The sequence below is a fragment of the Emydura macquarii genome, unplaced genomic scaffold, assembly GCF_026122565.2.
Source record: "Emydura macquarii macquarii isolate MOO-44397 ecotype Brisbane River unplaced genomic scaffold, CSIRO-AGI_Emac_v2 contig_480, whole genome shotgun sequence".
Taxonomy (NCBI): domain Eukaryota; kingdom Metazoa; phylum Chordata; order Testudines; family Chelidae; genus Emydura; species Emydura macquarii.
In genome coordinates this window covers 4507646-4651824 of record NW_027130617.1, presented here as the reverse complement: position 1 = coordinate 4651824, position 144179 = coordinate 4507646, and the positions used below count along the sequence as shown (strand labels likewise).

At 39.8% G+C, this 144179-nt stretch overlaps 3 protein-coding genes across 6 annotated transcripts; all 3 read left to right on the top strand.

Moving 5' to 3' along the window:
- The first annotated feature begins 51634 nt into the window (after positions 1–51634).
- On the top strand, positions 51635–74946 carry RNPC3 (RNA binding region (RNP1, RRM) containing 3). Of its 3 annotated transcripts, none has more exons than XM_067538350.1 (15): positions 51635–51928; positions 54242–54289; positions 56957–57075; positions 59987–60070; positions 60618–60729; positions 61627–61695; positions 63729–63877; positions 65128–65253; positions 67786–67922; positions 68344–68505; positions 68741–68835; positions 68914–68972; positions 69771–69903; positions 70675–70747; positions 73701–74946. In XM_067538350.1, the coding sequence occupies exons 1-14, from the start codon at positions 51734–51736 to the stop codon at positions 70732–70734; spliced, it is 1548 nt and encodes a 515-aa protein (XP_067394451.1). In that variant the 5' UTR covers positions 51635–51733; the 3' UTR covers positions 70735–70747; positions 73701–74946. The 3 variants fall into 3 exon arrangements, with proteins under 3 accessions (XP_067394451.1, XP_067394450.1, XP_067394453.1); XM_067538349.1 differs by having other exon boundaries at positions 74674–74936; XM_067538352.1 differs by lacking the exon at positions 51635–51928 and adding an exon at positions 52122–53664 and having other exon boundaries at positions 74674–74936.
- Positions 74947–79006: 4060 nt separating this feature from the next.
- LOC137146823 (pancreatic alpha-amylase-like) lies at positions 79007–90703 on the top strand. Of its 2 annotated transcripts, none has more exons than XM_067538347.1 (11): positions 79007–79150; positions 82206–82406; positions 83213–83359; positions 84142–84339; positions 86283–86513; positions 87658–87791; positions 87881–88003; positions 88116–88215; positions 88466–88587; positions 88679–88804; positions 90446–90703. In XM_067538347.1, the coding sequence occupies exons 1-11, from the start codon at positions 79100–79102 to the stop codon at positions 90633–90635; spliced, it is 1623 nt and encodes a 540-aa protein (XP_067394448.1). In that variant the 5' UTR covers positions 79007–79099; the 3' UTR covers positions 90636–90703. The 2 variants fall into 2 exon arrangements, with proteins under 2 accessions (XP_067394448.1, XP_067394449.1); XM_067538348.1 differs by lacking the exon at positions 79007–79150 and adding an exon at positions 80761–80817.
- Positions 90704–96122: 5419 nt separating this feature from the next.
- LOC137146825 (pancreatic alpha-amylase) lies at positions 96123–102614 on the top strand. Its single transcript, XM_067538353.1, has 10 exons — positions 96123–96308; positions 96941–97087; positions 97313–97510; positions 98331–98561; positions 99596–99729; positions 99821–99943; positions 100042–100141; positions 100381–100502; positions 100612–100737; positions 102425–102614. Exons 1-10 carry the CDS (start codon positions 96141–96143, stop codon positions 102612–102614), a joined length of 1539 nt encoding a protein of 512 aa, XP_067394454.1. The 5' UTR covers positions 96123–96140.
- Positions 102615–144179: the final 41565 nt, after the last annotated feature.

Genomic DNA, 144179 nt, shown 5'->3' with positions numbered 1-144179 from the left:
AGAGATGAAAGATCCATATAGAAAATATTTGGACACATCTGAAACAATCTCAACTACTGTTGCACCCTTAAGGAACAAAAGGAATACACCAGAAAAAATGAACAAACAAGTTAAAACTCATTCTTCAAAGATGTTCTGATTTCCCACTACTAAGACAAAAGCAGTGGCATCCCTGCTGCATATGCATTAATAGATTGCATACTCATGACCTGGAGATGCTATCAAGACCATCCCACAAAGGCGATGAGCCAATGAAAAGGTGACAGCAACTGATACTTGAATCCAGCAAAGCCCTGAAAGAGGTGTTCCTTCCATCTTCAGTGAGATTATTGAATGAAAAGAGTATAAATCTCTCTGAATTGAGACCAGCAGAGCAGGACTGTCATCTTGGCTCAGCAGGTTCATTTCATCTCTACAATCAAGCAAACCAGCAACATGACAGCTAAGAAGAAGCCACAATACAGCATCCACAAACAGTAACCTTCTAGCCCAGCAAGGCTTCTGCAAAATGATGACATCACCAAGACGTCAACATCATTCATGAGAGGAAGGTTTTGAAAGCACTGTCAAGCAATTAGATTTAATTGTTTTTTAAATGATTTTAATGGGATATTGAAATGCTATTGTAATTTAACGTACTAACAGCTTTTCCTGTTAGTCTAAACATCTGGTGTTTATCTGCCTGGAGTTTATCTTCCTGGGAAGGAGACATCAGCTAACCTGTGTAAATAGAGAAACAGCAGGATTTAATTTTTAAGTGCAGATTCTAAATAGTCACTAATTTGCCTGTTTCCAGACAGCTTCTTCAGTGGCTTCTTTTAAGTAACTAAAACTTCCTTTGGTTTCCTAGGATTCAGTTAAGATTAATTACCTCCACCTATTCATGAACTGACGAGGATGGTGATAGTGACTGTGAAATGCTCAGGGAGATTAGAGAGGCTATAAAAATAAAAACCTCATCAATAATGAGTTGTATTCCCATGTTGACTAGATACATACTACCTCAGAATGGGATGCAGAGATAAAGTTTTTTAACCTTAATTACTGCTTCTTGGAGCAGCTAGTCCTGGAACCCAGGAGAGGAGAGGCAATTCTTGATTCACTCCTAAATGGAGTGCAGGATATGGTCCAAGAGGTGAATATAGCTGAACTGCTTGGTAACAGTGACTATAACATAATAAAATTTAACATCCTTGGGGGGAGAGGGGACACCAAAGCAGCCCACCATGGTAGCATTTAATTTCAGAATGGGGAACTACACAAAAATGAGGAAATTAGTTCAATAGAAATTAAAAGGTCCAGTGCCAAAAATTAAATTCCTGCAAGCTGCATGGAAACTTTTTAAAGACACCATAATAGAGGCTCAGTTTAAATGTATACCTCAAATTAAAAAACATAGTAAGAGGACCAAAAAAGTGCCTCCATGATTAAAAAACAAAGTAAAAAAAACAGAGCCAAAAAAGCAGCCTTTAAAAAGTGCAAGTTAAATCCTATTGAGGAAAAGGGAAAGGAACATAAACTCGGGCAAGTGAAATGTAAAAATATAATTAGGAAGGCCAAAAAAGAATTTGCAGAATAACTAGCCAAAGACTCAAAGTAACAGCAAAAAAATTAAGTACATTAGAAGTGGGAAACCTGCTAAACAACCAGTGGAGCCACTGGACCATCGAGATGCTAAAGGAGCACTCAAGGAAGAAAAGGCCATTGTGGAGAAACTAAATGAATTTTTTGCATCGGTCTTCACGACTGAGGAGGTGAGGGAGATTCCCAAATCTGAGCCATTCTTTTTTAGGTGACAAATCTGAGGAACTGTCCCAGATTGGAGGTGGCATTAGAGGAGGATTTGGAACAAATTGATAAATTTAACAGTAAGAAGTCACCAAGACTGGATGATATTCATGCAAGAGTTCTTAAGGAACTCAAATGTCAAATCGCAGAACAACTAACTGTGGTATGTAACCTATCATTTAAATCAGCTTCTGTACCAGATGACTGGAGGATAGCTAATGTGACACCAATTTTTAAAAAGCTCCAAAGGCGATTCCAGCAATTACAGGTTGATAAGCCTAACTTCAGTACCAGGCAAATTAGTTGAACCTATAGTAAAGAACAGAATTATCAGAACACGATTTCTTGGGGAAGAGTAAACATGGTTTTTGTAAAGGAAATTCATGCCTCACCAATCTAGTAGAATTCTTTGAGGGGGTCAGCAAGCATGTGACAAGGGAGATCCAGTGGATATAGTGTACTTAGATTTTCAGAAAGCCTTTGACAAGGTCCCTCACCAAGGCTCTTAAGCAAAGTAAGCTGTAATGGGATCACAGGGAAGGTCCTCTTCTGGATCAGTACCAAGTTAAAAGATAGAAAATAAAGGGTAGGAATAAATGGTCAGTTTTCAGAATGGAGAGAGGTAAATAGGGGTGTCCCCAAGAGGTCTATACTGGCATCTGTGCTGTTCAAACATATTCATAAATGATCTGAGAAAAGGGGTAAACAGTGAGGTGGAAAAATGTGTAGATGATACAAAACTACTCAAGATAGTGAAGTCCAAAACAGACTGTGAAGAGTTACAAAGGGATCTCACAAAACTGGGTAGCTGGGCAACAAAATGACAGATGAAATTCAATGTTGATAAATGCAAAGTACTGCACATTGGAAAACATAATCCCAACTATACATATAAAATGATGAAGGTCTAAATTAAGAAAGAGATCTTGGAGTCATTATGGATGAAAACATCCACTCAATGTGTATTGGCAGTCAAAAAAGCAAACAGAATGTTAGGAATCATTAGGAAAGGAATGCTAAAAAGACACAAAATATCATATTGCCTCTTTATAAATCCATGATATGCTCACATCTTGAATACTGCATGCAGATCTGCTTGCCCCATCTCAAAAACATATATTGGAATTGGAAAAGGTACAGAAAAGGGCAGTAAAAATGATTATGGGTATGGAAAAGCTTCTATATGAGGAGAGATTAATAAGCCTGGGACTTTTCAGTTTGCAAGACGATGAAGGGGTGGATATGATAGAAGTCTATAAAATCATGACTGATCTGGAGAAAGTAAATAAGTAAGTGTAATTTACTCCTCATAATACAAGAACTAGGTGTCACCAAATGAAATTAATAGGCAGCAGGTTTAAAATGAATAAAAGGAAGTATTTATTCACCTAACATAAAGTCAACCTGTGGAACTCTTTGCCAGGGGATGTTATGAAAGCCAAGACAATAACAGGGTTCAAAAAAGAACTAGATGAGTAAATGGAGAATAGATCCATCAATGGTGTGATGAGGTGCCTGCCCCTCACAGGCCAGGAAAGGGTTAAGAGGGCCCTTGGAGAGGCTGCATGAGAAGCATAATAGGAAAGGGCTGCATAGCAGCCAGTCAGGGCCAGGAGGCAGGTATAAAAGGGAGCTGCAGAGCAGAGTAAGGGAGTGACTCGCAGGAGCTTGAAGAGGGAGCACTGTCAGCACCCTGAACAGAGCACTGGCTGGCTGCTGGAACTCAGCAGAGCTGAACACCCTGAAGCAAGGGCAGAGAAGGTACTGGGGCTATGGGGAAGTGGCCCAGGGAAATGCACAGAGAAGTTGTGGGGGAGATGTAGCAGAAGGCTGCCACACACACAGGGTCCCTGGGCTGAGACCTGGAGTAGTGGATGGGCCTGGTCCCTCCCCTCTCCCCTAGATTGCCATAGGAGTGGTGGTAGGACTGCAATGGCCACAGTGGAAAGTGGTGAAAACGAAATGCAGGATCCCCTGGAAATGGGGGGAAATGGATTGTAACTCAGCCAGAGGGCTGAGTCACGAAAAGGAGGGTCCAGCAGAGACTGTATGGATGGCAAGACACTGCAGAGAGGGGCATCTGCCCGGCTAAGAGCTGATTCACTAGATAGCCAGCAGGAGGTGCCAAAGCAGTGAGTTGTACCGTGTTACAAATGGTTATTAGTGAGGATAGGCAGAGATGCAAAACTATGCTCTGAAGTGTCCCTAGGCTCTGTTTGCCAGAAGTTGGGAATGAGCAACAGGGGATGGATCACTTGATGATTACCTGTTCTGTTCATTCCCTCTGAAGCACCTGGCATTGGCTGCTGTTGGAAGACAGAATACTGAGCTATATGGGCCATTGGTCTGACCCAGTATGGCTGCTTTTATGTTCTTATGAGGATAGGCCAGGACCAATTTAGGATGAGGCCTAACTGGGGAGGAGCTGAGTGGCTACTATAAAAGAGCTTCAGAGCAGAATGAGGCCCAGGGAGGAAGTAGGCCTGTGGATTCTCTCCTGAGAAGAAGCTCTGGCAAAGAGTCTGGAGAGATGTGAGGCAAAGTCTGGTGGTGACCCTTAATACTAGGGTAGGATCAAGGCTTCCAGGGAAGGAAGCTGGGGAGGTATTCAAGTAAGGAACAGAGCACGAGGTCCCTAGGCTGGAACCCAGAAGAAAAGGTAGACCTGGGTTCTCCTACCTGCCCCTGGGAAAGGTGATGGGATGTCTGTTGATATGAAGGATGAGAATTTTTGAAAGCTCTGAGGCATGAGGCAGTGAGGACTGTGGGGCCCAGAGTTGGGGGGCCAAAGATATGATGTAAGGACATTGAATTTTTTGTTTGGACTCTGTTACCCTGAAAGAGGAGCGGGTCTTTTGGTGACCTCACCAGAGGACTGAGACAGAAGAGGATGCAAGCTGCTGCAGGGCCACAGTGGCTGTTCACAGAGGGCATTAGTTGAGGCAAGACTTCTGTGCCATATCTAGCCATGGGGTAGTGTGACAGCAGTAAATCTACTCTTCTGCACCACCTGGAAACTGTCCCCTTGTCTTTAGTACGCTGTGACAAGATTCACTGCTGATTTGGGTGGAAAATGTACTTTGGTCTTCTCTTAACTAGAGAAGAATGTTTCCTTCAGGGTAGACCCAGGCTATGTACACACTGACAGCGGCAAATTTGTCACCGTTAGATCGATCTTTCTGGATCGATTGAGTGGTCAGGGAAGACCCACTCAATCGATCGGGAAATTGACGCACTAAAACCGCCCCCTCAAGTGACGTAGTGCTTCATCAATGAACGCATTTCCTGTTGGCGCAGCACAGTGAAGATGCTGCATACAACGGAAGTTAAGAAGTCAATGGGAGTTATGCAAGCTGCTCTGTGTAGCTTGCGTAACTCCCATCAACTGCTGCCGAATTTTCAATGTAGTTTTTTCATTCCATTCATAGAGTTTTCATTTAAGTGTAGACCTGGCCCCACTTTCAAAGGTGATCTCTGTTGAAAGTTCTCCAAAGAGATTTGTAACTGAAATACCCATTGTTTACTGCTTGTTCATAGGGTGTCTTATTATTAAAGACAAAAATAGTGATAGTTAATAACTGACTGTTTTGCTCATCTCTAATCATGGTGTCCCCTATGACATGGCAAGAATCCTATGTGATTGGGAGTGGGAGTCACATTCAGAGGCTGATCAAGACAATCTGCCACCCTAGGCAGAGCATCAGCATGCCAACCCCTCTCCTACTGCACACTGTGCGCCTCACACTCATTAACAGTTTCTTTACTTACTTGCTAAATTTGGAGGGGGGTGAACTCCCCAGCAAGTGTATCAGCAGCAGAGCACCCTACACTTGGGGTTTCACCCCAAAGGTAGGAGGAAAAGCTTGAAAACAAGGGAAAGCCTGGTCTACCCAGAGTGGATCAAACTATGGTGCTAAACCTGGGTACAGTGCTGACCAGGGCATGGATGGGTGATGCCCGCAACTCATTTTTAAAGGACACACCTCATGCTTAGAGGACTGATCCCTGTGGCTTCCAATCCACGCCCCCACCCCAGCGGGGGGGAAGCTCCTCTGTAAACAGGCTTCCCTGGAAGGGCCCCACATCAGGGATTAGCCCCCAAGAGCATCGGGTGTTGGGACTCATGGTGTGGGGCTCCATCTGCCTCCCCCAGTTGGATTCTGGACCCCTATCCTGATTGAACTCCATTGGGTATCCATCTGAAGGACACCCTAAGGTGCCTGAGGAGATGCACCAGGCTGGTAGGGGTGAGGGTGAGGGAGCAAGTTTCTGTTATGAGGCTGGGGAGGGGTGGTCATGCAATACATGGATGGAACAATGGGAGGAATAAAACAGCAGGACTGGAGTTTGGACATGGGGTGGGGGCCAGGACCCACGGAGAGACCAGAACACAATGGAAGATGGATGGAGAGGACTAGGACATGGAGGTTAAGAAAAGGGGGGCAGGGAGCAGATCACTGTTTGGGGGACAACGAGGTGAGGAAATAGAATGCAGGGTCAGATGGGGCAGGATGCTAGAAAAGGGGCCAACAGCATGAGGGGGCAGGCCTCTGATAGGGGGCTGGAGGTAGGAGGACTGGGGAAGAACGCAGATCCTGGGTGGTCAAGGCAGATGAGGTGGGACATAGATGGGGGCAGGACCGTGGATGGCAGATGGGCTAGGTCCCTGGGAGGTGGGGGATGGTGCATAGGCAGATTGGGGTGGGGGTGTTAGAAGCCTGGAGGAAAGAGGGGACTGGGTCAGGTGTAAGGGGCAGAGGCAGTTAGGGCAGGGCAGGTGGCCCCACTTACCTGGTCACTGCCCACCATAGGTGGCCCTTCATCGAGGTTGAAGCTGCTGGGGGCCAGGCTGGGTTGGCAGCTCCCCTGAGATTGGGAGCTTCAGCTGAATGGTCCGTGGCAGTGCCCCTGCATGTGTGTTAATGCACCCAGAGCGCACGCCCCATGTGCTCTGCTGATGCACAATAACAGTTAGAAATAGGACTAGATCAAAGTGCATTAACAAACTTATTGTGCATTGGGGTGCACAAGGACAGTTAATCCACAGCAGGCTAGGGTGGAGTAGATCAAATCCCAGTTTGCTGAGAATCTGCCACCCAGGCAGCTGTACCACCCAGGCAGCTGCCTAGCTTGCCTATGCCTAGAGAAGCCTCTGGTCACATTCCTGAACTGGCACTGAGAGACAAGACTGGGCCTCCTGTTTCTTGTTTTTCTAGAATATACGCGTTCGGTAATTTTGACAATATTCTTAAGGTGTTGCCGCTCAACACACCTTTAAAACACTCTGTTCTACCCCATGCTGTGCTTAGTGATGATTGTTACATACTGACTTTGAAGGCACGTGTATGTATTAAGTTATTTTATGCACTTCATGCAACAGTAATGATATTTATTCTTAGCAAACGTAATCAGTTTGAGTTAATTCATGTGCTCTGGTATGACAATTTGTGATGGTAATATATTTAATGTATTTTGATATTTGTTTAATTCTGGACACTTATTTTTTCACTTTGTTCTTCTACTGCACTTTCTAATTTAATTACCATTTTTTTTATTGCACTACCTGGTTTTATTTGCAGATGTCTACTTGCCAACTTTTACTTTTTAAGCATTACAATTAATTAAACATAACTTTTTGTCCAATTTTAAAGCTTTATTTACCTTTGAGATCACTTCAGTAGATTTAATTTACCTTTATTCAGACAAGGACTTGGTAGGACATATGGATAGCTATTGACAGAAAGAAGACTAGCACAAAGAAATAGGATAAGGGAATGATTTCTGTAATATAAATCAGCAGGACATGACGCTTATTTGGAGTTATTTGTACTTATACGTTTTTTGCTTTTTAAATGCAAAATTATTGTGCTAAAATAAGAATTTTTTAAATGATCAATTAAGGATGCTATTGTTACTGAATGTTACTTACAAGAATTGATAGCAATGATTATGCACACAATTTAATTTAACATCATGTGCACTCAAGATGTACAAATTTCTTTAAACAGGAAAAGGGAAAATATGTAAGAGGAGGGCACGGATAAGGAGACCAGCATAAACGTTAGTGTTAAATCAACATAGCTGCACTGATGTCAATGCAACTATACCATTTGACACCAATCCTTTGACAACAACAGAAGGAAATGATACCATTGTTTCAGTATAAAATCCCTGTTTAATGATGCTGTTAGAAAACTTATCTTGAAGTGCAACAAAAACACTGGCAATATATCTTAAATATTTTTTATTCATACAAAATTTGAAGCTGTAGTGTTTTCCACCCAAGCCTCCTGGTATACATTTACCATAACTATCTTTTAAAAATTGTGATCTGAAACCAATTGGATTAGATGGTGTAGAAAGAGAGAAGTTTACTGGAAAGTTCCATATATTGAAGAGTGATTGAATTTTTATTGCACAGCATGAAACAATTTAATGTATTGGAATGTTTGGTTTTTTTACGAGCTTTAAATCATTGGGACTGGTAATTATATAACACTCAGTCAGCAGCTGAAAATGTGAAATGGCATAACCACATTTTAGTCTAATCAACTAGAAAATAATGCCACTGTAGAAATTTAATATTTACTGAAATAACAATTCGCTAGATGGATAGGGATGCTATAAACAATCACAAAAATACTAAATATCACTCTAACAATACTTACCCTTATAAATAAGTCTATACGGTAAGTTAAACCTATTTACTGTCTGAATTAAATATGAAACCAATAGATTCTGCAGTTAAGGGATAAAGTGTTAAGGGGTGTGTTTGTTGGCAGATTTTTACTAAACAAGTAACAGCTTTGCTCCAGAAACTACAGGAAGAAAGACAAGATGCAACACATGTGGTTCAACTAGGTCTTAGGCTATGGCTACACTGACGGCGGCAAAGTCGCCGCTGTCAGATCAATATCTCTGGATCGACTGAACGGTCAGTGAAGACCCGCTTATTTGATCCAGAAATCGACATACTAAGACCACCTTCACAAGTAGCGTAGTGCTGCATCGATGGGAACACGGTTCCTGTTGGCGCAGTGCAGTGAAGACGGCGCGCAGAAGAGAAGCAGAGAAGTCGACGGCAGTTATGTACATTTTTTGCATAGCTTGCGTAACTCCCGTCGACTGCCTTCGAATCTCGGAGGTAAGTGTAGACAGCGTCTTAGTGTTTTTAACTTACCACATCTGGGAACTATCCTGCAATAACTCATCCAGTACATATCAACCTTCATTCCATGACCTATACCACCTCGGGGCTGCCCTCAGCTCCACCCCCTCCAAACTTTTAACTGAGTCCTAGCATCATTCCGGGGAATCCACTGCCCTTCCTTCATAGGAAGGTTGAGGGGTTTCTTCCTCAGTTTACCATCTACCAATGGAGTCCCAACTCCATTCTCCAAATTCTTTAGAAGTTTTCTCCTAATCCACTTCTAATTCTGGTTTAGCAAGTAACCAGACATCCTATTAATAAACAATTACCTGCACTAGACATCCCACCACGTTGCAACCAAATGTATTTTACAATCTAACTTACCCACTAGATCTCCAGGTTGCTGAGAGAAGGACAAGATATCCAGCACCCTCAAGCCGATCTGTCTGAGCAGCTTCTTCCCAGACTCAGAAAATTGACTAGTGTGATGCCCACAGCAAGGTCTGAAAACTGGGTCTTAGGTTTAGCATAAAGAAAGGAGTGGGGAGCTGTTCTCTGGTGCAGAGTAGTGCCCTGAGCTGGGAAAGAGCTTATAAGCCTCCCTTTGAGAGTGTGGGAACAAATGGGCATCGATTGTACCATATTGTCCAGCCTAAGAGCTCCTCTATCCACACCTATGAGGAGGTAGAACAACCATGAGGCAGGGGGTGGGGGGAGGAAGAGCATGGGACAGTGTTTAGAGAGGTCCAAGGATTTTCTTTCCCCTGCTGGCCCAGTCAGTCTTCTATATGCCTATGAAAATAAGCCACTCTACCTGCAGCCTCAGTGATGGGAAATGTAGGAATTGTCCTATTAAATCTGATTTAACTAAATAACTTTTAATAGTATAGTCTGTACAGTCTTCCATACAATAAGCAATTTCTTACATAAGTTTAAATTTGCTAGTGGTTACATGCTAAAAGGAAGCTGAGGTGTTTCAAAACTGTTCTTTATCATGTACTCATGTACATCATAAACTGTCATTTTAGAAGATGACAGACACCTGAGCATCAGGTTTGAACTAGAGACTTCTTGGAAGCATGGATTCAAATTCAGAAGCACTGAATTATTTCAAAGGGCAATGCATTTCAAAGGGCATGCAGATTACTTTGTGTGGCTTTTTTCAAGTGAGATTTATACAGCCCTGCACAAGATATGATAGCCTGTCCTTTACAATCATGACTGATGGAAAAGCAAATGTTTGCATCTTGTTTGTGCAGTTGGGTATATGGTTTTTTGTTCTTAGTTGCCCATCAGACATACAGCTCTAACTGCCTGGGGTTGTAGTGTTACTGCCGCTTTACTTGGAGCTTCAGTGTCAGCAAGCTGCACACACTGCTGGTGCAGCTAAGTCAGCGGACTTCCGTGTTGTTCATAAAGAAAGACCACAGGCTCAGTTTGGTAGAAAAAGGCGCTCAGGCAGGTTTATTGTCAACAAAGCACAGTCCTAGTGCCCCATAGAAGCTGCAGGTACACTAACACATTTATACCCATGACAAGGGACCAGTTCAATCAACTTAACCTGATGTTGTCCCCTAGGCCAATACAAAGATGCCCCTCCTATGTTTCCCCTTTTTATACACTGTTACAAACAAGTTGTGTATTACATTCCAGACATTGTACCTGCCTTGTACCTCATAGTTTGAACAAAACATCCTCATCCATTATCTTGTAATCTTTATCTTTACGAGGGGTCTGTGTGGTCTTGTACCATAGTCTCTGATCAGGAGTTTGCTTACTTGATCAGCTGATACCGAGATGTTGTTCTGATGCAGCCTACTTTGGTTCACCACCTTTGGTTCATATTGTTAGCCATGCCTAGGACTCCAGCAAGGCCTGCGTTCCCCTCTTTTATGCTTTTCTGGGATGATGGGTAAACACTGTCCCCATAAAAAGACAAAATGTATGAACTGAAAATGAACCAGTGGCTAAACACTGCTTCTTGGCCATTTTATTTTACCCATTCATGTCCATTGGTCTGCACGTTTGCTCATACAACCTGTGGACAGTTTCCTTTACTCCATTTTTTAAAAATCCTATATAGTGGGTTTGGGACTTTACTTGAGAGCTGTATGCTTATTGTCAAGCCCTGGCTATAGTGTATGTAAGATAGATATACTGGTATATAATTATTATACCAGAAAACACCCATACTTATTTGTATATAAGGTACCCTAACAGACAACACATAATATAAAGATAAATTCATTACATGGATAATTAAGGTATAGTGTTAGCACAAGTACATATTTTTAAATTTCATTCATTACCTAGCTTTATTAATGGCTAAAGTTAATCATTCCCCCATCTATTTTAATTAAGGTCTTTTATTTTACTAACACATGTAATAGCACACTCCTATTAGTTTTGGAGTAGTGACATTAAAAGGGAGGCCTTTGTATATAAATTTCTTGTAACTAGTTACTACACAATACTGTACATTCATGTTATAGGTTACCTTTACAATTAGTTGTTACCATCTGGTAAGCTGCACTATGCAGGAGACAGGAGTGGCTAGCTTCTCTGTCTCATTGTACTGGGCTGACCCTTTATGACCATACATTGGAGTTGCAATGTCAAAAGATTCCTGGTATAACACGCCATGCACAGTGCTTTTCAGATTTGCATGGCTGGATGATACACTAGTACTTGGCATAGATCCAGTTGTTTCTCTGGTGTCGGGAAGGAATTTCCCCCAGGGCAGATTGGCAAAGGCTCTGGGGATTTTTTGCCTTCCTCTGTCGTATGGGGCACAGCTCACTTGCTGATGGATTCTCTGTACCTTAAAATCTTTAAACCATGATTTGAGGACTTTAACTCAGTCATAGGGTAGAGATTTAATACAGAAGTGGGTGGGTGAGGTTCTGTGGCCTGAATTGTGCAGGATGTCAGACTAGATGATCATATCGGTCCCTTCTGACCTTAGAGTCTATGAGTGGACAGTAACCACTTCTATTAAATATTGCTGTTAGGATTCAATATTGCTATACATGGAATGAGTCACTGAGCAAGATTGCTTTGAATAACATGTGCCTTGAGTAGGATGCAGTGTTACTGACTTCAGATTATGAATTGTACTCCAAATTAATTTGTTTACATGATTTAACACACTGTCACTTAGCCATAGTTTTTGTTATACACTGACAGCAATGCCAGTTAGCTAACTATTCATCTTTAAGTTTAGGCAACTTTCTTTTTCTAATGAGTTGGTTATGGTAGTTCCTCTGTATCTCCCATAAGCAGTACAAATTTTTTTAGCAACCCAGTGTTTTCTTGCCTTAATACTGTTTGCTGCAATTAGTTTAATATTTATTTAAACAGTTTAGCAATGCAATGCACATTGTAAATGGCATAGCATATTTTCAGTAGCCAGGGGCTCAACATCATGAATTACAGAAATAGAGCCAGTTTCCAATCCCGGGTGGTCAAAATTGTGTGTATCTCATACACACACACACACACGTTTTCAAGTCGATATTCAGATATTTTAATAATAATCAATTTTATCTGGATTTTGGAGTTTCCTATTTTGAAAGACACCAGACTGCAGAAATCTTTTGCCCAGTCCTTGTCTTGTGCACATTCCTAACAAACAAGTATACAGTAATGATACATTTTGCTTTTACACAGGAACCAAATTCAGCTATGTTTCATAGAGAGAGATTTAAAACCACATGTATATGAACTTAAATTGCTTAATATAAAGTTTAAATAACAGTTAGACCTGGCCTGGCTAGTTTTTTATAGTTAATTCAGTGCTTAATTTGTGCCAGGGCTGAGTTGTGCCAAACCCTAGGTTTGGCAATTCATAGCCCCAACACCTCTGGGTTTGTTGCCTCAGTTTATGATGTAAAAACATTGGAGCCCCAGAACTTCTTTGCATACTTGAGTGTCCATATATGGCAGACTAAAGTGTAGTTGACCAGTCTGTTATTTATAAAGCACTTTTCTCTTTTATTTCACTGCCTGGTGGTTTCTTCTCTGTCCACTGGTATCTTTTGGTGCTTTCAGGTTGTGGGTGGCACCCTTAAACTATATAAGCCAGTTAAAATGATAACATTTGTGTGTGTTTTACATTTCTCTTGTTTTCAATAACTCAAATTTATATACAGATTAACTGTGCATTTACAGTGTAATAGGAATCATGTTATTTATTACACAAGCTATACTTTTGTTCTAAATTTTCCCAATCTTTTAGCACAAATATGCCTGTTTTAGATGTTTTTTGCATAGACATTCATTTTCACTTCCTTTACTCGTGCATTACTAGTTTTTATATAATAAATCTAGTGCTTGACTGCTAAAATAGATGCTCACAATCTTTTGTGAGAAGGTGTATTGCTCTTCTCAACTGAGCACTCTGTTTTAGCAAAAGTTAGCAACAGAATTTTTACACAAGCTTTTTAGAGTTAATTTTCTTGTGATAGCGATTAAACTTTTCTTGAATATTTGAAAGCATAAACTTTAATAACCAATACTTCTTTTTAGCATAATATACAAGAAAATAGTATAAAAATTAAAGCAAAATGAAGTTTAAATGTAGCTTTATGCAAACACTTTGAAGACATTACTTTTATGCCACTTGGTTGTATTTGGGCGACAAAGGTGGAAACCTATTGACATTGTTTGATTAGCTTTAACATTTTGCAACATAATATATTGTAATATTTTTGCTATAACATTTTTATAACTACATTTTAATATTAAAGGGGTGAGCAAGTTTATAAAAACCCAAAAAAGAAATTGGCATTTTTGTTAATATTACTTTTGCATTAATGTTGAGATTTTCCCCCTACAGGCTTTTTTATTTGATTAAACTACCTTAAATTTATAAAAGAGAACCCATTTTGTTTGCAATTGCATTATTTGTTAAGGCAGAAATATATATGTATACATATATTTATAACTGATGCCTTTTGAGTTTTGTAAAAATTAATTGACATTATGTTTTTAACCTAACCATAATATTAAAATAGTGAGGTACCACTTACTAAAGTTTTTATGATTGCATATAAAATTGGCTTTTGTTGCAACAAAATAAAAACAAACAAACTAGTCTCTCTCACTCTCACTTGCACACACACATGCACGTGCATACACACACACACAAAACACACAGGACCATTAAAGACAAATGGTGCTAGAATTGTATTTATGCCTTTACAAGATAAGGTATTAAGAGCTTTGTTATTAATGCAATGCATTTTAGAAAACAAAGATAAACAAAATATTAAACATTTAAAGTTTTTACTTCTTTTTAGATTTTATCCAGCCTTCCCCACTCTGTTTTTAATACAGCGTAACAAAGGTTTTAAAATAAAAAGACTTTCAGGGACTGGCAAAGCAGGGAAGCAATATCAACGGGTCAATTAGGTATTGGATCATAGCATTGACTTAGGAGGGGGAGCACCTGAAGATCCAGTCTTTCTTTCCCAGGCAGCAATTCTGCATTTGTGATTTAAAATTGCACTAAACAAACTGTATTCCATGATATCCCTGATAAAGCGTCAACGTTAACACACTTAAGATGCATGAGGAAAGTTTATACCTTTTTCCGTTAGTCCTTCTGGCTAGCTAATTCAATGATACTGCTGCTGAGATTCATATCAGGTGGTATTTATACCAATATTTACACTAATCTTCTAAAAACTGGGTCTTGCTGGTATTTTTTGTTTAAATAGCATGAAACAGGTTTGTTGTGTGGAACAATTCTCTCTTGTAGATTGTGAGCTTCTTGGAGTACAGACTTCTTCCACTGTTTGAGCAGTGATGGGAAGACTGATGGTGCTTATAAATTATTTTTTATGGCTCTATTTGAAAGGCGGTTGATGGAGGGCTGCTACTCTCTCTCATTGGAACTCTTTTTATGGTCCCATAAAGCCAGTGCAACTCAGATTCATAGATTTTCAGGCCAGAAGGGTCCACCAGGCTTATCTAGTCTGACCTCCTGCATAGTACAGAGCAAAGAATTTCACTCAGCGATTCCCACATCCATCCCTATGCTTTATCGCTGGGCCTGATCCACTTCCCATTGAATTCAATGGGATCTTTCAACCTGGCTTCCATGGAAGTTGGATCAGTCTCCTTAGTAGGACAGTAGGCCAAATAACAGATTTAATTTCAACACTATTAATTTCAATTTCTTATACAACACTCATATGAACTTTTGTTACTTTTAGCAAACAACCTGTTTGAGCTATGGATTCTGTTTTTCTGGTGTTTATCATCACTTTCTAGACCAACATAGCTCTGTCACTCCAAACTCATAGACTATAAAATCAGAAGGGACCATTATGATCATCTAGTCTGACCTCCTGCACAACACAGGTCACATAACTTCATCCACCCACTCCTAAAATAGACCCCTAACCTAAGACTGAGTTATTGGAGTCCTCAAATAATGATTTAAAGATTTCAGGGTACAGAGAATCCACCAGCAAGTGACCTGTGCCCAATCTACAGAGGAAAGCAAAAAACCCCAGGGTCTATGCCAATCTGCCCTAGGGGGAAATTCTTTCCCAACCCCGAACCTGTCAAGCTTTGTTCAATATCTCACTGAAACCTTAATTCCCATCTCCAAAAGCTAGCAGACTAGTATGGAATGCAGTCAAAATAATATGATAAAGAGAAAATTATATCTGAGAAGTTGAATTTCTCTGTACATTCCAATGGGTCATAATCGCACTCGATTTGCATATTAATATAATCTCAACCAAAAATGAGTTAGAGGTGTTGATGCTTTTCATTTACTGTGGCTTTGTTTTGTGTCAAGAAGTTACCACATCCAGCAAAATATCAGCAATTAAGGCTGAGTTCTGATCTTAGATCTACAACATACATGGCACCAAAAGCAAGATTGTGTGTTCAAGGGTGTATCTGCAGCAATTACAATTACAGTTCAGGCTGTGCCAGGATAGTGTGTTTCCCTCCAAAAAGGAGCGTTGGGCTAGATAGACATGTTTGTCAGGCATGTTCTTGAAGATCGTAATAATAACTCGTAAATGAAAAAAGCTTGACCTGACTAACCCTCTCACTTTTAAACTCTCCCTGAAGTTACTAGCATATCAGAAGTAGATTTCATAAGAACTGTATTTTCCATTTACTTGCTTTGAATAAACAATGTACCCAAGCCACCTCAGAGAGAAAACATAGAGCTGTTTTTTCTAGATTTTGTTTTCACACATCTTTCAGGTAAATCAGGGATCCAGTTGCAGCACTGGGACAGGGAGGAGGAGCATCATATGAATTTGAGATTTCCTCACAGGGACTCATGGGCCACCAATGAATGCATTACTCATCCATATGCAGCTTTTCATATCTGCCAGATCATAAAATGAGCATTTGGTTAATAACCATTCCAGATATAAATAAGTACAGGTTATTAATATAACCAACCAATATTCTTCTTTTTATTTAATATCTCTAGAATGTCACATAAAATGGAAACTGAATATAAAGTGTGAATGCAGAATGTGAGAGAAGATCACTGCATTTTCTTTGAGTCCCAAGAACACCTGATACTCATTGATTTGCCTGAGACATGCCACAGAGTAGTATGGTAATTGGTGGGGAGTGAGGGAGACGGCACATGTACTCTGTGAACATTTGGCCATCGGAACAAAATTTAAATGTGCCACAAAAAAACAAAACTCTCACCAGCATTGTCTCAAGTAGGGCATTCCAACTAACTGGAAACCAGTTGAATTCAGAAGTCGCCTTAATAGAAACAGAGTCTATTGGAAACATGGGCCATTCTAGCAATATTTCCAATTATCAGAAATTCAGAAGAATTTATAGGTCTGGGAGATATTCCATTTTATTTCATTAATTGTTTTTAAAATGCTTTGTATAATTTATATTAAGGTGTGATCAGCTACTGTAGCAGTCAGATTAGTGCAGGGAGGCCGAATTAAACAGATCTTTGCACTGTGAGGTTTATACCATCTGTCCGCAGTTCCGGCTTGCGAACAGGCTTAGAAAAAGAGTACTAAGTATACTACAGGAAACCCTCACTATAGTGAACCCCTGGGGATCCAAGCCATTTGTTCAGTATAGCCAGGGGTTCATTATAGCGAGGCAGGGGCTGCAGCCCAGGCAGAGAATTCCTCCCATCCCGGGATTGCAAGAGGGCCAGAGCTCTCTGCCCCTCCCTTGCAACCCTGGGGCAGAAGGCGGGACCCAGGGACCACGTTTGCTATAGCCCAAGGTTCACTATTGAGAAGAGCATTATAGCAAGGGTCTACTGTATTGAAACATACTATTAATTTGTTCTTTAGACTAATTAAAATGCATGACATTAAATCAGACTCACATAATTTGGCCAATTACTTGAGACAATCTGTCAGGTTGCTGATTATGTGTATTCAGCTGTAGATGCCCAGGTGGCTTCTTAAAGTAACAAAATCCCCTATATAGGTGATTCTGTAAGCTGAGTAAGATGAGCTAGGAAGGCAGATGACTGCACTGCCCCATATTAGAATTTGCGATTACCATACTGGACACCATCCTCCAGCTATATGAATGGCTATTCTGGATATTGGTGTACATACCGAGTTAAATGCTACCACTTTCCTGGTATTTTTCAGCTAAAGCCTGAAATCATATGACTAGACACACAAAAGCAATACTTGTGCATTAACACTAGCAGAATATCTGGCTTTTAAGCTGAATCTACACTTCAGAATTCAAAGCTCAGCAGATAATTAAAGGTCTGAGGTAGCCTAGGAATCTGTGCTAAATAAAATGAAAATGTGGTCCAAATCCACTGATTGCTGTGGAAAATTCCTAGGCAAATCAGTGCTAATAGTCCTCTCTACCCTCTTCTCCCATACACTCCTCCACAAGTCCTCTTCCAAAACAAAGTGAGCTTTAAGTAAAAGGATCACATCACTGCAGGTCTTAATTTTCCAATAAATATTTTGGCCTGTAATGAAACTCTTTATGGATTTCTTTTTTCCCCTTAAATGTTTTCAGAATGTGAATTGAACTTCAAAAGCAGCTCTGAAGATAAGTCCTAACTATGTCTCAGAGGATGCATAGAGGAGGGGAGAGAGAATGTTGTATGTGACCTGAGTGAGCTATCTGGCATAAGCTAAGGTTCAGCTGTGTCCTTCCTAATGCTTTCATTATAGTCTCTGGAGTTATGTGGTTTCTTTCCTGTGACTTCCTGGGTTTTATACCACAAATTAAAATACTCCTGCACAGTATAAATGCTACAAGCCAGTGCTGTAAAATCATAGGACACATCCATTTCAGGGCTTGTCAAAGGTCAATTTATTGAGTATCAAGCCATATGCAAAGGGAAATAAAAATGTTAACCCAACTAATAAGAAACTTTTAAATAATTAAGATATTTTCTTGCTGCCGTCATAATGTTTGATGCAAACAAAGAATTCAGCTAATTCTAATTAGACCACACCAAATTTTGTTAAGTTTTTAATGACAAGATTTCATCAGATATCTTTCAACTGGTTGTTTCAGACTCTATCATTAATTTTAAGCTTTCTATGTAGGATGGATGATCTGATGAGAAAATCTAAAGTATTGACTCTTTTACTCACCATTATCATCTTTTCACTTTGGATGCAAGAAGTAGTTATGGGAGCACATTGACAAACAGAATAGCTGGTCTACTGACCAAATATGAATATAAAATGTATATTTCCAGCTCATTGTATGAAAAAGTCTGAATCAAAGAATTCTGCTTTGAGCAAATTGTATTTGTCATTTATGATCAATACTCTAATACTGATGAATAACTTATTGAATCTATAAAGTAGGCATGTAAAGGTTGGGAAAAGAAGCATCTTGTCTCCACTCTCGGTGAAGCATTTATTGTGGATTTGTTGTCATGCTCTTTGGTCCTGATTCAAAGCCTCTTTGTAGTTAATTGATTTCAGTAGTTTGGCTCAGGCTCTTTATTGTCGCTGCACCAATTCTGCCATGACCACCGCTCGCCCGCCCCCCCCCCCCCCCCCCACACACACACACACATTCGGTGCTAGCAGTCAACCCACGACCTGACCTTATTAGGGTATGCCCATGCGATCGGCTGTGCCTTCGACTCCCATGTCATATATGGGAAATGAAACTTAACTGACCATTATATGGGAAACGAAACTTAACGTCAACTAGGAAACGAAACCTATTGCACGTATCCCCCGGCCAATCTGGTGCTGGCACAAAGCCCATAAAAGGGGTCTTACCCAAGCCCCTGCTGAGAGCCTTCCCGAACTACCAGCCTGATCACCTGGTCCGGACTCTCCCGCTCCCGTGTCCCCCCTCCGCCCCCTGCCCCCTGGAGCGCGAATTGTCTGTTAGCCAGCCGAGTTCGAGTTTTTACATTTATTATGCTGTGTGTCCTTCTCGCCTGGATAGTAAGGAGTTAACTGTCAGTCTGTGTTTCAGCTTTACATTCCTTCTTCCGTATCAGTCTGTGTTCTGCAGCTAGCTGTCTGTTTTACATTTCTCCCTATCAGTCTGTAACTTGCAGTTAACTGTTTGTTGTCTTTTTAAAATGAGTTTGTACCTGGCAGTTAACTGTCTGTTTAAAATCATTCTGTGTCTTGCAGTTAACTGTCAGTTCAAATTCAGTTTATACTGTATAGTAATTGTCTGTTTCATATTCTATTGTAGTCTAGAAATAGTTAAAAATCTATATTATTCCTGTTGTTTTATAATACAGTTCATTTAGTCATTAATCGACTCATTATTGACTCTCGGGGATCATTAACCTGTCGGAACATTTATGTTGATTTTTCTCTCAGTATGTGGCATGAGGCTTCTAAGATAAAGGAACCAAATTTAGATAAATGTCTAGAATTTTTCTTTCCTTTTTATTTTGCCAGTTTGATGCATTTGAAACTGTTAGAAATGTTGCATTTTCAGACCATAACTCTAATTGGCAAATACCGTCTGCTCATTTAACATCAAACTGTACTTTTCAAAAGCAGAAAAGAAGGCAAAGGACCTGTGAAGAAAGCAGAGGGGAAGTACTTGTTAAGACCGCATTTGGAGTCCCATTATATGAAGTCACCCAATAAGACAGTTTATCATGATCAAATTTACTAAGTGCTGGTAGATTTTAACATTGGTCTAAATTGGTCATCAAGATGAAAAGGAAGTTTAAATGTATCTTACCATGGTCATAAAATAAATGCATACCAGTAAAGTTTGAGGAAGATAATGTGAAGGGAAGTTTTACAGCAAACTAAGTAGGCCTAACAAAAATACCCAAACAGTGATTTTTTAAAAAGAAGAGAAACATAGCTTTTTCAAAAACGCCACCCACCTGCCTCAATGGGTTGGGAAACTTCATGGGGCTGGTGATGAAAAGGGAAGGTCCCAACCACAAGGGAGGGAGGTACTAGCTGAGAGACACCAGATAGCTCCTAACCTCCTTTAGAGTCTCTGGCACCCATTGGCCAACTGGGAAGTTGGGCGTGATTATTGGCCAGCATTCCCCAGCTCCCAGAATTTAACCTGGAACAGGGATAATGTGGACCTCTCTCAGCTCCATTCCAGCAGCCCCACCCTGAGCTAGGAATAGGAATTCGGCCTGACAGATGCTGTGGGTCTAGCCAATTGCCCATTTGGGGGTCAGGAAGGAATTTTTTTTCTGCCATAGGCCAATTGGCAGAGGACCAGGAAGTTTTGCACCTTCCTCACAGCAAATTCAAGCCACAGTGGGTTAAGCAAGAATGCACTTGGTACCAAATGAGGTACTTGGTTGAGTTGTTAGTTCATTGCAACTTGTAGCTGGTTTCCAGTGTGGTTAAAAGTGCTGGCTGCCCAGTACAATTTGAGTTGCTTGTGCACTGTCCTACAGGCCTAACATAGTTTCAGTTACTTGCTTGGCTATTCTGACCCCTGTAGCATGACATCTTCCAGTTGGCAGAGACTGAATAACCTTATAGATGTCTCAGTTTCTGCATAGCACACCACATAATAAGACAAAATACAGATACTGTATGCTTGCAGCTGCACATAGATAATGGTGATGGGAACAACAAGTTATCCTTGAATGTCTGGGGGTACAGTGTTTTATTGCCAAGGGGCATATTTTTACTCCACCCCCCCCCCATCACCAAATGTTGTTTTGACGACCCCAATTGTTATGGTGAGAATGGAATGTAGTTAAGGGTGAAAACTCAATGTAGGTAATTAACATATATGATAATGAGAGAGAGATAATTAGGTGAAGGTTGTTTATGGAAGGGTATAAGAGTCATCACTTAGACAAAGGGGGGCACTCCATCAACACCTGACTCCGCGGGAGGTGCTGCTGGTTGGACCAGAGGATCCACTGACTCCCTGGTGGGGCCCCTGATGAAAGCCGTTCCTGTATACAGCCTTCTAAGTAACTGCTTAGTGAGTATGATATATAATTTTAGGCTTTGTATCTAACTAGTATATTTATAGAAAACCTTGCACATTAAACCTTATTGATCTGCAAATCAGGCATACCATGGCTCACTGATATCCACACTGATCACAAAGTGTCCAGAATTAACAAAAAGGATAAAATGAATGGTTCCCACAGATAAAATACCTGGGATTTTGGTGATGGCCCTTGAGCTCATGGGATAGGGTCAGACCTTGTGACCCTCATCAGCCAGGGTCCTCACCCTTCTGAATCCTTGGTCCACTTCATGGGGTGCGGAGGGTGCTAGAAATCAATGCTAGCTAAGTCCTGGGGGGTACATTGAGAAAAGTCTATCTTAAGTGATGGGTTATATAGCAGAGTGCCAATGTACTTCTAAGCAGCAAAATACAGTTATAAAACAGGTCTTGCAACTCTGACTAACTGGGGTTAGTTACCTTGGAAAGTTGCACCGATGCCAACCCATTTTTGTGCTAGTGCAATGTCTCTACTTTAGGTGTTTGCAACAGTGCAAATTTCTCAAGTCTAGAAAGGCCTCTGAGTCAGGGTTAACATGAAACTGGAAATGGAGACACTGATCCAGCTACTTGTGCAGCCATTTAAATCCCTAGCTACCTCCTGAGCCATCCCTCTTCTGTCAGGACACAGTTTAATCAGCTTTCTGGCTACTTACAATCCTCACTAAAAATTTAAAATACCTCATAACGAAACTAAGTTGAGCTGATATTTTAAGTAGCTACACAAGTAACTCCCAGTCCCACAGTGTACTCTACATCTCAAATACGATGAATAGTCTCCCATATCCCTACAGAGCTTCAGCTCTAGGTGAGACATAGCAGGGAAAAAAATCCCTATTCGCATAGGGGATGGAATGCTGGAGCCAGGTGAAGACCATCGATTTTTATTGCAGCTCTTACACTGATCAGTATTAATTATTATTCAGCAAATCCCTATGCCTCTATTTTAGGAGGCAGGCAAGTATTATTCTCCACATTTTACAGGTGGGGTAGCTGAAAGATTGCACAAGGTCACTTCAGGCAAAGCTGGGAATAGAACCCTGTCTCTAACGTATCATATCCAAGTCACACCCACAATCACATTGACTTTGACATTGAATGATCAATCTATATGGTTGGTTTTACTGTCAAGAATCCAGTCCCTTTCAGAGGCAGAAATGTAACCCAGGAATCCCCATTCCCAATATTCCATTGCTGCCTGGCAAATAGTTGTGTAAGTCACTGGCAAGTGTATCATGTCCCCCTCTAGTGGCTGGTCTACGTAGAGGATGATAATAGCTGCTTGCTGCTGCTATTGTTTGTGCCTGTGTAGAAGGCTGTGCTGAGGATTATAAAGTTCTGAGTTCTCACTCCCTGCTGACAACCGATGCAGGGAGTCTGTATGGTCCCATATAATGGAATTTCTGTCTTTTCTGTCTTCTTTTTTAACAGTTAGGAAATTGGTTTTGTAAGTAAATGTTAAGGCTGCAAAGTCAAGTAATCAGATGTTAGGGAATGTCAGAATTCAGACTGCTTGTTAGTCCTTAAATCAGCCCTCTTGTGCATATGCATTATGACAGTCCTTTAATTAAAAGATCACATACTGTTCGTTCTACAGAGCCTCTCCCTCAGTTGTCTGGACACATTTTCTATAAAATAAGGCGGAGGAGGCATTTTGGAAGAAAAGAAGGTAAACAAGTTATCTTTCATAATTTGAATGTGCTGAACCTGAAAAAAATGTTTACAATCTGAATTTCATCTTCTAAAATGGAGTTCAAAATTTAAATTCAAGTAAATGTCTGTTTTTTTTATTCCATTACAAACAGTTCCTACATATGCCGGCATAGCCCTTGCATTGGCATGCATTGGGGCCCATAAATGTGGCATTTTGCAGCTAAAGCATTGTGATTATGCACACTTTGACATAGGCACAGGTAACAATTTCTGTCAGGGATTAACTCCCATGGTGTTAGCTTGGGCACCAGTTCTCCAATGTGTTTGGTCCAACCTACATTCTGTGGTAAGTGTAGTGTGAGATTGTTGCCATTTGCCTGTCTCCAACAGGCTTGAAAGTGAGCACTTTAGATGTGATAGTGTTGGGGACAGTGCCAGTGATGATCAACACTTGGAAAACCTGTGACTTGTCGCAGCTCTCCTCATCTGGTAAATTGTACATGTTACACATGCATTTTTCTGCTAAATGATTTTCATTCTATAGATCATCCTTCCCTAAGTTTCTTAAGTCCTTGTTTTTCCATGAATATTATCTAAGCAGTTTTCTTGTTCGGCTCTGTTACTGTTTTCCATATTGCTGGACATATCAGTGCATGCAAGGAGAATATGCAGTTCATGCAAGGTTTCTATGTCTGTCTGCTTGAGGAAATACAGGTGGAAGCTTCTCTCAAATGGTAAACAACAAAAAAACAACATTTTTGTGCATAAGTCCCAGCCTTTATCCATAACTTGCTACAAAGCATTTTGGCATAGTGTGTCACTAACAGAAGGTGTCTTGTGCTGACACAGTGACACAATCAGCAGCTGTGCAGCACAATCCTATGCATAAGAGGGCCAAATTAAGGTTGCACGGCAATGTTAAGGGTTCACAGGCTAGCCTGAAATCACAGCTGTCTTCTATGGAGTCACTACTAGCTTGTAGAGTTTAAAAGAGTCCTCCTTAGGCTGCTTTAAACTCTGCCACGACTGGCACAAAAATCCTGAAGTCTCCTCCCTCACGGCACTCAACAGAAACATGGTGAAGCAGAGACTCAGAATGTGTTATTGATTATCTATGGCCCCAGTCTTGCAATGTGAACCATATGGCAGCAGGGATTTGTACTAGCATGTCACATTGCAGGATGGTATTCATATGTTTCAATTTTAATGTTAAATAGCAACTTAGGGAGAGGAAAGAGACTGTTTATTTGCATGGTTATTAAAACATTTGACCAATGCAGAGCTTTGATAGCTCTCTGGTTCTCCCTGCTCTGCAAAGCTTAAATAACAATATATGCTTTGTCTTCATTACTTTAAAAAAAAAAAATTTACAGTAGGCTAACTAAGTAATATGTTAATTATCCCACTATAAAATCCCAGTGGAGATGCAGCACTGTAGTTTTACCATGAAACAAACTAGGTAAGGTCAAGTACAGGTGGTAGCATTGACCTCCTCTAGCTATTTCACATTAATAGATTTCGAGGCCAGAAGCAACCATCTAGTCTGAACTCTTGTATAACACAGGCCACAGAAACTTCCTCAAAATAATTCTTAGATCATATCTTTTAGCTATGTATAATAGCATGAGAACAATCAGTGCTTTCAGGGTAAATGTCACTTTATGCTATTCAGCTCACACTTTATGCCATTCAGCTCAGAAAACAGGGATTTCGAGAACAACAGACTTACCGGTTTGTTGAAAAGACAAATGAGAAATTAATTTTCTTTATTTAGTCTATTTGAGCTGTCAGAGCTGGCTTTGCTGATCATATAATGGAGGTAAGTAAGATAAGAATCTTTGAGTTTTCTGACCTGGAGTTACCTCATATCAGTGATTTTTTTTTTTTGTCATATCAAACGAGAATATACAAACTTGTACCCATTATTACAAAACACTGTTGTAGTGACTTTTTGTCACTAACTTTTCAGATGCATTAGCAATCTTGGTACCGCCCTAATGTGCCCACAAGTTGGTATGTGGTTCTGCATTTGTGTCCTAATGATTTTCATATCAAATTTGGTGACTTTACAGAAAGTGGTGTGTGTGTATGTACATACTCAGCCTGGAATCTGCAAGCTGAGCTAGATTCTTTCTGGCTCCTTTTATCGGCATTATCCTTCTATCTGCATTATAATAAGGACTCTGCTGGCCAAATTATGCTGTCAGCTTTGCCTGTATAAACCTATTACTTTCAATGGTGTAGCAAAGTTGTAAGTAAGGGCATAACTCAAAGACAATGAGAGTTACACAGATAGCACTTAAAATGGATCAGATAGTTAACAATTTAGTTGAGGATAGATAAGCCAGAAAAGATTCTATTTTATTCTACCTGAACTGTATTGGTTCTGGTTGGCTAAAGGTAGTAAAAATACGGCAACAAAAATACCATTTTTGCATAATCACTTTTCAGAGTAGAACAGCACTTTAAATTTTGAATACATGCCAATTCATATATCCCAAGTGTTTAATGGGTATCTTAAGAGTACACTGATTATTTAATTTGTTGAACATAATATGATATATTGATAAGTTTATTAGCTCATCTGATTGATTAAGCCCTTCTGGTCATGAATTATCCAAAGGGGTTTTGTTTTGTTTTTTTAAATTTGCTGTTCACAATTATTCACTGCAAAGTTACTGATCTGTAGATTACTCCTGACACTTTACTATGAGTATGCAAAAGACTGATATTTGAACTTCCTTCAGATGTTCTTTGTTGCTTATTATAAGTATTAGAGTAGTGCCTAGAGATGTCAATCAGATTGGGATTCCACTATGCCGGGTTTTATAGAAACAGGATAAGAGAGTCCCTGCCCAATACCCTTACAATCTATTGGCCTTATCCAAGTCTTCTGGAGTTAATAGAAAGAATCCTGTTGACTTTGCCATGGCTTCAGTCCTGCAATCTAATGTATAGTGTTCCCCTGCATTTACACAGATCTCATTGTATGAATGAGGCCTAATGTTACACATGATGCCACATGATGGCACGACAACGGAGTGAGATGATGAGGGAAGATGAATACCTATGACAGAAAAGCAAAGGTTGTATAGAATGGGTATGTATGCAATTTGCAGGCTTGAGGGATTTTGTAAAACATAAGTAAATAAGAAACATTAGTTATATATCAGTCATCACAGTTGGCCATCTGCCTAGCAACATTTGCTTCAAATTCAGCATCTGTGAAGTCTCTTGCCTGTAAACTCATTGGACTTGTTCTGATGCCACACCCATTTTACATGTGTGGGCCTGATTCCTTGTTGTCCTGTACCTTATACAGACATTTACATTTATGGCAAGTGTTTGTAAGCAACATGGGAATTGAGGGATAAACTTTGCAGCAGCTTTTTCTGAAGTGCTGAGACAACTTTGATCTATGCATCTAATGTCCAGTCAACAAAAGACAAGCACCGGCAGAAAGCCTTTTTGGATGATTCATTTCAGAGAATGGTACGTGACATGTCTGGTATCATTCAGATAACTGTTTCCTGTTGGCTCTCAAATATTACATTTATGCAGGCAAGCCCATAGACCCAATTTCCTGTCCCTTTTCAATGCCAGCAGAATAAAGGGAGGAAAACTCAGCTGTTTTCCTGAATGAACTAGCACATGTTTGAATGGATTTTTTTTGGTGAAAAATCAGCAAACTTAAGTGCTGAGTCAATCTTTCTATATGAAAGCACAATGGAGCCTTTTTAGAGCTGCTAGATCTTGTTATGCTATAGCTCCAGCCTGGATTCCCTGAACAGTGTGTAAAAGGACGTGTTGTCAGAGAAACACTCAAAACTATGTTATCAAAGTACGCTAAAGACTGAATAGGTAAGTGGTCCTAGGCATGATTTCACTAGCATGGTTCTCAGCAAAAATTTCTGTCCAGACTAGTCAGGGCAACCATGCCAGATCTGCAGCACGGGCAGGCTTTATACAGCCAGGTCTAGAGTGTCGTCAGGGTCTTACAGTGCCAGTTCTGCAGTCTCAGCAGAATCTTACACTAATCTCCCATTCTGCCACTATAACACTCGACAGCACACTCATTAGAAAGATGGTAACCAAGAAGCAGCTCAATAATAATAATAGAGAACTTAGAGACTGACTGAATCTAGCCCCTGTACCTCCCAGGTAGACACACATGCCTCCCAGAGCTGCCACTGAAGCAATACAGCTCTACACCACCTAAGCACAGAGCTATGATGGAAAGGCACAGGGCAGCCCATCATTGCCAAATACATTTAACTTCTGATTTAAGTGCTCCTTGACTTTCAGACTGTTTAAAAAAAACAAGAACCTTGGGTACAATTTTCTGTTAAGCAGCTGGAACAATATGGTAAAGGCAAAGGAGGGTTGGCATAAGGAGATTGCTAGTAGAAATTAAAGATCATTCACATGAATTTACAGCAGAGAGATTTGCCTAACAATATAATTTGATAGCTTGTAAAATTTTGCAAGTAGATCTATTCAGGCAGATCTTCAACCTGTGCAGAGCTTCAGTGAAGCCTGTAATTTTTATATTTCTAAATGCAAGATCTCTCCACTACACTACAAAAATCTGATACTAAAATACCATATATAAATAAAGGGGAAATACTGCATCTTTTGTGTACCCAAAACACCCCCTCTAGGATCAGGACCTTATTTTCTCAAACAGTCAGTTATGGTTCCATAAAATGAGTGATACGATTTTGCTTTCACTGAAGTCCCTGACATGCTGCAGTGGAGGCATGGCCTATGGTCATCCCTAATTATGGAATGAGCCTGCAGATTCTTTACTGGTATGTGAAAAGAAGAGGAAATACTTGTTTTCAAGATAGGTTGTCATTTTAACTGACTTCTCCATTTCCTTATTTGATCATGACCATACACAAGCACAATTACGAAAAGCAACACATTCCTGTAACTAATTTCCCCTCAGTGTGCAGGAAATTTCTTATCTCTGAACATCTTTGGTAAACCAAAGAAACATGACGCACTATGGAGCCACGAAAAAAAAAAAAAGAACAAGTTTAATGTAACGTCTATGGGTAGCCAATGCATTTTATGTGTTAGAAATTCAGTGTTAAGTAGTGATGACAGATTTATTTTACAGTATACAACACAAGGGAATTGCTCTACTTCAGTGGTATTCAGTGGGAATTACTCTGCTGCAGTGGTGAGTGATTTAATGTGGAAAGCATATGCATCATGGTACACTAACAAATAGTTAATATCTTAAGAAATGTCATGCCAGTACATTGAATGAAGATAAAACTAATAAAAAGGTCTGTTTATGTGTTTTTTAAGCAGTAATTGTGGAAGTATGTTTTATTTTCCACTTTAGGAAGTCCGCAATTCAATGTGATATTTATATTTTGTGGAATCTCTCATTTTTTCACCAGTTCGTTTTTCTAACATAGAATAAAACAACAAAGTAAACTGGGGTATTCATAAAATGGAAGTATGGGTCTGTCTGTACAGCAGCCTGGCACAAATCTAACAGTTTTTCAGTGCACTTCACACTTCCCTTCCTACTGTGTCTTTCCAATCCATTAGAAAAGGATTCAGTGTTTATTTCCACCTGGAGTCACCTTCAGCTAGTCAAGCCTCTCCCTGCACTGCTTTCTAGTCCTCTATGTGATGCTATGAAACAACCTATGTTTCAAAAGGAAGAGTAAAATAACATGTACAAATATAGGCCCAGTCCATGCAAACACACATGCTTACCATTCTGCACTGTGAGCAGTTCCATTGATGCTTATTTGTAACTGAAGACAATGGGGCTACACATAGCATGTAAAGTTAAGCACGTACATAAGTATTTGCAGGGTAAAGTGGCATGTTGCTGTATAAAAGGTGTGGATGTGAAGGTGGGGGGAAGCCTATTCCTTTATTTCCCTCAAATACACGTTTTTACCCTCATGTACTTCCTCCTCACAACAGTCATGAAATCTGATCAGCATTCTGGTCAGTTCTATATTATTATGTATTAAAAATCACTTGTATACTACTATAAGTCTACTTGGCACTTTAAAAAGCATACAGTAAGATATGCAGTCTGTGTGGGAGAGATTACAGTCTCATATATCTCCCAGGTGATCATCCAGTACAAAGTCACCTATAGAAGTCAGATCAGCAACTTTGACAATCAAATCCACTTTACAGGAAATACTTATGATTCAACTTGGTACTATATGCCCTTTACTAATGACAAGAAAAAAAGGATAAAAGTTGAGCGTATTTATAATGGGGAAACTTTGTGGGGAAAAATATCAGGGACACTTCTAGCTCTCTTCCTAAGGTCTAGCCAAATTCATAGAAGATTAGGGTTGGAAGGGACCTCAGGAAGTCATCTAGTCCAACCCCTGCTCAGAGCAGGACCAACCCCAGCTAAATCATCCCAGCCAGGGCTTTGACAAGCTTGGCCTTAAAAACTTCTAAGGAGGGAGATTCCACCACCTCCCTAGGTAACCAATTCCAGTGCTTCACCACCCTCCTAGTGACTTTTTTTTCCTAATATCCAACCTAGACCTCCGCCACTGCAACTTGAGACCATTGCTCCTTGTTCTGTCATCTACCACCATTAAGAACAGTCTAGCTGCATCCTCTTTGGAAACCCCTTTCAGATAGTTGGAGGCTGCTATCAAATCCACCCTCACTCTTTTTTCTTCTGCAGACTAAACAAGCCTAGTTCCCTAAGCCTCTCCTCACAAGTCATGTGCTCCAGCTCTCTAATCATTTTTGTTGTCTTCCGCTGGACTCTCTCCAATTTGTCCACATCCTTTCTGTAGTGGAGGACCCAAAACTGGAGACAGTACTCCAAATGTGGCCTCACAAGTGCAGAATAGAGGGGAACAATCACGTCCCTCGATCTGCTGGCAATGCTTCTACTAATGCAGCCCAATATGCCGTTAGCCTTTCAATAAGGGCACACTGACTCATATCCATCTTCTTGTTCATTGTAACCCCCAGGTCCTTTTCTGATGAACTACTGACTAACCAGTCAGTCCCTAGTCTGTAGCAGTGCATGGGATTCTTCCATCCTAAGTGCAGGACTCTGCATTTGTCCTTGTTGAACCTCATCAGATTTTTTTTTTTTTTGGCCCAATCCTCCAACTTGTCTAGGTCACTCTGTATCCTATGCCTACCCTCCAGCGTATCTACCACTCCCCCCAGTTTAGTGTCATCCGTGAACTTGCTGAAGGTGCAAGCCACCCCATCCTCCAGATCATTAATGAAGATGTTGAACGAAACCGGCCCCAGGACCGACCTTGACATGTATAAAATATTTCATACATGCTCACATCAGAACACTTGTTTATAACAGGTCTAGCAGACCCCAGTAAGTTGTAGAATTGATTACAAGAAAGTGTGCATCATACATGTATTCTGTTTGTCAAAAAATTACTCAATTATTTAAATAAATAATTTACAGAACTTTCAACATTCTAAACATGGATATACAACAGTTTCTATTCCGGTAGCCGAAAGGGTCTTATGTTCTCAATTGGTAGAATCCAGGGATTCTGTTTACCTAAGCAGACTGGCTATAGCATGTGATTTATACACTATAGCATTGATTTGAAAAATTGAAATGACCATGAAGGAACTTGCAGGATCAAAGTGACAGAGGAACCAGCTTTACCAGCTTTTTGCCTACTGAGAACTCCTATGTTACAGCTGCTGTTCATCCCCATTGCATCCCCTGATATGGTCACAAGAGGAAATACTAGTGCTATAAACCTAATGAGTGCAGACTTGAGCTCTTCTCTGGCAAGCCACAGGAGATTTGCCTGATGAGAAAATGTCTCCATGCAACTCTGCCTACATGTCTCCCCCTTTCCTGTTCCCTTTCATGCAACTTGCTGTTGAGAGGGGCTGGTAGCGGGGATAGTAGAGAGAGATATTTGCAGGCAAAATTGCTTGAGAAGCAGAGCTACACAGATATCTTCTCCAATGGGAGAAACTCTGATGTAAACCTGGTGTAGTTCTATTGATTCAAGAAAGCTACTGTGAATTTATACCAGTGTGAGTGAGAACAGCACTTGACCTGTAGCACCTACCAGAATATTCTATGTGCAAATGTTAAATAGATGAACATTAAATTCAAAACACATTAAGCAGTAATATATGCCCCAAGATGTCTACACTTAGGGTCAAATTCTGTAGCCTTTCTTAAGCAAAATTATCTTTGAGGTCAGTTGGAGTTCTGCTTGAGTAAAGACTGAAGTATTTGATCTTTAGTGAATATGCAGGTAATGTAGTCCTAGAAAGATATAGAAGAAAATTTAAATCTAAAACTTTCAACTGTATATAGTTTCAATAACTAGTAGCTGATGCATGTCTAGGTTATTTTAAAGCATTTTTCTTGCACACAAAATTGATATTAAACTGGCTGGAGCATCCCTATTCGTGCCTAATGTAAAAAAATTAGATCTACAATTGAATTTCATATCCTGAAGGTACATGGTACATTTTAAAGGATTTACAAATGTCAAGGTTATTTTAGCTTTTTATTTATCAAAGTCAATTTTGGAAGTGGAATTATTTTCCTGGAAGAATTGCGTCTTTTTTTCAGCTGAATTTCTGAATTAAGATTTGCCATTGATGTTACAAAATTCTTTTAAAAAATGGTTGAGAGCAGAAGTATGAGTCAGGTGCTTGTTTGTGCTAAGTCAGTTTAAATTTTTTTTTCTTGGTAGGAATGTAGTTTAGAATGTAAAACATATTTTTTGTATTTTATTTTTTTAACATAGTACAATAAGCTCGATGAATTGTTTGATCAGGAACTACATTATTTTAAGGCTACTATTATAAGAGGGAAAGGCGACATTTTTACAATATTCCAATATAAACATAGCGTATGACCTGATAATACAGCACAAGTTCCATTTTCTTTGTCTAAATTGCAATACTCTTGAGTTGATTCATTTCATGTATGCTTGAAATGACTATTTAAGGACTTATTTGTGTGTTCACATGAAAAAAAGACCTTCTCCTGATTTAGAAAAATATCCATACCCAAAGAACACACCCTTTTAAGACTGCATCACCATGTTGTGCAGTTGACATAATCCTAATGCAAAACTCAATTTAATCTAATATCTAGCCAGTGTCAAATGACCCTAGAGTCTACCTGTTTTCAGCTTTATCTGGGTAATTAAGGGGTGGAAATGTACAGCATTAAAGAATGAAGAGAATTCTATATTATGGCATTAAATGATCTATTTATCTCACACAATAAAAGATTAAAAGGATACACTCCAAGGCTATCAACTAATCCTCCACAACTAGCTAAAACCTTGCATCTGTAATTCAACATAGACACTAAATTGCAGGCATGCTTAATTACATCCATGACTTGCATCCATTTTGAAGTCTAACTGCCTGATTTGCATTCAGAATATTGGTGGCTGCTTTTCAAAATGTAGGCCTATATTTTCTTTTTGAATGTGCAAGCGCCTAAAGAGGAAACCAGCATCTATATACTCACTGGTTAATGTTCTCTGGAAGCATTAACCAGGTGAGACACCAGAAAAGTAGAGTTTTGGCACAAGAGTTGAAGTATGCATCTGGCCCCTAAATCAGAAAATGAGGATCTCTAAATTGCAGGTACCTCACAGGAAGCAAATATCCTGGGAGAACCAGGAAGTGAAGACTGCTATAGGAAAGATTAAGAATATGCAACTCCCAGTGGTCAACACCCAGGCAGTAGCAAAAACCACTTTTAAGGAAAAATAAAACTGTTCTAGCCTCTGGGAAATTAAGCTACCTCACACTTAAAAAGCTTGGGGGAAAAAACCTGGTATATAATAAAAAAGTGGAAAAAACCTCTTACAAAAGCATGGAAACAAATTCAAGGAAAAGATTCCATCTGAACCAAAAAACCAAGAAATCAAGGCCTTAGACTTCCTTCCTGATTCCTGTGACAATATATATGAGTGGGCTTAGGGAAGAAAAACTCTGAGATTTCCCCTCATGGAGTGTCTTTCAGATTGCTCCATTAAAGGACAAGATATGCACAGAGCTAATCCTGCAGTTTCTGAAAAGATGTGAAAAATGTTGTGGGCAGCAGTTCCCCACAGGTGTATACAACCCCCACTGGCCCCACCAACACTACTTCCTCCACCACCCAGAGCCACAACACAAATCTATCAGTTAGTGCCTCCCCTACTCCACCTTCATGCTCTATCTTTGAAGAAAGAACTTATCATTCTTAGTTTATGCAGCACAGCTGAAGTACCAGGTATGCTTCCAGTGTCCTGAGATCAGTGATCATTCACATCTTCCTGCTCTAACCCAATTCTCTCTACTGTTCATGCCCAAATTTCCTGCTAGTTTTCTCTCTGCAAGCCTCCCGCCCCTTTGTCTCTGCTTGCCCCTCCTTGCAGACCTTTTCTTTTCCTTCCATTCCTCAAGCCTCGTACCTTTGGCCATTTCTCTTCCCTCAAACATCCTGCCCTATATCAGCAAAATTCCATTTATTTCAGTGGAATTACTGCTGATTTTATACTGGTGTCAGAAGAAAATGAAGCCTGAGGACCCCATTGTATTCTGTATATAAACAAAATCAATGGCATTTACAGTCTCACAGGATATATCAAAAATATTTTGCATAATTAAATGAGTGAACAGATAAAAACAGTGCTGGAGCTTATAGTCCAGATATAAAATTCAACAACTAGTGAAATCTTAGTCAAAATAAGCTAAATTTAAAACATATGACAGGCCGAGTCACGAGCACAATAGGATAAGTTTTAGAGACGGACTAAAAGGTCTTGCTTCATAAAATGTACATGTAAACCTTGATCAGCAGATCATAAAAATAAATAAATGAAAAATGTAAAAGAGCAAATAAGATTGTCAGAGATTTTTCTGAGCCAAAACTGCAATGACTAATGAATCAGAAGAAAAAACTTTGCAAATATCACTTTTGACTGACAACTAATGTAGTTCTTTCAAAACAGATAAGATGCTCCTTTCATCTTTTTACTAGCTAAAGCTTATACAAAGTTTAATCATGAAAGCCAGTCAATAAATAGCTTCTCCAGTCCAATCTGGAGGGAACAAAAGCATAGTAAAACTCATTCTTGCATTATTCCCCAAATTGGAGAATGGGCTCTCCGTATTGCTTAAATTATTTTTCAAAACATGTTGGAAATTGAGTTATGAGAGCGGAAAGCAAAATATTGTAGTCATACTGAGGCTAGATGGTGCTTGGCTGTGTGGGGTGGGTGAAAGCACAAAGAGGCCTCTCCACACAATGCTTGCACAATAGCAGTCCATATACTCAAGACTGCTCTCACCTAGTGTCTGTGATTTGCACATTACCCAGGGGCCTGGAAGGGCTAGGGAGGAGGTAGAGCCAGGGGTAGGTATTTTCGTGTCACAGGTTACACCGTCCAAAGGAATAGGGCACATACGCTCCCCCTATGTGACAGGGAGCTGAGGGAGGGAACTCCAAGAGCACTCTCATGGGCAGTGTGTATCGCTCCCTTCAAAGGCAAGGGGAAAATGGAAATTGGAATCTGCCTCTTGGGTTTCAAATCTGAAATATACTGAGAGCTCTGGTCTCAATCTAGTCTGAAGACAATGGGACTACTCACATGCTTGAAGTTAAGCTTGTGCTTAAAGGGCTTTCCTATAATGGATTTGTTTTATATATGTATAATGTTTTAATACAGCTTATTGTACGGTATGGAAAATTGTGTGTGTACTTGAAAACTTTCTTAGGAGTCACACTCTTATTGAAATGCATTAGAAGAATCAAAGATTTCTAGATAAGTGGGGAAGGGCTCCAGACCTAACTGAACCTAAAAACAAACAAAACAACAATACTTCAAAAAGTCTGTTAGGAATAATTAGAAAATCTACAAGAAATGGAAAAAGAGATTAAACAGCAAAGAAAGTTTTATGTCTTGGAGGTCAGAAAGAGTAGGGATAAAGTGAGAATTGCCAAAAATCAATCTGAGTTAGACCTTGCAAAGGAAATTAAAAAGTAAAAGTATATTAATCCAAAAAAAAAAAAGAACAAGTAAAGAAGTGGAAGCAAGGGACTGGCACAGAGATTAAAGATAATCAAGATATGGCATGAATGAATGAATACCAAATGAATACTTTGCCTCAGTTATCAATAAGAATGATTGATTATGTAGGGTATAGAACTGACCACATCTGAAGTGGAAGCAAAACTCAAAGATCTTAATATGCTCAAATTGGGGGAACCAGATAACCTCCATCCCAGAATACTGAAGAACTGGCACATAAGATTGCTGGTCAGGTAGCAAAGATTTTTAATAAATCTATCAAATCAAAGGTGATACTGAATGACTGGGGAACAGCAAATGTAGTATGTATATTTAAGAAAGGGAGGAAAACGTGATCTGGATAACCACAGACCCATTTGTTTGACCTCTGTAATATGCAAGGCTTGTGAACAATTTAAAAGGAAAGATTAAAGACATGGAGATACATGGAAAATGGGATAAAATGCAGTATGGGTTTATCAAAGGTACATCAGGCCAGACTAACCTGATATCTGTCTTTGATAAGCTAAACAATTTTTCATGTATCTAGACTTCAATAAAGCATTTGATATGGTACCACATGGGAAATTATTAGTTAAAATAGGGAAGATGGGGATTAGTACAAGAATTAGAAGGTGGATAAGGAAATGGCTGAAGGGGCAATGACAATAGACAGTGCTGAAAAGAGAGGTGTCTGGCTGGAGGGAGGTTACTTGTGGAGCTCCTCAAGAATCAGTCTTGGACTAATCTTATTTAATATTTTTATTAATGATCATGGCACAAAAAGTAGGAGTGTGCTCATGAAATGTGCTGATTACACAAAGTTGGGAGACATTGTCAATACAGAGGTGGATCAGAATATTAGACTGGAAGAACTGGATGACCTTGAGAGCTGAAGTAATACAAATGGGATGAAAATTAATAATACAAAGTGCAAAATCATGCACTTACAGACTAATAAGAATTTCTGCTATATGATGTGGGTTCATCATGTGAAAATGACAGAGGAGAAAGACCTATGTGTATTAGTCAAATGCATTTTTTAAAAACAGTTATTTAAAAAAATCCCACATGCACTGAGGGAGTTTCTCCTGAGCAATGGTGTTCTGAATGAATAGTAGGAAACATACGTAATATTTTTGAAAAATGGAGTTCAGACTAAAAATAAAAATACAGAGCCATTAATTTAACATCTAAAATATACCAAAGAGAATACCATTGCAGTTAAATACACAGCTTTAAAAGAGTTAGAATATTAGTCAGCTAGTGGTTGGCTTATGCACTGAAGCATAAAGATTTATAGCCTTTATAATTATTTTACTGTTATCTAATGTAACTTTGGATGTTCTCATTTTCCATATAAATATTTAATCTTGTTTTTAATCCTATTAAGCCCAGGATCTCAGTGGTACCTTGTGGCAATAAGTTTCATAGGTCAATTATGTATTTATTTTCCTGTATCCAGTTTAAAATTTGTTGCCTCTCAGTTTTGTTGAGTTTTCCCTTGCTCTTGTTTTGTGAGATGGTAAATAGGAATATCTGACTTAACTTCACTTTTCCATTCATTCTGTTGTATTCCTGTCGTGTTTGTGGTGCTCTGTTCAGGGCACCCAGAACTGCAAGCAACTGTGTTACCCCTCTGTCTTAGCAAGAGAAAGCTTTACACAAGTGTGATGGGGTGACTACCACACACTCACCCTGCAGGGTTGAATGCAGACCAGATGGGCCAATTAACCCATTAAGCAGCTGATTAAGGAGACTCAGCTGGACAGGAGTAGGAGGGGCCTATAAAGTCCAAGAGCTAAAAGGAGCAGAGGCTGCTGGAAAAAGGCAGACATTCCCAGGAGAAGGGCATTAGGTAGAGGCTGCAGACACTCCATGGGAAGCGGGAGCTGGCTTTGGGAATTGGTGGGCCCAGGAAGAAAAGGGAAACTAATAGTAGGAAGCAGCCCAGGGATAGAGCAGTGAGGCCAGAAAGAGAGAAGGCCCAGACTGGTCAGCTGAAGGTCCCTGGTGTTGGAACCAGGGCCTGGGTTCCCCTTCCAGCCACTAGGTGAGTGGCACCGAGACAGTGAGTGAGAGGGTTGCCTAGGACTACTGAAGAGCTAAACTCTCCTGGAAGGGCGGGGACATGGATATGGACAGTGATGTGGCTGGAGGATTGACCCCCAAAAAGAACACTGCGGTTCCTGAGCCTGGAAGAACAACTGCAGAAAGAGTAATGGTGTGAAAACCATGGAGGGGGGAGGGGTGTTGGCCTCGAACAAATCCCCAGATTACCGGAAGGAGGTGCCAGTCTGTGACAGGCAGATTAGTGTGTGCCATCTCCCTGCCGCACCAATTTTCTCAGCCTCACCAGCAAACTCCTGGACACTCTGCCAATCTTTACCTTGCCTTGCAGGTAACAATTGGTGAACCCCTAATCCCCAGAGATGTCTCATGGTAGTGTCTAGTCCCTCTCATTGGACACTCAGAGATTATGATGCTTGCTGCCTCCAAAGAGACAGTGTACACACCAGCCCATAAAGTTAGCTGAGCACTCACTCTATGCACCAATATAATGTCAGTGAGAGGGTTTATGATAAAACTAAGAATAACTGTATTAATAAAAAACAGAGATGTGATACTCAGCAAGAGAAAAAGAGACAGGGATGGTTACAAACAACCAGAAAAAACCCACCACACTTTCTAGTGCCTAAAACTTTATTCTAGCAAGCTGTCTTTGCCTAAAACAGATTATTATTTAGAGCAAGCTATCAGTCACTCCTGCCCTTCATGACAAGAGAATCCACTGCTCATAGGGTGCTGTTTGCTATGCCCCCTAAATGGCAGATATATAGATTGTCTTTTTGGTCCCCCTTATATTTTCCAAAGTTCATTGTCTTTGTCTCAAAAGCCTGGGGGTGCAGACTTGGACCCCCAGAGTGCTCACTCAATTGTTTCTCTGCTGCTAGTTAGCTTGATTGCTTTGTTTACCTTATATGTAAATGTACTTTCATTGTCCTCTGTCTGTAATCAAGTCAGTCAGACGGTTAAATCCATATTCCTTTGTCTAGGGCAGAATTCATCTAGGCACTGTCTCCCGAACACATTTTAAGAACATATTTCCTGCACACATACATAAATCTGAGTTGCAGTATAGTGGGCCCTTTGCCAGTTGGCATTCAGGGGCTTTTAGGGTCACAATGTCCTCTCCTATTTATTTCTTCTCTAAAGTAAACAGTTGCAATCTTTTTGGTTTTTCTTTAGTTTCAGTTTGGCAAATGAAGTCCCATGATAAAAAAACATACAGTAGAACCTCAGAGTTGTGAACAGCAGAATTACGAACTGACCAGTCAACCACACACCCCATTTGGAACTGGAAGCATGTAATCAGGCAGCAGCAGAGACGGAAAGGAAAATTTAATTTTTTTTGACAAGGTAAGGAAACTGTTTCTGTGCTTGTTTTGTTTAAATTAAGATGGTTAAAAGCAGCATTCTTCTTCTGCATAGTGAAGTTTCAAAGCTGTATTAAGTCAATGTTCAGTTGTAAACTTTTGAAAAAACAATCATTAACGTTTTGTTCAGAGTTATGAACATTTTAGAGTTACAAACAACCACCATTCCTGAGGTGTTTGTCACTCTGGAATTCTACTGTAATTGAGAATAAGGTGCTTTGTGAATGAGAGAGGATAGGCAGAGATATATTGAAATATCTCATTTGTTGTGATGATCATGTCGACCATCCAGAGCAACTACAAAATGAAGCTTACCTTAAGGTAAATTAATAAAGATACACATCAAATTAACAGAGTTAGGGGGAAATTATCTGGGCTTGTTTACATATCCACTGACCATGCTTTTTGTTAGGAACTGGGTTTTGGTACATTTATAAATGAGTTTGCTACTAGGAAGGTTCATTTCTAAAATAGATGTTGAAGTCCAGCTAGAGCCTACTGTACATATCAGAGCATCTTGGGCAAGTTAGTATTACAGTGCAATCCATTCCTCTCTTGTTGCATATCTGCATGGGCACCAAATTTTACTTAAGTGAAGCTGGAACAGGTTTTCTTGTGTGCTAGTTTGATTTCACTCAAAGAGGACAGATTTTCACACACTGAAAATAGGGTCATAGATCTTACAGAACGGCCAAGGTGTGCTGAATGCATGGGAAGAAAAAGTGGGCAAAGTTGGTACTGAACCAGCTTTGTGTATCTCTAATGATCCTGGAGCAATTTGAAGGCTACTCCAAATTACACCAGCGGCCCATGGCTTCAAAGGACACTCTGGTATTTGGGAATCAGCCAGATGGAACAGTGCTCTTGCCACATTTCTACAGGAACTCTGGGAGGGAAGTGGCTAAGAAGCCTTGGTGAATATGCTGCCACTATCAGTTCATGCCTATTACAAGTTACAGTAAGAAGAAGATAGAGGAATTAACAATAAAATTACTGAAGAATTCAGAGAAATGAAAATGTAAACTGGTTAATTAATTAACACACAAGCAGAGGGAATGATACTACCCTTCTGCAAACAATTTGACAAAGCAATCAACAAAGTGGGGTGTGACCCTTGAAAATCCGAATTTTGGACCAAGATAGCGAATAGAATGTGATCAAATCATCACATGCTTAGAAGAAAGCAAAAGCTTTCCTGTGATGGGAGGAAATAGACTTTAATGCCTGTGATGATGGTGAGGCAGATGTACTCTTTTCTAGCAGTAGTATAGAAACAGACAGATTGTCACTCCTAACACTAGCAATGGTTGGAAAACAGAAAACATTTCTGTGAGAAAAAAAAATCACTGAATTTTTCATTTTTTTCCCCTTAAAACATTGAACTTTTTACAGTTTTCTAGCCAGCAGTTCTTGACACTGACATACCAGAATAAAGGTTTGCTTTTGATACTTCATATACTTCTTTTTAGCATCTTTTTCCCTTTACAGGTGTGACAGGGCCAGACAGAGAGTAGTAGAGGGGGTCTATATTAGCCCCAGAATGAACAAATCCCTGTTCCCTGGGTGATCCAGCAGGAGCTACTCCAGGGCAATTAGGCCAATTAGGCCAGTTGAGGCCAATCAAGGAGCTTGCACCAGCAGTTAAAAGCCTCCCTGTCAGGTGGATGGGGGTAGCTGGAAGGGAGTTAGGAGAAGGAGCAGAGGGGAGGAGAGCTGCTACAGGACTTGGAGCAACCACTGCCACATATTACAACCCCAAAGGTACCAGAGACGAGGGGGGTACCTGTCTGGCTATGGCCAGGGACCCAAGGCACAGGCCTGAGGGAGAACCCCTCCCCACCCAGTTCCAGGAAGCAGACTGTGAGCAGTGGGACCAAAGACAGGCGACCCAGGGAAGGGAGTAAGTCATGGACTGGGCAGTTTGAAGACTACTCCACACAGGGTCCCTGGGTCGGAGCAGAGGGCGGGACCGGACCCCCGCTCCCACCCAGACGTGCCATAGTCGTAGCCGAAGAAGGCACAGTACCCACGAGAGGGCTAAACTAGCTGCCCGCACCACACAGGCCAAATTCACACATATTGAATGAAAAACACACATCTCTGTTCCTGTGGTGAAGCTGCATATATATTTTGGTAATACAAACAGTTTTTAGGATCACTTGACGCACTCACTACAGAGGCAAAGGCCATGTTTACACTGGGAGAGCTTTACTGGTATATCTATACCAGCAAACTATACTGGCAAAGCACTCTTTGTATTGACACCGCCTATACTGGCAAAGCTGTGCTGCCAGAGCCAGTATAGCTTCTTCCACATACTCCCAAGAAAAACAGCCTACATTAGTAAATGGAGTGGGGCTTAGCATAGTTAGGTCAGTCAGGGATCACGTCTTCCCGCCCCTGACCAACATAGTTATGCCAGCTGAAGTCTGTAGTGTAGACATAGTCAAAGAGAGAAAGCTACGCTTTGTTTCTGGGTGTGTTTCATATTGTATATAACTTGTCTATATAATGCTGCAGAGGATAAAAATTCTACCAAATGAGAGAATAATTTTTTTTAAAAAATCTTAGATTTCCAACTTCACATATAGCTGGAGTCACAGCATCATCTAGTGGTCAGTTATTAAAAATAGAAATCTGGAGTCCAATTCATTATTGCTTGCACTTTGTGCAGTCATTTACATCATTGTGAACAGAGAGCAAAACTGGTACAAAATGCTACCTGATCAGGATAGCACATTGTATCCACTCTGCATTGGTGTAAATGACTACAAAGAAATTTCAGATTCTTGTCTTGCAGTTATCTGCCCCAAAATATGTAATGTGCACTTCACTCCCACTGGAAAAATCTTGAGATCCTTATTCTGTTTTTACTTAGATTTCATTTCAGTAAACTCTAAATGAGAGTAAAATTCTCAAAATGCTGTCTGTTTGCCAAGCAAAATGAAATGTAGCAACCATGCTGCTAACTCTTTTGGGCAGGGATTTTCTTTTGTTATGCATTTATACAGTACCTAGCACAATGGGGCCCTGGTTCATCCATGCCTGTGGGTCCTAAGCACTAGTACAACACAAATAAATAACAGTGGTAATAAGAACTGTTATGCTAACTGTGTGATATTTAGTCCTCTAACTTTACCATTTCTAACACCACTTTGTCACAGTACACTATTATTTTTAATAGTCTTAAGGGATTTCCACTGTGAAAATCCAATTTCCCAGCAGCACTGTCATCTTGACCTTACTCATGGATTGTTTTTTTTTTCTTTAGAAGTAAAACAATTTTTCCTGAGGCTACTAAAACAGAAGATTGTTAATGAAATAACCCTTGCCAGCCTGATGTTAGCTCACAAGCTGATGGGAGATAAATTATGCACAGGAGGATCGATCTTAAAAATGTCTGAAAATGAATGACTGGTAGTATCTAGCCTCTTTTTCCACTTCTCCATTCTGTAGAATTGGTACTGGAGAAAGGATGGTCTAGTGGCCAAGGGAGCCAGAGGATCTGGACTCTGATTTTGGGGTTCTCACAGGGGGTTGTTGCAGTTAGAGCAACTCTAGGTCTGGCCCAGAGTCTAGAAATGCAAAGACAATGTAAAGCACTAGTCTCTCTGAAGATAACAGTTCAATACTTCTAGAGTGCTGGTATGATATGAAGACACAGACTTATGAACAGTGCACTAGCTCAACAACTTGAACATGCTGAACTGATAATAAGCTACAGGCCCCTGTGAAGTTACTGGTTCAGCAGCTCTGTGCTGAAGTCTTGGGGAAAGTCTTTGTGAAATAACTAGCTCAACAGATTTAGCATACTGGACCCAGCCTTTTATCCAGTTACTAGTTCAATACCTCTAGCTTGCTGGTCTCTCATCAAGGAATAGGCCTTTGTGAGGTCAGGGACTAAGCACCTTGCTTAGTCATGCCAAGGGGCAGGTCACTGTGAACTCACTAGCTTGCTGGTCTTATTTCAAAAGCATAGTCTCTGTGAATATACCAGCTCAACAATGAGAGAATATGGACAAGGGAATGTGTGTATATGAAAGGAGGGAAACTTCCCTTGTTCAACTGACCAATTTTACCACCTCTTTCCCAGCTTCACAATAGTATGCCAGGAGAGGAGAGGAAATTCACAATGTTTTCCCTAGAGGTTATAGCTAAGGGTAGGGAAGTCGGTAACATGTTGTCTGTTTTCCACTGGAGGGAACAGAGAGCTGGAGATAGCAGGCATTCCCTTTCTGTCCTTCTGGAGAGGAGGTAGAACCAGCAAGGGAACAGATCTTCCTTTGATATTATTTGTAATGTTCTGATAGCCCCTAGCGGCTACTAATCAAGGATCAGAGCCCCATTTTGCTGGGCACAGTACAAACCTACAACGAAGACAGCCCCTGACCAAAATAACTTATAGTCTAAAAGATAAGTGACAATAGGTGGATGCAACAGATGGGAACAGCACAGGTTAGCACTGGCACAGTTATGATCATTGTAATAAGGGGTCACAGCACACCAGTTATCTGACCATTGTAGCCTCTGTCAGTTCCTGAGTTAACTGCACCTCTGCCTCTGCCACGGTCTTCTCAAGGGTGCTTCTTTAGGTCTCAGTCCTCCAGTTCTCACCTCTCTATGTTTGGGGACCTGCATCTCTCTCCCTCTAGACTTGGGATTTAGGCATGCATTACCCCTGCAATTCATTGTGACTATCCCAGAAGGTCTCACCTGAGTCCTGCACTTGTGGTTTGCTCTCTCCAGGAACAGTGTTTATCAGTTACTGTCCAGCTTTCACAAAGCACAGTATATTTATTTTTAGGCTAAAACCGTTAGAGACCACATAAAACAATAGAGTCTAGAAGCATGATAAGCTTATCAGGTGTCACCCATCTTCTACATGCAGAGACCAGTAGGTTTCCAGTCCTTCAAACTCTTCCAACAGGATTTATGCCCTCTTAGGTACAATCTCATGTCAGTTTTTGGATCAAAAAGAGGATCTCTGAGTCGGTTCACGCTGACCCTTTGTACTATAAGCTCTTTCTTTGTCTCCTGGGCCTCTTGAACCTGGTCTAAACCAGTATATACAATTTCCTCTCGGAAGTAGTACTTCTCTGGAGTTGTTTACCTGTCCTGGAATTTGCGGTAATTACTCCCTCAGCCACCCCCACACACTGTTTTAATTCCTGAGGGAAGCTTGATAACTGTCCCACATGGAGCTAGAATACAATTCCAAATTCACAGAAATACATATAAATGTATAGATACACAAGTTTGACTAATCTCTATGCCCCCAGTGTCTGGCACATCTCAGTACATATCTGCTGAAGTTTGGATGCTTCCAAGGCCTCACATTTGTCACAACCCCCATCAAATTCACTTTGACTGTTTTTAATTATCTGCCATGTTGTGCCAAGAATTTGAAGTAAAATGGAGCCTGTGTCTTCACAGGATAAGATAGCTTCCCCTCAGCCTTCTGATGGTGAGTCTTAGAGTAGGGCTGTGCATGGATGGTGTAGCTTTATGACTAGAACCTCAGAACTCTGTTTTAGTTTGGGTCTGGTGGTTGCTGTCTGTGGTCAGGGTATGTTGGAGCAGTAAATTGTATATGCTCCCATCAGATACTGGAACTGCCCCATCTGCCCCCACTCAGCCAGTGGATGTAACCGGCTTCTGCATCAGGATCCACTGATTGAGAAGTTCTCCATATGATGTACACTCAGAACAGGAAAATAACTTAATTTTTTAAACAGGTGAATACATGATCCCAGTCCAAAGGAGTACTACAACTTAATGTGGCAAAAGAATCTTCATCTTCTGAGAAGACATACAAGATATTGGGAATGCACTGAAATTGATGCATGACTTTGTTTGCATGCTATGTTAAAACAGAAAGCATTCAAAGTCATTTGGCACTCGGTTTTTTAATCTTGCAATGCTGAAATTGGAACAAAATGTTACTGGGTACTACATGATAAATTAGCCCTGATTCACAGATAATAAATATATATTGTGATGCATATTCGTCAACTGATTAAACTAGGACATTTTTACCCCTTTGAAATAAGGCAGAAAATATTTGAATTTTAAAACCGAATGAAAAGGACATAATGAATTCTGACAAATGTCAAATAAATTTAGTCAAAAGGCTGGAGAACTAGAAATCTGTTTCTTCTTGCCAGAGGTTTACTTTTTCACATTGTCCTTTAAAAAGCCTCATGCTTGAATCCCTTTCTTGTTTTCCCCTAATTCTTTTAAGAGCAAAGCCAAAAAAACCTCCATGCTTTTCTGTCTTCTGTATTCATGCCTACCACAGGTAGGTATAGACTTCATATATACTTTTTGTGGGGAGGTAGGGGAAGAGGGAAATTCCAGATTATAGTGTCCAAATCTTGCTTGACAGCGTATCATGAGTCAGATAGCTCTGAGAATTAGCTAGAAGAAGGATTAGAATGTCAATCCAGTGCACTACTTAAGGCATGTCAACATTGCCCTGCAGTTCAGACTACAGGGGTGCTAATATCAGCACGCACCAAAGTGCTGTGTTGTAACCTACCCATGTGGACGCTGCAGGCATGAACGAAACAGTTCCTAGCACAGGTGCTGGAACTTGGGTGCTGGGAATGCAGGAGCACCCCCTAGCTTGAAGTGGTTTCCATTATATACAGGGATTACAGTTTGGTTTGATGGCTTTCAGCAACCCCACTATAAAAAAATGTTACAGCACCCCAGGTTCCTAGTTCATATTACTGTAATCCTGTTTGAAGAGGACTAGGGTAATGAAAAGTAGGAACCTTTTAGTTCGTCCATTTTAGTTTAGTCCACACGGGGGAGTTACAGCACCAGCACTTCAGTGTATGCTTCTATTACGCCCCTTTAGTCTGAACTGTAGAGGCATGTTGACATACCCCCAAATCTAAATGATGCTCATTTCAGTACACAACAAAGTTTGTTTGAAATTTTATAGTTCACTAGTTTGGAATATAACTGTGGTTGCAGCAACAACATAACTGATATATTGGATGGAAAAATATAGCCACTAAAAATATAAAAATGAATGTGTATTGGAAAGTATATTGGAAAGGCTTTGATCCTACAGTCTGATCCACATCTGCGTAAGGGTCAGTGCTACAGCTAGGACCAAAGAATTGGGTAAGAGGATGTCAGCATGTTTTGGGCCAACAATTCAAAAAATTAATGTATTTGTTTAAAAATGGAAAAGCAAGTACACAGAAACTCAGTACAGCACCTTAGCACTCAGCAATCTGAGACTCCCTAGAATTGTGAAGAATTTTAGCAAAGAAATTGTCTTGGTCATTATGTGTGGAAAAACAGTTTATTTGTTTTAATAGTTCTTTTCAAGTGCTACATTTCTAATAGGAACACCTCCTTTTTACTAGTTACTATCAAACTCCTTCTCATATGCAGTAAAAGAAATTTAAAACTGTGGTCACTCATATAAAAGCAGTGCTTTTGCTTTGAACAAAAACTAGAAGAGTTCATCACTCAGGTGAATAAAAATGCAACCAGTATATGATGTCACAGGAAATAAAGAGGTCAAAAGTTATTCTTCACAGAGCAAAATATGCAAACTTTGTTTGGAGAGAAGGAAAAAATGTTTGGATGCTCTTGTTCGGGTTGCATTGGTGGTGGCAACTTTTTGTTAGGTGAATTGTGATTGTGTGGTTAGCATCTGAACTAAGTACAGAAATAACTGATCACACCCCTTCCCCCGCCCTCTCTTTGTGGATTTTTACCCTTTTGTTCACTATAGGGTATCTTGGTTTTCTGGAAGGCTTAGGAGGACATATGTACTTGAGTTCTTAGTAATCCAATATTTTTTTTTAAAAGCCTCATGTTTAAAGATAAACACAACTGCATTTATTTCCTAAACCAATGTTAACAGGTATTTTGTATAGGTCACAGTTTTCATAAATGACACACAATGTGGTGATTTCTATTTTGAACAGGATGTCAAGAGATATGGGCATGACTGATGAGAAACTGGAGTTGCACAGAAATATATTTGATACACTTGAACAAGAGGAACTGATTTGAATTTAAAACTATGCCAACTTTATTCTTAAACACTATAGGCTGGGTTATCTCTTATGTCAGAGTTCTGCTCAAGGCAACAGAGAAAAGGCCATCAGGGAGCCAGTTACAACTCCCTGATTCTTAGGGCTGACCCTGGCAGGATTTAGAGCTGTTGCTATGCAGCTCTAAATTGCACCACTGATAGAAGATCCTCAATGGTGCTTATGGTCATGTAGGATTGATATAATATAGCATAGCTATGCCATCTCCCCTCCTTTCTGCCTTTCTTCCTAGGCTGGAAGGGAGCTAGGGAAAGCAGACAGGTGCAGACTCAGCGGTGGCACAGTTCTGCTTAGGAATTTGCAGCTATATTACAGCTCTTTTACTACCATCTGATTGATGCAACAGGCCCACACTGCAGAGAATTTTTCCCTATACATTACAACTATGTAAGAGAACATTTCTTGAATAGAAACTGTAACCTCTTTTTGCCACTAGGCGACTTAGCATTCAAAATGGTGAACTTAACGTCAGGAAATAACACTTCAACCAGAAAACTGAATGAATGCTTTTAAGATCTGAAAGCACTATGCCCAGGAGTCTACTCCATGAAGAAATGCTTTCCATCTTAATGGTATCAACATGAGTATTAATTCAAACTTCATCTTCAGAATTCATGAAAACTTACGTTCACTTCACCTCCAAACTGGCCAGTTATTTTCACTATGAACTTGCTTTCAATGTTTAAAATTTGTTTGTAAATAGCTGCTTGGGGTAGGGTTGGTATAGTAGGGAATAAAGTTGGTGGCAATATTCAAATTGTTTCCAATTTTCTTGAACAGCTTAAAATTTGCAAAAATATGTCATTTTCATTGTTTTTTAAAAAAAATACTATCATATTTAGTTTTTTGTTTTCTTGGATAGTCTCTAGTGAAATCAGACCTATTTGACTGGTTCCTAGCCCACCAAGGACAAGAGAAAAAAATCTGTGTACACATGAGTGGCTGGTATGTACCTTTCAAGTGTTTTCACTTTCACTTCACTTTAGTTTGTTACCTATATTCTACACAAATATTGTAGCTTCTCACTTATTGTTAAAACAGAAAGTCATAAAAATTGTGGTTATAGAAGCAGCATTTATACTAAATGAAGAACTTCTGTTGCAGGGCGCTCGCTATGATTTGTATAAGTTACAAGTGAACCACAGTACACCCGATTTACAGATCAATAAGGTTTAATGTGCAAGGATTTCTTAGATAGTTAGTTCAATACAGAGGCAAAAATTAACTACAGCATATCTCTGCTCACTAGACCAAAATATTTGTGTTCACTCCAGAGGCTTTAATCAGGAATGGCTTCCTTCAGGAGTCCTGTCAGGTAATCAGTCTGACAGCATCTCCTGCAGAATCAGATGGCGATGAAGCGCACCTCATTGCCTGAGTGGTGGCTTTCTATACTTTTCTGTACACAGCATCCATTCATTCGCTTATCTTGGGTGACTTTCTCATATCCTTCACTTTTTCTATGCTTCATTATTTATAGTAACTACATATTTATGTTCTCACTATGGTAAATTAGGGCAATACAACATTTGGTAGTGGGAGAGGTGGTGGGAAAGATCACCCCCTAACAAAAAATGTATAAACTCTTGTCCTTGTTCATCTTTATCTATGTACAGCTGTAAACTAACAAACTATTTGCTGTGTTGTGCAAACCCACACTAATTACTATGTGCTGTGGTGTGCAGAAACTGACCTATCACAAGGTTACTCAGCACTCTATTGGTCTCGGCCAATTTGTAAAGAGCAGACAGGCTGCTGCGGCTTAGGCCTGAAACAGTGGTCAAGCAATCTCATCAGTGGTCAAGCAAGTCAGGCCAAGCTAGTCCTCTAACAAATTCCACAACGTCAAGTTTCCTGCATGAATAACTTTTGGCTTCTCTTATCTTGGATCTAGCACACATTTGGGCCTTTGCCCTGTGAGAGGCATAGTTCGGTATCAGTACGTTTAATTTGATTTGTTTTTGATGGTATTAAAGATAGTATTAACTGTTTTGAGAGGAGGGAGAAAAGAAAAATGGTGGTAGAGATGATCTGGAGCTGTTCTTGAAGTCTGATTCTGATTCAACTTCTTTCTCTGGTGCTGTTCCTCACTTGCAAAATTATTGTTGGAGAAACACAAGGTCTTATAAGCCACTCCAACACCTGGCCAACTTATACCAATGTTGGGCTGCCCAAAGCACTGATTTTTAGCTGACTCTCTCTCTTTGGTCATAGGTTCACAGCAGTGTTGCAAAGTGTGGAGTTGTCTTGGCTACTAGCTCAGCCAGACTCTTTTTAGACGAGAGAAAAGGAGAAAGAAGAAATAAGCTTGGGAAATAAAAATGAAATATGATGGGAAGAATAACCACACCAAAGTCTTGCATTGTGGGTGGTGTTCAGCATTTACCTAATGCTGCTAGCGGTGGCAGCATCATCATCTCCCTCTCTGTCTCAGTCTTATCAGGACATGTCTCAGGATCAGGATGATGAAGGCCCATTGGCAACCTGGCAAATTTTGGGATCCAGGAAATGTTAGGGTGGAAACCAGAGGACAGTAAAGCTCACTCCTCCCGGTCCATGTGCCCCGACCACCACCACTCCCATTTAGCTACAAACTGGGCTGATTAAGTTACAAGAACTATAAATAGGGGCTTGGAAGGCTCCTGGTAGTCATAGGTTGGCATGACAATGAGCTGAATGTTTATAGAAACTAAAGGAAATGTTTATAGCTGAATTCACCAAAATGTGTTTTGCTAGATTGTTAATCTGATCCCGTTTTTGTACACTGTTTATCTAGGGTCACTAAATGGGAATGGGGGGGTGGGGTGAACAGAGACACATGGACTGGAAAGTGTAACCTTTACCATCCCTAGGTTGGAGGGAGAAATGAAAGAGGAATGTGAAATTATCTGAACACAACATTACAACATTGCTGCAGTGTATCAGTGTTCCTATATGAGATTATCTGACATATGTACTATCAAACCAATTCTTCATTAAAATATGTGTTTAGATGTTCCTCTTTCTCTCTGTTGTTATCAAAGTACTCACAAACCAATGGATTGAAAAGCAAATTATTCAAAATGAACAATGCTGGAAACTGAGCTGCCATAAAGTAAACATAGTGGAGAAGTGAAAACTGGCAGGCCAACTGCACAAAGTAAACGTCCTGAAAAGCAAACAATCAATACATTACTTTTCTGTCAAAGGTAAAAATAATGCAAACTTTCTCCCCTTTAACTTTTATCTCCTTGGCATGTATTGGCCATTTCTTTACTCCTCTGCTTGGTCTCTGGATTATTCTCTGTCAGGCCAATGGCAAGTGCTTTATATTATTTTTTAATTTTGGGGGGAGGGTGGAAGAGGGTTTATGAACTTGGGGAAGAGGAAAGAAACAAGCCTACGATAGCAGACCAGTACTAGTGATTCTCTTAACATTATTTGAGCATGTGATAGCCCTGGAAGATGTGAACTTGCTTGAAATTCCTAAGTGGAAGAGAGAACAGTAGTTCAAGGCCTCTGGGAGAAAACCATCCACTGGTGCCATAGAATTGTTTTGCTGTATGGTGATTGAGGGGCAGATTAATGACTGGAATTAATAAACTACATGGGGGGAAGGTGTGAAGTTTGCTCTGCTTAGAAACCTGATAGACCATTTCTAGTTCCTGCTAAATGAAAAGCTCTCTTGCACTATTACCCAGGAATGAACTAAAATTCAGGTTAACGTAAACGGGATGCTGAAGCAGAAGCATAGAACCACCAAAAATGTGCCTTTGCAACACTTCCCTTCCTTCCATCCACAGCAGCTGGATGCCAGACCTGTATTTCCAAGACTTTAAAAGTGCTCCAGACTTAATATTGCTGCAAGCTGTGCACTGGACTAATTTCCTAGACAGTTCTGGCTCCCTCTCAAAAAGCTGTAATATGCCATTGTGAGAAAAAGTGAGTAAGTAAAGTCCATTTATTCATGTCTGAACACTGGCAACATCATAGCAGAAATTTCTGAAGCCTTCTCAATCCATCACTAATCTCCCAGTGATTTTTCACAGTCATGCAGAAGGGTAAAAATTCTAGCAGCTTGATGTTGAACTGCCGACTGGAGATGGTTCCCAAAGAGCATTGTTTTTCATTTACATTATATAAGTAAAACTAGCTACCTCCTTCAAATGTACTACACCTATCACATTATCGTACGCCCCTAAATAACAAAAATGTTAACCAATTACACAGTGTCACCTATGTGTCCTCCTTCCTGCCCACGTTTTTTACATTTTATCTTTCTGTTTGGTCAGGTGGTCAGCATAAATTCACTGGTCAGTTTATCTTCCTCCCTAAAATTTCCTAGCGCCTGGGTCTTTCTACTTCACACTCTTGGTGGCTGTAACTCGGGGGGGGGGGGGGGACATTCTTAAGGTGCGGGTGCGTTATCAGCAGCAAGGCATTCTTTTTTTCAAATTTAGCCCTGAACTCCCCGAGTTTCATCCAAGGCTGATTTAATCTGGGGGATGGATTAGGTTCCAGGCCTACACTAGGATCCTGCTCAGGGAATGGTCAGAGTCTGAGGCTTTGTCTACACCTAGCTCTGGCTACCAGCGGGGCTGCAGTCGCCCATGCCCGGGCTCGCAGCCCAGCAGCAGCTGCCCACGGCTTTGCCAGCCAGGCTGCTAACGGGGCTGCAGACGCCCGGGGGCGGGAGGGAAGTTACCTCACCACGCGGCTCACAACCACTACTCGGGCGCCGCTCGGGCTGGGGACCGGTCGAGCCATGGAGCGCAGCCCCGACCGACACCGTTTAGTCCCGCCCATACCAAGATGGGGGAGGGGCGGAACCGAGGTCGGCCGGCTCCGCCCCCAGTGTCCGCCTTACCTCCTCTGGCTCTGAGGAACGTCCCTTCCGCAGCTGTGCGCGCTGCGGCGTAGCCTAGGGAGCGCGGTGCGCGTGCCCCGCTCCACCCTGCCCTGCCGCCGCGCTGGAACAAACCGGAAGAGCCCAGACTCTCGCGAGGTTTGTATTCCCCGCTCGGCCCAGGCCCGGAGTTCTCGCGAGAGTTGTGTGGTGTGTGGGACTAGTGCTGCTCCCGTCCCGTCCACGGGTACCGGCGGGGCCGGGTGGCTGCGCTCGGGCTCTCTGACCTCCCCGGATCAGCCACTCCCCCTTCCCCAAACAGGATGGCGGCCCCTGGCCCTGAGGAGGAGCAGGCGGTGGCAGGGGGAGGGCCCGGGCCCCCACGCGTGGGGCGGCGGCGGAGCCGGACGCTGCTGGTGCGGCACCTACCCGCCGACCTGACGGCCGCGGAGAAGGAGGATCTGCTGAGGCACTTCGGGGCCGCGTCCGTGCGGGTCCTGTCCGACCAGGGGCGGCTGGTAGGGAGCGGGGGGGACGGGACATCATGTCCGGCGGGGCACCCGGGGGAGAGGGACACCCCGCCCTCAGCGGCGGCTGTGACAGGGGCGGGGCAGGGGTGCGGACTGGGAGGGGGGGGGTCTCCCCCACACACCCCCTTGCTTTGGCGCTGCACCAGGAATCCGGAAGAAGGATCTTTTCTCTGCGGAGGAGGCTCCACCCTTTACTCGCCCCGTCCCCCTAAAGTCTCCGCCCCGGGGTGGGGAAGTAGGGCTGTCTCTGGTCGGGGGGGAGGAGGGGAAGAGCCATCGACAGCCCCCACCCTGAAAGGGAGCCGGCCGGGGCGGGGAGTTTGTCCCGTCCTTCCCCCTTCTCGATGCCAGAGAAAGGCGAGTTTATTCTTGCCCCTGGCGCGCGGCAGTTATGGTTGAAGGAGCCCCTTGGCTGGCCGAAGCAGAAATAGAGATGTAGCGATCCGCAGAAAGGTTGACTCCATGGCCCTGTGGTTAGGGCGTTCACCTGGGGGATCCAGCTGCCAGACCTCATTTAATTTGGACAAGGGGAAACAGCTCCCGTGGCAGAGTGGGGATTTGAATGTCTCCCCCCGTGCAGCAGAGCACCCTAATCACCATCTGTTCTGGGGCGTCCCCGCCCACCCCCTTCAGATTCCATCCTGGACCCAACTAAAGTTTTGAAACTGTTATGTTCCCATAAAATTTCTGGTTTTGATAAGCCGTCATTTTCTGCTGGGGGGAAAAATGTATGACGGCTCTCCTACAGTGGGCCTCCAGACAGATGCAGGGATCTGGCCGCACAGAGCTTATTGCAGGATCAGGCTTTTGTTATGACAATGCTAAATGGCTGACAAAAGATTAGTAGGCCCCTAAATAATACACCAAAATATGCAATATGATTTCCATGCCCAATACTGTTAGGAAAGCATTCTGAAAATAAGCACACAATTTTCTTTTTTTATTGATGTACAGTACGGTTAGTCTTAAGGGCCATTGGTGTAAAAAATACAGAATTTCCAGTTTGGGGTTAAAAGCTGTCAAACCCACTGAACCAGGAATTTGAGAATGGCCTTTATATAAAATAAAGGTATTTCAAACTCTAACTTAGAATTTTGTAGTGATGAAAATTATTATAATGGTGCCAGTGGATGCACCAGATCTCCCAGACATGCAAGATGCATGGACTGTTGCTTAGAGGTGAAAAAGCTAAATTGTTTTTAAAAAATGCAAGATGATTTAAAAGCTTGAAATACTACACTTAATTTTTTTTTTTTTTTTTTACATTGTACAGTTCCAGAGTAGAGGGGTTTCATCAAGAAAGTAATTGTGGCAATGCCCTATTATACATTTGGTCTGTTACCTTGAAATGTGAATTTTCTTTATCGTCTTCTGTTAGACCCTTAATGCTTTTTTATTATAACAGGTTATATTGTTTAAACCTCAGTCTAAAATTCAGTTACTAGAACTATTTGTGTGTGAATAAAATTAAGTACGTGTTTTAGTGTTTGCAGGATCAGGGTATAAAATTATACCAGCAAATAAAACTAGGCTGCAGTCTAAACTATTTAATTAAATGATAGTTTGTTCCAGATTTGAAATCTGAGAAGGCATTTTGGAACAAGTGGCTTGTACTTAGAAAAAGAGGTAAACCCTCCATGCTAGAAAATAAGCAGAAAGCCTCCCAAATTTCACAACACAGCAATAGATGTGATGTTTCCATTGCAACAGGAAAAGTAATGTTGGTAAGATTACTTTGATGAAGATGTTCCACCAAGTGGCACTGTTGAAACGCATTTTATTCACTTGAAAAGCTTGTGTCGTAAAACATGACTAATATATAATTAGGATGACTTTGAGATGGTATACTCATGTAAAAATTAAGGCTTGATAAACGTCCCCAAGATCTGCTTTCCCACAGACTAAGCATGCTTTAATTTTATGTTGGCAAATGTTCACTTCTTCCCCATAACCCCTCTACTGCTTCACAGAGCTCCTCCATTGCCTTCCTGGACACGGAGCAGACTTATCTTCCCTCTTGTTTCTTTTTGTGAACCATGTACTCCCTGGTCCCCCGTCTCTTGCCCCAAACATACATTTACTAGACTAAAAACCAGAAAACTTGAAACCTGCAAATAACTTAATAGATTAACTTTGACATTTTCTTTTATAATTTACCTTTAAAATCTAATTTACATGTAATTTCTAATGCTAAATCTTTGGGAAATATCTGTAGTCCAAAAGTCTGTGTATATGGTTGAGAACTCACATACACTGATCTAAAAAGGTATAACAGATAAATAATATTTGTTTGTTTTCCAGAAACATACAGCTTTTGCTACTTTCCCCAATGAAAATGCAGCTGTAAAGGTTTGTATTGGGCTTTTCATTAAATATTTTAGCAAAGGGCTTTTCTAAGTTTCTAGCTAACTTTTAACATTTCCTGGATCTCCCAATATTGGGAGTTAGGGGAAAAAAGATGCAAAACAAATACCAAAATAAAGTATGGTGATAGGTGGTTTAAGTGTATACATGCTAGTCATTACTAAAACAAACAGTTATATCACAGGTTTGGTTATAGCAAACATAAAGTTTGTGTCCCACGGTAATTGAATGTTTCCTATAACATTTGTTAAAGGGCTTCACCTGTGCTGATAAGTGCACATTCAGGACTGCACCCTGAAAAAATCTTTTTCTTAGTTTGATAAGAGCAGGGATGTTGCCATGTTGATAGGCACTTTGCAAATGAGGGAGAGAGGTAATAATAATGTTTATATAGCATTTGTTTGCAGATCTTACACCTTCAAAAAGGAGGTAAGATTCATTATGTATATTTTACAGTTGGGAGAACTGAGGCACAGAAAGGTGAAGTGGTTTGCCCAGTGTCACCCAGATGACCAGTGAAAAAGCTAGAAACAGAATCTATGTTCTGTCTAGTAGGCCACACTGTATACTATAATTTTCAAGAAAGTGATTTTGAATGAGTCAGTTGAATAATGATTTGGCTTCAAGTGGCTCTGGTGTTCTTTATTGCCGTGCCACAAGTGTGGCAAAAATATTAGTTATCAGCTCTGTAGTTGCTCACCAAAATCCAGGCTTGCTGACTTGTCAGAGCTTCAGAGATCCACAGTTCAGGAATCTTGGTTCTAGAACATTGTTTTGTACAGAATGAGATTTGAACCATGCTAACTATAATCATATTTAAACATGGCCATTGATTCTAGGATTCTAGCATGATTTGCTTGAGCTGTGTGGAGAGGAGTATTATATTTCGAGAACTGTTTTAGAACAGTATAGAGTATGTAGAGGGCCCCATGTTTTCCTGAATTGTCATGGTTAGAATCCTGTAAGGTGAGTGAGTAGTTTGCAGTTGTTATATTCACCTTCATCTGCCATTGTGTTGCCTAGCTTGGTTAAATGTCCCTGAAGTTCCTCATTGTTTTCTTTAGACAGTTTTGATCCATGACAATACTTTCCTTTTCACTCCAGAACTACTTAGGTTCTTTAGTAGCTTCTTGGGAAGAAACTTCTTAGCCTATGTCCACACTGCAACTTAAGCCCAGGTTAGTGGGACTCTCGTCAGCTGAACCATGTTAGGGAACCGTGTTCTGAGTGTCTACATTGTATTTCAACCCTAGGTTCTTTTCTAACCCATGCTTGGACCTAGGGCTTTGACAACCACAATGCAGTACACAAACCGGAGTCAAAGTAACCTTATCCCTGAGTCCCTAGCACGCTCTCCTCTCTTCCCCCTCTGGCCCCTGAAATATGGCTGCTCTAGCTCTAGAACTGTAGTGCACTGTGGGAAAACTTTATTGCCTGCCCTGCATATGACCAGAAAGCAGCTCATTGTGCAAAGGGTTTGATTGATTCACTTTCCATTGCAAACCCAGGAGGCTCTCATAGCAGATGGGTGATGAGAAGAGAATGGTTTGCTGGTCTTTGCTGCTACCATTTGGAAAGTGGGGAGTGGCTTCCAATTTTAGTAGAGTAGATTGTATACTGTTGAGATAGAGAGGACAAAGGAAATTGTCCCATGGAATTGTGGGATACCGCCAGCTAACTCCCGGGACCCAAGTCAGGGGGGCTGGGTCTACACTGCGAAGAAATAGGGCTTGGATCCTGGGTCCTGACTTAACTCCAGCGCTGACTCTCCACCCGTGCTGGGACCCTGGATCTGAGCCTTGGGTTAGTGCAATTGCAGTGTAGATTCAAAGGGGGATAGTCTTGCGCCTGGGCTCAAGCACGTGCTTATGTTGCAGTTTAGACATACCTTCAAAGGTCTCTTGAAAGTCTACATATATTATGTCAGCTGGTTTTGTTTTATCCACTGCTTTGTTGACATACTCAAAGGCGTCTAATAATTGGTCAGACACGATTAGTCTTTGCTGAAACTGTGCTGTTCAGACCCTATCATATCATGAATTTCCAGGTGTTCTTCTGTTCTATTTTTAAAGTATTGTTTGTTATATTAATAAATATAGAATCTTTAAGCTCTACATGGAGAGCAACATATTAATAGAATAGTTTTTGGCTTAATAATTAAATGTGCTATCTTATTTGAAGGATATCCAACAGAGTTACTAATATTGATACAGGTGTCAGTTTTCCACTAAGATGTCCATGTTTTCCAAAAATGATTTACAAAAGTCAAGCCTCTTTATTTTTAGTAAGCTAAAAATAAAGCATGCAATTATTAAAACCTTGACTTTTGAAAACCTTGACTTTTGATAGCCTTGATTTAGCACTTCTGAAAATTAATAGAGGTTAATGTCTTTCCCTTTCCCAAATCAACTTGCAACAGGTAGACAGGTGTTATAGTAGGTTTTGACCTGTTACATTTTATAAAGTAGAAGTTTAGGTGAAAATCAGGCTATATATTGGAAATGGCAACTGAAAGGGGTAGGATGTCAGGAAGTGAGCCTTGAAAAATGAAAATATTAATTTATATTGGAATGTATTTAAATATTTCTCTTTATTAGCTTAACTGAATCTTCATAGTCTTTGTTTATTTGTTGCTATTGTGATTATTTGAAGGCCTTGTCAAGACTACATCAACTGAGAATTTTAGGTCACACTCTAGTTGTTGAATTTGCAAAGGAGCAAGACAATGTTCATGTACTTAGCCAATCTTCACTCTCAGAGAAAAATAAAAGGTAAGTTTGTGGATAATTGCTTGTTTCCATATTTAGAGGTTTTTTTATAACTTTGACCATCACAATAAGAAAAATGGTTTTTAAAATGTATTCACAATTGTCATTTATTTTCAATCATAAAATAAACCATGTGCATTTAAAAAACATTAACATATTTGAGTACAATTACTACTCTAGACTGAGGGCCCAAATCCTGCCCAAATTACTCATTTCTTATGCCACCTTATATACCTAATACATTATTATATTATATCCTAATTCAGTGTTTCCTAAATGATTGGTCTTGACTCACTGGTTGGTCATGGAAAGGTTATAGATGGGTCACAGGCCTGGTGCAGAAGTGAGTCCATGAGGGAGTGGGGTGATTGGAGAGTGAGCCTGTCCTGCACTCACCTCACAGTGGTAGCTCCTGTCCCCTAAGGATGGGCCCAGCTCCCTGCTCTGGGCATTGTGACCTGGCTTATAGGGTCACAGTACCTCTGAGGAGTGGGGAGCCGAGCGCCGTGTCCTCCACCTCACCCTGGCCTCCCCTGCATCTGGCTGGGATTAGGTTGCAGTGCTAGGGCAGAGGGTATTGCTCTGAGTGGTTGCTGCTACCTTGTCAGGATGAGGAAGAGGTGACAGAGGAGGAAGTTGGCCTGTGATTTTTGGGAGGGTCCCCATGAACTTAGACTTTGGTTGGGTTGCGAAAAAAGACAAAATGCAGTTGGGGCAGGGTCACCGTAGTAAAACGTTTGGGAACCACTGCACTACTCTGTGTAGTCCCATTGGTTTCCACTTGCAGAGTAAGTCTCCAGCCCTTCAGTGCCTCCACATGTGCCCACACAAGACTTCTTACAGTGCAGGGGCTACAATTCTCTGTGGGACTTAAACAGACTGCACAGCAGTGTGGAAAGGTTTTCTTAGCCCTCTTCCACTGCATATTGTTTTAGCTGCCAGGCAGAATCTGACTCTAAAACCTCAGTCTTGTGAGGAAACACTGCACAAGTGCACGGTTTCCCTTCATGAAGCTCCTTGCTGGGTTGGGCCTAAGTGATTAATTCATAATATTATCAAATTACTTAACATTTTGAATACAATACAAAAATGACTGGGTTCTTGAGATTATAGTTAATGTGTAGTTAGTCTTCAAAATATGTCTTTTTCTAGCCCCGTTCATTCTAAATCTGTAGCTATATAGGAGTGTGGTAGTTTGGGTCATTTTATCATCTTTCACATTGTGACCCGTCCGTGCCTAGAGTAGCCACCTGAAAATGCCAAGGTCAGGGCAGGCTGCAAAAGGAGAGCAGATTCTCCCAGCACTGGTGGGTGACACTGAAGTCAGACTTCCCAACCAGCCACAAACAATGCTTCTGATTCCCCCCACTGGTTATCAAGAAGCCAAAACAAAAATATACACAGCCCCCTTCACTGCATTTCAGTCTCTGGCTCCCATTCAGCCACTAGGTCCAGTAAAGAGACCAGTTTTATTTAAAACTCTATGCTCTTTACCAAAAAGGTTTCTCTTGACCCCAAAGGGTCAGCCACAGTACCAGATCAATATAAATTTGGATCTTACCCAAAATACCACGCTGCCAGCCAATCCTTTAGTTATTAAAACTAAAGGTTTATTATAAAAAGAAAGAAACAAACTTTAAGAGAAATGTTAAATAATTAAAGCAATCAGACACATACAATTGATTTGGAAGTCCATATATATCAGGTTTCTATAAGAATTGTGGAGTTTGCAGCTTTTGTATAGTCCCTCTGGTTTACATCCGGTATTCAGTTGTTGATGAGTTCATCCAGAGGTAGGCTGAAGACTGGTGACTGAAGACAAAATGGATGTGGTGCAGCTGCCTTTTATGTCCTTTGGCTTTTGCCATACTTCTTGTGGAAATTTACAGGAATAAGATGGAGTACAGGGTCTCATGAGTGGGGTCTCATGAGTGGCTTCTCCCCCTGGGCCCATTGTACCTGTGAATTTCCTTAATGGAGCATTAAGCAGACTAGTGCTGCAGCCATCCTGTCTGGGGTGTTGCTCAGAAACACAGTACAATATGAAATACAAAAAAACATATCTATTACTTCCATTACCCACACAACACATGAACATAAACATTATCATCTTACTTAGCACATTATAGCCGTTCTAATGGTACCTGATATGGCATATCTCACATGAATTATTATGATTCTGACATATTAATGTTAAAAAATATAATAAATCCCTCCCAATCCAGCCAGCATGACACACACAATACTTCATTTCCAGGAACACAGTAGGGGATCAAGTAAAGCATGAAAGACTTAGAAACTCTAAATTCCTGATTTCAGGTCACCAGATTTAAAAATTCAAAATTATATCATAATAGAGACCTAGTTTAATGTCATGTCAGTATAATGCATAGTCAAGTTGCCTCATTACATACATTCTACAGCATATATACACACAGATTTATCTATCAAATTTGTGTTTAAGTAAAATTAAAATCAACCACAGAACAACATAAACATTTGACTTGTACACAGTAAAGAAGAGAAATTGAGATAAGACTGAAAATTTTCTCATATCACAATTTTGTACTTTAGTATCATACAAGCCTTCAAGCACTGTTTAATATGATATTGTTTTTTCATGACATTTGACACAGTATGTGGGTGGTGATGCATTTTGTGCTGGATGGCATGCTTAACTCTGAATTTTTTTGTTAAAGAGATCAGGACAAGTCTTAAAGGACTAGGTACTATAATTACAGTACTAGCACCCTCTACAAAGGATGTAAAGGCCAGTTGACTAGCCCACTGTATTTTGGAATAAATTATGAATGTTACAAATGAAATGTGTTTTATAGTCTTCTGCAAGGTATTTTGTATTACGTATTTCATAGAGTTTTGCCCAACGTTAATTAATAATAATCTATTTTTTCAGGTCAGAAGAACCCGTGGAAGAAGAAAAGGAACGGAAAGAGCCAAGCTGTCCTAAAATAGAAAATGGAATTGCTCCCAGCCATGGGTAAGTACTTAAGCAGAAAAAGAATAACTGTTTTATTCTTGCCACATTCTATAAGGTTGTTATCCTCTTAATATAATTAAGTATATAAACATTAAGCATGTGAGTAAAGTTCAGTAAATCTGTAAGTGTTAAGATCTTAATTGTTGATCTTAATTGAGAACTTAATATGGATGTATAAAACACACAGCTTATTTTGGGGGAAAAAACTGTAACCGTTACAAACTGATGAAAGAAAATTCTAAGTTGTCTACAGCTGTTGTGGTTTACATATAGAAATTGCTATAGTGGATCTGACTGAAAGCCTGACTAGTCCAGTATCCTGTCTCAAATAGCGGCCAGTGTCAAATGCTTCAGAGGAAGCTGTTAAGAACCCTGCAGGCAGCAGATGATGGAGTAATTTATCTGCCCCCCTTTGTTAGGTCTCATCCTATCTCTGGTAGTTAGAGGTTGACAATTTTACCTGTAGGATTCGGGAACTATAAGGTTTTTTGATGTTGCTGCTGGTTTATTGATTTTAAAAGTTTCTACAATGTTTATTTTTCCTCAGGCTAACCTTTCCTATGAATTCTTGCCTCAAATATCTGTATCCACCGCCTTCAAGTACAATCCTAGCAAATATAGCAAATGCCTTGGCAAGTGTGCCCAAATTTTATGTACAGGTAAGTGAAGAAGGAGAAAAGCAAAGGAATACAAGTCAAACACCAATATTTTCTTTGTTTTTATTTGTTTGTTAATATATACTATAGTAACTATTGTCCTACAGAGTAGTGTTGTTCCTTTAGTTCCTGTGGATAGTTAAGACTTGATTTTCAGTGCCACAAAGTCAACTCTTTGCTATTAAATAAGTTGAGATAAATATAAAGAAGATTTAGTTGATGAGAAGTGGATGTAATTTCTCTAGCATTGAATACTCCACTGGATAATTTCGTCCTACTCTGTTTTTGACTCAGGTACCCAATACTATATATTGGCTCAGAGCAAACCTTTTGTGTTAGTTTTACTTAGCCACTATAAGGTGTGTTGGGTTTCCGTTGCTCACTAATTAACTAACATTTTAATTTTAGTCTTAACATTCTGCTATGAAGAGAGAAATTTTGTAAGGTAAGCTTCATATGGGGCCAGATCGTCAGCTGGTGTAAATTGGCATAGCTCTGACTTCAGTGGAGCTACACCAATATACACCCCTAGGGATCTCACCCATAGTGCTTAACTAATGCCAATGCTGGTAGAGTACAATATAAGTGGTAAGTAATTAAAAAAAGCAAAAACACAATAACTGATTTCTTATAGTTGGAGTGAGTTTTAAAGTATACTGCTACTTGAAAATAATTGCAAAAAGACACCTTCTGACCTAATGGAATGGAAACTGAAGATTCCAAAATAACTTATACTGATAACATTTAACAAAACATGGCTGTTGTAAAAGTCTGTAGATTTTGACTTGTATGGTTTACAGTTGAATGGTATGTTAAAAAATCATTTTAAAGAATTGGAAAGTACTGTGTCAGATAACTAGTTTGTTTCTAAAGGGAATTGTTCTCAAATTTTTATTTCAGGTGCTGCACCTTATGAATAAAATGAATCTACCCCCACCCTTTGGACCAGTTACTGCTCGACCTCCCATGGTAAGAAATTTTGTACATTATATTTAATATGTGTGCCTTGTCCTAGAAGGTTCTTTGGTATTTGTTGTCGATTAGACATTTGTCCAGTTATTGGAAGTGTTGGCATGGGCTCCAAACTGGTGTATATGTCTATTTTCTGCCAGAAGGAAAACTGAATTTTCCAACAGTATGAGAGGAAAACCAATGTGCCTTTTGGTAATATCTTTAGAATATTTTAAAGAATAATGGACGGCAGTATAATGGAGATTATAGTAGAGGAAAAAATATTGTGTAACAGTTATAGGAAACATTAAATTCATTTGAATGTTACATTGTTAATCCATTGCATAAGTAACACATGAAATGTTCTTTGATCTATGCATTCATAGAGAGTTCTAATGAGATTCAGACTGCTGATGTGATTGTGGATGTTGTGGATTTCACTTGCTTTGACCCTAGGATTTCATTTTTATGGTGAAAGCAGTTTTCCTGGCCTTACGAAGGGGAAGAGACAAAGATAACCAAAATTTCTGGCCCCAGTTCTCCACTGTGTTTGGACACAGAAAGCTGTCTTCAACTCCCTGATCCCTAGCTTCCTGGCTCTAGCAAATATTAGAGCTGCGGAAGGCTTACTGTAAGTTATGCCATTGTCAGGCTCAGGCTCAGGGAAGCTCAGGTCCAATACACCCCACAGCTTGTCCTCTAATACCACCACCTTCTGCTTTTGGGTAGGTAGTTGCTTTAGGGGGTTACATGGTGCACAGTAAATTTAGCAAACTAATGAATTCACCCTGATACTTTTGAAACTACTCTGTGCATCTTATAAGACAAGATCAAACACTGGGAATGTAATGATCAGGTAAAAATTAGTAACAGTTGAAAAGAAGGTCGTGGAAAATCACACAGCTACTCAATTTGGCTTAGATCGAGCTGAACTTTAATCATGACGAACACCCCGTGCTGATCTCTGGAACTTTGCCTTGGTTCAGAATACAGATGGCTTATATAGGTTTGTTTAAGATTACTTTTCACAGATCTTATAGTGGAATTCCAATACTTAACAGATCACTCACCGCACCTAGGATACTTAACGCATAATGGGATTCTCCTGGTGCTAACAAGTCCCGGGGACTTTCCCGGTGCCAGCAAGTCCCGAGTCACATACAATCACTGGTTATCTATCACAGGAATCGCTGACAGGGTATAGCTGGGTGCGGTTACAAAGGTAGTTAGCGTCTTACAACATAGACCAACGATTTTGTATTTCTCTCATAGTCCCAGTCTAAGGCATCCTGCCTGAATTTTTGTGATTCCACAAGAGGCCCAGTCTTCTAAAATGCTGAGCAGCTTTTACAGAGCACTGAATATTTTCATTGACTTCAGCACTTTGTGCAACTGTCCCCATGTTTGTTCATCTAAGTGACTGTAAATTTTACAGTAAAGTGCATCGGGATTTCTAATACTGGGGATGAAGTTATTTTGGGGGGAAGCTGCTCATAATATTCCTACAGTAATTTCATTTCTGTAATCAATAACTAATCCCTCGCTACACCTGTAGGTAAGTAAGTATTATCCCTATTTTACAGAGGAAAGGTGTTTATGGCTTGTCCAAAGTCACAGAGATTCAGCGTAATAGCTGAGATTAGAATTTGAGATCATCTGGCTTCCTGTCATATGCTCAGACCATGCTCCTTTCTCATCTATAGAACTAAAAATGAAAAAGCAAACCCCAGGAGAAGCTAGCTGTTTTTCCTTCCTTAGTTTCTGAAAAGCTCCAATTAGTGCTCTTCCCCCACCCTCCACTCCCAATTTTTATTTGAAGAGTTAAGTATTTTGTTACTGTTTTTTAGTTTGAATTGTTTGATGTAAAATTCTCATGAAACTGAATTTGTCAAGAGTGAGTAGATAGTTCTCAATAAACCTCTCGTTTTGAAAAGCTTTCTTTGCTATCTGCAAGTTTATCACATTTGAGACTTTATTCAGAAGAAATTAAAACATTTTTCCAAAATGAGTTTTTTTTTAAAGGCTTCAGTTTTATTTCTTTCATTGATTAGTATGAAGAATATTTACCAGTGCCTGTGCCGCCACCTCCTATCCCACCGTTGCCTCCAGAGGAGCCTCCTTTGCCTGAAGAAGAGGAAGATCAAGTATCTAGCAGAGAAGAATCTGAATATGAAAGTGCTGATGAGGAAGAAAAGGAGAGGTTTGTAATTATAATCAATAACAAGTCATGGTTTGTTTTTTTGGGATTTTTTTGTTTTTTGTTTTTTTAAAGAAAAAAGTGCTGTTCTTATAGGTCTCAATCCAGCGAAAATCAGCCTCTGTGCCTCCTGGCCCACAGAATTTCCAGTTTTGCTACTGAACATCCATAGTTATTTTAATATGTAAGTGGACTTTCCATAAATTTTAAAGAAGCTGCTGTTCTTAATATGCTCTCTAAAGCCGACAGCACTCCTGTGAAAGTCAGTCAGGGCAAGGAGAAGGTGACGATGTGGCTCAAGAATTAACACTATTAGTTTCTGTACCCTTGTACTCTTTCAAAATTCCTACTGAGAAGGGAAGTTCTCTTATCTGTTAGGGGAAGATGCATAGAAAATCTAGTCTGTGCTCTGGAATTGAAGTGTCAGCTTTCCACCCACCTGCATGCTGTGTTCAGTCCCATATATGTGGGGGATTAACAGAGTTGTATACTGAATATGATGCAGGAGATGCAAAGCTCATTTGCATGTGCTCTCCTCTCATTAAATAGCTGCGCCACTTGCTTTTAATTTGGATTGCTTTTATTATTTTGAGAAATTTGTGGAAAGCTGACTTTCTGTAGCACTCCACACTACTATTACCCTGTACTGAAGCCAACGTTCAGGGCTTGCCTGACTTAGAAGGCCAAAATTTGATTGTGTATTATATGCATTATGCCATGTATTATGTACGATTAGGCCTTTAGGGCAGTCTTTAAAAGAATTTCCCACTGCTAATCTGTTGCCTCCAATTTAAGTGTCTAAAATTCCTTGAAATATTGAAGAATTTAACTCATCCTAATTAGAACAAATACTTTTAACGTTACTTTGCTGAAACATTTCTTTTTAGGAGTCATAATATGCTAATGAGATTTGTGTTTCTTGTATGTTTACCTTTTTCTATATGGTGAGTGATTTAGACAGATCTTATACATACTTTCCTCATGTTTAAGTACTACTCCAATTTAATAATCTGTTATCATCAATCTAAAATGTTCTGCAATACTTATTATACAGTATTAAACACAGTAAATAATATTAATGTGTAGCTGCATTCTGCTAGTATATAACAAATGTTTGTGGGATACAATAGAAGAATTCAACACATTTCAGTTTCAGAAGTCCTGTTTGGAAAAAGGGGCTACATTTCTAAACTGGCATCTCTAGATTAAAAACTAAACTGTTTTTGGGTGTCTTTCTTGTGTTTCAAATTTAGAATGACTAAATTGATGGAATTAGCAACCGTACAGCCTAAAAGACCAATAACCACAAAGCAGCGTGGTGTGAGAAAAAAGCAAAAGATAAAAGACTTACTGAATGCTCCCACATGTACTCCCCACAGGTACTATGTTGTTGTTTGTATTTCTGTAGTGCTTATCATGTATTGAATACAATGAATAATCACCAGGAAAAAATGCCTTACTCCGGGTGTTTTATTTTTCTACCTCACAACCTCTAACTCAGAGAGTCCTACTGTAAGATGAAGTGCTGTAGCTGAACCCTTGCAATTGTTTCTAAAGCTCTTCCCTGAGCAGATGGCACTTGGATCATACTCTGAAGTCTCCAAGATTTGAACTTCGCCTGATCTCAAACCAAAGTTCTACAGCTGTGGACCCTTTATTGAGAGAGTTGCTCTGGCCCCTACCGTATCGGTTTTTCTACCAATGCCCTGGTTTGAAATACACCTGAACAGAACCCCAGATCACTACTCTATCCCACTCCAACTAAAGGCTGGAACATAGATCTGAATAAGGCATAGGCCATCTCTAGTAGAAATATGAAAATACAGAAGATGATAATTCTGTTTAAATGCTTTGGCATCTCCAGCTTTGTACCTGTGTCCCTAATACACAGTAGTAATATTTTGATCTCCTGACAATTAACTGTTTAAAAATGTATTTATACAAATATATTCACTCTTCCTTGCACCTCTGAAGAAAACTAAATGGTGCATTTTTATACCATTAGAACGGCAGAGGACACTTGTTAATTCTGCTTTGTGACTAGCTTAAAGAATATAAGACAGTTCTGCGTTTGCAGAGCTCTAATAGAAAGCTGTGAAGGAAAGAAAAAAAAATTACTTCACTTTTACATGGCTTCTTTCTAGAAAAACTAATCTAGACTTATTTTTGTTCTTAGTTATTTAAGAAAATTGTCCTTTAAAGATGAGCTACAAAAGATTTTTTTCAAAATTGGGTTGTCCTTTTCTGCTTCTTTAGATGAAAGCCTGGAAGTTTTGGGGGATGGGTGGGGGGGAGGGGTTATTGTAGTTTAAAATATTTTTTCCCCTACTTCAACAATGTGGTGACTAAGATTTAAAGGGGTGATGTCAGCTAAATTGGTCCAACGCCCTCTAAAATTCTAATTCTGGTAAGGTAAGTTGCACTTTAGCATGTGCCAAATTGGTGGAGTTAAAGCTTAGGCTCTCCCCAGGCATTAACTTGACAGATTGCTAAAGTACAGCTTGCCTTCTCTTTACTAGAATTGTACATGTTGGTTGTTAGAACGAACTAGCTAACATGATCTGATGTCACACCTTTAAATCATGGTCTAGACATAGCCCTGGAAACATCAGGGGTGTCAAGTCTGGTCTATTGCTGAAGGGCCCTTGGAGAATCTCGAAGCACAATTAACATGTGTCCATGCACTGTAGTTGAAAGGATGGTGGTGCTGAATATTTAACAATGTCCTTTACCCAAAATGTTAACTAGTCATTGAAGCCAAATAACAGTTTTATACAGTCTGCTTTAAACATCCTTCTCCACTCCATTTAACTTTCATTCTTATTTCTTGTTATGTCATCATATCATTTGTTTTCCACTCATGAGAGAATCTTCAGCCAGAAGAGGACCTCTATTCTAATGTAAAAGACTCATAAACTTTAAGGCTAGAAGGGACCATTATGATCATGTAGTCTTATCTCCTGCAAATTGCAGGCCACAGAACCTCACCCACCCACTCCTGTAATAAACCCATAAACTCAGACTGAGTTAATGAAGTCCTAAAAATGTTATTTAAAGATCTGGAGTTACAGCAATCCACTGTGTACTCTAGATCAAACCAGCTAATCACCCAATGCTGCAGAGGAAAGTGAATCCCCCTCCTCCCCCCCCAGGGTTTTTGCCAATCTGATTTGGGGCAAAATTCCTTCCTGACCACAAATATGGTGATCAGTTAAATACTGAGGATGTGGTGACATGCAGTAGCTGAACCTGGGAAATTATTCTCTGTAGTAACTCCGAGCCCTCCCCATCTAGTGTCCCATCTCTAGCTGTTTAAGATTTTTGCTAATAGCAGTCATGAATGGGCCATATGCCATTGGAGGCAACCTCATGACAGCACCCCCTCTGTAAACTTATCATGCTCAGTCTAGAAACAAGTTAGGTTTTTTGCCTCTGTTTCTCCCTTTGGAAGGCTGTTCCAGAACTTTACTCCTTTAGTAGTTAGAAGCCTTCATCTAATTTCAAGACTAAGCTTTTTAAAAAACCAAATATCTTTTCAATCCTCTTTCGTGTAGAGAGACAAAACAAGCCTAATTTATTTTCCTTGGCATGCAATCTTTAAGGAAGTGCATTTTATTGTACCTCATATTATTCCATTTAATATTTCTCTTGAGGGGTTTTTTTGTATGAGAGTCTACCTGTCCTGTAACATCTTTGTTTTTGCTGTTTGCCAACTAAACGTGTCCTGTCGTTGATGAACTAAATGTAACCCACAAAATATTAATAAGTCTAAAGTTTAAAGTTGCTTTGGAAATAGAAAACTAATGCGCTAATGATAAACTACATGAAATATAGCTGGAAAATATGTATTTTGTTTGACCATGCCTGTTTCACTGACCATTTAAACTTTGACATATTGTTGTTTTAAACAGTAATCTGCACCCTACATTATCACCTTCGGATGTGTTTGAGCAGCCGCAATCCGTAGGCCATAAAAAAATTAAGTTCCATATTTCTACAGACATTCCGGCCGTTCTTCAGAAAAGCTTAGAAAGCAAAGAAAACAATGGTAAGAATGCATATCCTTAAATACCTCTGTTAAATCATTTGAAATATTTTAAGATGCAAAGAAACAGGCAAGATGATATGTTAACAGAGTTGAATATTTTTATATTCTGTGACTTGGAGATTGAGGGTTCTGTAAATAGTATTGGTTGATTTTATGTTCGTTTAATGTGAGATTTCTTTTAAGGAATTCAACTCAAAGGCCTGTCAAAGTAGGAATTAAGACAGATTGCTCTTTATGCATTTGCAAAAGACAAATAATCATTATGTATATACTAAAATTCCTTTTTATCTTGACTATGATATTCAGAATTTAATCCCTTTAAAACTTCAGGATTTTCTGGTTTGCAGTCCGCTGGCTCCTTTTTTTTAAAGATGAATCAACTATTAAAAACAGCTTGAACTGTATTGTATTCAACTTTCAGACCTTTATGCAACCACAGAAGAAATAACTAATGCAGGATTTGGAAAGATCTTCCCAGCTCCTAGCTCTAATGATAAAGAAGAGATCAAAAGAGAAGATGATGAAATACCATCAGAATTTGTTTCTAGAAGGGAACTGGAAAAAGGCAGACTTTCTAGAGAAGGTACTTTTTTTTTTTTTTTTTTTATTATATTATATTATTATATACAAATCAATTAAAAATGTATTAATACTTTGTTTAAAATATTAATTTTCATTACTATTACGTAGTCTACAATTTAGTATTTGTTGTAAAATATTTGTTTTTATTACAATTAAAAAGCTGAGATTCAGATTTATTAAATAAGTCATATAACATGCTGATATATTATTTTTCCCATCTTTCTGTCTTGGCCAAGAAATGGAAAAACATTCCATTTTCAAAAACTATGAGCCAGGTGATCCAAACTGCAGGATTTATGTGAAGAATTTAGCTAAACAAGTTCAAGAAAAGGTGAGTAAGGATTTATTATAATGTTTTGTTGTTTTTATTTGTTTGCTATCTTTCCTTACATTCACATTTTAATTTCAGGATCTCAAGTTTATTTTTGGAAGATATGTTGACTTTCATTCAGAAACTGAACGAATTATGTAAGTTATTTCAATTCTTGATAGAATTTAAACTGTGCACTAACTTACAGCAATAGTGAAATCTATAGTTGTTTCAGTCATTTTCAGTCCCTTTTGTCTGCTTCTAATTTTGCGGGAGAGAAAATTGTTTTGGCCTGAAAAGGTTAATTGGTGGAGGAGAGTAGAATTTTTTCCACAGAACTGTCAGCTAGTGGAAGCGTTTGGTTTTTTCACATTGTACTTCAGTACAAAATGCCCAGTTTAAGTATTTTATCTGGAAGTGGGGTGCCTATTAGCAGAATATTTTGTAATGCCTATTGCTTAATATTGGGGAAAGATTGGATAATTTTTTTAAATGCAACATTTATAATATACTCTGTGTGCATGCAACTGCTACTGAGTGGAGCAGTACATCTAGGTCTAAAGACAGCCTGTGCTGTGCCTTTTAGAACAGACACCTGAGTTCCAGTTCCTGATGTCACCAGATTGGCCAAAGTGTACAGCATTGTAACAACTGAAGTCCTAGGTGGCTATGCATCTGTTAAATGTTTGGTCGTGTATTCGGTATTTATTGCAGTAGTACAGCAACCTGTAGTCCTGCCAACTAACAGTGATTTTTAACAAATTGCTACTGTATTTTTCCAAACAAACTATCATCCGTGTCTAATGACACAACCCTGTCTGTACCAGAATGTAGGTATCTCTGCCACTTCCATTCGCTCCTCAATTGGCAGCATGTGAAATGTAGGCATATTTGAAATTGTGGTGGAGACAAGGTAAAATCTAAACCTTTCATCCCTCTCCCAACTTTATTTCTAGGTTTGATATACGTTTGATGAAAGAAGGTCGTATGAAAGGACAGGCTTTCATTGGTCTTCCTAATGAAAAAGCAGCTACTAAAGCTTTAAAAGAAGTAAATGGATATGTTTTGTTTGAAAAACCCATGGTGGTTGTATCCTTTTCCAAACATTTTCATGTTAGTTCCTTTAAATTTTGGATGATTCCTGAGATTCTTGTTTCCTGTCTTGTGTGTTATATTTTATATATCTATAGCAAGAATTAGATCTTTCTTATTAAAATTACAGGCAATGTAATAATTATGTAATTTACATTTGCTTCAGTGATAATTTAAAACTTTATAGGTAGACTTCATTCTGAGACAGAAGAGTAACTGTATGACTTTAAAATAAAATCACCACTTATGTCTTTGTCCTGCAAACACTTACAGAATCATAGAAGATTCGGATTGGAAGGGCCCTCAGGAGGTCATCTAGTCCAACCCCCTGCTCAAGGCATATGCTTAACTTCATTCACATTAGTCCCATTGAATAAAGTAAAGTTATGCAAGTGTGTAAGTGTTTGCACAATAGGGGCCTTATTGTGGAAGATTCTGATATGTTCTCAAAATTCCTTTACAAATCAACAAGCTGTTTCTTTCCAATGTTTACATTCAGATAAAAAAAGTTATGTAACAAGTCTAAATTGAGAATGTTATGATAGTGAAATAGTTCCATTTGATTTGAAGAAAGGGTAAGTGTAGCTTCATGTAACTGGAATAAGAGGTAAAGTTGGATTGAGCTTGCACAGTAAGTTCAAAACATGTTCATTTGCCAAAAATTTATTTACATTCTAGTGAGTTAGTATTTCTCTACTAATTGATTCTGGCTTTCTGCTAATAATTATTACTTATACTTGGCCTCATAGTCCTTAACAAAAACCTTAGCAATTTGCACGATCCGCTAGACCAAAACAGGATTCCAAAGAAGAGAGAAGAAAGAGATAGAACAATGCTAAAGGTAAGTAGGTTTAGTGAGAAAGGAAAGAGAACATTCAGACATGCAGGCTGAATTTTTAAAAATAGTCCATTTGAGTACATAGCAGGGGAGGAAAAATTCTATCAGGAAACCAGTGTGCAAGTAGGCTGTGTTAACCTGTGTTAATGTTTTACTACTACCTCCATTTAAGCCCTGGTCTACACTTACCTGAAGATTCGGCAGCAGTCGATGGGAGTTACGCAAACTACACAGAGTAGCTTGCTTAATTCCTGTCAACTGCTGTGCTTCTCTTCTGCGCGCCGTCTTCACTGCACTGCGCCGACACAGTGCTATGCTACTTGAGGGGGTGGTTTTACTCAGTCGACTTCCTGATCGATTAAGCAGTCTACAAGGACCGCTCAATCGATCCAGAAAGATCGATCTGGCAGCAGCGACTTTGCCGCCATCAGTATAGACATACCCTTAGAATCATGGAGTCTATATCCCAGTCCTCAAGTTGTAGCACTGTTACGTGTTGACATTCAACCCTCAAACCAGAAAAGTGGGGAGAGAGGGAGTTTTGGAGAAATTTATGACCATTGACCCTACAGTTAACTTTGAGGGATTGTGGCACATAGGTGAGAGTAGGATGCTTCCAGTGTAACCTCTCAGGGTCATATGTCAGCAGGGCTATATACCCCAGAAGCAGTTACTGCTTCATTGCTGTAACCCCATAAATAGTACTTTAGTTTTCATGCTGGCATCTACCAAGCAGTCTTTGCTTTGGCAAACCTATATTTAGTCAGTGGGATCTGTGCATCATTGCAGGTCCCTTTTAAGCCTTGTCTAGTCTAGGATAGAGCAGCTAATGTGATGCTAAACAAGATTGTGCCCTTTCTGTGGACATGGACAATTGTGCTTAAATATGTGTTTATCCCTAGGATACCTGTCCACACTGACAACAAAAGTATGTTTAAAATCATGATAGTACCATGTTTGAAAACGTTCCTGTTTCCTAGTATAGACAAAGCCTTAGTGTGAGTGTATCTGAGAAAATATCTCCAAAAAGTTCTTCGGTTTAAATCTGGTGTCTGTTGATGATTCTCAGTTGAAAGGAAGTTGAAATGAAGTTACATTCAATGTTGCTGTTTCTGATGGAAAAATAACGGCACATTTTCTTAAAAATTATATTTTGAGATGCTCAGCATTTCTGTTGTTAATGAAGTATTTATTAAAATAGACATTTTATTATAGATTTCTTGTTCTGTCCATTATGTCATTTGGAGGCCATGCTGTCTAACCTATATATTGTCCTTAAGGGTATTTCTAATGTTTTTGAATTGTTGGTAAGACTCCCTCTGAAACTCATGGTTTGGGCAATAATGAGATGGGTGTAGTGTACTTTTGAATAAGCTTTTCATCCACTTGGCAAAGTTAGTTGTTTGATTTTTATCAAATTAAAAACAAATGCTGCGTACAAGTATTTTCTTATGTTGGTTGAAAAGAAATAAAAGTTGGCTAAATTATTCTAATAGTGACAAAGGCAGAAATAAACTTTGTTTTGATAGCTGTATCCTATTGTTCCTTTATGGAATTATTCCATTGTTTTAAGGTTATTTTATGTAATGACAAGTGCAAAAAAATTTTCTTTAAAAGGATGTTGGCAACATTTAATTCCAAGCACCGGAAAAAATTGTAGTGTAATTAAACACTAGTCTTTTCAATTTATTCCTTGTCCCCCCCACCCCTCCAAAAATCACTATTTAAATTTCTGACTACAAATGTCAATTGGCGTTCCAATTATATAAATAGAAAAGACTAGACCTTGGTTTGGTCACTAATCATGTTCTTAATCAATTCAGAATTATTAGTTTGGAGTCAGCTGTCATACTTCCATGAGCTTTATTTACAAAGTAAAAAGATTAGATATACAGTTAACAAGTTAAAATTAAAAGTCTAATAAACTGAGTTAAAGTCAAAACACTTCTTAAACCCAGGCTTTTGTATCTAAGAATTGTGGAATACATAATACTGTAGTGTGTACAGTCGCCCGCTACAGAACTCAAGCAAAGTGGCTCAGTGGAGGGCTGAGTTTAATTACCTTTGAATTGTTTCACTTTTGCTAAAGAATAACAAACCTAAGCCCTAATTGTATTTGAATATATTTTCTCTTTGGTTGCCAAGAGCCAAAATACCATGATGTACACTAGCTTTTGATGCAAAATAGTGGTTCCTGTGGTATGAAATCTAGATCTGCAAGGACCAAAGATTTAAAAGATTCAGGTTTACAAGTAAATTTTCTAAATCAAGTAAAATAAAAATACTATAAAATGCGAATTGTATACACAGCATGCTTGGGCTTTTAAATTGATGCACCTTATTAGTGTCAAATTATTTTTAAACAGTGAAAAAGGCTAAATTTAATTGACAGTAATTATTCTAAGTGTTATTACTTCCTCCTTTATGAAGATATTGTAATGCACATGCTTTCCCAGAAGATGAAAAATACACACCTTTTTCATTGGCTGGAAATTCCCTTTTCCTGTCACTAGCTAATGTTTTCATGAACCATTGTGTACCCAATTCTGCTATAAATAAAATACCAGCTACGTGAGAGAGCATGGTCATGTAGAAGAAGCTAACGTAGCAAAGGTTACCAGCTTCAGTGAGAAAGGTAGCCTGAGAGACTTAATTGGATGGAAGCATGACTTTTTTTTAGGAACTGATGAAAAATAGAATCTTATATAAAATGCAGACCACTGAATGAACGGGACAGTAAACTCTGGCATTTTCCTAATAGTTCATCGAGTAGCCTCACATACTTACGGGTATGGAGTCATCATTGGCGCAAACGTGAGCTCTCAGTAATCTGTTGATAAGGAATCGAAACAGCTGTATTTTATCAATCTTGCTTATAATAGGTAGTAAAAAAGTTGTATAAATGCAATACTGAGAATCAAGTAAAATTAAACCACATTCTGCTGTTCTTCTTTAGAAACATTCCTGCGTAAATACTGCAGTAATACTGTCATGCAGAGTGTATCCTTTCTTGTTGTATCCTTTTTTGTGCAATGTTTCCCATAGCCCCCAAATACCTCAACGTTCTTTTCTAGTGTAGGTGCGGGGAGGAATTTACTCTTTTTACAATTTTGTAAATCTCTGTTAAAATAAGTAACATATACTTAAAATTATAAAGGGAACTTTTTCAGGGAGAAAGTTAGTGAATCAGGTCACTTATTTATTTAAAGGGACACCATGATCACTTCTAGACTCAAAATGTGACCTTTCCTCCCTGTTCCTTCTCTAAATCCATATACTTCTTTATTTTATGGGCCATATCTTGAGCTGGTGTAAATTGGCCATGTTCCATTGACTTCAACGGCGCTATGCTGACTTATACCAGCTGAGGAGCTGGCTCTAGATGTTTTTTTAAAAAACATAGCAACACCACACTGTTACAATTTGTTTCAATTTGATGGGGGTGATTATAAGTGGAAAACAACCCTTGAAGTTGTCTTTCTAAGTAATACATTTATTTAATGATAGCTTTTGCCCCAGTTTGTGGGAAGCAACCTGTAGTTAATTTCTCTTTGTAGATTTTTCCCTTTTTAGAATAGAGAACAGAAAATCTAGCAATGTCACATAATGAAGTAACACAGACCAAAGTCAAATTTTATTATTCATTGCTACCTTTGTTTCTCACTTTCTGGTAGTGTTTTGTGGCAACTAATCTATATTTTCCTGGGGGATTTGTACAATAGCATTCTGTGATTAACCTTACTTTTTTAAGTTTAATATAAACTAATACATGCTATATGTAGTAAGTCAAATTTAGCTGTCTCAGACATGATTCACTAATTTTCTATATATTAAGATCTTTCAACTTTCCACTTAAGCTTTCTTCTAACAACTGAACATGGTAATTTCCCGGTCGTTTATACTTTTAACATGCCTTTATAATGTTCCAGGTTCCTTTTGTGTTCCATCTCTTTCAAGTGTTATCAAGCCGTGGGAAGAAGCAATGTGATCAACAGGACTATTGAACAGTGCGTAGTAGCATTTCAAATGTATTTAAAACAAGACTTAATTCTCTTCATTCTTAAAAGTTCCAAATGCTTTTAAACAAATTGTAGCCTATCAGAAGACAGATATATGAAAAATGTATATTAGTCCACTTGTTAAATCTCTAATAAATTATTCCTTTTCCCTTAATTTTGCGTTATTCCTGTTCTTTTTTGGAGATGAGGCATTTACCTCTTACAGAAACACAATAAATACTAAAGTATTTTATATCTTTATGCCTTTTATGTCAGAAGAGAGACTCATAGTCTCTAAGGTGAATCATCTTTTCTTTTTGCCTGGAGGATGTTGATGTGCTCTCTGAGAGTAAAAATGGGGATAAGAATTGGTTTTATTGAATCAGGAATTCTTGTTTTTCCTTGGAAACGGTACTGAACTAATGCTCTGGTATTGTGTTGGGAGCACTGTACCATCAGAGATTTTGTCATTCAAATGAACGTGAGTTGCTGCTGGTCATTCACTCTTGGCTTGAGAATTACACTGGTATGACCAATGTCAATAAAGCAGGGACCATGTCTTTGTGTGTGTTTGCACAGTCCAAAGAGGACCCAGTCCTGATTGAGGCTTCTGGACGTCACCATAAGAGAAATATCAAACAATCAATGTAAGCACTGCTAAGCCAAGTGACCAATGTAGGCTAGCAGTCTTCTGTTACTGAAGCAGCAGTGCTATCAATCAATGCTTTAGGCCAGTGATACTCAGACTGAGGCTTGCAAGCCTCAAGTGGCTCTTTAATGTGTGTCCTGTGGCTCTTGGCAACACATGATATTAAAACACTGTGACTTAATTATTAACCAATCAGCATGATTTTATTATGTTGTTAACCAATTGTAGTTGATACAATAATATTTGGTCAGTCATTTTGCTGTTAGAATAATTATATATAAAATAGTAAATGAAACAATGAATTCCCACTACAGTGACTCTTTTGGGTAATGTTGATCGCTAATTTGGAGGTTGGAGTATTATTGCTCTACGCTATCTAAAAGTACGAGATTTTCAGAACATATAGTGAAGCCATGCAGTCTGACATACTGTCTGCTAAAATCATGTGGGAAAAATTATGTAAAGGTGCTAAATTGACAGTGAAATGCAAATATTTTGAGGAGCAGTAAACCTTACAATCAAATCCATAGCTGGTATTTTGTAAGGCAGGGGGAAACGGATCTAGACCTCTATCGTCCCCTCTCCAATAGCAGTGGGGGGAAGAAAGATCACTCTGACTTAATACTAACTGATTACTATTTAACTTAACCTAGGTAATACATCTACATTCTCTCTCTGGTGAAAACTGGTTTTATTACCTTAACATGCTTTCATATGAGTTCTTGAGTTTAAGATAACCTCCCCATGTACACACCTCTATAACAAGTAGGCTAAGATGACTTGCATCAAAACTTGAGGTTTAATAATCTTTATTTTGAGCACAGCTTATGGAGATGAAACACTAGCACAAGCAATGAACACACGTTTTAGAAAACTAGCCTGTTTACACAAAAGATCAGGCAGCTTTGATTTTTTTTAATAGTCTGTCAAATAATTGTCTTTAGTCCAACTGAGATTGGACTTTAGTCCAGCTGACTAAAACTAGTAGACACTCACCACTCATGCTGTGAAAGGTGGTTGGTTTGTTTTTTAATTCCCCCACTATCATAAGTAAAAAAGCTAGTTTCCATATGTGGGTTTATGTCTGAAGTTTAGTGAGCAAACAAAATAATTGGTTGTTAATTGAAGTTGGTTAGTTACACTATAGAATTAAAGCCATCGTCACAAGTTGTTATCCAAATTTGCTAAAGAAAAGCAGAAGAACCTACAGGAGGAAGGAGAGTTGTGCTCACAACAGCTGAAGATTGTAGCTGTGTCCCTACTGCATTATTAGCTCATGCTTCAGCACCTACCCACCTCCCATGACAAGCCATGTAGCTCAAGTTGAAAAGCACCATGTAACTCAAACTAGAGGTTTTTGTGTGTAGATGGGAGTTGGGTTTGAGGCAACTCTAGTTATACCTTGAGCTAACACTGCAGTGAAGACAAGCCGTTAGAGAAAATTTACTTTATAAACATATGAGCTAGAAACTCTTTTAAATGAAAGCTTAAGTTTTGCAGACTATGATGAGCAGAATACCAGCTCAATCTTACCATACTTTCTAGTCTTACCATATCCCCTCCCCATTTCGGAATGAGTTTTTACCTCCTGTGTATTTATTTGAAAAGGATTAAATGCCTCAAGCCTTAACACTTTTTAAATGATCCCTTTTTAGCAAGTCATGGGATGCCGCTTCCCAGACAGTGGGTAAACAGAAAATGTAAAGTTCACTCACCTTTAGTAACAAATGGCTTATAAAAATCATGAAGTTTAAATTACATTGTACTGAGTGACAGTTAAGTGTACACCATTTTAGGTATAGTCACATAACACTAGTCTTCAAGCAGATGCCAGGCTATAAAAGTAAAGCAGTTTGCTAATTCTTAGAACAGATTTGTATGAATAAAGCAAACTCCTGAAGGTTTCTATTAAGGTCTGCTAACAAGACAGTTCTTGATGCATCATCAGGAACTTGGGACATCAGAAGGTACATTTTCTATAGAACATAAATTTAAAACTTGGCCAGATTCTTGGGTGTGACTTGGTCATTCTGTGTCACATTGCTGTCAATCTGCTTGCAGAGCAAGTATATCCAGTCCTCAGAAGGTCATTTGAACACAAGGTGAGTCTCGTCATTTTCCTTGAAAAGAGAGCCTTGAAAATATTAAACAGATGCAAATAGAGTGCGGTGATTAAATGGAAAATGCATGTAGATTGGCTGCACTTCTGCTGCAGGAGACTGGAGTTTTTGAAGAGTCTTTCCATCCCCAGTCTGTTAAATTTGTGGTGTATGATGATGATAACAGTGAGGAGGAAGAGACCTCCCGTAACCACAGCAGATCTACTCCCTCAAGAATCAAAAAGAACACATTCCTCAACTGGCCACCCATCCCACAGCTAGAGCTCACAAGAGAACACTTCTCATCACTAGTACTATGAGGAACAGCTGCCACTAGTGCAACCACTTTGAGGAGATTTTGAGCTGCTGGTGGGTTTAGAAGTACTGAGGTGGAGGATGGGGGATGGAAAGACAAGGGTTTGGTGCAGAAAAGCGTACAGGATGGATTTCGGCGAGGACGGGTGGAGGAAGAGGATTTTTTCCACAGAACATTGCATGAATTTTCAGTACTGATAATACATCTTTCTAGACCTTTATTTGTATGGGATTTCCCCTTTTTGTTTTTAAAATCCATTCCTGGGGTTTTTTTCCCCCCAAAGACAGTGGATTTCAAGGAGACTCATGGTGTCCATTATCTGACACTATTCAACAACGAGGTACTTGCTTTTTTTAAGTAGTTTGTGTTACTAATAGCAGCACACATTTTGCAAACAAATTGCTCAGGTCACCTTAGGCCTTTTCCTCTTTGGTGCCACTCTTGTCAGTTTCTAAAACTTGTTCCAGTTTGGTTTTATGTGTACAAATGTTTATTCTAGCCATAGAGCTTTAGTAGTTTTCACCATGAAGAAAAAAACCTTAACTACAGTTGGAGTAATCACAGCAATAGGATAAACTCTAGTCTCATATAGAAAGGACATCTGGCAACAGTAAATAGGTCGACCTAGATAGCCCTTGAAAGGGGCTGAATCCCTTAATGATTTGGCCCTGACATCCTGAGTCTCTATAATTGACGGTATCACAGTACAAAGCAGTATTCATTCAGGCTACTGAACAAGCTAAGCTGTATAAAGCAACAAACATGCAGTTTAAATATCAATCTGCTGAATTCCCTGATACACAACTTGCTTCTGTGTATTACGGGGGAATCCCCAGGGAATCAATAGAATGGAAGCAAGATGGAGATGTATCACAAGAAGCAAATAAATACACCATAAAAGGATAACCCACTTGATCCCCTTTTCAAATCCCAAGAAGAGAGACTGGCCCCATTGCTCAACAAATAATTTTAAATTGAAAATCAAGTTTTTTCAAAACAACATTTTTTCACATGTGCCTTTGATTTATAGTGGTGTTTAAAAACAAATCTAAAAATACATTAGTTTCAAAACAAAACAAAACCCTGTATTTTAAAATCAATGTCCCAAATAGACCAGTTGAGGGCAGCATTAAGAGGCTTATGATTACTGGCAGTAGCTTCAAGCAGCAGTACTGGCAGGCATCAGAGGAAGGGATTCTGTCTACTGCTCCTTTATAGACAGGAAGGCCTGCTTTTCAATGACCAGTCATATGACATCGCAATCAATCTTACTTGGAACTGTAGAATGCTGCGATGGTTGTACTGCAGCAGGAAAACTACTGGAAAATGCCATCCATCAAAAATGTATGTTTTCAGATCTGCTTTGCATTTATTTTTGTGCAATAACTATAATGAATTTGCTCGTTTCTTGTGTTTATGGGAAAGGCCTACAGAGGGCTATAGTTAACAAAACTGTTCCTAATGAGCTTTATTTAGAAATAAGCCTAGTCTTAAAAATAAAGTGCCAAGAAAAGTGGAATACTTTCACCCACACAGGCAATAGTCAGTTGAGAGCAATTCTAAGGAAAAGAACCAACAGATTGCATGGAATTTAAATTACTTCCCTCTGAGGAAATCAATGATCTGTTGAGATGCTCATCAGCTATAACAGATCTGGTTATAATCTCAGTTGAATTCAGTTGAGTTAATTCTCATCTGCATGCTTGTTACAGCTGTATAAAATTCATGTGAGAAAAGAATCAGGCCCTGTAAGTGAATTTTGAGCATAAAGTGATATCAACTAGTATCCAGTGTGCCAAATGAATCAAACCAGAGCAGGACTACAGTATAACGATAAAGCACTTAAGAAGGCACAGTTTTATCCCATATTCTCGTACATTATACCACACCTAGCTCAGTTAAGAAGAACAATACACCCTAGTGAGTCCTCCCTCTGAGAAAGGGGGTAGCTTTAGCTAATCTGTAATTGCATCTGTAACTAATTTTCTTTGTTACTCAAAGTATTCTATTAAATGGCAGCGTCACTTGTTTTAATCCAAGATGACTACTGTGTTCTTAAATTTGCTCTGAATTGAATGGAGAGTGTGCCTATCTAGCACTATTGAAAGCTTGGAAATTTACATACTGAATTACCACAGCTTTCTACAATTAAATGCAAAAAGTAAGTTACAGTTTGGATTGTCACTTTTATGCTTCCAGAGTATCTGTAACTCTTATACTATATAGTATTTTACTTTGTATCTATATCTATATATATGCATACACACTAGTTCAAAGTAATTGCTGTAGGAACCATAATTTTGAATGTGTACTTGAAATCATAAGACAATCTCCTTTGGGTATTTGATCATATTTGAACAAGCAGGTGACATTTTGGGGGGTGTGAGTGAGGCACCATGGGCTGCTAACTCAGTTCAGCATCTGCTCCCCCCCCCCCCCCCGTTTGTGTATTCTAAGGCTGAATGGATTTTTCACTAACTCCATTGGTATTTTCAGGGAACTAAGTAGGAGGCTGGTTCCCCTAATTTGTTATGGAGTTGGGAGGGGAATTGACTAGTCCCTCCAGAGATTTCAGGTGGATGTTGATGAAATTGTTCAGCGTGTGAGTTCGAAGCCAGCTCCTTCATCCTGTAGCAGCAAGATGCATATGCTCCTCTGGGTAGGGTTCTTCTGCTTTTTAAATACGGAAAGCACATTGGGGCCCGGACTGTAGGATGCTGTGCAGTGAGAGGGTCCAAAAGCTTAGGCTGTAGCATGAGCAAGAACATCTATACCGTAGTTAACATCCCCTTATCCCAAGCCCTGGGAGCCTGAGTCAGCTGGCACAGGCCAGCTTCAGGTGTCTAATTGCAGTGCAGACATACACTCCGGGTCCACTGAAGGATTTCACAATCGCCATCATTAATTAGCTAGCACTAAAGACAGATCAACGTTCCACTGCATCTCAAAGAACCAGAAAAACCTGCAATGGACCCTCCTTTCAAACATCACCCTGAACTGGTCAAAGTAAGGTAAACATTTATATTTAGCTTCCTATTTCCTGTGGTCTTATCATTTTACCTACATGATTACTCACTTAATGATTAGACAAGAACATGTAACTTTTACCTACATGATTACTCACTTAATGATTAGACAAGAACATGTAACTGTTCTCTTTGAATTAGGGGTCTATAACCATTCATAGGCACAGCCAGGAAACATAAGCATTAGGTAGCCAGTCAAAGCTTTAACCTCACTCTTGATTGCTGAGATTGCATGTACATGTGCAACTCACAGTTATGGTTTGAATGTGATGACAAATTTAACTTTAAAAATCAGATGGTATGGCATTGCCTGACTTTTTGAGCAGTGATGTATAAGGCAAGTGGTGATTCAAGTGGCCAGGGGCAAAAAAAAGATTTGAAGTGCCATAATTCTACCAACTTTATAAACTGCTTCTGTCCTCTCCAGAGAAAATCAAGGGCTCAGTGACTTGATCACAAATGCTCTGTCTTTGGTTCATACACTCTCCTCCAATCAGGGAACAGAAACAATACTATGTGATCAAGCTGACCCAGCACACAATGATGTATCTACAAAATAAGCACAGTTCATAAACAATTTCTAGGCTAAAACTTGTTCATAAACTACTCAACAGTTACAGATAGCATGAAAATCAGTTTGTTCAGAAGCAGAAAAAATGGGCTTAATTTTTCAAATGAGTCATTCGAAATAGCTCAGCTCCGTTATGATTGTGAATTAGAAAGCCAGCTGCTGACAACAGGACCTGGCAGCAGAAACTGCTCTGTATAAACTGGCCCACTTTGCAATTGAACAAGTTCCAAAGTGCACAATTACACAGCAAGGGTGAGGGAGTTGTTCCTCTCTTGTATTTTTTTATTTCAAGCAAAGGGAGGGCTGTTACTGTAGAATTCATTTTTTCCCTCAACGATTTGGATAGACCCTTTCCCATTCCACTAGTTTGTTTGGTGTCTGTAACGTGATATTGTTTTCAGCAGCATCTTCCATTCCACTTACAACTCCCCCTTAGTGCAGATGCAGTTATATCAGTATAAAGATGACTTACACCAGTATAACTTTCCAATACAGGAAGGGGAATGAGCCCTACTGGTATAACATACCTTTATACTGGATATGTGTGTCTACATGAGGGATTGTGCTGGTATAAATATAGTTGTAAAAAAGATCACTCCTTCAACCAATAGAGTTATACCAGCACAATACCTTTGTGTCATCCAGGACTGAGCCTTAGCTTGTTACATGTTGAAAGGTTGTGGTAAAGCTTCAGCTGATAAGCAATTCCAAAACAACAGCAAGATCAATAAAATACTTAGCCTTTTAAAATGTGTAATTTGTACCATGTACTTTACCCTCTTGCATGAATATAAAAATCCAGTTGAGAAGAGCGCACACTTTTACTGAAAGAACCATGAAGGCCTTTCTTCTGCTAGCTGCCGTTGGACTTTGTTGGGCGCAATACAACCCAAATACAAAGCCTGGGAGGATGTCTATTGTCCACCTATTTGAATGGCGTTGGGCTGATATTGCTATCGAATGTGAACAGTATTTAGCACCCAATGGATTTGGTGGCGTTCAGGTATGTAGCCTCTATTGTTAATAGACAGTGAAATTGCTTCATAGTTGACACCTTTTGTTTACCAAAGTAAAAATCCAGGCCACAAAGGCCAGGCACCAGGCTGAATGAAACTGACCCAAAACTTGCAAAGAGAGAATAAAGTTTCGGTAAGCCATGGGCATGTGTGTAGGCCCCTCATTTTTAACACACTTCTCAGAGTACTGTATATCTTTGGGTGAATAAATAATACTTTATTTTGACAAAGCTGCTTTTAGTCCCTTTAATCAGCCAGGCTCCTATTATCACAGTTGGTAAACAGGGGGCATGCAGCCCACAGGCCTATTCTAGGAGTTGTAGGACTGTGTGGTTCCACTCAGCAAGGGACGAGGGTAACAAAACCTCTTGCCAGAGGGGTGTACCCAAGAGGGACTAACAGGAATCTAAAATACAGCGTGGCCTGTAAGTGTGACAACTGCAATTTGATACATACCATTTCTTAAATTGCTGCAAAAATAATAACCTATGTCTATTTCATATGGCAGCTTCATTAAAAACGTCAGTATAAGCAATCTGAGGGTCCTGATCTCCCAGTCAGTTCCTGTCTGATCTCTGTCTCTCTGTAAGGACTCCCGCTGAGATGCTGAGCCGCTTCAGCTATTGATTTAAAAGAGAGTTGAGGGTGCTGAGCATCTACTTGGATTGGGTTCTGGTATAGCCAACTCCTTGCTGCAGAGGATCAGGCTGTCTGTCTTTATATGTCTTGTAACACTGAACAGGTACCTAAGTAATTAATAGTTCATTTTCAAATACCATCACTTCATTCACAGGTATCTCCTCCAAATGAAAATATTGTAATTACTAACCCCTGGAGACCCTGGTGGGAAAGATACCAACCAATCAGCTACCATCTATGTACACGATCTGGACATGAAGATGAATTTAAAGACATGGTGACCAGATGCAACAATGTTGGAGTAAGAGACTTGAAATTCCTCATATATAAACAATGTGGGGAGATGCAAGAGCTTTCAGGTCAGAGTTGCCCTCTGTTATGTGCCCACTGAAAAAAAGTTTATATTCTTCAGTACTGCCAAGGAGATAACTTGCAGGTTCCCAGCACAAATCATTTTTCACTCATGCACAGTAGAGGACTAGGTCAACCAAAAGTTGCACCATGCAGCAATAGCTCAGCCCAAGAAAGCATTGTTAAACAAAACTCCAGGAAATTTTTTTTTAAGTTTGCAATCAGGAGGCATAGTCGTTTTTCAACAGGTGCTTATTTTTAAAGTTCAATATAAATGAAAACCTCTCACTTAGCAAAAATTGGAGTAATTATTCTTTGGAAATAGAAGAACGTAAGATGGATGCTTAAATTTAACTTTTTACTTCACATGGTCGTGACTTCTCTCTTACAGATGGTATGTGATCAGTAGCACTCATAATCAGAATGAGGCATCAGGTAACCGAGGAGGGAGGATATGGGGAGAACAGAGTTAAAAAGAGAGACGATATACTTTTCTCTCAAACAGTCTGGTCTTTCAAATGAGGTGCATATCACTGAATGATGTGCTCACTGCTGGATATTTATAAAAAATATTCTATCATTTTGATCACACGGAAAAGCTCTAGAAGAAAAAGGGAAAAAAGAGCGGGGAGTCAAAAGGGTGGGGAATGGAAATGAGACAGTGAGTGTTATTCAGTCAGTGGCACTCACAAAGTGGCTTCATTAAATTGAAATGCAGATGTTGCTCTCTAGGTTCATATTTATGTGGATGCTGTCGTCAACCATATGTGTGGATCTGGTGCTGGCTTTGGTAATAGTTCTACTTGTGGAAGCTATTTCAATGCAGGGACCAGAGATTTTCCTGCTGTGCCATACTCAGCCTGGGACTTTAACGATGGTAAATGTAAAACAGGAAGTGGAGAAATTGAAAATTACAATGACATGTCTCAGGTAAAGTTAGAATTGTTAAATATATTTTCCCTGTCTGTTCTTACTGCACCCTCTGCTTTACTGGGCTTTTCTATCACATAAACATCTCAGAACAGAAAATGCTTGGAGATGGGTGAATAATTGATTTTTCAATTCACTGGCAATTGAAGAATAAAAGTTTCCATTTTAAGCTTTATTTAAACTTAAAATAAATTAAATTAAAGGGACCTTTTGAAACAAATTTCAAAGGAATTGAAATCAAAATATTAAAACTTTATTTTTAGAAAATATCAAAATGAAGTTTTGGACAAACAGGAAATTTCTCCCTCTCCTTCCTGAACAAACAATTCGGCAAAACTGATACAAAATGGGTTTTTTTGCTTGAAAAAAAGGTTTTTTGACTGAAAATTTTGGCCAAGGCTTTAGCAATATCTCACAATAATCTTCTTTTCATTAAATAGTGGGGGAGGGTGGTGAGAATCATAGAACCATCAGGCTACATTTCAGCAAAGTACTTTAAGCACATGAATAGTCCTGTCAAATCAGTGGGATAATTCTTATAATTAAAGTTAGACGTGCGTAAGGACCTTGCTAAATCAAGGAAGGCCATGATGGTCATTTGTTGCCTCTAAAAAGCTAATCAAGGCTGAGCCTCATCAGTAAATACGGTTGCAAAACCCAGGATAGTACAGAAAGTGGGATTCAATAAATAGCACTCTTCCTTGTGCTCCGTTATGGGTGAGCCGCAATACTAAGCTAGGATCTTAGGTCAGCTGTATTTATTCACCAAATTCCATTATGCATTCTCCTTGCCTAAATTCCCATGGCAACTTCCTTTGGAAGCAATATTCTTCATTCCCTGCCTTGAACAGATAGGGAGTGGCGCTGTGCATTTCTAAACAGGAATCCTTTTATGTACCATTGAAATGGGGTGAAAGATGCTGTGTATCTCGCTCTTTCTCTGTTTCTCTTTGTCCCCATCTTGAGGGCTAGCGAATGGGAGGGAGGAAAAGGAGAAAGAGAGCGAGTGAGTGAGATTGTAAAATTCATTAAGTGATTGGGCATCCCGCAGGATGAAAAGTGCTAAAGTATCATTATTATTCACCCCTTCACTGTAATCAAGTGTCTGATCTCTGTATTACACGTTGCTTCTCTGAAGTACAAGATTGCCATAGGAAACCATTCTTTTTCTGTGACTATTTAAAATATCCTTTTAAGATATACTATTTCATTGAAAATTAATGTCAGCAAATTTTACAGGAAGTAAACACAAAAAGGGGCGTGACCACAGTCAAGTAAATTTGTTTAAAATTGTGAATATAGAAATAAAGACATCTGTGACATAAAGATCTGTGGGGAAAGTTTGTATTATGACTTCAGCTCTAATAAAACTTCTCACACACTCTCAAACTAAGAGAAAAGCAACATAAGCTGATCTTGAAGAGAAATATTTTTACATGCATATTAGAATTGAAGTAAAAAATGACATATTCAACCAGATTAATTATCCATAGTTGTATTAAAATAATATGAGTAGGCGTGGCAGAAATTGATTTTTATTTTGTATATTTTTATGGTTAATGTTGTTTATTTTTAAGCTTTTTATTTCTTTAAATCTTCACATTTGCAAAAGTAATGCCCTATAGAAGTATAATAAAGTCTAGTATATTTAATCCCAATGGAGCCTGCAGCCATATGCACGTTATGCACATTGTGTGCCTTTGGCAGTGGGGACAATGAGCAGTGCTGGCTGGCCCACTCAAGTTTGTCCCTCCCTGCCCTCCTGTCATGATGGGGGAGGGAAGCAGCAGGGCTAAATTGAGAGGCATTGCAACCTGCTGTACAAAGGTCACCAGGCCAGTCAGATTTGGCCTCCCCGGCCTCTCTGTCATGAGGGAGGAGCTGGGAACACATGGGATGAAAAATGTTTCAAATCAATATCCCAGCTAATTTTTTTTAAACAGGTCCGTGACTGTCGCCTTGTCAGTCTTCTTGATCTTGCCCTGGAGAAAGACTATGTGCGCTCAAAAATTGCTGAATACATGAACTATCTTATTGATATTGGTGTGGCAGGCTTCAGAATTGATGCTTCCAAGCACATGTGGCCTGGGGACATGGCAGCATTTTTAGACCAACTGAAAAATCTAACTACTCAATGGTTTGCTGAAGGATCAAGACCTTTCATTTACCAGGAGGTAATCTCAGTTTCTTAGTTTCACTCTATAGAGAAATAGGTTCTTTTATGCAAATCCAGTATGGATTTGATCCTGCATGTGTGTTAGTGCTTTGATGGATCAGGACCAGAGTTCTCAGCAGCTTGCAAGAGTGAATTATCTACAAATCAGTGCAAAGAACTAAGGTCAAAATGTTCATGTTTCTAATTTGTATGGGCATACATTGGCATGCACAAATGGAGACTTCTGTTTGCAATCAAGTAACTGTTAAATACTTGAGGTGAAATCCTGGCTCATTGACTTTGGTATCAATGCTCCCATTGACTTCTAGAGGCCAAGATTTTATTCATGCTTTTACATGTGAACACACATTGTAGATGTGTAAATGATCACACCAAATGCAAACCAATGGAGAATCAGCCCTCCCCCCCCCCCCCCCAATTTTATTTCCTATGGATTCTAACCTTTAGTACCTCATATGCCAGCTCCCAGTTTCCTAATTTGCTACTGAAGCTTTATTTCCAAGACTACTTGGCTTTTTCATTGAAATACTTTAAAATGTGTACATTAATTTTTTCATGCATTTTCTTTGGATTTCCTTCCAGTTTCTGCCTTCACCCCCTCTTCATTAGTAGTTGTATAACCATTAAATATATATATAGATCTCTGAATTTTACTTTGTAAGTTAACTTCTGCAGAACCAGTAAAGAGAGTATAAAACATTATTATGTGTACACACTGAATAAAAGTAAATAACTTTGTGAGATTTTTCCCCAAGTCTCAGCAATATTGTTGCATGACTTTTATTAATTTATTAAATGACTGTATTTAAGACAATCTCTACCAGTTTTAAATGTGAACTATATTTTGGACCTAAATGTCCCTTTAAAGTCAAACTTCTCATTTGAGTCTTTTTATTCTCAAATTGATCATTTTGGATCTAGGACATATATTTCATTACTAGTCATGATGTATGTGGGAAAAACAGATGTTTTAAATATTTTTCAATTGCATCTGAATGGGATTTAGCAAGTAACCCAATATATTTCTGTTCTAATTCATTCAATTCACTTTTTCTTTGCTAAAACCAGCATTCAGGACTATGAATTGTATGTATTTATTCAGCTGATTAGAATCTAATAATGTCTTCTATTACTTCTACCAGATAATTGACTTGGGTGGTGAGTCAATTAAAAGCAGTGAGTACTTTGGAAATGGTCGAGTGACTGAATTCAAATATGGTGCGAAATTGGGGACAGTCATCCGCAAATGGAATGGAGAAAAGATGGCCTATTTAAAGTAATATATCTATCATTTGAATTAATCCATAGATTTCTGCAATATTTGAAATACTAATTTCAATGTGTTTGACTCTATTGTTTGTTTAGGAATTGGGGAGAAGGCTGGGGTTTCATGCCCTCTGACAGAGCCCTTGTCTTTGTGGATAATCATGACAATCAAAGGGGACATGGTGCCGGGGGAGCTTCTATTCTAACCTTCTGGGATTCCAGGTAGCTTCATACAGCCAACAGTGTTCCCTTTCTTCTTCTTCCTTCGCCGCCCCCTCCCCTCCCCCGGCAGGATAGTGTATCTTCATGTGTCTCATTACTCTTTGGTTTACAGACTATATAAAATGGCAGTTGGCTTTATGCTTGCTCATCCTTATGGATTTACACGTGTAATGTCAAGTTACCGCTGGCCAAGATATTTCCAGAATGGAAAGGTAGGTTTATGATCAGTGAGAACAAGTCTGTAGGCCATTAGGTTGTTAATTAACCCATGCAGAGGGCCAGCAGAAGGCCAATGCACCACCTCAGTCCTATTTCCACTATAAAGACCTTTAGTAGGACAAAAATGGCAGATAGTCCTTGTGCTGGCCCTCCGATCAGGGGTAAGTTTCATCTTGTATGCTACATTGAGCTGTCTCCCCAGATAGAATGTTTAATCTGTATGACTTTGTGTTTAATAATAAGGATATTAATGACTGGGTGGGACCACCAAGCTATGAGAATGGATCAACCAAACCTGTTACAATTAATTCAGACTCCACTTGTGGCAACGACTGGATCTGTGAACACAGATGGCGTCAAATAAAGTAGGACACTGCAAACAGCAATTTCCAATATTTTCTTCACCTGATGTGAAAATATTTTAATTAAAGTCAAGCCCATTGGTTGTATTTTCAGGAACATGATTATTTTCCGTAATGTGGTGGATGGCCAACCTTTCTCAAATTGGTGGGACAATAACAGCAATCAAGTGGCTTTTGGGCGTGGTAATAGAGGATTCATCATCTTTAATAATGATGACTGGTAAGTAGGTGGGGTGAATAGCTTCAGAAAAAATGTTGCCTCTTGGTTAGGACCTTATTACTGACTATTGGATCCATGGCAACTGGTTGGTGGGACAGGTCAAGGCTCTTACCTGATGCAACTCCAAGCCTACCATCTTCTCTCTCCCAGAAGCACTCTTCAAAACCCAACATTAGCTTCTTAAGCAACACACTGTTCTGCTGCTGGTTCCTGGTCATTGGACTTGAAACCTGCAGTAAGAGGTTGGTCAATGAGGAATACATGACTATGCAAGTCCGAGAGGTACCCTGGCCACTAATGAAGTTGGGCTTAATAGACTAGCAGACAAGACTGTGAGGAAGTGGGCGGAGAATTGACTGAGCATCATGGTGGTCAAGCTGGGATGGTTTGAGAAAGGACAGGGAGCTGGGAGTTTTCAGGTTTCTTTTATGGAGAGAAAACTTGGTGACTGGATTGGATGTTTTAGAGGAGCAGAGTAGTCAGAGAATTCTCAGAATTACGTTGCATGAATTGTTCTCAATGCTCTGTGTTAAGGTTTGAATCACTTCATTTAAGTGTCCTCCTGCCAAATACAAAGGGCCTTCTGTGTCTAACCAGGCCCACTTCCTTTCTGGTATTCCACAAAGCCCCTGGCAGAGTCTCATCAGGACTGTGTGTGTAATTTGTGTGTGTAGGTAGGAAGGGACTTGGGAGAAGAAAAAACAATAGAAGCCTAATTATAAGGAAGACTCTAAACTTTTGCAAACTGACAAGCATACCTGAATGTACTGTCCCTGAAGATAATGTCACAGACATCTCTCTTCATTTTTTTTTCCCTCTAATTATTTGGTGGTCTAATTCAGTCCTCTGATTTGTATTCACAGTCCCCATTAACTTTCTGTGTAAATTATATCTGCACAGAGAGCATAGTTTATACTAGTAAATACAACAAGTAGAATAGAATTGAGTCTTTCATGTGTGAATTACACTGTATCTAGCTCCATGCAAAAGAAGGAGGAGCTGCCAGATAGAACTGCATACATGAGAGCATGAAAGAGAGACTATGTCTAACAGATACTTCAGCAGATTAGCATCTATACTCATGCCTACCCCAGATGAAGCGGGACTTCCATTTTAATTAATTTTGCCCTTTCAAAAATGGGATTGTTCTAAAGATAATCAAAAGCTAATTCTTTAAACATCCAGTTCAAATGAAAAATTAGGGTGAATAATTTATATTCATCAGTCCATATGTTGAATTGTAAATATATGAAGCCTTTGTGAATGGGAGTAGATGGATAACCTCTGCTTACTCATGCCTGTACATTCAAGGCCTTATGGAATTTCAAACTGGAGGGTTTTTTTTATGCCTAGCAGGGCTACCTGTGCCCTTTGAAGCCATATAGGCAGCTTATATACATAGACCTTAGTATTCACTTTAGGCTGAAGTTGCTCCCTACCTAATACACCCAGGCTCTGCTGTCCCAGGGAATTAAGGAGCAGACCCAAGAGTAAACCCCAAGTGGCTGGTATAGTAGTGCAGAAAAACACCATTCCCAAAGCCATCAGGCTGGCCAAACATGTGAAGCTTTATAATTAAAGAAATACCTGAACTGGAGAATCTGAATTATACTTATTCCATTCCAATCTGTTTTTACATAGGTACTTGAATGTAATCTTGCAAACTGGCCTTCCCTATGGCACTTACTGTGATGTTATTTCTGGGCAAAAGGAAGGCGATTGCTGTACAGGAATACAGGTGAAGGTTGCTGATGATGGCACTGCTAACTTCCAGATTAGTAACCAGGCTGAGGATCCTTTCATTGCAATTCATATTGATGCTACATTGTAATCCATGCAAGAATGAATGATTCTCTGTATAAAATCTCTAGCAAGGAATAAATTGTATTGGCACAAAAATCATGGGTTTTTTTAGTCTCATTAATGAAGTATTGTGTAATTGCTTTACTGTTCTTACATAATAATCAGCACTGATGCAAATTTTTGAAATGGTGTAAAAGGCCTACAAACATGGTTCAAGAGTACTATATTTTATTTCACATGAATGTAGTAAAGGAGAAATTAAATCATGAATTGAGATGATTTTACTGTTTTAATTCCAAAACTCAGACAGGCAGACAGACAGACACACGCAGTAACAGCAGCTATTGGAGGTGGCTGAAAAATGGAATTTTTGGTTCTCTGGCAATGCAAAAAAATTGAAAATGATCTTGCTTCACATCAAACCAAAAATGCAATTTTTGGCCAATCAGAAAGTTTAAAAAAAAAAAAAAAAAGTCATGCTGGATTTAATGAAGCATTTTATCTCATCTGCTCTCTGTTGAAACAGGTAGGCCAAGGACTGCAGCTCCTTCCAGGTCCCTTTTTTGTAACTACAGGGACAGTATATTTCTCCTGTTTGTGCTCCTTCCCATCTAGTGTAGAGCCTCTTAGCTCCCACCACACTATTACTTAGGCAGTGTGGCCAAGTGACTGGTACACTGAACTAGAACCTATCTGGGTTCTATTTCTGGCTCTGCAACTGGCCTGTAAGTCACCGCCCTTCTGTGTCAGTTTTCCCATCTGTAAAATGGGAATACTGATACTGTAAACTGCTTTGCGATTTGGGATGAAAAGTGCTTATGTAAGGGTGAGGCAGTGTTAGAGCCAAACTGCACTGGCAGGTGAGGAGAAGAGAATCACAAAGAGAGAAAATAACTTCCCCTTATTGGCTTGTAGATGCAGCTGAGGGGAGAGGTTCCACTCCACTCTAGGCCATGAAAGCTTACTCTGCAAAAGACTCAGACTGATGGCAGCGTAGGCATCATTATAGGCCACAAGAGGAAAATTTCCCCCCAACTTTCAGACAGAGGGAACAATGTCTTTTCCCACTGCAACTTTGAGCAAATGATGGATGGGGGCAGATGGGAAATGCTGCTGTGTGTTGCAGCAACACTCGTTGTTTCTCCTCCACTTCCCCCATCTAATAGCTGATGAGTGGAAGAAAGGAGAGGAAAGGAAGCAGCAGGTTGAGCCAGAAACCGGACCCCAGCTTCCCTCCTCATAGCATTTTTCAGGAAGAGTCAGGCTGCCTCCTGAAAGGCCCCAGTACATGGGAGAGAGGTAGAAATAGCAGCTACCATACTAGCTCCCTCCTAAGTAGGGTGAGGGTATTGCAGAGAAGACTGCACCCTGCCCCCTAATGCCATGGAAAGCCTGTGGTGACCAGCTATATCAGTTATAAGCTGACCCATTGTACTGGAAGATCAGGCTGATGTCTGGATAAGAGGGCTGCAAGGACCAGATATATGGGGCAGGCAGCTGTGTTGGTGATTCACCTATGTAACCGCCCTTTGGAGTTTGTCAGCTCATGAAACGCTCAGGGAACTCCTTGGAGTTTGTCAGCTCTAGGGAACTCACCCTATGGACTACAACACCAATGGCCCAGACACACGTTCTCAGCTTGCTTAAGTCTGAGGCAGGAACAGAATAGACTGGCAATGCCTGCAAAAGCCATTGGGGTGGTTTGTGATGGCATGAGTGATCGTTACAGGCAGTGTGCTGGGCCAACACTGAGACAGGACTGGTCATCCTCTCAGGAGAGGACGGCCTGACTCAGAGACAAAGGAACTAGGTTTAGTGTTGACTCAACTGTGGGCGATAGCGTGTGGGTCAGGCAGTTGTAGCCTTAAGGCTACCACTGTCCTGGGAGGCACAGAACCAACCTGGTGCCAGCTAGCTAGAGCCAGGTGAGACCTCAACAGGACTCCAGGCAATGACTCCAAAAGAGAACCCTACCCCACTCAGGGATGAAAACACTTTGGGGGGGGAGGGACGGCGCATATGGTTTCCTGAAGCCAGCCGATGTTTGTGGAGCTACTACACCCATCCACCTACCTAAGACGGTGCCAAGGAGGGAGCTGGGGGGGCTGTATACAATTGTGAATGGTGGAAAGTGGGGACTTTGTTGGGTACAGGCAAGAGAGAGACTCCATGGAAGCTGAGCCAGCCTGGATGGTGGCATCAGAACAAGGGGGCCTAGGACTTCCACCTCAGGAGGGTGGGGAGAAGCCCCTCCAAGTATCAGGGAGAGGGCATGCCCTCACTTGTCGGGAGGTGGGCCTGTAACTAGTTTATTTTTAAACACAAAAAGCAGGTTGCACTGCGTCTCAGCACTGACAAGAAGTCAAATTATATTAAAACTAAAGAATCATCATCATGGACAGTCTATTATGAAACAGCAATGCTAAGACATTCACTAAAAATCTGTACAGCGGCCCACCTACAAAGAAACTGGGGTTCAAATCTAAGATTCTGTACTGCACCCTTCTGCGTGGTATCTGACGAACCTACAGACGTCTCAGTGCCTGTCACTTAACAGTTACAAGTGAATAAAATTGTGTGTGCGCGCGCACGTGCCTGCTTTGAAAGGCTCATGGTAGCTAGCCACAACGAATGCCAAAGTCTTTACAACTGTTTTTGAATTGCATCTGAAGGCTATTTTGTTACATCAGGGTCAGACTGTTCCTACTTGGATGCATGTTAGGCATCTAAATTCCTATCGCAACATCTAATTGAGTTCCTCCATGTGTTTCTAGTTGCCTAGTTTAGTTTAATTTAGTGTTTGGATTTAAAATTTAGGTGAGTTTTACCAGCTAGGGATATACATACATATATAGAGAGAGAGAGCTGTCATAGTGACAGATACTGGCTCTTGGTAGTTGGAAGCTTCCTGGTAGAAAGGGGAGCCTGATTTGGTCATTGTTCTTGTGATGTAACTGGGCTTGTGTGTTAGTTGCCTGCGAACAATCAGCTCCTGGTGAAAGAACAATCTCCTCTAACACAGTTTCTCAACGTCTGACTGTCATTCATTGACATTATTAATCTTTCCATTGTCCAGCGTCTTTTTTGAAGTTTAATACATTTTTTCTCAATATTTACTTTTCTGTTTAAATGTGGGATTTTATTCCTCTTTCGGAGACGTCTGCTGCATCTCCTTGAAATTCCTATTGTCTTTGCAAGAACAATATTTTTCCATCAAGATACCTAGTTCGTAAAATGTATCTGTAGGGAAAACCTGTTTTGTTTTGCAATAAAAACATAGCCATTGTCTCGTTGAAAAACCTGAATCACACCCTCACTGTAGCTGTAGTATCATTTCAGCTGCTCTGTTTGAATATTTCCCTATTGTTCTGAGTCTCTTCCAACTTTTTGATAAGATTTCTCTCTTTCTAAAAAGATAAGCTTTAGTTCAAGCACAGGTTTTTGGGCTCGATGTAGGAATTGTTTGTGGTCTGCGTTATGCAGAAGGTCAGACTAGAGGATCCTAATGAGCCCCGTTAGCCTTAAAAATCTATAATTCCCTACGATCTCTCAGGCATGTATCAGTCCAGCTAGAAAAATATTAACCAAAGTCACATTGACCTCTTTCGTTTCCACCAGCCAACCAAGGAAGGTATAATAATGGTGAATTTAACTTTGGTGACTATAACCTTGTTGAGCACCAAACTGCTATATATGTTGGTATTCCCTACATGACCTTTCCACTTGGTTCATCTAGAATGTCTTGTCACGTTCTGGGAGAACATGTTATCCAGTGCTCTGGGATCCAAAAAGACTCAGGTTAGGTTATTAACAGCTCTTTGCTTATGCTGACCAGGCCCAGACACAAGGGCTTTAGGTACAGGGGGATACCAAAAGTCAGGTCACACCACAGTTCGTATACATCTATCCTAGTTACCAACATCTATACTTCTTGTATTTAAAGATCAATTGCTTTGCAGGTAGCATAAGGCATGCGTATCAGTTCAGGCTGTTTCTGACTACATTGTTTACTACGAACATAATCACACTAGTTTAGGCCTTGTCTGCACTTGAAAAAATAAGTCGACATAACATAGGTCGACTTACAGCCACTGCTGCAATTATAATGGCAGCTGATGTCCACACTGCCCTCTTTGAATCTGTGATATGCGTCCTTGCCCAGAGCACGTCCACTGACCTAAGAAGGGCAGTGAGGGGAACTGAGAGCCTGGTCTCTCAAATCCCCCGCAGGAAGCCCGGCTGTCCCATAGGCTCTCCGCCTCCATTCCCGCTGGGAGCCAGGGGAAGCCACCTGGGGCTTCTCCCCTCCCCGTTCCCTGCCAGAACCGAGCAGACATGGCTCCCTGCGGGAGGGGGTGGAAAAAGGCCCTGGCTTCTCGCTCAACTCCCATCTGATAGGAAGAATCAGCTGCCCTGTCTTCTTATCCCATGCCCAGCCGAGAGACTGGGAGCAGCCTGGAGACTGGGTCCAGCTGTTCAGCTCTGAGGGGGCTGTCTTGAAATTGACAAGAATGACAGCCCCACAGCTGATATAAGAGGATGCAGTGTCTACACTGACATTGCGTTACCCTAACTAAGCCACCATAAGCCCTACACCTGTTGTTGAGATGGTTTTATTGTGTTAAAAAAACAGGGTAGTTGCACTGGCAGGGGTTGAGTGCAGTGTGTACAACAGCTCTGTTTTGTTGACCAAAGCTAACTTTGGTCGACAAAAGTCTCTAGTGTAGCCCAGGCCTAAGTTCTTACCTCCTTTATGTACTACAAAAATACTCACTCGTTAGTTGTTTCAGTAGTTACTTGTTTGGGCATGTCTTAATTTAGGATGGCTCATGTCAGTGCTACAATATAGGATCCAATATGCATTTTTTTTTTTTTTTTGTAATCCACAAAACTACTGAAAAATACAACGTTTTCTAGTTACTCTTAAAAATATTTTAAGGCTACAAGGGACAAAATAGCCAAAGCACAATGCGACCGAGGCTCCCTCGGAGTAGTGGAGCTCCAGGCCTTCCCACCCAAAGGCTATCTAGCCCACACTGCCGCAATCTAGCCCTGAGACACACATTTGGAACTTTTGAGAAATTCTGGTGCCCTCTAGCGGTGCAGTGCAGGTGGATGTTTAATATTATGTATTTCTGGTTCTAAGCCTTTTAGCTCTGAGAGAACCTCCCAGCTTAACATTTACCCCTAGTTATTGAAGCTAATGACATGTTCATATTTGTTTTTTGTCAATGAGTTTGTGTACACTTATGCACTCACACATGCCAAAAAAACCTCTGAAAAATGTGTTGCCACTCTTAAAAAAAACACACACACAGTCCTAATTTGTTTAATTTATAGCTAAAGTTTGTTAGCATGAGAATTTGTTTTATCTTCACCTGTTGAGCACTTCAGACACAATCAGATAAAATGACAAATGGCTAGTTAACCAAATAAGAGGCAGTCATGTGAAATATGTAACATGCAACGTGACAGTCCCTCTTGCAGGATTATAAAGAGCCACTGAAGTGCACAAGCTCACACTGAAGGCACCATGAAGGTTCTTCTTCTGCTAGTAGCTGTTGGCCTTTGCTGGGCGCAATACAACCCAAATGTAAAGTCTGGGCGAACAGCTATTGTCCACTTATTTGAATGGCGGTGGGCTGATATTGCTCTTGAATGTGAACGATATTTAGGACCTTATGGATTTGGTGGTGTTCAGGTATGTAGCTTCTAATATTAATAGACAGTAAAATGTCTTCACCTTTGGCATTATTTATTTACCAGAGTAAAAGGTCCAGTTCACAGAGGACAGGCACCACATTTACCGTCAGTAGAAATCAGTGATGGAAGTAAAAAAACCAGATAGGTATGTGCTTAGACCAGTTGTTGTGAAGGGGGGATTTTACTTTGTCTCCAGTGGGTTAGCGCCAAAAAACATGTTTTTTCACTGTGTGTCATTTACAATCTAATTCCTCCAAATACAATGTAACAATGTATTCCTTATTTATTACCACTTCATACACATTCTCAGTGATGTGCCCAAATACTAACTCTTGTCACCCCAATTTAAAAAGAAAATTCTAAATTACTTCGGTTTCCCGATGTGTTTTTGTCTTTCTTTAAGGAATCAGTCTTAGGTACCCTTTGACTTCAATCTGAGTCCTCCCAGTATCAAATCTAGTAATAGCAAGCTGGATTATGATGTAAAGTTTGAGTAAAACTGGTGTGAGTGATATCTATTTATTTGTGCTCATATGTATTGAGCAGTCTTGCTACGCTTAAAATACATACATTTGATAAACTAGTAATTATTTTGACATGTATTTATATATTAATTTATTTCATTCACAGATATCACCTCCAAATGAAAATATTATAGTTACTAACCCCTGGAGGCCCTGGTGGGAAAGGTACCAGCCAATCAGCTACAAACTGTGCACACGATCTGGAAATGAAAATCAATTTAAAGACATGGTGACCAGATGCAACAATGTTGGAGTAAGTACCTGGAAATTCCTCTTATTGAAACAGTGTGGGGAGAAATAACTAATTTCAGGTTAGAATAGCTGCCTCTCTTATTCCAAGTGGAGGGGGTGAGGATGCAAAGAAGTTAGAAAAGTTGAAGGAATGTAAATGGAGAATAAAAGGTAATCAGTCAGTGACACTCACGTCACTTCACTCGCCTTTGTAAAAACAAACTGAAGTGCAAATGTTGCTCTCTAGGTTCATATTTATGTGGATGCTGTCATCAACCACATGTGTGGATCTGGTGGTGGCTCTGGCACTCACTCTACGTGTGGAAGTTATTTCAACGCAGGGACCAAAGATTTTTCTGCTGTGCCATACTCAGCCTCGGACTTTAATGATGGTAAATGTAAAACTGCAAGTGGAGAGATTGAAAATTACAATGACATAAATCAGGTAATTTATATGTTGATAGTTTTAAAATACAATCTCAGTATCTGTTTTTACTTTCTCTGCCTCACATATTGTTTACTGGTCTTTGCTGTTGGACAACTATCCTAACGAGAAAAAAAATAAAAAGATCCCTGGCTAAGAAGAGCACTATGGACCTCAATTCAAGTAGATACTGAATTAACTACGTGCCTAAATTTAGGCCTGGGAGTATGACCACTGACTTCTCAGATGCTTAGAGTTATGCACCTATTTAAAGTACCTTTCTGTTAGGTAGTTCTGATCACCCCCAACTGATGAAGATACTATTTTGTTCAAGGTATTGCCTAGCATGTAAAGCTGGGAGCTTTCAGCCTGATCAGTGACTATTACTGGGAGACCTTCTTAGATAACCCACAGTTCTACAGCAAGTGATGCTCTTGATTCAGGAGGTAACAATCTTCCTTGTGCTGTGTCATGGATGAGCCATAAAACTGAATCCTGATCTCTTGTAATAATTAAATGTTTTATGTCTCCTTTCCCAAATTTAGGGGGTTTATCTCTTTGTGTTTGCCAAATTCCATTGTGCAGTCTCCCTAAATTCCCAGGGCAAAGAGTATTCTTCACTTCCTGTTCTGATCTGAGAATCACACTACCTAGGTATAATAAATTCCAGTGTACATTCTTCAGTATTGACTTTGAAGGAATTCTATTTCAGAACCGGTTTAGCCTGTGGATTGAACTGAATTAGCATGCAAGATAAAAATATGTTTAAAATGAATATATTTTAATCAAAGATTTAGTTTGGAGTATGACTCAGTGACATCTCAAATAATTTTTAAAACAGGTCCGTGATTGCCGCCTGGTCGGTCTTCTTGATCTTGCCCTGGAGAAGGACTATGTGCGCTCAAAAATTGCTGAGTACATGAACCGTCTCATTGATATTGGTGTGGCAGGCTTCAGACTTGATGCTGCCAAGCACATGTGGCCTGGGGATATAAAGGCGATTTTAGACAAACTGAAAAACCTAAATACTCAATGGTTTCCTGCAGGAACGAGACCGTTCATTTACCAGGAGGTAATTTCATTTTCTTAATTTCACTCTGCAGAGAAATGGGTTATTTTATGTAAAAAATACAAGTACAATATGGGCTGGATCCTGCAAAGCACAAGATCCTGAATACTCTGGACTCAAACTAGCAGAGTACTTAAGCATAGGTTTAATTTAATAAAGTGTACTCAGAACTTAGCAAAATCATACCCTCTATGAGTTAATGAAAGATTTAAGGGCTACATTTTAAATTCTCTAATTTTACATGATCATCAGTTTGTATATACATATAGGTGCTTTTGAAATCAAGTAGCTGTGTAAATACCTGTTTTTTGCATGCAGCTGCTTATGCATTCACTCTACACAGGACAAATGATGACACAGTGTAATAAACTGGTGAATCAGACAAAAAATTCCCTATGGAGTCTAACCTTTGCCACTTCGGAGTTTCACTTTTAGTTTTTTATACTGATACTGGAGCTTTCCAAGCTTCTTGGAAAACTTCAGGGAACAGTTCTCAGCTTTTTAATATGCGCAGGGCTAAGAAATTTTATTTTGTTAGCTAACTTCTACTGCAGAGCCAATAGAAAGAGGATAACATTTATTTTGTGTAGGCCCTAAGCAAATGATAAATAGCATTTTTCTTTTTTTAAACAGAGTACTTTTCTCTCTTTTAATGGCTGTTTAAAAAAACTGACACTAATTACTAGCAATAGAAAAAGTTTGGTGGGTTTTTTTGGCCCAGATCATTGAACCATATTACTTTAAAGTCAGAGTACTTAACTGTCTCTCGAATTCTCAAACTAAGCATTCTGGCACTGGGTTAATTATTTTAATACTCACAAAAGCTGTGCTTGTTGTGTTGGAAATACAAGACGTTTTAATGTTGTTCATTATATTCAATTTAGGTTGCGTTAGGTAATAGCAATAAATGTGTTTGAGCAAGTAAACCAAGTTATTTCTCTTATAATACAGACCCAGAACCAGTGTTAAGTGGTGTTTATTGTATTTCTTTTTCAATAGCTACGAATATGTTAACAGCTTTTTCTTACTTCTGCTAGGTAATTGACTTGGGTGGCGAGCCAATTCAAGGCAGTCAGTACTTTGGAAATGGTCGAGTGACTGAATTCAAATATGGTGCGAAATTGGGGACAGTCATCCGCAAATGGAATGGAGAAAAGATGTCCTATTTAAAGTAAGAATATATCATTTGGATTAATTGTTAGATTCCTGCAGTATCCGAAATATTAGCATTAATGTCTTTGACTCTTTGTTTGTTTGTTTAGGAACTGGGGAGAAGGCTGGGGTTTCATGCCCTCTGACAGATCCCTTGTCTTTGTGGATAATCATGACAACCAAAGGGGCCATGGCGCTGGGGGAGCATCTATTCTAACCTTCTGGGATCCCAGGTAGGGAATGCTGTTGGCTGCATGCAGTTATTTCCCCCCCCCCCCCCCCCAACTAAGACAGTGTATCTTCAGGTGTCTCATTACTTCTTGTCTTCCAGATTATATAAAATGGCAGTTGCATTCATGCTTGCTCATCCTTACGGATTTACACGTATAATGTCAAGTTACCGCTGGACAAGAAATTTCCAGAATGGAAAGGTAGGTTTCTACCGATTGAAAATAAATTCATGTGGCTCTTAGGATGAACTTTACTTCTGTGTAGTGAGACCGTGCCAGACCTATGCTCTACTTAATCCCATTAAAATCCTTAAAGTAGGAGTGAGAGATGAATAAATCTGGTATTGGCTCTCCTCACAAGAATGATTTCTCTCCTGTTTCCTATGGCCTTTCTCTGAGATAGAATGTTTAAACTTTATAATTTTATGTTTAAAAACAAGGATGTTAATGACTGGATAGGACCACCAAGCAACAGTGATGGCTCAACCAAAGCTGTTACAATTAATGCAGACAGCACTTGTGGTAATGACTGGGTCTGTGAACACAGATGGCGTCAAATAAGGTAGGAAACTGTTGAGAGAAATTAAATAAGGATGATTTATTTTGCAATATAATGTTAACTGAAGTGGGGATATTTTAATTAAAGTCAAGCCTATTTGTTGTATTTTCAGGAACATGGTTATTTTCCGTAATGTGGTCAATGGCCAGCCTCTCTCAAACTGGTGGGACAATGGCAACAATCAAGTAGCTTTTGGGCGTGGTAATAGAGGATTCATCATCTTTAATAATGACGACTGGTAAGTAAGTGGGGTGAATAGCTTCAGAAACATGATTGTTACAGATAGGATATGTGACACTTTGTAATCGGACAGATCTTGGCTCTTACCTGTTACAAATCCAAACCTATCACCTCTCCTCTCCCAGAAACACTTTTCAAAACCCAGCATTAGCTTCCTCAGCAACACACTGCTCTGCTGTTGATTCCGGATCACTGGATTTGGACCTAGCAGTGAGGAGGTTGGTCAGACAGGAAAGCATGACCATGCAGGTCTGAGGGGTAACTGGCCATGAGCTAGCAGCTGGATGGCTCTAGGGAAATGGGTGGAGTCTTGACAGAGTAATATGTAAATCAGGTTGGGTCGCTCTGGGAAAGACCATGAAGTTAGGATTGGGTCAGGTCTGCTGAAGGGAGGAGAAGAAGAGTTGATGATTAGACTGGATGATTTATAGGGATGGGATTCTCAGGTTTTGAGTGCTATTCAGTGAATTTTTCTCAGTTCTCTCTGTGTTAAGATTTGGATCACTTCACTTAAATGCCTCACTCTCCACTACAAAAGGCATTTTGTCCCCAGCAGTGCCTTCAATCTCTCTGGAAATTCCCAAAGGCTCTAATGGAGTCTCATGAGAGATAGCAGTTTGTTAGGACTGGTATTGTGGTCTTCTAGGCGCCTCTGATGTCAGAGGTGCAGGAAGAGACTTGGGGAACTTGAGAGGCAGTGTAAGCTATAAAAAACATGACATTGCCAGAAAAGAGCCCTCCTGAAACCAGCAGAGTCTGCCAAGCTGCCTCAATCGGGTCAAAAGGTCATTTGGGTATGTAAAGAGGCTGAGAGTTAGGGAGAGGAAAAAGAACAATATATGTGTAAAAGTGATAGTGAAGAGCCTAAACATTGAGTCTGAATTGAAAGCTGAACATACTATCAAAGTTGGTAAGCATCATCAGATCTGAGTTTGTGTTCTTTCTCTTATTGCTAGGTGCTTAAATCTGTCCTAAGAGATGTAGGCCATGTCTACACTATGGGCACTACAGCAGCACAGCCAGGGTACTGCAGCTGTGCTACAGTGTAGATGCTTCCTACAGGGACAGAAGGGTTTTTTCCACCACAATAGTTAATCCACATTTCCAAGCAATGGTAGTTATGTCAATGGAAGAATTCTTCCATGGTCCAACCTGCATCTTTGCCAAGGTATAACTGGCGCTCAGGGGTGTGTTTGAGCAATGTAGCCAGGTCAATCTAAATTTTTAAATGTAGACCAGGCCTTAGATGAAATTTCTGTGGCTTCAGTGGAGTTTATATGTGTGATGAGAGTAATATCCCAGGAAATAAATATATGAAGCTTTTGCAGTAATGAGTGACAGGGAACGCCCTGTTTTACTCATGCTGACCAATGCAAGGCTTCATGGTGCTGCAACCTTGTGAGGTGCCTATGAAGACTGCCCTAAGCTCTTTGAATTCATCACTGTTGCTCTTACTTTGGCTAGAGAAGTCACAGTAGACTAAGTATACATCACATACTGGCACTCCCAATCTCACTGACCCAAAGAGTAAAAGACCAAACAGAAAACTAAAACCCATCTGGCCTTGTAGTGCTATCCCTTGGGTCACAGACTAGCATGACATTTTAAGTGTTTAATTATGGAGAAATAACTAAAATTGAGTCTGAATTACCACTTATTCCATTTCAATCTGTTTTTATATATAGGTACTTGAATCAAAATTTGCAAACTGGACTTCCTGCTGGCACTTACTGCGATGTTATTTCTGGGCAAAAGGAGGGCAGCTCCTGTACTGGAAATCAAGTCCACGTTGCTGCTAACGGCATAGCCAATTTCCAGATTAATAACCAGGCTGAAGATCCTTTCATTGCAATTCATGTTGATGCTAAATTATAATCTGAACTAGATGCATCTCTTGCTTTGGTCAGCACCTAGTGCTTTTTGTTTTGTTTACCACACAAATGATCCTTTAACTAAGAAATAAATGGTAGTGGAGCAAAACTGTTGTTGGTTTCGTTAATGAAATAAAGTGTAACTATTGTACTATCAGCACATACCTAATAGTGATGCTAATGCAGGTGTGTCAGAGGCAGTATTAGTTAGTTTCAGATGGAGCAAAGGAAAGGACAACAATTTAAAGAAGAAATTAAATTATAAATTATTTTACTGTCTTAATTCCAAAATTGATACATGCACACACACATCACTAATATATATTTGACTAATGAATTTAAAGTGGTGAAAATGGGTGAAACAAACACATACTATTCTCTCCATGAGTACATTACACTGTATTAAATTATACGACGTCTGTCACACAGTGACTCGTGACCAGGAGTACTTACCTCAGGGCAGACTGTCAAAAACAGGGCAGACACCCCAAACTGGTAGGACATTCTATAAGTAGATTTCACCAGCCCAGTAACACATGTGAACTCCTGGATCACTGTAACAATCTTACCATGGAGTCATAGACAGTCCCTTTAGGCTCTCCTAGCTAACCAGTCAAGCTGGACATAGCAATAAATGGTCACTTACACCAAAATCACAACATATTCAGGTTGCGCCCCATCCCAAGAGACCCGTCACTAAGCCCAGATCAGCTGATGCCCTAGATCTTACACCAAAGACAATGCCTGCAGCCACTCCTGTAGTAAACAACCTAAAGGTTTATTAACTAGGAAAAAGGAATGAGAGAGTTATTTACAGAATAAACAAGCACACACAAAGGAGTTATCATCTATGATTCCTGAAGATGATAAAGTCTGTCTATCTGTCACTGATAAAGTAAAATGTCCTTCAGGGTACAGCCAAGTTGACCCTGGGGATCTTTGCTTTAATTTAGTGTCATAGTCCTCCTTGATGGGGATGTGTGTGTGTTGGGGAAAGAGGCGGGAGGAACCCACTCTTCCTGTCTGAGTTCACGAATTCACAGCAAACATTTTGACAATTATAAAATATAAATTTATTTTACCTTATAGTGTGGAATACAGCCATTACTCCAGGGAGACTGATGTATGCAGCAATGTAAAAGGATTTCATAGAGTCTAAACACTAAACACATTCTTATGAGACTAATATCTATCTTGAACAAAACTAACGTATAGGTGAGATGGCTTTGTTTCTTGCTATGAGTTTGTCAGTTCTTAGCTAATGCCTATGACCTTGCCCAGAAATGGCACTTGGTTTACCAGTGTACCAATGTCCACATGGTTATGAAGGACAAATACAGTGTTAACAACACTTTCACCAAAAGAAGTTAGTCCAATAAAAGATATTTCTCACTCACCTTCTCTCTGCTGGAACAAGACATCTCTGAGACAGAATGCCTCCATGTGCTCGCCTTGGGACAGTACAGCTCTATATCATCCCTAAATGCATGAGTCATGCTAGCAACAAGATCTACCCCCTAGAAAGTGGTTTAGTGTGTATAAGCCATTATCTTCAGTTTACATAACCACCTAGATATGGTGGTATTAGTAAAGGGTGTAGGATAAAAATCTTCTCCAGCTATTGTAACAAAAGATTGAGATATCACACACAGGACTGGGTTATCGCTGAATGAATCAGCAGGGATGAACAGGCTGAATACAAAGAAGGAAACTTCTGCTTACACTAGAGCTGGTTGGGAATTTTTACATTAATCTTTTTTCAGCAAAAAATGCAGATCAATCTAAAACAAAGTGCTTTGAGAAAAATGGTCTGGTTCAACAAATTTCCTGACTTTTAAGGAAAAAAAGTAAAAACAAAAAAACCCACAACGTTTTGCCAACTTGAATACAAAATTCTTGTTCGCAATCACTTTTTAATTTGGAAATTTAAGCTAATTAGATTGAAAAAAGTTTTTAAAAAATTGAAATAGAACCAAGATGTTTAACTTTTTTTCAGTTCATGACTATTTTTGAGATTGACTTTTCATGCCGATTTGCGAGGGGGAAAAAATGAGGTCTCAAAAATATTCCCAGGAAAGGAAAACTGTTTCCTACCTAGCTTTTTTACGACACATACATATCTTAGGTCCCTATCTTGAAGTACATTTGACGTCAGTGGAAATTTTGCCTGAGTAAGGTGTTCATGACTCAGCTCTCGTGCTGTTTTCTACACTGGCGGTAAATGAAATTCAGAAAAAGTGCATTTTAAATTAGGTTTGGGTAAAACTCAGAAGCTGAAATCCTGGCTGCATTGATGTCAATGGGAGTATTGTCATTGACTTCAACAGGGCGAGGATTTCAGCCATAGTTTAGTTTAGTTTTAAATCAATGTTTGACACGTTTATACGGTGAAATAGCAAATACAAGCTATAGGAATAAGTCCGAGCAAGCAGCAATGTCACCCGGAACACCACCACAGAGTAAGCCATTGAACCCACACACGTCTTTAAGCACTCACCCTTTTTATTTGCAGAAGTAAAAGAGGTGACACTCAGCTGCCAAGATGAGACAAAGTACTGATGAAAATAGCATATACTCAAAAAAAGAGTCACGAGTTCTTCTTTGTTTTCTGTAGGTGAAACACTTAGCAAGGGTATTAATTCCCTCAAACTCTTAACACCTGAAACAGGGTGATTGGCTGTTATATGCAGGAGAAGTTAGCAATGAAAGGGTCCTTACTTCTTGTCATTTGTGAAGAACAATGAAGATGACACTGTTTAAGCACTTACAAGTGAGCTATCCCTTTGTTAAGATTAGCATTCTTCATTTTTCTCATGTGTATTAAAATTAATGTTTCCAATGAGTGCATACACTACCTTAAAAAAAAAAGTCTGAAGATAGATGATGAGCTAACATTATCCAGGGAGTTCTCCAGCTACAGGAGAATTGACTATGTGACCCTTGGGGTGAGTTTGTCGCCTCTTTGTTTCGTGTTGTGTGCTTGTATGCTTGCTATCTGCCTGCTTCATGGATATCTTTTTGGGCCTAGCGGCCTGGCAGGCAAGGCTGAGAGTGTCCTAACAAGGTTCTAGCCTGCCATCCTTTGATGCCCTAGTAGTCCCTTTGGACCTCTTGACAAGGTGGTGGAGCTAACTCCAGGAGAACAGCGGTTTAAAAAGCCAGCTCAGAAGCAACCAGAGCCTGACCAGGATCAGCAAACGGGAGTTTTCTGAGGGAGCATGAGAGCCAGATACACCTAATAAATAGTCTCTGAACTTAGGCCAATAACCAGCTCCCTACCCCACTCAAAAAACCCCCACACACAAAGAACAAACAAACAAAAAAGACCCTGCAAGAGTAAAAATATTAGAGGCAGAAGTCCAGCAGCAGAGTGGGGGTTATCCAGTTTATTGCATATATAATTACTTGCCTTAGTGAGCAGGTGCCATACATGTACAATCAGTGCAAGCAGCTCATGGCCGACAGAGAGAGTACAGGCTCTTGACACCAGACTGGCTGAACTGGAGAAGCTAAGGGAGACAAAGAGATATGTAGAAGAGATTTTCTGGGACACCGTTGAATGGTCCCACACCCAATCTGACAGTCTCTGTGCTGTTGAGGAGGATGAAGGTCTTAGGGAAGAAGAACATCAAGATGGAGCGGAGGGAAATAATCCCAAAGTTGGGACTCCTTCCAGGTGATGTCATGGTATCCTCTCGCACTGAAGATACCCCTCTAGGGGAGGGGACCCCAGTAATTAGGAAGAGACAGGCAATAGTAATGAGGGATTGATTATTAGAAATATAGATGGATTTGTGATGACAGGGTGTATTACCTAGTGCAGTGGTTCGCAACCTTTCCAGACTATTGTATCCCTTTCAGGAGTCTGATTTGTCTTGTATACTCAAGAGTACTTGCTAAAAACTGCTTGCTTACAAAATCAGACAAAAACACAAAATACATCATTTGGAATGTAAATATTGCCATCCTTACTTCTGTTCTGCTGTTGGCGGCAGTGTTGCCTTAAGAGTTGCCCCTCCCTGCAATATCCAGTCCCACTCATTCCCGCATTGTTTACTGAATTTTTTCCCATTCCTGCTATTATGCCAGCGTGTCCTATGGGAGCCCAGTTCCACTTCAGGGCTCTAGTGTCTTTTGTAAAACTATCAACTAGTTGTGAATATCTAGATGAGTTGACATACCACCTGGATAACCTCTATGTACCTCCAGAGGTATATGCACCCCACGTTGAAAGCCATTGGCCTAGTGAGTGCAAAGGACTCTAGCCATCTAAAAAGACTTATGTGCAGTGCTGGGGAGAAGCCAGTGGTCGTGGTACTTGTAGGTACCAATGCCATAGGGGAAAGTAGGAGAGAGGTCTTGGATGTCAAATTTAGGTTGCATGGTAAGACAATAGTCTATGACCTCCATGGTAGCATTCTCTGAAATACTTCCATTTCCATGCCCATGGCCAGTTAGACAAGCAGAACTGCAGGGTCTCTATGCGTGGATGAGACGATACTGTCTGGAGGAGGAATTTATGTTTATTAGGAACAGGGGAACCTTTTGGGAAAGGAGGAGCTTACACAAGAAAGTTGAACTCCACCTAAACCAAAATGGAACCAGCTTGCTGGCATGTAAAATTGAAAAGGTCGTAGAAGAGTTTTTAAACCAAGAGCGTGGGGGAAAGCTAACAGGTGCGGAGGAACACACAGTTTAATCAGAAGAGAGGATAGTAATTGATAAGAAACAGTAATGAAAACGTGTCCCATTCAATTACATCACATAAATACTGACACATTTTATATTTGCTTGTATACAAATGAAAGAAGTTTAAATACTAAGATGGGTGAACTTCAGTGGCTGGTATTAAGTAATGATAGTGAAGCATCACAGAAACTTCATGGAATGATGATAATCAAGGGGACACTAATATCAGAGTACAAAATATATACAAATGACTGAGCAGGTTGTACTGGCTGGGGAGTGGCACTATATGTGAATGAAGGAATAGAGTCAAATATAGTAAAAATCTTAAATGAATCAGACTGTGCAATAGAATCTCTATGGATAGAAATTCCATACTTGAATAATAAGAATATAGCAGTAGGAATATACTACCGATGCCTGACAGGATGGTCATGGTAATTGTGAAATGCTCAGGGAGATTAGAGAGGCTACAAAAACAGAAAACTCAATAATAATGGGGGATTTTAACTATCCCCATATTGACTGAGAACATGTCATCTCAGGACAGGATGCAGCGATAAAATTCTAGATATCCTTAATGACTACTTCAAGAAGTAGTCATTAAGGATGACTAGAATTTTATCTCTACATCCTGGTTCCTAGACCCCACAAAGGGACAGGCAATTTTTTATTCAGTTCTAAACGGTGCACAGGATCTGGACCAAGAGGTGAATATAGTCGAAGCAATCGGTAATAGCAACCGTAATGTAGTAAATTTAACATCCTCATGGGAAGGAAAATACCCAAGAAACCCACCATGGTAGAATTTAATTTGAAAAAAGAGGAACTACAGAAAAATGAGGAGGCTAGTTAAACAGAAATTAAAAGGAACAGTCACAAGAGTGTAATGCCAGTAACTATTTAAAAACACCATAATAGAGGCTCAAACTAGAGAAAAAGACATCTTTTTAAAATTGGAATTTAAATCCTACTGAGGAAAATAGAAAGGAAATTAAACTCTGTAAAGTCAAAGGTAAAAGTATCACTAGGCAGAGTAAAAACAAAAGAATTTGAAGAGCAACCAGCAAAAGACACAAAAACGAACAGCAATTTTTTAAAAGTACATTTGAAGCAGGAAGACTTACCAATCAATCAGTGGGGCCACTGAACAATAAAAGGAACACTCAAGGAAGACAAGGCCATTGTGGAGAAGCTAAATGAATTATTTACATTGCAGAGGATGTGAGGGAGATTCCTACCCCCAGATTTTTGGGATATGGCTGGGGATTAAGGTGTAAATAGAGGAGGTTTTTGGAACCAACTGATGAATTAAACAGTAATAAGTCACCAGGACCAGATGGTACTCACTCACTCAAAAGTTCTGAAGGACCTCACATATGAAATTTCAGAACTACTAACTGTGATATGTAACCAACTGCTTAACTCAACCTCTGTACCAGATGACTGGAGCATAGTTAACATAACTCCAATTTTTAGAAAAGGATCCAGAGGCGATTCTGGCTATGACAGACATTTAAGCCTAACTTCTGTACCAGGCAAATTCATTGAAATTATAGTAAAGACCGGAAATATCAGCCACATAAACAAACAGAATATGTTGGGGGGAAGAGTCAACATGGCATTTGTAAAGGGAAATCAATCTATTAGAATTCTTTAAGGGTGTCAACAAGTATGTGGACAAGAATGATCCAGTGGATATAATGTACGTGGACTTCCAGAAAGCCTTTGACTAAGTCCCTCACTAAAAACTTTTAAGCAAAGTAAGGAATCATGCAATAAGAGGGAAGGTCTTCTCATGGCTCAGCAACTGGTTAAAAGATAGGAAACAAAGGGTAGGAATAAATTGTTAGATTTCACAGTAGCAAGAGGTAAATAATCCAAAAGTATAACTGGATTCAAAAAAGAATTAGATAAATTCATGGAGGGTAGGGCCATCAATGGCTTTTAGTCAAGATGGTCAGGTATGTAACCCTATGCTCTGGGTGTCCCTAAACCTCTAACTGCCAGAATCTGGGAATGGATGACAGGGAATGGATCACTTGCTAATTGTCCTGTTCTTTTCATTCTTTCTGAAGCATTTGGCACCAGCCAGTCAGAAGACAGGATACCGGGCTAGGTGGACTATTGGTCAAGTGGAGTATGGTTATTCTAATGTTCATCAATAAACCCTGAAAGAAATTGACATTTGTTTTTTCATTAAAAATTATAAAATAAAAACTACCAAGAAATAGATTAATGGAAATAATGTATTAAATCTGCTGGCCATGGAGTAAAAAGGTTCTGACATGAACAGACATTCCCTCTCTTTAACCAGTTTAATGCTCCCTCACGAGCTTTCAATCTTTTCTTTTTTGTCTTTTTAATTTAGTTTAGACATTTAATAAATTATGCTCCTCAAGTGGAACTATGTTCTGATTGTAAAGCATTATGCCAACTATGGCATTTAAATCAGTGGAACTATGTTCTTCTGATTGTAAAGCATCACCTGCTTCACACGGGAACAGCTTACATGCCCACCTATGGCATTTAAATCAGTGGTTCTCAAGCAGGGGTAGTGTCCACTTAGGTGTACCCTTGGGGATATGCAGAGGTCTTCCAAGGGGTGCATCAACTCATCTAGATATTTGCCTTGTTTTACAACAGGCTACATTAAAAGCACTAGCAAAGTCAGTACATACTAAAATTTAATAAGACTTATCTATACTGCTCTATAGTCTGAAATGTAAGTACAATATTTATATTTAAATTAATTTATTTTATAATTATATGGTAAAAATAGTGTGCTGTGAAACTTTTGTATTTTGATTTTTGATTTTGTAAGCAAGTAGTTTTTAAGTGAGGTGAAACTTGGTGGGTATGCAAGACAAATCAGACCCCTGAAAGGGGTACAGTAGTCTGGAAAGATTGAGAGCCACTGATTTAAATTATAGTGGTCTATGATCATTCCCTCTTGGAGAGGCAGATGGAGGAGAGGAGAACCTTTGCATGAAGACATTTTTTCAAGGATTCTCTCCAGGAGATTTTCCAAGAGACTTCTGTTAGGGGTACAGGGTTTAATAGACTAAAATAATAAGCCAAATGAAATTCCTGTTCACATCTTGACAAAGTCATGACTTGAACATGGTTCTCTGCGACACTAAGAACAAGTAGGTGCGCCTGATGGCTACCTAATAAAACCAAGCAAGTTTATAACTGTGATGTTTCTCCCAGAAACAGAGGCAACCGGTAGCTTCTGTTATTGGCGGGAGGGACATAATTTAAAGGTTCTGGTGGTATGCTGTGGGGTTCATGGCAGGTACTCAAAGGAGTTTTGATTTCTGGAGCTACATTTGATGTCATGTTTTACAATACTATGTAATAGCAGATGGAGACTGTTCTAAAAGAGAGCTATACAGAGACTCTCTGGATTGCACTGGTGTATTAAATCAATTTGAAGAACAGAGATATTTGCAAACCAGCCCTTTGATATGATTTTTAGAGCTCTTGTGATAATATCAGCACCCAACAATTATGTCAGGAATCAGTTCTAATTTAATCTTATAAAATTATTTTCCCTTGCCCTGTGAATCTGTTCTCCTGTGTTTACAAGGAGACCTTAGCTCTCTTGGGCATTACAAGTACCAGAAATCTCATGCCAACCCTCTTGGTGGCTATGATGTCTCTTCTGGCTCTAGTAGCACAGAATGATGAATATGGGGCATCATTAGCAAACCTGTAAAAACAAATATAACGGCAGGAGGATAGTGGTTTGAAAGAATTTTTGGAAAGTTAATTAAAACAGATTTCTGTGCTCAATCTCCTGTGCCCAGCCAAATTAACAGGGACGTTCAAAGTCACATTTCTGAGCTTGCCTACAATTCCATTTTCTCTTTACAGTTCACTTTAAAGTAGGGATGGATGCAAAACTAGGACACAGAATCCAAACCACTGAGAAACATGAGAAAAATCAGATCTAGGTCCAGATTTCAACTTCACAGCTCAGGTTTATTTTTATAATGGGCCAATTCAGAACTCCCAATCCCAACACTCTTGTGAAGTCGCTTAGTTTGGATCTGAAGTTTAGGAACTTGAAGTTGGACTGAAGCTTCAACTGACCCACTTTTGCAATTAGCATTACAAAATTTAATAGTGTAACTTTCCAGTTTTTAGTTGTTATTTATTATAATATATTCCCACATTAAGGCCCCAATCCAGCAAACTCTTAAGCACATGCTTAATTATAAGCATGTGAATAGTTCCACTGAAATCAATGGAACTGCTCAAGTGCTTGGGTTTAAGCACATTTAAGTACTCTGCTGGATTAGGGCCTTTAGAAAAAATGAAATAAAATATCATTGTCACAGTTTCAGAGGAACTACACTTGTGTTCCCCGCACGTCCCCAGCCCCTGTAACCCCCTACCTGCCCCCTGGGCTCCCCAGACCTCCAGCACCCTGGATTGTGCTGCCTCCTCCCCACATTGCCCCAAGCTTCCTTCTGTAGCCTCGCACGCACCCTCAGTAGGCTCCACTGTTGTTGAACCTGCTGCCCTCCTGGTCTCGCTTCCCTGCTCTGGGTGCCACCTAGCAGGGCTCAGTGGAAGCATACAATGTAGGTGCCTTTTCCAGGCATGTCCCGCTCAGCTATGTCCAACCTGATTCGCACCCTGGCAGAAATCTGGTGGGCATGTGACCCTGTGTGCCCCCCCCACACACACATCATCTATGCCCACAACAATTTTTTTTTTGCACACCAATATAGTTACCTTAAAAAAAAAGTCAAGGTCAGTCTCTCAGAATATGAGCTGGATAACATTTTTTTTCCCTAGTTGGTTGTGGAATGCCATTTTTGGAGGCTAGCAAAGGACTGGAAAAGGGCAAATATAGCTCTGTACCTATCTATAAAAAGAGAAATAAGCAGGATAAAGAATACCCAGGGAATTACAGACCAGTCAGCTTAACTTGGGTATCCAGAAAGATAATGGAGCAAATAAACAAACAATTAATTTGTAGGTACCTAGAAGATAATAAGGTGATACGTAACACTCAACTTGTATTTATCAGGAACAAATTATGTCAAACTAATCTAAAATCCTTCTTTGACTGGATAACAAGCCTTCTGAATAGCAGGGAAGCAGTAGATGTGATATAATTGGATTTTAGTAAAACTTTTGATACTCTCTCACATGACCGTCTCATAAACAAACTAGGGAAATATAACCTAGATGAACCTACAATAAGGTGGTGCATAACTGGTTGGAAAACTGTACTCAGACAGTAGTTATCAATGGTTCACAGTAAAGCTGGAAGTGCATATCAAGTGGGGTTCTGCAGGGATCTGACCTGACCTGTCTGTTTCTATTCAATATCTTCATAAATGATTTGGATAATGGCATAGAGAGTACACTTATAAAGTTTGCAGATGATACCAAGCTGGGAGGGGCCGTACGCACTTTGGAGGACAGGATTAGAATTCAAAATGATCTTGACAAACCAAAGAAATGGTCTGAAATAAATAGGATATAAATAGGATAAATTCAATAAGGACAAATGCAAAGTACTGCTCTTAGGAAGGAATAATCAATTGCACAAATACAAAATGGGAAATGACTGTCTACAAAGGAGTACCGCGGAAAACTAAATATGAATCAACAATGTAACAGTATTGCCAAAAAAAAGCAAGCAGACTGCTGTAAGCAAGACACGAGAAATAATTTTTCCACTCTATTCAGCACTGACAAGGCCGCAGCTGGAGTACTGTGTCCAGTTCTGGACAGCACACTTTAGGAAGGATATGGACAAACTGGAGCAAGTCCAGAGGCAAACAACAAAAATGATTAAAGGTCTTGAAACATGACCTACGAGGAAAGATTGAAAAAAATGGGTTTGTTTAGTCTATGGAAGAGAAGACTGAGAAGAGACATGATAAAGTCCTCAAATACATAAACGATTGTTATAAAGAGGGGGGTAGTAAACTGTTCTCCTTAGCCACTGAGGACAGGACAAGAAGCAAGGGACTTAATCTGCCGCAAAGAAGATTTAGGTTAGATGCTAGGAAAAACTTCCTAACTGTAAGAGTAGTTAAGCAGTGGAACAAATTAGTTAGGGAACTTGTGGAATCTCCATCACTGGATGATTTTAAGAACAGGTTAGACAAACACCTGTAAGGGCTGGGCTAGATACTGTTTAGTCCTGCCTCAGTGCAGGGGTTTGGACTAGATGACATTTCAGTCCTACATTTCTAAGATTTCTATGACCTTTGTTGCTAATTAGTTCATTATTCCAGTGGCATACAAAGATGGATTTTTAGGTACAACTGGCGTTTAAACATGTTCATAGGCTGTAAAGCAGCCATTGCGTTGAATTAGCACTAAAACCATGACAAAGCTACTTTTAGACAACTTCAACAAGATTTCAGGTGTATCACTGAAAACTAGTATAAAAAATGAACATAGAATGGGTTGGTTGGGTTAAAATGTCAAAATAATGATGGAGATTCTCAAATCACTTGTTGCTTGCTTTTCCTTAATGGCTGATTAAAATAACAGTAAATAATACAGTGTGTTGCAACATGATCTCTGCAGAGCATGAAATATCCTACAAATCATTAATAACGCATCTGATACATCAAAGGCAATTGTTGCAGATGATAGAGGTTGTTTGTGATTATAAGTGACTTGATACACAGTAATATCTACAACAAATGCTTCATTTTTACTCAATATTTGTTTAACTCTGAAATACAAGACTTTTCCCCTGGGAAAACACCAATATGAAACAACAGCAGATTATAATGTTATGTTGAAAGGAAGAGCATGTATTAGAGTGACAGCAACAAAATAGGTAAATGGCACCCTAATCTACATTTCATTGAGGTTTTTCATCTTCACAGATACACTTATGTATGTATATACCTACTGCTCTCAGGAAGATCTAAGCCCAGTTAACCCTTATAACAACTACTTGCAAATATAATTCTTATTTAAAAAGAGGGCACTGACGTATAGTAGAGAGGAAGTAGAGCAGCTGCAAAAAGAGAATATAGTACAGACACATATCAAGCTGCATATGCACAGAGAAAGTCCTGAAAACGGACTTCACCTTACAACAGTGGTGTTTACTACATTGCCAGACAGATGAACACATTTTAATTCAATGTTAAGAGCTCCCTGAGCTCAATGGGGTGGGGAAATTATGAGCTTACACTGTTGTTGCTACTCTTGTTTAGCTGGTGTCAAGTTTAAGGAAAGTTAGGTTAACAGCAAAGTTTGACAGCAGCTACTTTGTGATGGCAGCCTCTTGGCAACTGGAAATGACAATCTGAGAGCAAACAGATCCCATAGGGCTGGGCCTATGAAAATGTGAGAAACAGAGCATCTCCCTTTGAAACCTATGGCAGCTGTCTTGATATCGTTGGGAGGGAACTTGCTATGGGGGATAGCTACTAAGAGGCAGGGCTTGAAGGCTGGTCCATTCCCATAGGGATTTCCCTGCAGAAGAAAATGGTGACCTTGGTTTAATCTCAAAATGTTGCAGATTAATACTTTATGCCTACAAAATTATGGCAGAAATGGTTTAGCTTGATTCAGAATTTGTGCAAAAAGGTACATGTACATAAATAATTCTAGAAATTGATTTAACACTAAAAATAATTACAATAAAACTACCATGTCAAAAGGATTTGACCCTACTACTATTGAAATATAAATCAAGTACTTTCTTCATGTGGTTATCCAATCTTTGTTTACACATTCTTAGCATTTTACTGGTATTAAGTTAGCTGCCGGAGCAATGTTGTTTAATTTAATAGAGAAATGCTGAGAATCACACTTAAATGAACAAGGAAGGGAAAACTGAATATAAGGGAAAGTTAAGGGAATTCAATGTAAAAAAGATTTGCCTAGGTTTTTTGTGTGGGGGTGTGAGAGAGAAACTTTTTGTGTAAACGACAGTTTGCTTCTTCAGTCACAAGAAGCATGAAGAGTATTTTTCTACATTTGGGGCCTGCTTTTCCAAAGTCCTCAGCACCTAGCAGATCCCAAAACAATGAGGTCTGCTGGGTGCTGATCATTTTTGAAAAACAGGCCCCTTAATTTCCCTGCCTATAGGAGAGCTGAACAGTTAACAAGGGACCAAATTTTCAAGTGCCTGTTTGGGAGCTGTTTTGGAAACCTGGCCTTCCATTCTCTACACATAGGCCCACAATTACAATGACTTGCCATGTCTAAGTCAATAAATAAAGAAAAAAGAATAGTGTTAGGATGTTAACACATATTTTTCCTCAAGCTTAGTTTTTCAGAATTACATTAATTGTCTTTTTCCACCCTCCCTCAAGTGATTACAATGACTCTCTGCAGAGGAAATATAATATTAATTTGTTCAGTCTGAACGGTGGTGATGCAGGCAGATGGCCTGAGAATTTTCTTGTAGATTGTGGAATGATTTGAATGACGCTTTAAAAGGTAAGTGACATGCAGCCTTATACTGTCATTTATACCAGTGCAAAAGGGTGTGAAATGCTACTAAATCAGAATGGTAGCATTTTTACATCCCTTTTCACAATGGCACATGACTACACAGGGCAGCAAATCTGGCTTCATGTTTTAAAAAAACATCTGAGGTCCTTGTTTTCCAAACACTGAAATTTAAGGCCAAATCTCTAAGGTTTCTGGGTGCCCAACTTGACACATTTGCAGCTTGATTTTTCAGAAGAGATCAACACCCAAAACTCCAACTGAAATCTCTGGGAGCTAGAGTGCTCATCACCCCTGAAAATCAGATCCAACATATCTGAGATTGGACATCCAGAAACTTAAACACCTCAAATTCCATATCACTTCTGAAACTGTAGCTGTCTACTAAATACTCTCTACTTAGGACTATGCTTGAAAAGGATTCAGAAGCTTTCGGTAGTGCAGAATAGCTTGTCTCACATTGGCATGTCCCACTCAAGCACATAAAATCAGAACTATCTGCTCTGCAGCCTGTTTGCTCTAAAGTGTGGATCAAGTTGCTGAAAAAATCTCTATGGCCCCTACGTAGTTTAGCAGCCCACCATCTGAGACTGTCTACAGTGCCAGAGGCACCGCCGGTAGTGCAGGATTGATTTTGTGGGTTCGACTGAGTGGCAGTGAAGACTCGCTCAGTCAAACCCAGAAGTCGACTCTGTAAATCCACCCAAGTAAGAAGCGTAGTGCTGCGTCAACGGGAGGGCGTTTCCTGTCAGCACAGTGCAGTGGAGATGCCGCGGTAAGTAGACATTAGGAAGTCGACGGGAGATACGCAAGTTACTGTATGTAGCTTGTGTATCTCCCATCAACTGTCACCGAAATCCATGCCCAGTGCTTGCTTCTTCCCTTTTATCCTACCAAAGGAGTCACAATCTATTGGGTCTCTCTCACTATAAATATTGTCCTTAGCTAGGAATCTCAGAGTGAAAGAACTCTGGGAACCGGTTCCTTCTAGTGATCTGCAATTATTTATATTTGGTGAGCATAGTATCAGAAGAACTAATTGGAAAAAGCCTTTGACTAATCCTCACTAACATTAAGGACTAGAGCTTTTGTTCTTGGTGGTGGTGGTAGTAGTGAACTCTGTTCTATTCTGTAATTCATTGTTTTCTTGATGTGTAGGGTGCCTTGGTGCTTCACTTAAAGGCTTGATGAATATTTCTAAAGTAAAATAAATAATTTAGAGACCGCTTCCAGGCAATTTGAAATCTTTAATATGCTATTCTCCTCTGCTACCATTTGAAAATATTCCCATGTTTACAACATATTTATCTTGTAGGGAAACAGCTTCCTAGTGAATCTGATGTGTATAACACTTTATTGCAAAAAGCCAATGAAAATAAGAAGTAGTAATTTAACATTTCAAGAGCCTATATGAAAAAAATTAAGAGCGTAGGCTCTGTCTCTCAACTGGAAACAACAACAAAAAAAGACCTTCAAAAGTCTTTGATTAGAAATTGAACAGATGGGCAAACATGTGATCTGTTTGCTCTTTTTGCCCTTGAATATAAATTCTGGGAAAGAGAATGATGTTTATGACACAGATCCACTGACATAGCTCATTTTAGAAAGAGGTACTAGAATAAGAGTGCAGGAACAAAGTGCACTGAGTTCGATTGGTGTTAGAACAGATGTGATGTTTTGTTGACCCCCTTCTCCTCCTCCCTGGATATTCACCAAGCATCACTGACATTTTGTTCTTCAAGTTCTTTGGGGAAGTCTTATAATTAACAACATAATCCTAAATTGTGTATTTTAAAGCACTGTCATTGAGTCCTTCATTTTATAATTTTGTATTTCAATACGAAAGAGTGAAGATTTTAAACCACAATTTTAAAATATTTTATAACATTAAGTAGAGAATTTCCTGGGGCAAAACAGGAGGTCTATAATTCATCTTCTTTATAGTTTCAATTGCTACAATGATGAATTTTATAGTGATTCATTTGCTTAAGTACTCATTATCATTTTAATATTTCAGACTGTGTGTGGACAGACGATATATTAGTTAACGACCCACTGTGGGCCAGACTCAGTTTACTTTATTCATTCAAATAATCCAGTTTAATTTAGTGATACAGAATTATGGCATGGATTAGCATTCTAATGATTTGTAGAAGTATTGCCAACTGCAAACATTACAAAGTAATGAGCCATGAGATTGGCTTAAATATCACAAGACTTAAGTATAATATATTTTAGGTTCTTGTAATCTGACTTCAAGTTTTTGAGCCTTTAAGGTACACTTTGGGTCACATTTTCCAGCTTTTTCTCTACAATCTTGAGGGCTAGAAATTTACCTTTAAAATAAAAATTAAAGCAGGGATCCTCATGTAATCTATTTATCTCTAGCAGTTGTGACTTCATGAAAAAATCAAATTGTGCAAGACTTGTAATAAATGCGCGAGAGTTGACAATACCATTGTAGTAATTATGACTGACAATTTGGTTCTCTTCAAACCTATTTCTGTCACCTAGACTATAATAGCACTGCCCCTAGGTTTAACTGTGAATTATAAGGCAACTAAAACATACTACAAAATAACATTTCTATAGTCCAGGGCCTGAATGTTTCAGTTGCTTTGGGAAATTCAAACCTTGCCAGTGGATAGAAGGCCCATTTCCAGTAAACAGGTTCCATTTAACTGTATGCAGCTGCATCTGTCTGTAGTATCTAAAGTCTTGTCTACACTAGCATTTATGCTGGTAAAACTTTTATCACTGAGGGGTGTGAAAAAAAACACTGCCCTGAGCTATATAAGTTTTGCCAGCATATATATATAAGTTTAGCCACATTATGTCAACGGGAGACAGCGCTTCCACTGACATAATTAAACCACCTCGATGACTGACAGTAGCTACGTCGGCTCTCACCCCTGACCAACAAAAGTTTTGCTGACATAAGTTATAGTGTAGACAATGCCTAAGAAACAATAAGCAAATCTTGTCTTATTCACTGTTTTTAACACGGAGGTGGTCTGTAAATTATTATTTATATCCTTTATTGAATCTAGAGTTGTAAGTTCCTTGTGACTGATTGGAAGAGGCAAGGATAAGTTGTGATGCTGAGTCACTAATAGCAGAGAGAGACACCCTCGCTCTTGGATGAAGTATCAGTCTACCAGACAGGTTTTAAATTGGCTGGAAGAAGATTTATGGCTGTATGTCCATGGCTGCATATACTAAAAAGTGATTGTTTTCCCTCTGAGATCTGAAAAATTCATCCAACAGAAAAATAAAAACCTGTTTATAATGTAGATTTCTTCAGATCCCTTAGTTCGGGAAAGCACTTCTAGAGCAACGCTACAAGGAGCTACTTGGGAGATATTTCATGGAGAAGTGAGTGAAATCAATCTTTGATTATGGGGCTAAAGGGAAGATCTCTTCCTCCCTAGGAACTCTGTGCTTTGGTTAACCTCCCCTATTGTCTCCCATTTGCCCAATTCACCTTCTTCTCTCTTCTAACTTCCCCTTTTACTGTGCTCTCTCAGTTCCGTCTCCTTCCACTGTGCTTTCCCCAAACCCCCCTTTCTCCCTTAACCCTTCCTCTTCCCCAGCAATTCCCTTCTCTCATTGTTCTGCTGCACAACATTGCTTTAGCCACTGCTGACTACCATTTCATTTCCAGCTAGTTGTTCTACACAGACCACATGTGACTGCAGCTCTGTGTGAGGCCCAGCGACCTGAGAGTAGGGACCATCCGGCTCAGTTCCTGTTTGGAGTATGAGATTTCAGTAAAGCAGTGGAAATGCACAGGGATGAGAACTAGTGAGTGAGCATCATACCTGAGGCAGGATACGTGGCAGGTTGGAACCTTTTACATTTGGGCTGCTCGTTTTCTCTGGAATCTTTAAAGATATCCAGCATCATGCGGAATAGGTAGTGATGAAAAGAGGAGGGGTAAAAGTTCTCATATTGTTTGGAAGCTTTCCTCTTTGTGGGCACTCCAGCCTCAAATAAACTTCTCTCATTCATTAATGATGAGGATGGGAAACCTGTTACAAAGAGCTCTATGTTCTCTTTAAGTTGCATTGAAGTGAAAAGGGCATGAGGTACTATCTTACTGATAATGCTTCTTCAGGCAATGTGGAGTCTTAAATGACATGATTTGGGAGAGCTGAATTTCATAGACTTCATCATTCAAACTAAGCAAAATCTTGTATGTACCAAGATGTTGTTAAAGTATGTTTTGTTTTGTGCCATACAACATATGGAGGCATTTAAGGGAAATAGACTGGAACAGAAGGAAGATCAATGATAAGATAATTAATTATGATTGTAGGTGTCAGATTGTGCCTTGATTTATATCACCCAGCTGGTCTATATGTATCCATTTTTGGCAATGGTATCTCTAACTTAGATTTACAGAATATTTTAAGGATAGCCATTTAATGGGGTTAACAGAGGAAGTTGGGGGTATGAGGAGGGCTGGGGGTAGAGCTATGCTGTGGTTTGGGACCTTACTAGTACTGGTAGTGGAGAATTATTGCTGTCATCTATTTGGAACATTATATGTAGTTTCCTTTCTGCGTTAGGAGTAAGCCTTTTTTCAGTACTTCCAGTCAAGACAAGCATTCATTGTGACAGGTAAGGCAGATGGGAGATGGTTAGAATAAAAGGACTGTTAGCTTCTCAAGACATAGTTCCTGTAGGTAGTTTACCAATTGGAATGAGATGTTATTCCCATTTAACAACAATTTACCTGCTAGTAAAGTCCCTTAGGAGTAATTTATCAGTGATAAGGTTTTTCTCACTTCGTTAATTGTACTTGTGTTTAAGTGTGTTGTAAATAAAACTACATCCTTTGCTTTCCAAATAAATGTTGTAATGAGGCGTTTTAATTGGGCTGGGGTTGGAAAAGCAGTGGCATTTTGCCAACTCTATATAGGTGCTTAACACTTAATGTTCATTTAAACCTTCCACAATTAAACCACAGAGAAAAGAACAGAAAAAGGGAGTGTAGCAGCAAATGTAGTTTTCTTGATGTGGCCACTTGATTTGATCACATGTTCTTGTAGTGTGTATGGAAAATAACTGGATTAAATAGCATAAAAGAGCTTATTGGTGGATGGGGTAGCTGTGTCACTTCCTTATTTTCTTCACATTCAGATCATCAAACATTTCCAAAATTTGTCAATTCCTTTCCTACGTAATATATTAAATGTTCAGTTTAGAGCTACAGCTACTCAGGGTACGATCTTGTCACTAGCTACGGGCCAGTCCAGTCAGTATTGGTACTGAATAATTATAACAGTATAGTAATATTTTTACTTAAGCATGCTAAAATAATGTTAATCTAATTATTTTCTTTAGTGTCTAAAGGTGAGTAACTAGGGACCAGGGGAAAATATTTCACTACATGTATTGCACTGTAACTTTCTTCAACTTTCTCTGAATCATCAAGAATTGGCCATTCCTGGATTTAGGATATCAGATTTGGTGAATTAGTGGAAAATCCCATGTTTTAACTGATTATGAGGGAAAGTAAAGTGAATTATCCCTCTGTCTGAAAGATAATGTAACACAATATACCACCTTGTTCTATTTGAATATTTATTACATTTGATTATTTCTACTTTTATATAAACTAAAAGAACCTTTCCCAGATGCTAGGTTCTACTGACAAGCTTTAAAACACATTTCTTAATAAACAAAGAAACAAACCAGTAAATCCAGCATCTTATCCTATTCACCCACATCACAAAACTAGATGGGCCAAAGGGAATTTGACTAGATGATAACATGGGCCATAAGTTACCAAACCTCAGAACACCCCAAAACCAAATGTAATAGATGGGCATTGCAATATGTCCAGAAGGAGAACACATTTGGGCTTCCTCAGACCAATAGAGGGAATACATTCCAAAATTAAGAATCTCTCCAAGAGATTCCTATCTTTTAATCAAAGAGCTCACCTGCCTGACACTGCCTATGACAGTATCCAACAGAGATGGAGGGGAAGTCTCTCTGCTAACTTTTTTTCTTTCTGACTAGGTTACTACAAGTACTAACTTAAACACAAACCTCTGAAAATTGTTCTTTCCGAACAATCCATATTCCAGTCCTTCGTCACCTAGCACATTGAGTGACTGTAGGAACTCCTGTATTCACACCCTCCCTAAACACTAATGCAATAATAACTGTACACAGTATGCCTGGTGAGGTATCATTTGAAAGCTAACAACATGCTGGTTATTAATATCACTGTAAAATGCAGATGTAAAGTTATGAATTCCCTCTCTGTTATGTTAGAAGAACATGTATAAAACCAGGAAGCCAAGTCTAGATAAAGGTTATAAACAGGTATGTACTAGACAAAGGAATGTGGGTCAACCTCAGTTTACATGGTAGCTGTAAACAAAGCTATCAAGCTAAACCAGCAGGGGTTAGCCTACTCCTGAACTCTAGAGAAAAAGAACTAAATGGCTCCAGCATCCCAGAGAGACACAACCAACTGAATCCCTATGAGGTCTTCCTGACTTTTAAAGCAAAAACATTCTTTTAGGGATATAAGGAAGAGAGAAAGAGACTCCATCTTTATCCTTCACCCAGGAGACAACGAAACTAAGTGATTTGATTTCTGTGATGGATCTTCCTGGCCAGTAAAAGCTGGAAAAGAGACTGGGTAACAGAAACCATCTTGAACAAAGACTAGCTTGCTAGGCTAAATTTTAGACAAGTATTTTTCTCTACTTTCATCTCCAATACTTGGTATCGCTTAATCCCCACTTTTTGTTAATAAACATCTTTTAACTACAAACCAGTTCAATGCTGTGATTGAAGGAAAGAGTGTATTTACCCCAGTGAAAATAATAAGCTGTGATGTCTTGACTTTTTAACGGAGCAGTGAACTTAAGAGGTCTGAATATACGATTGGCCTCTTCAATGTTCACTGAGGGTGAGCTGCAAGGCAAAGTTTGGGCTGAAAGAGCCTTGACGAAAACAGACTGGCGAGGCAGGGAGCAGACACACAGTCTAATCACCAGCAAAACTCACTCTTGCTGGGACAGAGAAGGAACATGGTGGCTCATAGGTCTGGGTAGCTGCGGCAGCGTGTTACAGTTAACATATACAAACCCATGAAAATGGTTCTTTCCACTCATTCACTACCGCCTCATCTACATATTCCACTCATTCACTACCTCGCACATTGAGTTTAAGTGTTTCATGCATTACCAGTATCTAGCACAATTCTGCAAAAATCAGATTGCTATCCTCTTCCACTTCCCAGAAACGTACTGATAGCTTGAAGGCCTGAAAGCTTACCTTAAAAGGTATCAAGCATAGAAGATAAGAATCTTCTTTTATTGTAGCCAATATCCTGCATCTTCTACAAAAGCGGTAACACCAGCAGTCTTGCAGTTGAATTTATCTTTAAATACGGGTACATGGGACATAATTTGATGTTTGACATGTGAAAGTGTTTTCTCTGATCGTAATTGTTCTGGATAATAAAGTAACCTGTAGTGGTTCCAAGTACAACTTGGAAATAATGCACAATGTTTTTCCAAGTATTTGTTCAACTTTTAAATGAATTTGTTTTAGTCCTAATCACTCTCTTTTGATGTTCACTTTCCATGAACATTTGACTGATCAGGTTTTATTGGAACAAACATTGCATAAAACAATGTGAATTTCAAAGTTCCATGTGCAAATATTAATGGATACTGAATTTTAAATTCACATGAGTATTCATGCTGAAAGTACTTGCAGACTCATCCAATCAGGGGTCTGACCAATCACAATCAAGCAATACAGCATGAATTTTGAATACCATATTTCGAATACAAAGAGTAAAAAACAAACAAACCACATTCCGATAATTCCTATGTACTCAAGAAAATTGTGTTTCTGCTCATGGCTTTTCCATGAGTGCAATGAAAGGTTAATCAAATAAATTATTCATTGAGATTTTCTTTGCTCCATTCTATTCAAGAGCATAAACTCGGTGTTTTCGTTTTTCCAGTTCTGCATGTCTCATTGTCAGACTGTTTCTATGAGTCACTCTTATTTTTCAAGCAAAAGAAAAAGAGCTATAAAGGGAAACTAGTGATCTCACAGAGACCGAACGTGTGATTCAAGTTACCATTATGCGTAAATGAAAACAAATCACAAACTCTAAAAGCACATAATACTTGAACTTTTATTGCAGCTCAAGTGCATGAGCTCTTTCTATGCAAATCTGAGTATTTTTTTTTAAATGTGCTTAGTCTTTTGTCCTTACCCGACATCTACTAAACTCCCATGGTAATGAATGGCAGTCATATATTCATATGGCAAGAACAGAGCTATTACTGTCAGCAAAGAGTTCTGAATAATACACTAGTACAAGTACTTCCTCTGTAAGTGTTTTCATATCATGGCACTTATTCCTCTGACTTAACAATGAATCAATGCCCCAGAATGGTAATGGGGGGAAGGAAAGGTTCTGCCATTCAGATGATGTACAAAGAGGTCTTGATTGTTAAAAAGCTTATGACTTTTTTTTTTTTTTTTTTTTTTTTTTTTTTTTTGCAATAGTCGGTAAATTAGTTCCGATATCCTGGCCCAATTAGAATTTAGGTGACTACACAGTGCCTCCTGAAAATTCCCGTCTATTTCAGTATAAGTCTTCCTTCCTTAGTTAATCTGGCTTGAGGCAAAATTCAGTGCTGGGGGAAGTTTACAAAAAGTTAAGAGGAATTATGCTTCCATTTAGAGACCAGAAAATCATCATCTTGTCTTCAGAATTAGGCAGAGGCTTAAAATTATTGTTCGCATAAGCGGATGCAACGTCATTGACTTTGGTGATGTTATTCTCAGTTATGCCAGTGATGAAGTTGGTCCAAAGTATCAACTCTGTTCCATGAAAAAAGGAGACACTACCACAAGGAGGCTTAAGATCTGGCCCACAGCATGTATGATTTAAGCAAGTACAGCTACATTGATTTCAATGAAAGAAATTCAGCCCTGGTGTAACCAGAATGTTTTCCAGGTGCCATGGAAAGGATGATATGGTAAAACATGTACCAAAGATACTGTGACACTGGCTTATGCCAAGGGTCCTAGGTCTCAGCTCAAAACAATCGGCTCACCTGTATGTTAGTATTGTTAAAAGAGGTCTTAGAGTTATAAAAATATGCTTACACTGTATGGAATGCTTGTAAATTGCTGCATGCATTAATCTCATTTATAATATCTGTATACTATGTTAAGGTAATATTTATGTGTTTACTCTGTAACTGTAAATCACCACATAGGAGAAAAGCATTAGCAAGTGTAAACAAAAGCCCAACAAAAGAAGGACCATCAACATCAAACAAACCATTGTGGAACATGAGAGGACAAAAGACCCTGCCCCACCCCACCCTGCAGAAGAGGAGACATGCAACTGAATTCCTTCCAACAGCTGAACTCGCAACTCAAAGCAGACAGGGCAAGGTGAGGAGGAAAGGAATAAAAAGCCCTAATGAGGAGAAACTATATCTTTATGCTGTTTGGACTGTGAGGGATAAGGATTACTAAGCATAAGAATAAGCCAAAGATACCTAGAGTGCTTGGCCTGAATTAGCCCTAAAGGACATACAGGGTTTGCTTATTCTAAAAACTTCTATTAATTTTCAAAAAGTAAGACAAACTCATTGTGTTTAACCTTGTAAATAAGAGCTATTTCCTTTCCTAGTTAATAAATCTTTAGATAGTTTATTAGAGGATTGGTTAAAGAATTGCCTTTGGTGTAAGATCTAAGGTGCAACTTACCTGAGGTAAGTGACTGGACCTTTGGGACTGGATCTAACCGTAATAGTGTTGTGACTCGGGCAGCAAGATAGATTGGTGTACACAAGGGGACTGTCTCTGACTCCACATACAGGCTGTTATGGGGCTTGAGGAGTTTACACTTGATACACAGTGATGCAAGAGCATCTGAGTACCAACCTCAGGGCAGACTCTTTAAAAACCTGGACACAAACCCCTAAGAAGTTGTGAGTTCTAAACTTAGATTTCATCAATGAACCAAGTGCAAACTCCCCAAACAGTTTAACAGCTTCAACACAGAGTAACAGACAGTCCCCTTGCCACCCAGGTGAACATATCTCTGTGATAGATGGCCACTTATACCAAGATTCACAGCAATATTCAGGTTCATCCTAATCCCAAAGGACCAGTCACTTTCTCCAGGTCAATTGTGCTTTAGGTCTCACAGCACAGACAATGCTTGTAGCCAATCCTATAGTAAACTATATGAAAATTTATTAAACAGGAAAAGGAAATGAAAGCGTTATTTGCAAGGTTAAAGCAAGCAAACAGATGCGAATGAGTTACAGTCTTAGTTTTCAAAAGGTAATGGAGCTTGGTGATTATAGAAACCTATATTAGCAGTTGGGGATCTCTTGCTTATTCCTAGGAACACCTTGCCCCTACCAAAATCCAAGCAGCATAGCATTTATTTCTTCGGGTTTGGGGTTTTTAACTCCTTCCTGCCCATGTGCTCTCAGCTGCAAACTCAGCTATTGGGAGGAGTCCATTGGCATGACTCATCTTCACGGTAGAAGGGCAGAATAAGAGTCTTTATTCTGTTTGTTGATGGTTTCTTAATCCAGATGTAGAGAGTTTCAAATTGAAAGATCCAAATATAGCCTGTCTGGTACCCATGGGTCTCCTCTTTCAGGAGGGATGTAACAATTTCTCCAGAAGAGCAGCTCTTCACCCTAATAATGTCCCTGTCCTGTATGGCAATTCATACAATCCCAGAGGCTCACAATACACCCACTCAAGTATTACATTACAATGGGGAATATAGATATTACAAGATCAATGTAGCAATACAGTCCAAACACTGTAATCTTGTAATCCTGATAGCTATCTTATCTAATTAACCCACAAATGAGCAGACAAATTCCAGGTATGTATTTATCAGTGTCCAGTTGGGACAGGGGGACCTTGGCATGAGTTGGCACCTGGCCTGCCAGCATCACAGCGGCTTATGTAATGCTTGTCATCATATGACTCAAAGCACCATACATTTCAAAGAGGGTCGGTATCATCACCCCCATTTTACAGGTAGGGCAACTGAGGCAAAGAGCCTCAACCAGCATCAACCAGAAGGCTGGTGACAGAACGAGACACAGAACTCGGATCTTCTGAGTCTCATTCCAGTAATTCATGTTATGTTTTCAAAGATAAACACCATGATACAGTGGGTGCACATAAAAAGTTCTTTCCATTTCTAGGGATATCAGAGATGCTAGCAGTATTCCCCATTTTAAGTACAAGGAATATTGTAATATATCTACATTTGGAATGATTTGTATAGATAGATCAGAAACCAGTTCAAAGTATCTCCTTGTGTATTGTCAACCTTTTCAGTTCGCTTGGACAAACTATGCGTCTCTGGACATTGTATAGTTAAATACAGGATTGAGATAACTGAAATTCAAATAATTATTACCTGAGCTCATGAAACAATGTTCACTGCCTGCCTTTTACAGAGAGGCTGTTGATTAGGTTTAGGTAATATAGATACTATACCCATTTACAAGTTAGTTTCCAACAGCTATAATGCATTTCAAGGACGGAAGAATCATTAAACTGATCAGATTAATAATCCGGACTCTTTTCAGAGCAAGACTTTTTCTCCCCAGGTTGGTGCTAAAGCTAAAGGTGCACAGCTGAAGCCTCTTGTTTTTCTTCAATTAGCAAGAAGAGTGAAGTAAACAAGCTTGGCCATTTGGTAAGAAGTCACAGGGTCACAGTTTAGTCTTTTAATACAAGAGCTGCAGCTGCGTCATTGTTCTATGTATCTATCTATGAATCAGAACACTGCTCAGGCATAGCTCAGAATGTGGGCTCAGATGTTTAATTAAATAGGAAAGATGATACTACTATACTGGGTTTCTAGTAACAAATAATGTATATTAAAGTTGTTCCACAAATATTTATATATCCGTAGCTTCTGTAGGTTCTGTATTTTGTCTAGGCAATAGTTGATTAAAAACAGTTTTCTAAAAAAGTAGCAAACATATAAATCCATCACAATTACTGTCTACCTACCTACCTAGTCATACTATAAATACAGCTGATGCTCTGTAACAAAATGGACTGTCAGGATACAGACGCAACTTCACAAAACATGTTTCTGCATAAGTGTCTCTGAGTATCCTCTGTATTCCATGGTTATCTATTGTCATGATATATTCCATTTGCAATTTTGATCTGGATTACACTTTACACATAGTTGTAATTTGTATGTCCAGGAGGATGGAGGGAAAGAGTCTTTCTCCAAGGCTTCAGAGTAGTAGCAGGGGAACTGATGACTTATATGCCCTGAAAAACTTTCTTCTTGAACCTGCAGAGGGACAGAGTTGTTGCACACTTAAAACACAAGTATAGCCCTCTTTTGTGAGGGAGACCCCAGTGTCGGGCTCCGTGGCATACAGACGATGTAGAATTACAAAATTGCAGCAGGATCAGCTGTCATTTAGGCCTTTCTCACATGTGGAAGTATAGTGGGATATGAACTGTGCCCACAGTTACCCAAGAGCGGTAACCTCATAAGCATGGTATATGCATAGTTTTTTGCCTTTCTACAAATTCTTCTTGAACGTATTATTTACTAGATAGTGAAGCTTTAGTGACAGTTGGTATGACAGAGCAAAGCACAGTAGTGACAGCGATATGACAGGGCAGTCACTGACAAATAACTGGCATGGCAGAGCTTGAGTTGATAAAAGAATAAATAAATACCATTGCTGACAAACAGGTGACATGACAAGATAAATAATATAAATGATATAATAGAATACAAATAATAGAATACAGGCAAACTTTCTGGATTACTCAGTTAACAGATGAAGCTGTATATCCATGGGTAGCAAATACAAATAATTGAAACACCAAAGAGAATGGACGAAAGTGACTGATCTTGCAAACTCTGTTTGTGCACTGTATATAGGATTTGTTATTTTCATGTTGTATTGAAGATCACATCTCCAAACAGCTGTGACAGGACTTTATGATGCCTGGAAAATGTTAATCTGTCAAAAGTGTATATTGACCAAAAAAATGCTCTCACCCAAAATAAAAGTGGTATCTTAGGCTCAAATCCTCTACCACACTTTGTGGACATGAGGGGTAATTCCACAGTGCAAGAGGAGCGTGTCTTAGAGAGCTTGCTTTAGTGGAGTCTGTATGCCCACTGCAGCTCCGCTCCATGGGGGTTCTATCCATGGCAGAGCAGACAGGGTTAGGAACAGAAAAGTTAGAGGCAGAGCCAGGGGACCACAATTCCATGGATTCTGTGGTCAGCCACCCTCTATAAGGTATGGATCAAGGACCCTAAGTTTACAGTATAGTCGCAGTAGCAGCAACAAAGCAGCTCTGTTAGTGATCTGCACTCCTGGCTCCTAAACCCACAGGGAATCCCTGCAAAAAAAACATTAACTCCTTCTGCACAAAGGCCATTCATACACAGCTTAACCAGCCAAGGCACAATCAACTCATTCCTTCACCAGGTGTGTATATTTATCACATTGTTAAACAAGCTTTCAACTTATTTACAATGTTGACATACATATTTGTGGTAGATTTATGTACCTGGAAGAGGAGCCGCAATCTATTCTAGAAGGGAATTAATACTAATATCTCATCATTTGTATTTGCTACAATGGGATTTCACTTTTTATATTTCTTTCCCATGGATAAATATTCATTTTGGCTAATGCCAATAGCAGTTGTCTGTTCATAAGACCTTCTCACTATTTTGCCATGTACAGTTTATCCCAGATTGTTAGCGCTCATAAGATCACCAAGGTCATTTGGGCAGCACTGTTATTATAAGATTATCCAATACACTAATTGGTTAAGTGTTTTATCTGGTCTACTGTGGAACATGTCTTTGTTGGTGCTTCAGTGACCTCCCTTGACAAACTACTCTATTGACTAATGCATCTTAAGGGCAGGACTTTTTTCCTGGCATCTAAGTTAAGTTTTCCATTTTTATACTGCAGTCCATTACTCTTTTAAGCACCTTAAATAAATTCCCTCTCTCCCCCGATATGGTTATCTCTCAAGTATTGAAAGATAAAGTATATATTGTGCAAATACATTTATGGTGGCATATCCGTAGTTCTTAGATTACAAGTATATTCAGAGTTAATTTCAGGGGCACAAAGAAACCCACTTCACATTTTTCTCTCTCTCGTTTGCTTTATTCATGTAGGCACAGAAACCTGATTAATATTCTTCTTCTAGTCCTGTGAGAATTAATGGATAATGGCCTTTGCATTGTCAGCTACTAGTGCAAACTTCATTTACTTATCCTGTAATAATCACAGGTGTAACCTGGACTGGTTATATTTGTCCACCCAGAAAAGATTAGGTAAGTAAGTAGCCTCATACAAAATTAAATACTGGATAAGCATGAGGATATATTCTCTCTACTTACAGGTCATCTCAGGGTCTCAAGCAGAAATTACTATGACCCATCCATGCCTATCTGAAAATGCCAACGTCAAGGCATGCTGCGAAAAGAAGAGCAGATTCCCCCAAACTGGTGGCTAACACTGCAGTTAGATTTCCCAACCAGTTACAAACAATGGTTCTGATTCCCACATTGGTTATCAAGAAGCTAAAACAAATATTACACAGCCCCCTTTACTACATTTCAGTCTCTCGCTCCCAGTCAGCAACTAAGTCCAGTAAAGAAATAAGTTATTTAAAACTCTATTCCCTTTACCAAAAAGGTTCTCTGACCCCAAAGGGTCAGCCACATTGCCATATTAATATAAGTTTGGATGTTACCCATAATACCACACTGCCAGCCAATCCTTTAGTAACTAAAACTAAAAGTGTATTACAAAAGGAAAGAAAAAAATGAGAAGAGAACCGTTAAATGGTCAGAGCAATCACATACACGCAAGTGACATTAAAGTCCATATATATTAGATTCTCAGCAGAATTGTGGAGTTTGCAGGCTTGTACAGTTCCTCTGGTGTACATCCTCTGGATGGATCTCACTCCTTTGTTTCACAGCTTCAGCTGCAGATGAGTTGATCCAGAGGTAGGAAGCAAGAATGAAGATAAGATGGGGATGGTGCAGCTGCCTTTTATAGTCTCTGGTCTGCCATGTGGCTTGTTTCAAACAAAAGCTCACAGCACATGGACAGAGAAAGACCTTGCAGTCCCCCTAACCACAGGCATGTCTCTACATGTCCAGATGACTCATCGGTGCCATCCTGGCTCCTCTCCCTGGGCTCTTTGTAAAGGTAATGGCTCTCGATGAGTCATCGAGGCTGACATCAACCTGCCCTGTGGGTGTAACCCTGCAGTACCTCACAAGTTTTTGGATACAGATATATTACACCTATCCATCACTTACAGTACCAAGCTGTTACATACACATAAACAAAATCATCATATTTAGCAAATTACCACCTTTCCAATGTACCTTACATGGCATATCACATCCGAATTATTGTCATTTTGCAATATTGATACTAAATATTATTATAAATGGTCACCCCTAATCCAGACAGCATCACAATCACATTAAATGATGTCCAATGAAATATTTATAGCTATTATTTTGTTGAATTTCTGCCATAACAGTTTATGGATCTGGATTTTAGCATTGTAGATTTTATTTACACGAAAATAACTGTCTGGTGTGAAGCACTCCTTGTGCATCCAAAGTTTCCACTGAAGTCAAAGGGAAATTTGAATGGGTGAAAAACAGAATTGGGTCCAGATTGGTCTGATACAGTCAAATTATTTATATATATTTTCCAGGAAAATGTTGAACTCTTTACTCATCTTTTGAGTTGATTTCATTGCCAGATAGAATTTTAATTCACTCTCATCCTAAGAAATGAGTGCACGAGTGAAAAAAATTTAATGAAGAACAACACGCTTTACATATTGTTACCTGTATTTTGATGGTTTTTTCTTCTCTCGTTTTTTAAACAAATGTATTATTTAATACTTTTATTAGGAGAACTGTAATTTCTTTTTCAAGCTTACATTTAGAGGCCTACTTGGCAAAAATGATTTCTGGCCTTCTCCCCTCATAGATGGCTAATTCTGCACCACTTACTCCACTCAATGCATGTCATTTTTGGGATGGCGTATGGAAGAAGTAGTGAAAGGTAGCAAGAAGAACACTGAGATAACAATTCTTGGCTAACAGACTCACAACAGGAGGAGTTGTGGGAATGACATACAGATCTCTATTCTTGATTTAGCAAATGACATAAATTGGGAGAAAAGGATATCTTTTAATATAAGGATTTAATCAAGTTCAAGGCTGGATTAAATTGACGGCTGGGTGAATGAGTCAGCTTCTTTTTAAGATATATTCTTATATGTCCCCCCTCACCTAGTATCATAGAATCATAGAATGTTAGAGTTGGAAGGGACTTCAGGAGGTCATCCAACCCCCTGTTCAAAGCAGGGCTAACCTCAGCTAAATCATCCCAGCCAGGGCTTTGTCAAGCCACAACTTAAAAACTTCTAAAGATGGAGATTCCACCACCTCTCTAGGTAACCCATTCCAGTGCTTCACCACCCTCCTAGTGAAAAACTTTTTCCTAATGTCCAACCTAGATCTCCCCCACTGCAATTTGAGACCGTTGCTCCTTGTTCTGTCATCTGCCACCATTGAGAACAGCCTAGCTCCATCCTTCCTGGAACCCCCTTTCAGGTAGTTAAAGGCTGCTATCAAATCTCCCCTCATTCTTCTCTTCTGCAGACTAAAAAAGCCTAGTTCCCTCAGCCTCTCCTCGTAAGTCTTGTGCTCCAGTCCCCTAATCATTTTTGTTGCCCTCCGCTGGACTCTCTCCAACTTCTCCACATCCTTTTTGTAGTGGGGGGTCCAAAACTGGACACAATACTCCAAATGCGGCCTCATCAATGCCGAATAGAGGGGAATAATCACTTCCCGCGATCTGCTGGCAACGCTCCTCCTAATGCAGTCCAATATGCTATTAGCCTTCTTGGCAACCAGAGCACACTGGTGACTCATATCCAGCTTCTTATCCACTGTAACCCCCAGGTCCTTTTCTGCAGAACTTCTTCCTAGCTCATCAGTCCCAGTCTGTAGCTGTGTATGGGATTCTTCCATCCAAAGTGCAGGACTCTGCACTTGTCCTTGTTGAACCTCATCAGATTTCTTTTGGCCCAATCCTCCAATTTTTCTAGGTCCCTCTGTATCCTATCCCTACCTTCCAAGGTATCTACCACTCCCCCTAGGGATAGTGTCATCTGCAAACTTGCTGTGGGTGCAATCTACCCCATCCTCCAGATCTTTAATGAAGATGTTGAACAAAACTGGCCCCAGGACCGACCCGTGGCACTCCGCTTGTGACCAGCTGCTATCCATTAAGCCCAATGATCTAGCCAGCTCTCTATCCATTTTGTAGTCCATTCATCCACCCCATACTTCTTTAACTTGCTGATAGGAATACTGTGGGAGATATATCAAAAGCTTTGCTAAAGTCAAGGCATATCACGTCCACCGCTTTCCCCACATCCACAGAGTCAGTAACCTCTTCATAGAAAGCAATCAGGTTGGTCAGGCATGACTTGCCCTTGGTGAATCCATGTTGACTGTTCCTGATCACCTTCTTCTCTTCCAAGTGCCTTAAAATGGATTCCTTGAGGACCTGCTCCATGATTTTTTAAGGGATTGAAGTGAGGCTAATCGGTCTGTAGTTCCCTGGATCCTCTTTCTTCCCTTTCTTGAAGATGGGCACTATATTTGCCTTTTTCCATTCATCAGGGACCTCCCCCAATTGCCACGAGCTTTCAAAGGTAATAGCCAATGACTCTGAAATCACATCAGCCAACTCCCTCAGCACCCTCGGCCCAATGGACTTGTGTATGTCCAATATTTCTAAATAATCCTGAACCTGTTCCTTCACAACTGAGGGATGTTCACCTCCTCCCCATTCTGTGCTGCCCAGTGCAATAGTCTGGGAGCTGACCGTGTCTGTGAAGACACAGGCAAAAAAGGCACTGAGTACCTCAGCTTTCTCCACATCCTCTGTCACTAGGTTGCCTCCCTCATTCTGTAAGGGGTCCACACTTTCCCTAATCTTCCTCTGGGTAACATACCTGTAGAAAACCTTCTTGTTCCCCTTCACGTCCCTTGCTAGCTGCAACTCCAATTGTGCTTTGGCCTTCCTGATTTCATTCCTGCATGTTTGAGCAGTATTTTTATAATCTGCCCTAGTCATCTGACCAAGCTTCCACTTCTTGTAACTTCTTTTTTGTGTTTAAGCTCACCAAAGACTTCTTTGTTAAGCCAAGCTGGGTGCCTACCATTCTTTGCTATTCTTTCTGCACATTAGGCTGGTTTGTTCCTGCGCCCCCAATAAGGTTTCTTTAAAATACAGCCAGCTCTCTTGGATTCCTTTTCCCCTCACCTTAGCCTCCTAGGGGATCCTGCCCATCAGCTCCCTGAGGGAGTCAAAGTTTGCTTTTCTGAAGTCCATGGTCTATATCCTGCTGTTCTCCTTTCTTCTTTTTGTCAGGATTCTGAACTCTACCATCTCATGGTCACTGCTGCCTAGGTTGCCACCCACTTCTACCTCCCCTACCAAATCTTCCCTGTTTGTGAGCAGTATCTGTATCTGAGCATGCTATACACATTAATGAATTTATCTTCACAACACTCTTCATGAGGAAGGGAAGGACTGTCAGCCTCATTCCATGGACAGTGTCAGGTATAGTCAGTGAAACAATTTCAGATCCCCACACGTAAACCAGAATCTCTGCCTCACTCACTCCGGCCCCTCTTACTGTCCTTCCTTCTTTTCCAGGCCTGTCCCCTTCCCTTCCCTTTTTTTCCCATTTAGCTTCTTCCTTCCAACTAAACATTCCTTCCCCAACACAGAAAATGGATCTCATGTAATGTTTGCCACCATCACACTGTTCTTCACTCTGGTTAAATCCCTCTCCCCACCTCTTTGTCTGTCCTGTCTATTCCACTTGTAAACTCTTCGGGCAGGGACTGTCTATTACTCTGTGTTTGTAGAATGTTCCAATCTTGGTTAGACCTCAGACATACCGTAATCAACATAACAATAATAATTTCACTATAGTTTGTACTGCATGACTGGCTCCCAAACCATGGGCCATTTATCACCATGCATTCATGTCCATGCTGATGGTCTGTGGAGAGCTGGCTGGCTACATTGTACCTAGGTAGGGATGAAGAATGGCTGGAGGGATGACTGTACTTCATTATACCCTCTTCACAGTTTTCAAGAGGGAATTAGCAGTATAAGATAACACTGACCCTATTACATTGTTTCCCCTCCCTACACTGAAACCACTCTTTTCCCAACTGCACAAGTTGGGACAGATATATATGACTAGACTGACCAGATGTCCTGATTTTATAAGGACAGTCCCAATATTCGGGGCTTTTTCTTATATAGGCACCTATTACTCCCCACCCCGTCCCAATTTTTCACACTTGCTATCTGGTCACCCTATATAGGGAGGAGTAATTTACAACTGCATGTACCTGCTTTAAAATGGAAAGATAAATTATAACACAAAATATTTTGCATCCCCCAATAGCATCATGTTAACCATAGGCATTTTATCAAAGTGTGAATTATTTTTAGAGTGGCACTGAATATTTTGATGGATAATGCTGCACTGTAAATACCAAAAACAATACAAAAAAATCAAGTCAAGCTCAAGATACTCCGCTCATAAAACTGAGTATTATTTTGTCACAATGTTCCATTCCAATGGCTTTATTGCTTTTAGACTTGTTAATTAACTATACAATCCAATGCTCTTGTTTCCACATTGTGCAACATGTTGAACTGTACTTCTGTCTGATTCAACTGCTGTGCAATACAATAAAGGTGTATATTTAAAAAGCTAAATATAAAACTTATGGGAGCTCCATTAAACCACTTAGAAATTCACTTAATGTGACAATTTAGTGATCAGAATTAGCACTGTAAATTTTATTCCTATGAAAATCAACAGCCCAATTCTGCGGTTATTGAAAAAGCTGCATTCTGATGACAAAATACTTTTTGATGCCTTTGGATGGCTTCCAGAAACCAGATTAATAAATCTAATGTAAAATTATGTTGTTGTTATTTAAACCAGTTGGTCAAAGAACTTTGACCTCAGTCCTGCAAACACAAACACCTGGGTATCTTTGCTCATATGACCTATGCTTATCAGTATACTTAAATACTTGCAGAATCAAGGCCTTTATTAGCTAGCCACAATCAGCAATTAAACAAACATGTTGGCTGACACCAATTATAATTAAATTGAGCTCTTTAGAAATTTACTGTTATTATAGGTATCTTGACAGCAACCTTGCCTGACACTCCCCCTTTTTAGAAAGTAGTTTAACAAATCAACTCACTGTCATGCCTGACTAAGGAAAACGGGGTAATTACATTTATATTTGAATTGCTTTAGTGGTAATGGACTCTTGAGTTAAGTGTGCATAAGATCTCCAGTCTACAATATCTTAAATATAAACTGATTTCCAATAACTGAATTCTAGAATCTCTTTGATATTACAGTATAATATCATACATTTTTTCTACCTTTTTCGATATAAATACGTGCACATTTCATAGTATAGTGAGCTATTCTGTGAATGCCAGAGAAATAGCATCCATGTCTATGAAGAGTACTTGGTACTTTTTCTACACAACACACTATAAATGAAGTATTATAATCATAATGCAATGTTGACAATTTGTAAATATTTACACCATCTAACGTTCCAATAAACTGCAAACTTTTATGTACGTAGAGATGGCCAAAAAAGTATTTTCTTAAAAAACCCACAACCGTTTCATCCCTAAAGTAGAACATTTTTTTTTAAATAAAAAACAATCAGAAAGCTTTTTAAAAGTTTTTTAAATTTGTTTTTGTTTTCCCCCTTTAGCCCTTCTCCCCATGTTTTCACTTAATCAAGACTGTGAAATATGTAGAGTTACTTGTTTCCCTTTAAAATTTTCCATCATTTCATTTTTTCCTTTTGCCACTAACTTTTAAAACAAAGTAGTATTGAGGAGTTACAGGGTGACAAAAGGAAAACAAAAGAAAGAAAGTAAGAAGGCAAAGGGGGAAAAAGTGGGAGGAAACAAAATCCAAGTTTCCATATTTTCAAATTTCAAAATTTCCTCTTTCAATTTTTTTTAAAAAAAGTTTTTTTAAAAAAAATTCTCATGGATAAAGTGTTTCAACCAGCTAAGTTTACTCACAAGAATTGTTCCAGGGATTTCAGTTACTATTACTTCAATGAGACAACTCACATGAGAAAAAAATGTTCCACATATCTGTGTTTGCAGGATTAGGCTCTACATTTGTAGCTAAACTAACCAATGAGCTAATTTGATTAATTCCCTGAATTACACTTAAGGAAGGGTATGCTGCTGGTTTGGAGGAGGGGGAGAGAGAAAGAGTATGGTACAGTTACCGTCTTACTGAGTAAATTTTTAAATATACCCGAGAGAGAAAATAACTTATCCAATAAAAAAATCTAGGTCAAGGGAGACATGCTGGACTGTTACAACAATGAAAATAGTGCATATATAAAATAATTAAAAATACTACAAAAAGTTTCACACATGTACTGCTGATTGTAGAAAGGAATTGTATATTTCATTGTGTTACTGTAGCGCATAGAAGCTCTTGATGAGATCAAACCTCTACTGTGCCAGACACTACAAACATACAGTCATAAAGCAACGGTGCTTCAAGACAGCACTTAAGTAGGTGCTTTCCTGAATCAGGGCTGTAGTGAGACAATCCCTTCCCTGAAGAGTGAATAATCTGAACAGCCAAGACACAGAAAAGGTGGAAGGGACACAGAGGCACAGAGTGTGTCTTGCCAAAGGTCACACAGCAGGTCAGCAGCAGAGTGAGAATAAAAACTAAGTCTCTTGTGTCCCAATCCAGTGTCCTATCCATTAGACCACGCTGTTTTTATTTGGGAATAGTACAATTTATTTGAGAATCGGCATAATTACAAACTGAACATTAATGGATTTGCACAGTATGGCAGAGTTAAGAGTGTATATACACTCATAGCTTTGTTGTTTCCTAATTTTGGTGCCTAATTATGCAACATTAACATTTTCTTAACATAGGGTTTTAAAAAGAATGGTTACTTACCTTGTAATTGTTGTTCTTCGAGATGTGTTGCTCATGTCCATCCCAATTTAGGTGTTTGTGCGTGCCACATGCACCAGTGCCGGAAAAATTTTTCCCCTACTGGTACCCGTACAAGCCGGCTCTAGAGCCCTCTGCAGTGGCATGCACATACGCCCGCATATTGGCACCACCGGCTCCCCCTCTCTCTTAGTTCCTTCTTGCTGGAACTCCGACTCAGGAGAAGGAATGGACATGAGCAACACATCTCAAAGAACAAGTTACAAAGTAAGTAACCGTTCTTTCTTCTTTGAGTGCTTGCTCATGTCCATTCCCAATTTAGGTGACTCACCAGCAGTGATTTCGGTGGTGGGTAGGAGTTCATAGATGTGACACTTGAAGCACTGCTCTACCGAAGCCAGCATCATCTAGAGCTTACTGTGTCAAGGCATAGTGGGATGCGAAGGTATGTACCGATGACCAGGTAGCTGCCCTGCAGATGTCCTGGATAGGAATATGAGCTTGGAAGACCACAGATGAAACCTGTGCTCTCGTTGAGTGGGTCATCAAGGACACTAGAGGCGTGACTCTGGCCTACTCATAACAGGCTTGGATACAGGCTCTGATCCACTTTGAGATATGCTGAAAGGAAACTGGCAGTCCCTTCATCCGGTACACAACTTCCACAAAGAGTTGCATTGAATGACAAAAAGGTTTGTTTCTGTCGATGTAAAATGCCAGGGTCCATCTCACATCGAGAAAATGCAGGCGTCTGTCCTGGTTAAGATGAAAATGAGAGGCCAGGTGCGGGCGTAGTTGGACCATGTCCTTATAAAACACCGTGTAGGGTGGTTCTGATGTTAATGCTCTGATTTCTGAAACTTGCCTGGGGGACATAATAGCCGCCAAGACAGGTATGTGAGGGAGCACAAGGCCGTGGGTTTGAAGGGTGGTCCGGTGAGTCTGGAGAGGACCAAGTTCAAGTCCCACTGAAGAGAAGGCTACCTTATTGGTAGGAAAAGCCTGTCTAATCCTTTAAGGAATCTGACTGTCATTCCATGTGAAAAGACTGTTCTACCTTCCACCAAAGAGTGGAAAGCAGATATGTCCACTAGATGTTGATGGATGAGAAGGCCAATCCCCCTTGTTTCAAATTGAGCAGATACGCCAAAATTGTTGGGATTGATGCCTCCATCGGGGACATGCCATGCTCTGTCGCCCAGCAGGTAAAGCGCTTCCACTTAGCCCCATAGGCCGATCTAGTCGATTGCTTCCTGCTTTCCAAGAGCATGCACTGAACTTGGGTTGGGCAGGCTTGCTTGCTCCTCCTGACTCAGCCATGGAGCATCCCCGCCAAATGTAGTTCCAGGTGGAGCAGGTAACCTTGATCGTGAGACAGGAGGTCCAGTTGCAGTGGCAGGGTCCTATTCCTGGGTCCCACTGCTCTAAAATGTTGTCAGGGCCATGCTGATGCTGATGCTACTAGGATGACCCATGGGCTTGTCTCTCTTCACTTTCAGGAGGACCTTGGGGATCAGAGATATCGGTGGGAAGACATACAGGATGCTCCCCAACCAGGAGAGGAGAAAAGCGTTGGTGATGGAGCCTGCACTGAGCACCTGATGGGAACAGAAATGACAGCAATTCCTGTTGGCTCTGGTGGCAAAGAAGTCCACTCGGGGGTTGCCCCACCTTTGGAAGATGTGAGTCATTTCCTCTGGATGGAGGGACCACTCATGGTGAAAGCAGAAGGACCTGCTGAGATGGTCCGCCAAAGAGCTGTTGAACCCTGGGAGATGAACTGCTATTGAGTGAATGTTGTGAATGATGCAAAACTCCCAGAAGCGCATGGCCTCCTTGCATAGGGCCCCACCCTGTCTGTTGATACAGTACAAGGACGCCATGAGTATCTGCAACACCTTGTTGGCAAGATGTGGTAGGAAAATCTACACAGGCTAGACGAATTACCCTGAGCTCCTTGATATTGATGTGTAACCGCCATTTCCCTGAGGCCCATGTGCCTTGGGTATTCAGAGAACCAATGTGAGTTCACCATCCCAGGTCCGAGGCATCGGAAATCAGTGTTACCGATGGCTGGGATGCTTTGTAGGGCATTCCCATGAGGACGTGACCTGGACTCGACCACCATACCAGGGAGGTAAGTATTTTTGGAGAGACCGTAAGTATCCAGTCTAGGTGGTGTCTGACTGGAGAATACTATGATGCCAATCACATCTCTAGGGGTCTGAGGTGTAGTCTGGCCTAGGGGACCACGTAGATACAGGCCGCCATGTGGCCCAGGAGGCTGAGGCATACCTTGCTGTTGTGAGGGGGTGAGTCAAAATGCGGGTTATAATATCTGTCATTGCCAGGAACCTTTCCTCAAGAAGGAATGCTCTGGCCCTGGATGAGTCCAGCATTACTCTGATAAACTCTATCCTTTGCACAGGGACTAATGTTGATTTGTGTTCATTTATTAATAGGCCTAGGGCCTGACAAATGCTTCGGGTAATCGTGATTCTGTCCTGAACCTGAGATCTTGACCTGCACCTGATAAGCCAGTCGTTCAAGTAGGATAACACCTGTACTCCTCTCTTCCGGAGGTAAGCCACCACCACTGACATGCAATTGATGAAGACCCTTGGCACAGTCAAAAAGCCAAAAGGGAGCACCGTGAACTGGTAATGGCAGTCTCCTACCATAAACCTCCGGAACCTCCTGTGACCAGGGAAGATTGCAATGTGAAAGTAGGTGTCTTTTAAATTGAGAGCAGCGTACCAATCGCCAGGATCCAGAGAAGGAATGATGATAGCTAGGGAGCCCATATGAAATTTCAGCTTTTTGAGGTGCTCATTGAGGCGCCTTAAATCCAGAATAGGCCTCAGCCCTCCCTTTGCCTTTGGACTCAAGGAGTAACGGGAATAAAAACCTCAACCCCATAGGTCACTGTGAACCTCTTCCACTGCACCCATCTGCAAGAGCGTTCGCACCTCCTGCTTGAGAAATTGCTTGTGAGAGGAGTCCCTGAAGAGGGACGGGGAGAGTCAGTGGGAAGGTGGGAGTGAGGCATATTGGAGGGTATAACCAATAGGCACCAAGCTGAGCACCCATCGGTCCGATGGTATGGTAGCCCAGGCTGGAAGAAAATGGGCTAAATGAGAAGAAAACGGAAGGGGGGGGGGGTTGGATCTATGGGTAGAACTGGTAGGTCGCTCTCAGGTGCACCTTCAAAAGGCCTGCTTTCCAACCTGATTATGGCAGCTAGAGCCCGGATGACGGCTGGCAGATGATGAGCAGCCCTGGTGCCTTTTGTAACTTTTGTTCTTCTTCTTATAAGAGCCTCAGGTGTGATCCCCTGACTGCTGTTCATGTTGGGGCTTGAAGTGCCTCCTAGAAGAAAATGGTGTATAGAGACCAAGGGACCTCAGTGTAGCACTCGAGTCCTTCATGCCATGCAGCCTGGAGTCAGTCTGCTCAGCAAAGAGGGCCATGCCATCGAAGGGGAGGTCCTGAATAGATCGTTGGACCTCTGACAGGAGACACGAGGATTACAGCCTGTCTCATAGATATTGCCAAGGCCATTTTCCTGCAGAGTCTGCTGCATCAGAAGCCACTTGCAGAGATGCCCTGGCAACCGATCTCCCATCTTCTAAGATGGCTTCGAACTTAAACTGGGAATGGACATGAGCAAGCACTCGAAGGAGAAAAAGTGCTATTGAATTCTGTATACATTTAGCAGAGTTTGAGTTTCCACAGTGTGTTACAGAAGTGTAAGCCTTGCAGAATATCTAACTGAATTGAAATAGATAGCTTAGGCTCTCTGATTTCCATTTATATGCTCAACAAACTGTAACAGAGGAAGTAGTTTTGCATGGTTTATAATAGCTTCAAGAGATTTGCAGTTGTGCTCTGAATGCATTCAATTATACTTAATATAACCTTCAAAATTACTTTTTATCATTACCTGGACAACTTTGATGCAGAGGCAAGTGGTTAGTTCAGATATAGTATGCTAATATCATATATTTGAACATTTGAGATATATTCAAACAAGACATTCGGTGTAAAGTGAAAATTGCATCAAGTATTTATTAAATATCAAGACTCCTTTTTACAGTGTGTTCAAGCTGAGAGGCTAACTAAAGTGAACCAGCAAAAGAGTGAAGAAGAAACAGAGTAAGGCCTAGTGAAAATGAGTTTGAGCAGAGTGGGAATTAGCTGCTGAGAGGATAAAGACAAATGAAATGATTATGGGCTTGAAAACTCATTGAAGTTAACGGGGAGACTCCCTTTTATACTTCAGTGGTTTTGGCTCAGACCCATAGAGGTGAAAAGCAAAAAAAAAAAAAAAAAAAAAAAAAAAAGACAATTAAAAGACAACAGGTCCCAGGCATCTCAAATTGGGTACCCAAAATCACTGGACACTTTTAACTTTAATTTCTCTGTCCCTCAGCTCCCATGTGTAAAATGGGACTAATACCACCATTCACTCACAGGGGTGTTGCAAAGATAACTTCATTAGTGTTTGTGAAGCACTCAGATACTGTAGTGAGGAGCACCATAGACAAGCCCATGAATAAATTAATAATTCTGTCTTCAGAGGAGTGTTTGAATAGTGTGCAGTAAATAAGGTACAGTGACATATATTGAACAATGAGAAGTTAACAAAATATTGACTAGTCAATAGTAGCTCTACGAATCACTCCGTCACACACACAAAGTGCTATCATGAAAATCTAAGGATTCATCCTGTATGAGGTGCAGAGATCCCTCAGTTCATGGGACTAGGTAGCACCGAGCACATACACAAGTGGTGCTCATAAGCTCCATTCCCTTCCACCTTCAAACCGAGTCTGCACTAGACATATTTCTTAACGTTTTCCATCACTACTGGTGATAGCAACAGTTATAGCGCTGTCATGGACTACTTGCCAATATGTTAACCATCCTGTAATCTAACCCTGTTTAAAGCAGGTCCAGATGACAAGAGTCTAAAATTCAATAGGCAGAGCATGGTTACTGTTATGTCTATGCTAAACACATATACTGCTGTGGTCACTGATGGAGCTGCATCATTTATGCTAAGGTGGGAGACTTGATGGAAAATAGTCTAATGTAGACAAAGTCCTCCAGGTAACTCTATCTTAAATAGAAATAACTCCTTAAGGGATACAATCACAGATCTTCATGATTTTCATCACACACAAATAAATACCCATTTATCCTAATGTGTCGATATCTCTACAGCTATATTACTATGCTACCTACATACAATTTGCACACACTCCAAAAGGGGAAAAAATGTATTCAAAACTCCACCTTAGCAGGATATTTTATCCTAATTGTATACTGTCATATGACTTCTCTTTACAAAAAAAGCACATTCAATAGTGATGAAAATATGGGTAGCACAATACACCGGGTAAGAACTGCTCACTGATCTCTGACCAAATGTCCTGTTTCCTTCTGCCATGAAGGCATACAACGAAAATAATTCTTGGTATACATATGACACCTGCAGGATTAAATAAGATTAATGACTATTTCCTCAAACAGCCTGAAAGCCTGCCAAGAAAAACCTGGCACATCCGTATTTGGTAGCATTGTCCTTATATTGTCCGATTCTGGCTCATGATCAACAAGATAATTTTAAATACCAATAACCTAGTACGTCAACTTATTCCAAAGCTTTTCTACTTAGATTGTCCCTGAAAATGCCACTACTTTGTTTTGACAAAGACTTATGGACTCATAATTCTTGCTGCAACTATTATTGCTAGAACATAGAAATACACTTTGTCCCAAGCCAAGACTAACAGTTATAATTAATCTGATATATTCTTATAATGGAAAAGTTGTCTCTTTCACTAAGTGACAAGTATCCACAATTTACCAATACTGCACATGCTTTACTTACACAAGTAGTCTAAAGTTTATTGTATGTTAAATTTCAATTATTATGCTGGGCCACATTTAGAGACCAAAATTAAAATCCCAGGTCTGCAGATCCAAATCCAAACTTCCTGGGTGAAATCCTGGTACCTTTGAAGTCAATGAAATTTTGCCTTTGACCTCAATGGGACCAGAATTTAACCACATATCCCTACAGTGGATATAAATATTCCAACATTTTTAGGGAGTGCCAAAATTGGATCCAAGTATGTTCTTTCTCCAGGTGTGAGATGTTCATATACAGTGTTTAGATTCATCTCCTTATAGAGGTAGTTCAGAGCCTACAGCTGGAATCTGAGGCTATGTCTGTACTGATGGTGGC

What these genes read in the sequence shown, in the direction of transcription:
- LOC137146823 (XM_067538347.1), top strand. Translation starts at nt 79,100, where the DNA reads ATGGTTGTACTGCAGCAGGAAAACTACTGGAAAATGCCATCCATCAAA. An exon ending in GACCTTTCATTTACCAGGAG is followed by an intron (nt 86,514 to 87,657) that starts GTAATCTCAGTT and finishes TACTTCTACCAG; the next exon opens with ATAATTGACTTGGGTGGTGA. An exon ending in CACAGATGGCGTCAAATAAA is followed by an intron (nt 88,588 to 88,678) that starts GTAGGACACTGC and finishes TTGTATTTTCAG; the next exon opens with GAACATGATTATTTTCCGTA.
- LOC137146825 (XM_067538353.1), top strand. Translation starts at nt 96,141, where the DNA reads ATGAAGGTTCTTCTTCTGCTAGTAGCTGTTGGCCTTTGCTGGGCGCAA. An exon ending in CCAGATGCAACAATGTTGGA is followed by an intron (nt 97,088 to 97,312) that starts GTAAGTACCTGG and finishes GTTGCTCTCTAG; the next exon opens with GTTCATATTTATGTGGATGC. An exon ending in GAAAAGATGTCCTATTTAAA is followed by an intron (nt 99,730 to 99,820) that starts GTAAGAATATAT and finishes TTGTTTGTTTAG; the next exon opens with GAACTGGGGAGAAGGCTGGG.
- RNPC3 (XM_067538350.1), top strand. Translation starts at nt 51,734, where the DNA reads ATGGCGGCCCCTGGCCCTGAGGAGGAGCAGGCGGTGGCAGGGGGAGGG. An exon ending in ATGAAAATGCAGCTGTAAAG is followed by an intron (nt 54,290 to 56,956) that starts GTTTGTATTGGG and finishes GATTATTTGAAG; the next exon opens with GCCTTGTCAAGACTACATCA. An exon ending in CTAAACAAGTTCAAGAAAAG is followed by an intron (nt 68,836 to 68,913) that starts GTGAGTAAGGAT and finishes TTTTAATTTCAG; the next exon opens with GATCTCAAGTTTATTTTTGG.